The sequence below is a fragment of the Hyaena hyaena genome, unplaced genomic scaffold, assembly GCF_003009895.1.
Source record: "Hyaena hyaena isolate Hyena2069 unplaced genomic scaffold, ASM300989v1 scaffold_329, whole genome shotgun sequence".
In the NCBI taxonomy this organism is placed as follows: Eukaryota; Metazoa; Chordata; class Mammalia; order Carnivora; family Hyaenidae; genus Hyaena; species Hyaena hyaena.
This window is the reverse complement of record NW_024080960.1, coordinates 1,246,411-1,376,459: the sequence shown is the minus strand read 5'-3', so window position 1 is coordinate 1,376,459 and position 130,049 is coordinate 1,246,411. Positions and strand designations below refer to the sequence as shown.

Sequence of the window (130,049 nt, the reverse complement as noted above, 5' to 3'; positions counted from 1 at the left end):
AATGTTTCTTGAGAGTTATTGCAGTTCAGTTGTGGAATATTTTCATAATTAAACCTTGCTGATTGCATATAATAACAACAACACTGTTTTTTTGTGGGGTTTTTTTGTTTGTTTGTTTTTTTACACACAAGGTTTGGCTAGCCTTTTTCACCTGATCAGAGAAGGCAGGTGGTAAGTGGCATTTCCCAGGTCCATGGTTTAAGAGGTTAGACTAAGATGATGTGATGCAAACAGGACATGAGTTAAATATAACATACCATGCAAACCTTGAATCCATTATATCCCAGAAGTGTCAAGCCTCTAGAGCTCAGTGTAGTTTTTGACCTTGGCATCCCTATCTAACTTTGGACAAATCTTAAAACAACAACAATGAATACATACCTTTTTGTGCCTCATCTTTTCCGCCTGTGCAGCGGGGTACTAATATTACTAAATTAAATAATTAATATGAATGTGAAAAAGTGTCATAATTTTTGTGGTGGTTAGAGCCATCATTTCACTCTTCAGTTTTAAGATAATGCATGATTATTAGTTTTTGAAATGTCGGCTGTTATTCTGAAATTGAGATTTCATTATGATGAAGGGAGACATACAGTTTAGCAGTGCTTTGCCACCTGTCTTTGAAGTGTCCTAAGGATGGTTGTAAAAACATGTCTGTGCAAGGTGTTTTTCTACATTTGACTATGAAGTATGATCTGTATACTACTTAGTGCCCTTATAGTATAAGCCCAGCAAGTAACCTAGTACATTTGAAGTAAAAAATAAAATTTTAGATTTTAACAATCCTTTTATTCTTATTAATTACATGTTCTTTTAACCAAGTGCTTGATTATTTGCAAACATATATACATACATATGTACAAATATAGATACATCGTTGGAATTAAATGATCAAATACAAACCCTGTAGGGGCCAATTTTAAGAATCAAGGTGACAACTATTTTGGAATTAGCATGCCTGTCTGATTCTAAGCATCACCTTATCACTTTTTTCTGCTTTATTGGGATCTAACAAACACAGTGTTTTTTTTCCTTTTTTTTTTAATGTTTCAAGATGACTTGCCCTCATCTCCTGTTTATGTAAGATTTTTGTTTTAAACATAAAAGTGTTTCTGTATTATTAAATTACCTTAATTTGATGTATATAGTGTCCAAATCCATTTAGGAATTTAATATTTATTAATAACTGAAATCTTCTGTCTTCATTTGGTATATAACCTCACATGTTATATTATGGCAGGCCAAGATAAAATCTTGACAGCTATTTAAGCCCATGTGCAGCAGGCAGCAGCAGGTTAGATAACACTGTGGCAATGGCACAAGCAAATTGACATTTGAATAAAGCCCTGGGACCACTTGAGTGTATAGCCTCTTGTCTTAAATGTATTCCTCATATCAGCATGGAGGAGGCAAGACCTGTGGGTCAATTTTGAATTGGCCTTACTTACATTGATTTTTAAAAACAAGAGACTCAGGGAAAATACTAAACCAAAATCTCTGATTTGACTTTTGTGTTTCCATAATTTTTGTCTCCCATTATTTTGTTTTATTGAGATGCTTTTATAAAGGAATGTGGGACTGTGACAGTTTGGTTATTCTACAAATTTCTTAATGTTTCTCCATCATGGCCTTTTATTTCACAAGTTTCTGAAGTCTGAATTAAATTACAGTTTTTTACATTTAGTTTCAAATGTTGTTTAACTGTTTTAAATAAGCAGAGTGCTGAAAATTACAAAGATGAAAAATGTGTTTTCACAGTATGTTGTTGAGAATTAAACTAAGCCCACTTTTTTGTGACTTCATTGTGATGTGTTGGTGACAAATATATGTATGTAATAAGTGTGTTTAAATATGTGTGTGCTCTTTTTTTTTTTTTTTTTTTTTTTAATAGTGACCTTTGGTTAGTGCATTATGATGAGTAGCACAGTAATAGTCACATCCAGGCTCCATTCTTGGCACCAGCTAGTCAGATCTTATTTCTCTGATCTAGGCATTTCAGTAAATAGGCCAGTGCTTATGAACCAGGCAAAAGTCCTGGCTGAGTAGGAAGGACAAATAAAGGTACTAGAAATGTAATGCTAAGTGAAGCACTATAATAGTGGTAAGTTCTGTGGAAATACCAGTGAAAATGGGGAGTGCCACAGAAGAGGTGGCTTAGATTTCCAAAATGTATGTGTGTATTGGGGGAATTCTGTGTGTGTGTGTGTTTTAATCAAATTAAAGTATGTAAATCAATAAACTGTATACATTCGGACAATAGAACTTTATTCAGTCCTAAAAAGAAAAGACCTATCAGGCCATGAAAAGACATGGAGGGAACTTAAATGCAAATTACCAAGTGAAAGAAAGCAATCTATCACCACTGTATACTGTGTGAGTCAAACTACATGCCATTCTGGAAAAGGCAAAACTGTGGAGATAAAAAACATCCGTGGTTGGGGTGCGTGGGTGGCTCAGTCAGTTGAGTGTTCCGACTCTTGATTTTGGCTCAGTTCATGATTGTGGGATCCAAACCCGCATTGGACTCCATGCTGAGTGTGGAGCATGCTTAGGATTCTCTCTCTCTCTCTCTCTCTCTCTCTCTCTCTCTCTCTCTCCCCTTCTCCTTGCCTCCCCCCCCCATTCCTCCCTCTCCCATTCCCTCTCTCCTCTGCTTGCCCTTGCTTGCACATTGTCTCTCTCTCTAAAATGAAAAACAACAACAAAGCCATCAGTGATTGCCAGGAGTTAGTGGGGAGGAAGGGATAAATAGAAGGAGCATAGAGAATACTGTGTAGTATAGTGAAACTACTCTATGTGATACAATGGTGGATACATCTCATTATATATTTGTTCAAACCCATAGAACTTTCAACACCTATAATAAACCCTGATGTCAATTATAGACTTTGGGTAATACTGATATGTCATTGTAGGTTTGTAGGTTTATCAGTTGAAACAAATGTACTCCTCTGCTTGGGGATGTTCATAATGGGGAAGGCTCTGCAATATGCAGAGCATATTGGAGGGCAGGGGGTTTATAGGAACTCTGTCCCACTCAGTTTTGCTGTGAACCTAAATTAACTGCTCTAAAATATTGTCTGTTTTAAAAACAAACATACTAAGTCCCACTTCTAAAAGACAAAAAATAATATATGCACGTATGTTATTGCCTCTGAAAATCTTGCCTGAGGGCATCACCTGAATCTCATGTCTTCTTTCTTTGGGTTTCAGATAGAGCCTAGTCAACTCCTAAGGGAAATTGCCTTCTTGTTTCTTAACGAGTCAAAAAAATATCCAAGCTTCTCAGAAAAAGCTGCATGCTGCTTAGACATTTTAGACTAAGCTATAGTACACAATGTAAATGTGTGTGTACACAGGTGCACGTGCATAAATTTTCTTCTTAAGTAGCTGAGGAGTTGTTGGATGGCAGGGACCAATGCTTTTAACCTTTTTGGAAGTTCTTAGAATCTACCATAACATAACTGCTTGCACTGTGCAAAAATGGAAAACCACTGCACAAAGGAGACCCAGATAAAAGGGCCCTGTACTCTTCCTCAACCTCTGAATTTGCTTCACTGAAAATTGTTTGGCTTTACTTTTGATGTACTGATGGATATCTTCTGTATGATGATTAATTTTATGTTAACTTGGCTAGGCTTTGGTGCCCAGATGTTTGTTCAAACACCAGTCTGGATGTGGTGAAGGTATTTTTTTAGATATGATTAAATCTGTAGGCTTTGAGTAAAGTAGATCACTCTCCATAATGTGAATGGCCCTCATCCAATCACTTGAAGAACTTAAGAAAAAGAGATGAACATTTCCTAGAGACAGAATTTTCAAAATTGCAATAGACACCCTTCCAGAGTTGCCAGCCTGCTGGCCTGCCCTTCAGATTTCTAATTTGTCATCCCTCCAATTGTGTGAGCCGATTTATTAAAATACATCTATTGGGGCACCTGGGTTGCTCGGTTGGTTTAGCCTCTGACTCCAGCTCAGGTCATGATCTCATAGTTCGTGAGTTCAAGCCCCACATCAGGCTCTGCACTGGTAGTTCAGAACCTGCTTGGGAATTTCTCTCTCTCTCTGCCCCTACCCCACTTGTGTGCTTTCTCTCTCTCAAAAATAAACAAACACCTAAAGTATATATATCTATATGTCCCTCTTTTTTTCAGATGTGTATTTTTTATATATATTCTATGTGGTGCATGTATGTATTTATATATACATACACAGATATAGATACACATATGTCTGTGTGTATATATATGTTTAGTGTTGTTTCTGTTCCTTTACAGAACTGTAATAGACTTCCTCTTGGAAACAGCATGACCTCCCTCATCCATCCATTCTTTCCTAGCCACCTGACAAAACAAGCCTGAATGAACCCAAGCACTAATTTTCTCCACCTTCAACTGGGCAATTGTGATGCTACAAAGCACACAACAGGGAATTAGCCTTGTCTTCAGGGTAATAGGACAATGTGATTCATAATAAGAAATGTATACTTGGTCTTTGTCCTATTTCTACCACAGATATCCTAAAAGCCCTTAGGATTTCCTAAGTGATAAGAGCAATTAGGTGTCTCAAAAATCCAGCGAAGGGGTGCCTGGGTAGCTCCTTCAATTAGGCCTCCGACTTGGATTCAGGTCATTATCTTGCATTCTGTGAGTTCGAACCCTGCTTCATGCTCTCTGCTAACAGCTCAGAGCCTGGAACCTGTTTTGGATTGTGTCTTCCTCTGTCTCTCTCTGGCCCTCTCCCGCTCATGCTGTGTCTCTCAACAATAAACATTAAAAAAAATTTTTTTTTATTCCAGTGTAACTAACATTGCTAAATTAGTCTCAGGTGTACAATATAGTGATTCAGCAGTTCCGTGTAGTACTCAGTGCTCATTAAGATAAGTATATTCTTAATCCTTTTCACCTCTTTCACCCCCACCTACCCACCTCTCCTCAAGTAACCATCTGTTCTCTATAGTTAGAAGTGTTTTTGGTTTGTCTCAAAGATGTCTTGATATTCATAACAAATTCCCTTCAACCACACCTGATTTGATATTAATTTGTTGACTTTCTGAAAGCATCTAATAGGGGCTAGTTGCCAGGGGAACTAAATATGTGATTAGGGGGTTGACCATTTAGCTCTACTGCCTTGACTCTTAGGGAGAGGAGGGAGCTACAGGTTAAATCAGTGATGTGACCAATCATGCCATCATAATTAAGCCTTTATAAAAACCCAGAAGGAGGAGGTTTGGAGAGCTTCCTTGTTGGTGACACGGAGACTTGAGTGAGTGGCAGGCCTGTAGAGCATGGTAGCTTCTTGCTCCCTTCCACATACCTTGTCCTCTGCATTTCTTCCAGCTGGCCGTTCCTGAGTTATTTGTGTGGTGGATGGAAAACCCACACATTGAAGGTAGGGTCAGGGATACTAAAAATTCGTTTTTGAATTTTTTTAATAAATGACATTGACAAGTGAGGTGAGTGGGGGGATTAGAGAAGTAGTGAAATTAAAACATACTAACAAACATGCAAAGGATCAGCAAGAATCTAGGGTAGGTATTTGATACTTCCCAGGAACTAATGTAGTGGATGGGAGAAGAGTAAAAAGATAGTTGGGGAAACCGGTATGTAAGACATGAAACTTGGGGCAGCTGGATGGCTCAGTCAGTTAAGCATCTGACTCTTGATCTCAGAGTTGTGAGTTCCAGCCCCATGTTGGGCTCTGCTGGGCATAAAGCCTACTTAAAAAAAAAAAAAAAAAAAAAAAAAAGACCTGATGATGTTTTGAAGGGATACATGCACCCAAATGTTTATAGCAGCACTATCGGCAGTAGCCAACGTATGGAACGGGTCCAAATGTCCATTGGTGGGTGAATGAATAACAAAGATGTGGTATATATATACAATGGACTATTATTAGGCAATTAAAAAGATTAAAATCTTGACATTTGTAACTATGTGGGTGGAATTAGAGGGTATTATGCCAAACAACATTCATCAGAAAAAGACAGATGTAATACAACTTCACTCATAAGGGCTTTAAGATACAAAACAGATGAACATAAGGGAAGGGAAGCAAAAATAATATAAATAGGGAGGGAGACAAAACAGACTTTCCCCCCCCCCCTTTTTTTTTTCTCTGAGTGTGAGATCTTGTGAGCAGGGGACAGTCAGAGAGAGGGAGATAATAGAATCTAAAACAGGCTCCAGGCTCTGAGCCAGCTGTCAGCACAGAACCTGATGCAGGGCTCAAACCCATGAACCGCGACTTCATGACCTGAGCTGAAGCTGGACGCTTAACCGACTGAGCCACGCAGGCACCCCAAGAGACTCTTTAAATTTAGAGAACAAAGAGTTGCTGGAACGGTTGTGAAAGGGGGGATGGGCTAAATGGGTAAAGGGCTTAAGGAATCTACTCCTGAAATCATTGTTGCACCATGTGCTAACTAACTTGGATGTAAACTAGAAAATAATACATAAATTATAGAGTAAAAAACAACTTTTGCTGCATCCCAGAGATTAAAAAAGAAAACTGAAATTCTGCTTTCAAGGTACTTAACTAGTATAAGAACTCAAACTTAGAAATAATGCAGTTGGGTGCCTGAGTGGCTCAGTTAAGTGTCTAAGTTTTGATCCCCACTCGTTGATCTCCGGGTTGTGAGTTCAAACCCTACATTGGGCATGGAGCCTACTTAATAATGCAGCTGTTGGTAGGTTCTGTGAGAAATAATTCCCCATTTGAGAAGGGTCCAAAGATTTATCGTAGTGAAAAGCTCCTATGCTAGCCTGTTAACAGTTTTGTGGCAGCAGACATGAGATTGCTGGGTCAAAGAGAAATTTATTACTGAAGGCAAACCAGTGGCCAGAGCTTCATTTGTCAGTTCCTCTGCCTCCCAAGTCCCACTGGGCTGATGGAGTCAGACAGAGATGGATGTCTGCACATGCAATAGGTCGTGTTACAAGAAAGGAATACTACATTTGGGAGATACGCTTTTATAGGAAATGGAAGCGAGCCTGCTCCTTGGAAAAGCATAACCTCAGCTCTGAAGATCTGTCACCCCAAACAACCCTGAAAAATGACCTGGATAAAAAGCAATCAATACCTTGTGTTTTTGGCATGCCCTGCAAGAATTTGCAAGGACATTCAGGCCTATGGCAGAGTGTTACTCCCAACAATATGCTGGGTTCATGGGATGGTGGAGGAAGATGGGTAAATTCCGATACAAGGCTTGAAGAAAGGCACCGAGGAGGTAATGATGTTTAAGCTGTGTTTTCTTGAGGGGTTAATGATCATCAAGCAGGCACAGGGAGAAGAAAGGGTATTTTAGTTTGAGACCTAGCCAAAACACAGGTGTGGAAACTTGATAAGGGCTTGGTATATTCAGATTTACTAGGGCTTCCTTATAGCTGGAGCTTACAGGACCAGGTATGAGGAACATGGAGGGTGGGGGAACAGTGGCCCACTGTGACAGGGCTAGAAAGATAATGAACCATCTTGTTTATCTTGGTAAAGAGTCTGACTGTCCTGCAGGCAATGAGGGACAGCTGAAAGAGGCCTTAAGCAGGAGAATGCTATGATTAATCTGATTTATGTTTTAGAATTACTCTAGATTACCAGGTAAAAATGGTGTCTTGAACATTGCCTTCTGCGTTTGGTTCCTCTTAAGCCCCTTTGAAAATATTATTAAAGGGATTGAGGAGTCCCAAACTCTTAAGGATAGAGGAAAAGATAACATAAAATTCCGGAATCAAAAGCCAAGGGCTCAGCTGAGTTGGAAAAGCTGAATTGATATATATTTTGAGACCGAGTGTGCGCACGGGTTGAGGTAGAGAGCATCCCAAGCAGGCTCCAAGCTGTCAGCATGGAGCCCTACATGGGGCTCTGTCCCATAAACTGATCATGGCCTGAGCCAAAATCCAGAATCGAAGACCTAACTGACTGAAGCACCCAGGAACCCCTGGAAAAAGCTGAATTCTAAGTCAGCACGGAGCAAAGCCAATAAACAATCCTATTTACATCACAGAACCCCTTAAAAACCTGCAAACTTCTGGAAAAGTTGACTTCTGGAAAAGGGGGTGACAAGGGTAACTAAAAGGAATGGAAGGTCATTTAGGAATCAGTTATATCTTTATGCCACTGTCCATCACCCCTGCAGCTTAATCCTGAAGTCTGTTCATGAAAGAGTGAAACAATGTCTTTGTATTAGAGGATAACAGCCACCTGAAACAAAATTTATACTCAGTTGAGACACTTCTCCCCACTCCCATATACACAGCCCTTTTCCCTCAACTTGATTTTCAATGAACTTGTCCCACAGACTGCTTGCAATCACTTTTAAATATATGTGCAGATAACTCAATTACCAGACATCCCAGGAAGCTCCTAACATGAAAGATGGTGTCTGAGACCAACTAAAGAAGACAAAAGTATACCCTACAAGGGGAAAAAACAACTAAAAAGAAAACTACCATTAACATCAGAGTTGAAAGGTGATGATGAAATAATAAAACCTACATCACTCTGGCAGCAATTCAGAGTTGGAGCCAAGCAAGACTGGAAAAGCTCTAGGGAAAAACTGACCAAGAAGACCTGAACTAAGGTAGCAGTAGTGGAAATGAAGATAAGAGCAATTTTTAAATGCAGATTGTAGGTCCCTCTGTAGAAAACTAATTCAGAACCTCTGGGGATAAGTACAGATTCCTGGACCTAACATCACCACAGCAGTGAGACATTGAGATTAGGGACTGAAGACCTAGGGTCTGGTTGGGTATACGAGAGGTTTGTCTAGGTTTCTTTGTTGGCTGGGTGGATGATGGTATCATTCCCAAATACAGAAACATGTTTGGGAATAGCCCCTTCCCCCTAAAAAAAAAAAACCAAAAGACAAAAAACAAACCCCAAAAAACCTGATAGTTTGAGTAGCATGTGGTACGTGTGAGTGAAAGTATCATGAGCTAGTGGAGCTATCTCTTGTTTGGATTACTGCTAGTCTTTTGCCACTGACCTCTAAGGACACAAGGGTGTCTCATGATTTTTCATGTATGGTTGTCCATGCTGGGCTGCTTTCTCAGTCCTTCAGAAATAAATAATTTCCTTTCTGCTATTGCAGAGTAGCTTAAAAATAGTATTCTTTCTTTGACACTTCTAATAGACATCTCCAATGATAACTTAGAAACCAATTCTTCAGGCGTGTAGCTTAGGTCACTTTCCCACTCATACCTGGTTTTATTTTTTGCTCCTATTAGAAACTGAAAATTTTTTAGTCATTTAAAATTTGTCTCTTCCAATTAAAATGTTAGCCAAATTATGACAGAGGCCCCCTTTGCAGGCTTCATTGCAGGAGTCAATCTCCTAAACTACCGCAGATTCCCAGACAATGTAGCATGGATTAAGTCCACTTTTTTTTTTTTTTTTTAACGATTATTTGAGAGAGAGGGAACAGAGGAGGGACAGACAGGGAGGGAGACACACAATCCAAAGCAGGTCCAGGCTCTGTGCTGTCATGACAGAGAGCCCTACAGGGGCTCAAACTCAAAAGCCCTGAGATCATGACCTAAACCGAAGTCGGACGTTTAACCAGCTGAGCACCGAGGCGCCCCGCATTAAGTCCACTTTCTATTGCGTTTCACAACTATTTCATCTTCCTTTACATCAACCCTAGGCAATATCTGTCTCTCCACTTTGTGGACAAGGAACTCTGAATTAAAGTGCTTTGCCAGAGTTTCTTGGTACAGTTCCACGCTGGTCAGCTCCAAAGTCTTTGTAAATCCTGTCCAAAATCCAACTTGATCAAAACAGGTGCCTGAGCTGAGAGCACAAGGCAAAAGTGCTGCCAGCTTTCCTCCCAGGTTGGCCCAGCCCCTTCGGGAGGGGCTACCTGCTCCGGGTAGCTCCGCTGACGTCAATGCAGCGACGCAGGAGATTTGCGCAAGAAGCTGCGCCTCTTGATCCCAGCGGTCATTGCGGCCCGGCAGGCTTTACGGCCTGGGTGCTGCTGCTTTTCACATGTGTGTGGTGAGGTCCTGGTTTTGGCCTGTTGGAGGGTCAGGATGGGCTCAGATCTCTGCCCCAACCCTCAGGCCTTCTGAGTGAGTCTCTCCCGAGGCGGTGTCCAGCAGGGGCTTGTGTGGGAGAGGTGAAGTACGGTGAGGCCTGGGCCTGGCTACAGATTGTCAGCTACATGGCCACTGCTTTGCTTCAGACGTGAGTCACGGCGTCTGGCAGGTTGTGTAAAGACTAAACTGACCTGTGTATCTCTCCTGAGTAGCCCAGGCTCGAACCCTCTGCCCGTTCATTCAGAAGAAAATAGTCGGCCCCACCTCCTTCCTAGTGTAGTTTGGAAGCTATGAAGTGCATTGTTATTAAATGTAATTGTATAATGGAAATTAAGAACCCCAAGGATGGGCGGCGGGTGGGTAGCTTCCGGATTATTTAACTGTCTTTAAAATAACAGATAATCTAGAGAGAGTCCTCTGGAGCACGAGAATTTGACAGTCTTAAGACCTTTTGAAGACTAAATAGCATTTACTGCTGTAAATGAAGTAGAGAATATCTTTAATGATTTCATTACATGTGAAATCTACTTAACAAATTGGCTCCCCTCACCCCGCCCCCCCCAATTTATAAGGTCTTGGAAATGTTTGGGTGTCCAGTAAGCATAGTGTTATTTTTATTTTTTTCTTATTTTAAAAAAGTTTATTTTAGAGAGCGCGAGCAAGCAGAGAAGGGGCAGAAAGAAAGGGAGACAGAATCCCAAGCAAGCTCCGGATGTCAGCACAGATCTGGATGTGGGACTCAAATTTACCAACCCAACCGAGAGATCATGACCTGGGTGGAAACCAAGACTAGGATGCTCAACCAACTGAGCCACCCAGGCACCCCACTTTTTTTTTTTTTTAAGTATACTATTCTATATTGGAGAGGATATTTATGATTCAGTTAATGAAAATGAAAACCTTGGACAATAGATCTTAAATGTGTAGCAACCCCTGGGAAACTGACAGTTAAAAGTAGAAAAACCTCTTAATTGTATAGATAGGTGTGGTAGCTTTGTAATTTATCATAAAAATGGTATTTCTTCAGTTAGCTCTATAATCTTTCCCCTTTGATGTCAAGTATTTTGGAGTATAAAAATCGGAATGTCCTCATGGAAAACTAAGTGCTATAATTGCTTTTGCATTAAAAAAATGCAATTTTTTGGCACATATAAGATTTTTGTGAAAATGCCTTAGTGTAATGTAGGCAATTTGTTATTCATAGTGGGAGGGAGTAGCAGTAGTTATCTTCACTGACTATACCTTGTCTCATAACTTCATTTGGAATAATTAAGGGGTAATATTGACAGTCATCTTTAATGATAATTTGTGTGTATGAGGAAAGGCTAAAAATTTTTATCTTTTATATCACAAAAGAAAATATTTATAGTAGTGCATACTAGGGACGACTGGGTGGCTCAGTTGGTTAAGCGTCCAGCTTTGCTCAGGTCACGATCTCATAGCTAGTGAGTTCGAGCCCCATGTCAGGCTCTGGGCTGATAGCTCGGAGCCTGGAGCCTGCTTTGGATTCTGTGTCTCCTTTACTCTCTGCCCCTCCCCTGTTCCCTCTCTCTTTCAAAAATGAAATGAATAAATGTTAAAAATTAAAAATGGGGCGCCTGGGTGGCTTAGTCGGTTAAGCGGCCGGCTTTCACTCAGGTCATGATCTCATGGTTTGTGAGTTCGAGCCCCACGTCGGGCTCTGTGCTGACTGCCAGCTCAGAGCCTGGAGCCTGCTTCTGATTCTGTGTCTCCCTCTCTCTCTGACCCTCCCCTGTTCACGCTGTCTCACTCTCTCCTAGAAATAAAATAAAAATATTAAAAAAAAATTAAATATATTTTAAAAAGTGCATACTGTAAATACCAAGGATTTTCTATTTTTAAACTTTATATTTAGAAATCATAGCATTTTCAGACCTTATGGGTCTCCATGGTTATTGGTTTATTTTGCTTTCTTTTTTGTTTTCTAATTCATATCAATTAAATGACATGGATGAAGTTAATTTTATTTTTTATTTTTAATTTTTTAAATTTTTTTAATGTTTTATTTATTTCTAGGAGAGAGAGAGAGACAGCGTGAGCAGGGGAGGGTCAGAAAGAGAGGGAGTCACAGACTCTGTCTGAAACAGGCTCCAGGCTCTGAGCTGGCAGTCAGCACAGAGCCCGAGGCGGGGCTCGAACCCACGAACCGCGAGATCATGACCTAAGCGAAAGTCGGACGCTTAACCGACTAAGCCACCCAGGCGCCCTTATTTTTTATTTTTTTAATTAAAAAATTATATATTTAATTTTTTGAGAGAGAATGACAGAGTGTGTGGGGGGGAGGGGCAGAGAGAGAGGGAGACACAGAATCTTAAGCAGGCTCTAGGTTCTGCGATGTCAACACAGATGGTGGGGCTTGAATCCACCAACCAGTAGATCATGACCTGAGCCATAGTCAGACACTTAACCGACTGAGCTGCTCAGATGCCCCTATTTTTTTTTTATTTCTTTAAAGTTTATTTTAAGAGGGAGAGAATCTCAGACAACCTCCACATTGCCAATACAGAACCCTACAAGGAGCTCAGTCCCACAAACTGTGCAATCATGACCTGAGCTGAAATCAAGAGTCGATGCTTAACTATCTGAGCTAACTAACTCAGGCGACCTGGTTAATTTTATTTTGAATTGGTAATGAAGTCAGTTCAAGTAAATATGAACAAATAAACTTGATTAAAATAGGCTACTTGGTAAATCTTACTTGCTTTTGAAATATGGAAAAGAGTTCACAGAAGAAAAATCACCTTTACTTTACAAATACTAGAAATTGTTTCTTTTAAATCACTACCCCTAAGGTTTTTTGTTTTTGTTTTTTGTTTTTGATGAAGTACTGTTTTTACTCTGGGATGACTGAGTGGCTCAGTCAGTTAGGTGTCCAACTTTGGCTCAGGTCATGATCTCTGGTTCATGAGTTTCAGCCCCACTCTCTGATAACAGCAGAGAATCTGCTTTAGATACTCTGTCCCCTTCTCTCTTTGCCTCTCCCCTGCTTTTGCATGTGTGTGTGTGAGCTCCCTTGCTCTCAAAAATAAACATTAAAAACACTTTAGACTCTTCATATTTTTATTGAGAAGTCTAGAGAATACTGTGTTGATTCAATGTTTTATTGAGTTGTAATACTACAGAGTTTAAATTTAAATGAATTTTGTGGCAGTCTTAAAAATAGAAGATTAAGAGCTTACTCAACAATTTATAAAAGGGACTTGATGCGACCTCTGAAGTATTATAATAAATAGCGTAGTTTGTATACAGTGGACTAAAATTGGATGGATTTAGATAGATTTTCCTTTTTTCTAACAAAGGTTGACTTTGTTTTCACCTGAGTTCAGTTCCTAAAAGCATAGTTTTTGTATTAAGCTCGTCAAAGACGTTTTGTAGGATTTTAACCACTTTATCTTAATCTGGGATGGAAAACAAAGAAAAATGAAAAAAACTTAGGATGTGGTGCTTTAAATTGTTTTTTTTTTTTTTTTTCTTTAATGTTTATTCTTGAGAGAGACAGACACCGAGCTTGAGCAGGAGAGGGGCAGAGAAAGAGGGAGACGCAGAATCTGAAGCAGGGTCCAGGCTCCGAGCTGTCAGCACAGAACTGGACACAGTGCTTGAACCCATGAACTGTGAGATCATGACCTGAGCTGAAGTCAAACACTTAACTGACTGAGTCACCAGGGGCCCCTAAAGTGGGTTTTATTGGTTATTTACATATATATATATATATATATATATATATATATATATATGTTACATTGTGGTAAGTTGAGAGAGAATTCTACATTTCTACCTGTTTCATTCTTATCTGGGTATACCAGTCCTCTCCAAAATTTTTTTCCTGATGATACCAGATTAATTTTCAACTCCTTGTTCTCAACATAGATACTTCCTAAGTTCCGAGATTGTTTTTGATATAGTTCCTTTTGTGAGGAATGATTTGTTTAGAAGTTTCTCTCTCCCTTTCTCACCCTGCCATGTTTCCTAAAACTCCCTATCCCCATAATTCTGTATATAGGTAGAGTTCTCTGCTACCAATGAGGCTTCGATAAACCAGTGAAATGACTCTTCAGGAATTGGTACATCGGGCTGCCTCGATTTATTCAGATAAAATAGCTGTATGTTTTGATGAGTATAACAACCAGCCTCCAGTTTATTATACCTATAAGTTTGTGGTTCATGCTGCCTCAGAATTATCAAATTTTCTGCTATTACACTGTGACTTTCAAGGAATTCGGGAAGTTGGTCTCTACTGCCATCCTGGGATTAACTTACCCTCTTGGATTTTAGGGTAATTGTTTTAAATACTGAATTTTTAGTTTTCTAACCTAATTTATAATCCTTTAATACATAGAATGTTGTATCTTACATAAAAGTACAGTAGTATACAGAATAGTATTGGTTGGTCAATTTTAGAGAGGCTAAAGAAGTTCGTATTTCCCAAAAATTATTTTTAATCATTTAATTGATATGAATTTATTTAGGAGACCAGAACTTTTCATTTGTAGAATATTTAAAAATCTCCAAAATATAAGGGCTTCATTTGTCTGCCAAAAGAAAGTGGTCATAAGTTCTTTATATCAAAGAAAACAAGTATTTCAGAAGTAACTGTTTTTCCTCCTGAGACTGAGGTTTAAGTACTCAAAGTATTCAGTAAATGAATGAATAAGTGAGGTTTTAGATGTTGGTTTATAAAAATTGAGCTATGAACTGAGGACACTAATTCAAACAATTATTTGCAAAATGATCATTAAGTTGTTACAGAATATTATCTTTTTATAGTGATTTCTGTATTAGGGTTCTGCAGTAAATAAAAGCTATTAAAGAATTAGAAAAGTTGATGTTCATCCCATAATATGTGTGTGTTAGTAGATTAATGTATAAATGTCAAGCAAAAAAAGTTAAAATTTGGCTTTCATTCAATCATTGACAGAATTTTATTGAGAATTTATTATGTGCAAAAATCTATTGTCCCCAAAGTATACCTCAGAGTACTTTTTTTTTAGATTTTATTTTTAAGTAATCTCTACATCCAACATGGGGTTTGATACTACAACCCCCGTATCAAGAGTCTTTTGCTCTACCTACCAACTGAGCTAGCTAGGCACCCCTTCCTCAGAGTACTTTTAGTTAAAACAACTAACTGATTTTGGGTCTTAAAGTGATAAAAATTTAATAGTGGATATTCTGCCTTAAAAACAAAATAAAAACCATAACCAACGATGTGTCAGCAAATACATTGGGCATTTCTGATATAGTCAGTAGTAAAGTGCATAGATAAATAGAAATATTTAAAGATGATTTTTAACAGATGTCCTATGCTGACTCTATATTCTTCATTTAGAATTCTCCAAGTCCCTGCTGCATATGCTCCTATTGATCCAGATGCACCACCAGTGTTATCAGTGCATTTTATGAAAAAATGCAATCTAAGTTATATTCTTGTTGAAAAACAGCAAATTAATGTAAGTGTGTATATTTAAATTTTTTTGTGTTTATCTTTCAATTGAAGGGTGTGTTTGTGTACGTTTCTACCTTTTCTGATTTTACTAACTGCAGTTTTTCAGTCTCAGCACTGTTGACATTTTGGGTTGAGTGAGGAGTGTCTTATACATTGTAGGTTATTTGAACAATCTCCCTGTGGTTTCTAACCACTAAATGCCAGTAGCACCACCTCAACCCCACTCCATCCCAGTTGTGACAACCAAAATTGTCTCCAGAAATTGCCAAATGTCTCCTGGAGGCTCCCTTCACCCCCTACAGTCTATTGAGAAACATTTCCCTATAACATGAATGTATGTTCTTGACATATAATAATGTACTGCCCATTATTTTGTATTTCCTTTCTCTTTGCAAAGTTGTTTCTATACTAGGAAAATTTTATAATAATGGGAACTTCTTAAAAATTTTTATTTATTTTTGAGAGAGGGAGAGGGAGAGAGAGAATCCCAAGCAGGCCTCGTTCTGTCAGTGCAGACCCTGATATGTGGCTCAAACTCACAGAGATCATGACTTGAGCCGAAATCAAGAGTTGGATGCTCAACGGACTGAGCCACCCAGGTGCCCCCAAACCTGTATCTTTGTATATTTGTAGCAATTTATAGTGATCAACAACATTAAAGAACTATAGCCAGGCTTAGATTTTGCAAAAGAGATTTGCACTTAGACCACACCTCTCTGGAAAACTAAATTTATTTATTTTTTTAAATGTTCATTTATTTTGAGAGAGAGCACAAATTGGAGAGGGGCATAGAGAGGAAGAGAGAGGATCCTAGGCAGGCTCTATGCAGCCAGCACAGAGCATGACATGGGGCTTGATCTCACAATTGAGTGAGATCATGACCTGAGCTGAAATCAAGAGTTGGATGCTTAACCAACAGAGCTAGCCAGGCGTCCCCTAAATTTATTTTTTAATATTTAAGTGACTGCCAACCAAGTATCTAGCTAAGAAACATTGCTTTATGGGCAAGAGTTGGTTATTTCATGTTCAGCAAGATGCAGCCCGTGTTTTGTTATTTCTTTATAAAATGTTTTACCAAAGAGAAAAAAAGAACATTATAGAACCTATATATTCAGTTTAGCCTGTTTTTACCCATTTCCTAGCTGAACCAATTTATATTTGAGGTAATTTAAATGCATTCCACTATGTATCTATAGGTCTATGCATCTCTATACATAGCAAAAAATATCAAAAGCTTGAGTGCATGGAGGAATTCCTAGAGAATCATGAGTATTAGAATAAAGACTCTAGAGGGGGCTTAGTTGGTTAAGCATCCAACTTTGGCTCAAGTCACGATCTCACGGTTCGTGGGTTCAAGCCCAGTGTCGACTCTGTGCTGACAGCCTAGAGCCTGGAGCCTGCTTCAGATTCTGTGTCTCCCTCTCTCTCAGCCCACCTCCTGTTCACCCTCTGTCTCAAAAATAAACAAACATTAAAAAAAAATCTGTAGAATAAAGACTCTAGAAAGGGACAAAGTATACTTTTGTTAATATTTTCTAAATAAACATTAATGTTTAATCAAAAGTTTTCTCAGATTGGTTATTTGTTATTTTTTTAATGTTTATTTTTGCGAGTGCATGTGTGAGCTGGGGAGAGACAAAGAGACGGGGACGGAGGATCCAGAGCAGGCTTCATGCTGACAGCAGAGAGCCTGATATGTGGCTTGAACTAAGGAACTGCGAGGCCATGACCTGAGCTAAAGTTGGACACTTAACCGACTGAGCCACCCAGGCACCCCTGGTTATTTCTTTTCTTTGTTGATGTAATGTCAAATGGGAATGTGACATTCATTTTTCTTGACAGCTTTGGCGAGAGTTTTATAAAAGAGGTGGTTGAGTTTGAGAATTTTCAGTATTGGGTATACTTTATATTTTTTTATTTAAAAAAATTTTTTTAATGTTTTATTTATTTCTGAGAGAGAGACAACATGAGTAGGGGAGGGTCAGAGAGAGAGAGACACACACACACACAGAATTGGAAACGGGCTCCAGGCTGAGCTGGCTATCAGCACAGAGCCCGATGCTGGCCTCTAACCCACGAACCGTGAGATCATGACCTGAGCTGCAGTCAGATGCTTAACTGAGTGAGCCACCCGGGCGCCCCAATATTCTTTCTAACTGCTTACAGAAGGAGTTGGGCACATAGAAAACACTATAGAAAGTACCTTACTTCCTGTTTCATGACTTTGATGATGGTATAAGTGTTCCTCTTTTTTTTTTTTTTTTTTTTTTTAATAAGTGTTCCTCCTTGACACATGAGCCATTGGGAAGCACTTAACTGAGCCCAGCATCTACTAGAACAGTATTTCTCAGTTGGAGATCATTTTGCCTCCCAGGAGACACTTGCCAATGTCCACAGTGATTTTTTTATTATGCTGACAGTGAGGTGCTCCTGGTGTCTAGTGGGTAGAGGCTGTAGATGTTGCTAAAAGTCCTGTAAGACACAAGATCACCTCTTACAAAGATTTATCTGGTCCAAAATGTCAGTAGTGTTGAGACTGAGAAACTGTACACTAAAGACAAGTTATTTGGGAGGGCATTAGTATGTGAAAGAAGCCCAAGACGTGATTCTTACCTTTCAGCTGCTTCTAACCTATGGTTGACCCTTAGACAACATGGGTTTGAACTGCGTAGGTCCACTTACATGTGATTTTTTTTTTCTTTAATACAGTATAGTAAAGCATTGTAAATATATTTTCTCATGACTTTTTTTAGCCTTGATACAATACATTTTAATACAGTCCATATTCAGATTTCCGTATTTGACTCCCAAGAATTCTTTTAGCTTTTGGTGGGGAGCGGTACCAAATCCAGTCAAAGATCATATAATACATCCATTTTTTACACCTCTTTAGTATCCTTTCATCTAGAACAGCTCCCCTACCCTTTTCAAAAATATTTCGTGACCTACACATCTTAGAAATCAGAGTTATTGAGGTGTAATGTACATAGAGTAAAAACCCCCTAGTTATGTATGTGTGCATTTTAATGAGTTTTGACAAATGTAAGCTGTTATGAAAACACGACTTCAATCGTGATATAAATGTTTTTCTTCAAAATCCTTATGTCCCTTTTCAGCCCATCCCAAGTACATTTTTTTACATTTACTCTTCTTTGGAACTGTATTTTAAAGGCTTTCCTGATGCCATGGCTGGTCCAGTTTTCCTCCCAGATCTCCTCGGTCAGTTTAGCCAGCTTCTCTTCCTCTGTGAGGACAGGAAACTTGTTGGTAACAGTTTGTCACTTATGCTCATATCCTCAGCACCTAGAACAATACCTGGTGTAGGAAACACTGCAGAGTGAGGCACTTGAACTATGCTAATTCACGTAATGCTCAGCTGCCAGCTAAATATTACCTTCGTTTTCTAAATGACATTAAGTTCAACGAAGTATAATCAGTACATTTACAAAACCACTATCTAACAGAGAGCCAGGATTTAAATACATTGGGTAAAATATGTTCTGATTATATTTCAGTATTAAAAATATTTTCATGTGCATATAGTTGATATAAAATGTTACATTAGTTTCAGGTGTGCAACATAGTGATTGAGCATCTCTATACATTATGCTACTGTCACCATAAGTGTAGCTACCAGCTCTCACTGTATAGCCTGATTATGGTATCACCGACCATATTCCCTGTGCTGTATCTTTTATTCCCTATTATTTCAGTATTACAGATATGTGAATATTGAAAATGGGATTATAGAATTTAAAATTTTTAGAGCCCTTTCTCTCTCTGACCCTCCCCTGCTCACGCTGTCTCTATCTCTCTCTCCTAGAAATAAATAAAACATTAAAAAAAAAAATTAAAAAAAAAAAAGGGCGCCTGGGTGGCTTAGTCGGTTGAGCGTCCGACTTTTGCTTGGGTCATGATCTCGCGGTTCGTGGGTTTTTGCCCCGCGTCGGGCTCTGTGCTGACTGCCTGCTCTGAGCCTGGAGCCTGTTTCAGTCTGTGACTCCCTCTCTCTCTGACCCTCCTCTGCTCACGCTGTCTCTCTCTCTCCTAGAAATAAATAAAACATTAAAAAAAAATTAAAAAATTTTTAGAGCCCTTTATTCCTATGGCATAAAGTAATGCACATTCACTGAGAGCTGTATAATACGATAGAATACTTGTGTAATATTTTGAATTTGAAAGGCACTTGTAGAATGGCAGAATAAGTATGATAAATGTTATTTGGTAATTACTTTGTAGTCACTTGAGAGATTTTATGATTTTAATTCTTTTTTTTAATTGAAGTTGACCTACAATGTTAGTTTCAAGTGTACAACATAATGGCTCAAATCTATGTTATCTTCACTGTAAGTGTAGTTACCATCTGTTGCCATACAATGGTATTACAATACTGACTGTATTCCCTATGCTGTATGTTTTATCCCCATAACTTATTCCTAACTGGAAGCCTGTATCTCCTTTTCACCCATTTTGCCCATCCTCCACTATTCTCCCCTCTGGCAACCACATTTGTTCTCTGTATTTATGGGTCTGTTTCTGTTTTTTGTTTTTGATCTTTAGATTACACATATAAGTGAAATCATGGTATATTTCTCTCTGACATATTTCATTTACTATAATTCCCTTGAAGTCTATCTGTGTTGGGAATGGTAAGATCTTCTTTTTATGTCTGAGTAATATTCATGTGTGTGTATGTGTACATTACGGCATCTTTATCCATTTACTTATTGTACACTTGAGTTGCTTCCATGTCTTGGATGCTGTAAATAGTGCTGCAATACACATAGGAATGCATATATCTTGTATTAGTGTTTTCATTTTCTTTGGGTAAATACCCAGTAGTGGAATTACTGGATCATATATATATATTTTTTAATGTTTATTTATCTTGAATGGAAGAGAGAGAATCCCAAGCAGTCTCTGCACTATCAGCACAGAATCCTATGCAGGGCTTTATCTCATAAACTATGAGATCATTACCTGAGCTGAGATCAAGATTCAGATACTTAACCAACTGAGGCACTCAGGCACCCCCTTCATATGGTATTTTTATTTTTAAGTTTTTGAGGAACCTCCATACTGTTTACCACAGTGGCTGCACAAATTTATATTCTTACATTTTACCTTGTACCAAAAATGCACAAGGGTTCCTTTTTCTCTACATCCTTGCCAATACTTGTTATTTCTTGTCTTTTTGATTCTAGTCGTTTTGCCAGATTTGAGGTGGTATCTCATTGTGCTTTTGATTTGCATTTCCCTGATTAGTGATATTGAATATCTTTCATGTGTCTTTTGGCCATCTAGATGTCTTCTTTGGAAAATATCTATCCAGGTCCTCTGCCTATCTTTTTACCATGATTATTTGTTTTGGTTTTTATTTATTTTTTTGATGTTGAATTGTAGAAGTTCCTCATATATTTTGGATATTAACCATTTATCAGATATATCATTTGGAAATACTTCTCCCATTTAGTAAGTTGCCCTTTCATTGATGTCTTTCACCTTTTATGGATGGTTTACTTCTCTGTGCAAAATCTTTTTATTTGGCTGAAGTCCCCCAGTTTGTTTGCTTGTTTCCCTTGCTTGAGGAGACATTTCTAGAAAATTGTTGCTAAGGGTGATGTTAAAGAGATTATGGTCTGATTTTTTTCTAAGAGTTTTATGGTTTCAGGTCTCACATTTAGGTCTTTAATCTGCTGTGGGCTTATTTTTGTGTGTGGTGTATGAAAGTGGCCCAGTTTCGGTCTTTTGCATGTAGCTGTCCAGTCTTTCCAGCACCATTTATTGAAGAGACTCTTTTCCTGATTGCATGTTCTTGCCTCTTGTGTCATAGATTAATTGACCTATATAAGCATGGGTTTATTTCTGGGCTCTCTGTCCTGTTGTTCTATGTGTCTGTTTCTGTGCCAGTACCATACTACTTTGATTACTACAGCTTTGTAGTAGGTTTTGAAACTGGGATTGTGATACCTGCACCTCTCTTCATTCTTAAGACTGCTTTGGCTATTTGGGGTCTTCTGTGGTTCCATACAAATTTTAGGATTATTTGTTCTAGTTCGGTGAAAAATGCTGCTGGTATTTTGATAGGGATTGTATTGAATCTAGATTGCTTTGCATAATATGGACATCTTAACAAAATTCTTCCAATCCATGACCATGAAATATATGTTCATTTGTGTCGTCTTCACTTTTTTACATCAATGTTTTATATTTTCACAGTACTCTTCTTTTAGCTTCTTGGTTAAATTCATTCTAGATATTATTTTTGGTGTAATTGTAAATGGAATTTTCTTAATTTTTCTTTCATTGCTACTATACAGGAGTTGCTTAATTGCTATTTCCTTGCTAGTATATAGGAATGCAACAGGTTTCTGTATATTAATTTTGTATCCTTCAACTTTACAGAATTCATTAATGTTTTAAAGTTTATTTACTTTCTTTTTTTTTTTTTTTTTTACTGTTTATTTTTTAGAAAGAGGCAGAGACAGTGAGTGGGGGAGGACCAGAGAGAGAGGAAAACAGAATCTGAAGCAGGCACCAGACTCTGAGCTGTCAGCAGAGCCCGATGACAGGCTCGAACTTGTGAACCATGAGGTCATGACCTGAACCAAGGTTGGATGCTTAACCTTCTGAGCCACCCAGGCAGCCCCAAAGATTATTTTCTTTTGAGAGAGAGAGAGAGAGAGAGAGAGAGAGAACATGCGTGCGTGCACGCACACACACACACACGCCACATGCATGCATGTACAAGTCAGGGAGGAGCAGAGAGAGGGAGACACAGGATGCAAAGCAGGCTCTCTGATGGGGCACCTGGGTGGCTCAGTTGATTAAGTGTCCGACTTCAGCTCAGGTCATGATCTCACTGTTTGTGGGTTCGAGCCCTGCTTCGGGCTCTGTGCTGACAGCCAGCTCAGAGCCTGGAGCCTGTTTGGGATTCTGTATCTCCCTCTCTCTCTGACCCTCCCCTGCTCATGCTGTCTCTGTCCCTCTCTCAGAAATAAATAAAACATTAGAAAAAATTAAAAAACAACTTCCCCCCTGAAAAAACAAAACGGGCTGTCTGCTGACAGAGCCTGCAAACCGTGAGATCATGACCTGAGCCTAAGTCAGATGCTTAACTGACTGGGCTACCCAGGCACCCCCATTTATTACTTTTAATAGTTTTCTTGATGAAATCTTTAGGGTTTTCTATTAGTATGATATCATCTGCAAATAATAATAATTTAAATTCTTTCTTACCAATTTGAATGTCTTCTCCACTCCCCCCAGAACTCCTTATTGCTGTGGCTAGAACTTCCAGTAAGTACCATTTGAATAAAAGTGGGTGGACATCCTTGTCTTGTTTCTGATCTTAGAGGAAAAGCTCTGTTTTTCACCATTGAGTAGAATATTAGCTGTGTATATTTTTATATATGGCCGTTAGTATGTGAGGCTTGTTCCCTTTCTTTGTTGAAAGTTTTTATCATGAATGATACTGAATTTTGTCAAATGCTTTTTTTGCATCTATTAAGAGGATGTGATTTTTATTCATTTTGTTAATGTATATTACATTGATTTGTGAATATTGGACCATTTTTGCAACTTTGGAATAAATCAGATTTGATTGTGGTGAATGATCCTTTTGATGTATTGTTGAATGAGGTTTGCTAATATCTTGTTGAGGATTTTTGTGTTCATGTTCATCAGGGATACTGGCTTGAAGATTTCTTTTTTTGTAGTGTCTTTAAAGTATTTTTTTGCATTTAGTGTTTATTTTAAAGATTATTTATTTATTTTGAGAGAGGGGTGAGGCCAGAGAGACTGAGAGAATCCCAAACTGGCTCCACAATGTGGGGCTTAAACCCACAAATCATGAGATCATAAACTGAGCCAAAATCAAGAGTCAGATGATTAACAGAATGAGCCTCCCAGGTTCCCCTGTTTGTTTGTTTATTTTTGGGAAAGAGAGAACAAGCAGGGGAGGGTCAGAGAGAGAGGGAGACACAGAATTTGAAGAGAGGCTTCAGGCTCTGAGCTAGCTGTCAGCACACAGTCCAATGTGGGGCCTGATCTCGCGGTTCGTGGGTTCATGACCTCAGCTGAAGTCAGATGCTTAACCGGCTGAGCCACCCAGGCACCCCTATTTGTTTATTTTTAAGGTTTGTTTATTTTGAGAGCGAATATGTGCATGAACAGGGAAGGGGCAGAGAGGGAGAATCCCAAGCAGGCTCTGTGTTGTCAGTGCAGAGCCAGATTCTGGTGTCAATGTCACAAACCGTGAGATCATGACCTGAACCAAAATCAAGAGTTGGATGCTTAATCTGCTGAGCCACACAAGCACGTGTGTTTATTTCTTTTTAATTAGGCTCAATGTCCGTGGTGGAGCTCAAACTCATGACCTTGAGATCAGGAGTCACATGCTCTACCAACTGGTAACCAGGCACTGCCCCAGGTATTAACTCCTCTTTAAATGCTTGGTATAATTCACCAGTGAATCCACCTGTCTTAGACTTTTTGTTTGAGAATTTTTGGATTACCAGTTCAATTTTGTTACTAGTAATTGGTCTATTCTGACTTTCTATTTCTTCCTGATTCAGTTTTGGAAGATTGTATGTTTCTAGGAATTTATCCATTTATACTAGGTTATCCTATTTGTTGGCATATAATTTTTCATAGTAGTCTCTTATAATCCTTTTTATTTCTGTGGTATTGGTTGTTACTTCTCTTTATTTTATTTGGGTCCTCTCTTTTTTTGGGGGGGATCTGGCTAAAGGTTTATCAACTTTATCTTTTTAAAGAACTGGCTCTTGGTTTCATTGATCTTTTCTATTGCTCCTTAGTCTATTTCATTTATTTCTGCTTTGATCTTATCATATCCTTCCATCTACTAACCTTGGGTTTTGTTCTTTTTCTTTCTTGAGGTAATCCAGTATCACTGTAAATTCTCTTAGAATTGCTTTTGGTGCATCTCAAAGACTTTGGACTATTGTTTTCATTTATCTTCATGTAATTTTTAATTTTCTTTTTAATATCTTTGTTGAACCATTGATCATAGCATGTTTAGCTTGTAGTGTTTGTGTTTTTCCAGTTTTTTTTTTCCTGATTTCTAGTTTTATACCATTGTGATTAAAAAATAAAAGACTCCTGATAGGATTTAAATCTTCTTAAATTATTGAGACTTGATTTTGTGGCCTAACATGATCTATCCAAGAAAATGTTCCATATGCACTTGAAAGGAATGTGTATTCTATTATTGGATGGAATGTTCTGTATATATTTAAGTCCATCTGGTATAATGTGTTCAAAGCCACGGTTTCCTAATTTTCTGTCTGAACAATCTATCTAGTGATGTAAGGTGTTAAAGTCCCCACTATTGGGGCTCCTGGGTGTCTCATTTGGTTAAGCATCTGATTCTTGATTTTGGCTCAGGTCATGATCTCACGGTTTGTGGGACTGAGCCCTGCATCATGGCTATCAATTCAGAGCCTGCTTGGGATTCTCTCTCTCTCTTTGTCCTTCCCCTTGCTCACATTTGCTTTCTCCCCAAATATTTTTTTCTAAAGTCCCCACTATTATATTGTAAATTTCTCCCTTTTATATCTGTTAATTTTGCTTTATGTATTTAGGTGCTATAGTATTGGGTACATAGATCTTTATAATGGTTATATATTCTTGTTGGATTGATCTTCTTATTCTGTAATGCCCTTCTTATTCTCTTGTTACAGGCTTTGTTTTAAAGTCATTTTGTCAGGGGCATCTGACTTCTGCTCAGGTCATGATCTCCCAGTTCATGGGTTCGAGCTCCGCATCGGGCTCTGTGCTGACACCTAGCTCAGAGCCTGGAGACTGCTTCAGATTCTGTATCTCCCTATCTCTCTCTGACCCTCCCCTGTGCATGCTACCTCTCTCTCTCTCTCTCAGAAATAAATAAAAACATTTTAAAAATTAAAAAAAAAAGTCATTTTGTCTAGCGGCACCTGGGTGGCTTTAGTCGGTTAAGCATCCAACTTTGGCTCAGTCTCAGTCTCAAATGTTCGTGAGTTCAAGCCCAGTATCTGGTTCTATGCTGACAGCTCAGAGTCTGGAGCCTGTATCGGATTCTGTGTCTGCCTCTTGCTGTATCCCTCCCGTGCTTGAGCTCTGTCTCTATCTTTCAAAAATAAATAAACATAATAAAGTCCTTTTGTCTGATAATACCCTGGCTTTTTTCTTTCACTTATGGAATACTTATGGACTATCTTTTTCCATTCTTTTACTTTCAGTCTGTACATATCTTTAGGTCTGAAGGGAGTCTCTTGTAGGCAACATATAGATGGGTTTTGTTTTTGTTTTTTGTTTTTTTAATCCATTCCATTATCCTGTGTCTTCTGATTGGAGCATATTTAGACCATTTACATTTCAAGTAATAGTAATGTACTTAATGCCATCTTGTTTTCTGGTTGTTTTTATAGTTCTTTGCTATTCCCTTCTCTTGATCTTTTTCCTTGTGATTGTTGATTTTATTTAGTGTTATCATGGCTTTTTCTCTTTATTTTTGGTATATATTATAGATCTGTGGTTACCATGAGGTTTATATATAACATCCTAAGTATGTAGCAGTCTATATTAAGTTGGTTACTTAAGTTTAAACATATTCTAAGAGAACTACTTTTTTATTCTCCCTCCATATTTTATTTATATGTTGTCATATTTTACATCTCTTTATTGATAATTTTCTTCTAATTATGGCCTCTTTTCTTAAATTTACATTAATATTTCTTATAAAGTTGGTTCAGTGGTGAGCTTTTTAAACTTTTATTTGAGGAATTCTTTATCTCTCCAATATATATCTATATTTTTAAGTTAGAGAGTGTGAGCACCAGTGAGGGACGGGCAGAGCAAGAATCTCAGATTGATACTGCAGAGCCTGATATAGGTCTCAAACTCACAAACCATGAGGTTATGACCTGAGCTGAAGTCAAGAGTCCAATGCTTACTGACTGATCCACCCAGGTGCCACTATCTCTCCTTTAGTTGTGAATTATAACCTTGCTGGGTAGACTATTTTTGATTATAGGCTTTTTCTTTTCAGCTCTTTGGATACATAATGCCAGTCCTTTCTGGCCTACAAAGTTTCTATTGAAAAATCAGCTGGTAGCCTTATTGGTTTGGTTTCCCTTGTATGTAACTTTTAGCTTCTTGCCACTTTAAAATTCTTTCTGTATTTTGTGCCTGAGTGGTTTAGTTTGTTAAATATCTGACTTTAGCTCTGGTTAGGATCTCATGGCTCGTGAGTTTGAGCCCTGCATCCTACTCCCTGCTATTAGTACAGAGCCTGCTTTGGATCTTATGTCTTCCTCTTTCTTTGCCTTTCCCTTCTCCCATCCTCCATCCCCAATCCTCTGAAGCATTAAAAAGGATTTTAGGAGCACTTTAGTGGCTCAGTCAGTTAAGCGTCTGACTCTTGGTTTTAGCTCAGGTCAGGATCTCATAATTCATGAGTTTGAGCTCCACATTGGGCTCTGCACTAACAGCACAGAGCCTGCTTTGAATTCTCTGCCTCCTTCTCTCAGCCCCTTCCCCACCCATACTGTCTTTGTCTCTCTCAATTAAATTGAAATCTCTTAAATTTTTTTTTAACTTATTTCTAGGAGAGAGAGAGACAGCGTGAGCAGGGGAGGGTCAGAGAGAGAGGGAGTCACAGACTGAAACAGGCTCCAGGCTCTGAGCTGGCAGTCAGCACAGAGCCCGACGCAGGGCTCGAACCCACGAACCGCGAGATCATGACCTAAGCGAAAATCGGACGCTTAACCGACTAAGCCACCCAGGCGCCCCTTAAATTTTTTTTTTTTTAATAATAAAATTTTTTCTGTATCTTTTAACCTTTGACATTTTAATGTGGTGTGGTGTGGACCTCCTTGGGTTCACCTTGTTTGGAACTCTCTATGCTTCCTAAACCTGGATATCTTTTTCCTTTTCCAGGTTAGGGAATCTTCTGTATAGTTTCTGAACATGATCTTTTGTCTAACTTACATCATTCCAAGAAAACTGTATATAGTATATGTAACATTCAGAGTATAGTTAATTGATTGTCATCAGGAAGGTTTCTGGTCAACTATAGGCTATTAGTAAAGTTTGGGAAAGGGAGGTCAGAAGTCATTCATGGATTTTAGGGTTGGTGCTTCTATAACCCCTGTGTTCAGGAGTCAACTGTGTTTGGAGAGAAAAGTATCATAATCTCGAACCTATAAATTCTACATAATGTGGAGATACCCTAAGGGTAATAAATGTAACCTAGTAGAGATAAGTAAAGTTAATGGCAAAAGATGATTTTGAACTAAGTGTTAAAAATACATATTATAGGTCCTTAATTTTTTTAATATTATAGTCCACACCACACCTGACCCCTAATACATACACCACAATCAAATAAAGCCCTATAGGCTCCTGCATTGTGACCTTGTTCTCATTTCTCTCCTCTTATTTTTCTTTCATTTATAATAATTAATGTGAAAACTTATGTTTCATTAAACTTCTTTTTATCAATCCTAAAAGGTATATTCAAAGGAACCTCACTTTTAGCATGTAAAAATTGAATTTAATATCTTTTTATCCAAATTAAATAAATCTATATTAATCTGTCTCCATCTACCAAATACGTGAGCCAGAAACTCATAATCTTCTTAGGCTCACTCTGTATCCAGAAAGTTAGCCAGCCCTATTGATTCTTGCTCATAGGCCCTTTCTGTCTGCTCTTGTTTCAACAGACTAGTTCAGGCCCATATAGCATATCTCAATTGTTGCAAAAGGTTCATTAGAAAACCCTCACTTACCAAAAGTGTAACTTATTAGTCTATCCTTGCCACCTTCAGTTAAATCTCTTTGCTTATAGGTTAAGGTCTAAACCCCTTATAGATTTATTAAGGATAGCCTCTCCTTTCCTCTTAACTATGTGTCTTTTCCCTCTCCCCCAATTCTTCAACTTTCTGGAATGCTCAAAGTTCTCCACAACACTAGCTGTCTCAGGTCATATATTCTGCATTAGCTATTTGCCCAATAAAGTATGCCTCTTTATTTAGACAAAGCTACTTATAACATAAATATTACATATGATGAAGCAATCTCAGGTCTTCCAGGCAGAGTTAAATTTAATCTCCTATGTTCCGATTAACATTTCAAGCATATTCATGGTCAGTTACCACATTGCCCTGCAGTTGAATGTTTTTATGTCTATTTTGAAGGTGACTTTGAAAGTAAGGACAGCACTTTATTCTTGAAAGTTTTTAATTTCTTTTTTTTTAAGCCCTGGTTATATAGCAAGTACTCAAAACAATGTTGAATGAGTGAATATTTCATATTACTTCTATGTTAAAAATGTCTTTTAACATTAATATTGTGGACTTTGTTCCCCCATGTAACAGAAATTCAAATCTTCCTATGAAACATTATTGAATTATGATACACTTACAGAACATAATGACTTAGTACTCTTCAGGCTTCACTGGGAAAATATTGAAGTGAGCTTGATGTTAAATGACTGAAAACAGAAATATGAAGAAGGAAAAATGACAAATAGCACAAATTCTGAGCACAGCAATGAAGAAAAGTCAGAAGAGCACATGGATGTGAGGCTTAAGCATTGCTTGGCCTATGTTCTCCATACATCAGGCACTACGGGGATACCTAAGATTGTCAGAGTCCCTCATGCATGTATAGTGCCAAATATCCAACATTTTCGGTGAGTTCTGTCTTTTGAATCTTTTTTCAAAACTTGTATTTTAAAATGAAAAAAGTTTTAAGTGAATTCTCCTGATATGGGGCTCTAACTCATGACTCCAAGATCAAGAGTTGCATGCCCTGCTGACTGAGCTAGCCTAGTACCCCAAGGGCAAAATATTTTTAATGTATGTTCTTCATAACTCTTGTTCCTAAATTGATAGTCATAAGTAATTGGCTCTCTTGTTTTGGCTATATCTGAACTTTAGTTATCTTCAGGCTGGGGCTTCACCTCTCTGATCAAGACCTGGAGCCAGGCAGAGAGCAAATAAATGATATGCTTAGAAGCTTTGCATCTTAATTATTAATAAGAAGGAAGTGTTTTCCTGGCAGAGGTACAGCAGAGAAATGGGGGAAAGCAAGAGTTTGGCTTGAGAGAGTATATCAGGGCAGAGCAGAGGAAAGAGTCGGAGGGCAGGAGCCATGTGACCTGAGGGGGCAGGAGCCTGGTATGCCCTGTTGAAGAATTTTGAACTTAGTCCAGTAGGTATAAAAATATTTGCATTTCATTAAGTTCATTCCTATAGCATTGTAGAGTTTGGTTTGTTCTTGTGGTCAGGAGATGAGAAATCTCTATGAAATTGATTCTTAACTTGACAAGAAAGAAGGAAATAGACAAGGAAGGGAACCAAAAGGGAGTAATCTTAGGAAATCAAAAGAGGAAACAGAAACAAATATAGAAATAGAAACTTTGTGAGACAAATATATATTTTTATGTCGTAAGTTTTATATAATTAAAAAATTTCTAACCACATCTTAAAGAGTACAAAGAAATAAAAAATTTAACATTTAATTCAGTATATCTAAAATATTTCAATATGTAATCAATATGAAAATTAGTGAAGTATTATATGCATTTATTCTTATCTTAAATCTAGCTTGTATTTTACACTTCTACCTCTCAATATGGATTAGCCACATTTTTAGTGCTCAGTAGGCACATATTTCTAGTGGCTACCATATTGGATGGTGCAGGTCTAGAAGAAAGGAATGGTGAAATGATGCAGAGAGGTGTCTTATAATTGACAATCTAGTCTTTAGTGACTTTATTTTTGAGTGCCCAAGACTGCGGACAGATTACATTAGGCTGGGGATAAAGGAATGAGAGATAAGGAAATGGAGACAAAAAGTAAAGTTTTCATTTCTAGAAGTTTTAATGGGAAAGAAAATTCTGGGGGTGGGGGCTATAGATTTATTTTTGAGATGGGAGACGTTTATGAGCTGATGGTAGAGAGTTGGTAGGGAGAGTTGGGTTGAAAAATCAAGCAATAGTATTGTAAAGGAGTAGGATACTTTGAGATGGAAGGGTAAGGAATGTTCAGAAGCTGAGATTGTAACTTTCCTATTAGATGAAGGGCAAAGTAATACACTAAGAACATGAGAGGTGAGGTGGGTTGGAGATGTAGGAAACTTGAAAAGAATGAAGCAGATTTGGAATCTGGTGGAGGTGGGAAGAGGCACTGGGCCAGCAGAGGTAGGTATTGTGTGTAAAGTGGGAGCAAGTATTTGCTAGTGAGGGGTAAGGGGCTGATTTTAAGTATATGAATTTCTAGGGACCCTTGGGTGGCTCAGTCATTTGGGTGCCTGGCTTTGGCTCAGTCATGATCTTGTAGTTCATGAGCCAAGCCTTACATCAGACTCTGCTGTCTGCACAGAGCCTTCTTCAGATCCTCTGTCCCCCTCTCTCCCAGCCCCTCCCTTGCTTGTTCTCTCTCTCTCTCTCTCAAAAATAGATAAACATTAATATATATATATATATATGAATTTCTCCATTGCTATTTATGTTTGAACTTAATGAAATCTACTTACCTGTTAAAAATCCCTTTTTGGTTTATTTTCAGGGCCATAAAAGTAACTTACAGAAGGGATTTATAGTAGGTTCACTCTTGGTTTCCTTTCTGGGAATAAAAGCTACTCCAAAGAAAGAATTTATGGTAACTTCATTTCCCAGACGTTTTTGCAATTAGATAAGGAAAGGTCTAACAAGGCTTCTTTCTGCATCTGTTAAATCCAAAATGTCTTCAGCCTAAAGTAATCTTCATACCAACTCTGGGGTTCTGAGTGAGTCCCCACAATATCATATTTGAAGATATTGTGAAATTAAGGTAATCCCTGCTTTTTAGACAGAGTTCTGTGTGTTCAGAATGAAGCAATGCCATAGGCTCACTGCTGACTATCTATGCTCTGTAATATCCTAACTATATATATTTTGCTCTTTGTTTAGCTTCTGAGAGAAAAATGTCAAATAGTGGGAAAAGGGAGTCAGAGGTCTCTATTAAGCATCATTAAATCAATAAGGATAGTCAATATTTTACCAGAAGAACAGAACTAGGAAGATATATCAGGGACTTACTATAAGGATTGGCTTATGTTTGTAGGGGCTGCTAAGCAAGACTGAATCTAGAGTGTAAACAGAAAGGGATGATCATGAGCAGCCTGGAAATCCATAGGCATGTGCTTTTTTCCACAGGCAAGTCAAGAAAGAAGATCCCGGGGTAAGGGAGAGTAATTGTAGACCCAGATGTTGAGTCTTTTTTACAGAAGGCCTCAATACTCTTCTAAAGGTCTTCCAGTTGAGTAAATCGAGCCAAGCCAGAATAAATCTCCCTTTTCATTAAAGTCAGCTAATCAGAGATTCCATATCTACAAAATCCCTTCACAGCAGCACCTAGATTAGTGTTTGATGAAATAACAGGGAGGTATGTGTGCTACTAAATGGCACCCACCTCTCTTCTGTCATCTAGCATATATGTGTGTGTGTGTAAGATATTCATATATATAAGATATGATATAAGATATATATCATCTATCATGTATATATCATACATCATTATATATCATATATAATATGATATAAGAGATATCATAATACAATAGAAGAGAGAATATCCCTTTTTGGTTCCCTAAAGGAACTAAGGACTGTGGTTCAATCCAGCCACACTGACACATCAGCATACCATCACAGATGATAAATATGTCATGTTAAGAAGTAGATATTGTTTTAAATGGCTTTTAATCCTTAAATTTTAAAGAGTTCTAGGATTAATAGTACCATTTTGGTTAATCTGAGAAAACAATAAAAATCTGGCCAACAGCCAGAAACTTAATGGTCATAAATCATTTTTTAGGATATGTGTTTACCAAATGTTAGACATTTCATGTAACTGTTCTGTTTTGCCTTAGGCTACTTTTCAAGATCACACAAGAAGATGTTTTGTTTCTGGCCTCACCTCTGACCTTTGATCCTTCCGTTGTGGAAATATTTGTTGCTCTATCCAGTGGTGCCCGTCTGCTTATTGTACCAACTTCTGTCAAAGTGCTTCCATCAAAGTTAGCTGCTGTTCTCTTTTCACATCACAGAGTAACTATTTTGCAGGTACATTTTAGGGGCAAATGAAATGTTTTGTCTTTTATTTAACATTTTATTTAAAAAAATTTTTAACGTTTTATTTATTCTTGAGAGAAAGAAAGAGCATGAGTTGGGTAGGGGCAGAGAGAAACGGGGACACAGAATCCGAAGCAGGCTCCAGGCTCTCCCAACTGAGCTGTCAGCACAGAGCCATGTGCAGGACTCCAACTCACAAATGGTGAGATCATGACCTGAGCTGAACTGAAGTCAAGACATTTAACTGAGCCACCCGGGCGCCTCTATTATTTAACATTTTACATGTTTTAGAGAATATTTTGTATTCCTGTAGGGTTTTTTTGTTTTGTTTTGTTTTACAGTAAACTAATGATAATCCAGTTAGATTATTAAAGATTGTTTCCTGATGATTCACCTAATTTGCTTGAGAATGGGGGGAAATCAGTTAATTCTGCCTAAAAAATTATTTCACCATGCATTTTGCATAGTAATAGCTAGAGGAAGTTGATCTTCACTCAAATCTGTTGGGATATGCTTGCCTCTCCTGTCTTAAACTTTAGCTTTTAGTAGAAAACATAAACTTTAAGTTATAATTAGGTAGGAATTTAGATTTTCTGTCTTTTTATATTAGTGTATTTTACATTAACTTACAGAAGCAAATAGTTTGTCATCTTTAAAGATTTAAAAAATATGGGGGCGCCTGGGTGGCTTAGTCGGTTAAGCGTCCGACTTTCGCTTAGGTCATGATCTCGCGGTTCGTGGGTTCGAGCCCCGCGTCGGGTTCTGTGCTGACTGCCAGCTCAGAGCCTGGAGCCTGCTTCAGTCTGTGACTCCCTCTCTCTCTGACCCTCCCCTGTTCACGCTGTCTCTCTCTCTCCTAGAAAAAAAAAAAAAAAAAAAAAACTATTAAAAAAAAAGATTTAAAAAATATGTATCAAAGTAGGTGACTGGTATACAAGCCTTAAGATAATTACATTGCAAATGATTAAAGATACTAGAGGGAATTAATAAAATTGTATGCATATCATGATAAACTAAAAATATCAGGTTTATATTTAGTGTAAGAGACTCAAGGATGTTAAATTTCTACCCTAAAGGCAAAATTTGATATTCACTTTGTTTTTAGGCAATGTTTTTCATCCTTAAAAATATATATATTTACGAATATGTATAAAATGAATATAGTAATGTGGCTTTCTGGGTATATCAAATCCATATAAATTCTCATCTATGGTGAATCATTCTGTAAGTCTGGGCAGGACTTTAATATAACCTGTTTTTCTACAAAATTCAAGGAGCATAATTTTCAGGAAACCTTTTCAAAGTACCTTAATAGATTTTAGAGAGAATTACTAAACAGGGAGACTTTCCTTCTATGTAGGGTCATGGGAGTTTTATCTCTTTAAATCCAATCCCCTTTAGCACAGTTTCAGTTAAATTTACTCTGGCAGTGGTTTTGACCTTTTTGGGATCATAAATCCTGAGAAACTGATATACATTTACTAACTCTGCTTCCAGAACACAGCAAGTTGTGCATATATTCACAGTGATTTTATTTAACTCACGATTCTTAATTTGGGGTATTATCAGCAGATCATTTTGAGTTTGAGTAAGGAAGAGAAGTATACAAGCTGACAGGATGTCCTTTCCTTTGTATAAGACATGTCCTGTCTTGTTAGAAGGCGGAGGAGGAGGAATTGTAAAGTTTCCTCCAAACTGCGAGGGGACTTTGAGACCAAAAAATGAGTCCGGCATCTCCACACATAAGACTGGCTATGCATGGTAACATAGGACTGGCTGAATGTTGATGCAGAGGTGTGCAGCTATTCTCCGCCAAGACGGACCTTAGTCTACAGATTTTATAGACCAAAGGATGTATAGGACATGGCACTCTAGTAAGAACAAAGGGTCTATGTGTACCTAACTGGCAGCTAATCTTTACTTAGATCGTATGGCACTATCTGTGCCTCAGGAAGGGGAGAGAGACTACATTATCTTGAGCAAATTTATGGAGGGCCAAAGCAAGTTTCTCCCTTCCCCCTCAGTTCTGACCTTGGCAGGCATTTCTAAGGTACAGATAATAATCTCCAGAGGGCCTGCACCACATAGCCCCACAGGAAGTCATCCAGCAAACATGAATAAGATGGAGTGCTACAGATGGATTCAGTATGGTCCGCTGTCTTGCATGTCTCATAGTGAATTGTAGCTTTGTTGTTAGGGTTCATCTTTTCCTTCCAAAGTCAAATTTCTCATCAAATGATATATAAGGCATCAAGGATTTTTGCTTATGTATATAATATACACTTTAAAAAGGAGCATCCTGTATAGATTTTATTTACAAAATAAATACCTAAAAACCTAATTTAATTTTTTTAATGTTTATTCTTGAGAGAGAGAGAGAGAGAGAGAGAGAGAGAGAGAGAGAGCATGTGCGCACATGAGCAGGGGAGAGAGAGGCAGAAAGAGGGAGATATAGAATCTGAAGCAGGTTGCCGGCTCTGAGCTATCAGCACAGAGCCTGATGTGAAGCTCAAACCCATGAACCACGAGATCATGACCTGAGCCAAAGTTGGACACTTAACCAACTGAGCCACCCAGGCACCCCATAAAGTTTAAAAAATTTGAAGTGGAATACCTTTATTGTGGGGGAGAAAGACCCCAAAGTGAAACAGACTTAGCTTTTGAGGTAATTTTGTTTCAGGAATAAGGACCTTTTGGAAAGAAAAGTCCACTCTTTGGTGTTTTACAAACCTAAAATACATTTGCACTTTTTTTTTTTTTTTTTTTTTTTTTTTTTTTTTTTTAACAAAGTTGTTAGACTTGATGCATTTTAAAAATAAAACCATTTAATTAGAGCAAAATCTTAGGTTGCTAACCACCAAAATGTGAGCATAATAGTGTTGTCTTTTGTCTTTGAGAGAGTGTGTGTGCATGGGGGGTGGGGTAGGGGGAGGGAGAGGGAGACTCTCAAGCAGACTCCACACCCAGCTCGGAGCCCAACTTGGAGCTCTATCTCCAGTCTGGGAGATCATGACCTGAGCCGAAATCAAGAGTCAGATGCTTAATGGACTGAACCACTTAGGCACCCTGTGTTTTTCATTTTTATAAGAATTTTCTCTTGGAAATTTTGCAAGGAACCTTAATATTCCTTGTTTTTTTTTTTTTTTTTTTTTTTTTTTTTTTTTTTTTTTTTTTTTTTTTTTTTTTTTTTTTTTTTTTTTTCTGTTATTACCTAAATCCTATTTCTGTGTGCCTAAGATGCTATGGTAACAAAGTACGTATATTGACTAGTATTCTGACACTAAATTTATCATTTCAGTTTGAGTATCTGAAAAGTGTTACTATGCTTTATCTTGCTGAATATTCATAGCTGTGCATTTATTTGTATAATTCAAAGTTAAAGTTTTTAGCATCGGAAATTAAAAGCCAGAACATTTCATTTTGACAAGAGATTTTTGTTATCGTAAAACTTGGTGGAACAGTTCATTTGATTTAGGATACCTTATAAATAGGTGGCCACTATAATTTATTACCCAAAACCCTGAATCTTGAGACTGAATGGAGGTGCTAAATTCCTAGACAAGAACCTGGAACAATAAGTTCATACGGGGATAAATATTTTGACAAACTAAGACTTTAAGTCATTTATTTGAATTAAAATTCAAATTGTCCACTGAGGCTGGGTCTAGCTTTTACTCAAAGAAACCATTTAAAAATCTTGATTCACATGGAACTTTTCTGTGGTCAGATAAAGAGATTGGCAGATCCTCTCCCCAAAAAGCAACTATAAAGCTGGACAAAATTGACAAAAGCAACTACTTCAGTACTTTAGAAATCAACCAAAGGCATACAACTGTCTAAAAAGTGTTTGTTTTTAAAAACTTGAATTTTGCATAAAAATAACGGGAATTTGTGGCATTCTAGACTGAGCAGCTGCTCTCCCTGCTGGCCCCAACTCAATCAAAACAGATTTTTCTGTCAGGGTCTGCTGCTCATAAGGGAGTTTATTCAATTTGGAATGGTAGATTATATCCATGTCCAACAACACTGTGGAAATGATGAAGTGGGCCAGCATAGAGGGCCAAAACCTCCAAAAGTCTGAGGTTGTGGTGGAAGGGAGGGCAAGCACATTCTGGCTAAGGCTGCATTTGTGAGTCGGAGTCCATAGGGCCCAAGCAGATTCTTGGCTGAACTTGAGGTTGTGTGCATATACATTGGAGACCCAAACGGGCCCACAGAAAATAAAAGCTGGATTAAGCTTGCAAATGGCCTAAACTTTGAGCTCCTCTATCCCTACAGATCCATCTCGGTGGACAGTTTGTCCAGTCATTGCTCGACTACTGAGCTATGCACACACAAGGGTGACCCATAGGAAGTAAGATACAAAAATGAAAGTAAGACTTTATATTTAAAACTGAGCCATGACCTTAGCGGCCACACATCACTGGAAAGACAGATTTTAGATTTAGCTAAGGCTAGTTAGTAACAAAGAAACAAGCAACAAAAACATTTCATAATGATAAAATGGTCAGTACATTGTTAAATCAAGAAGATATAACCTTATATCCCCCTAAAATAGAAGTTCCAAATACATAAAGCAAAAATAGAATTGAAATGAGAACTAAACCCAAAGGTTCAAACTTTTAATACCCCACTTTTAACAACTGAATGAAAAACTAGACAGAAATCAGAACATATAATATAGAAGACTTGAACAAAATTATCAACCAAATCCCATTTATAGAACACTCCAACAAATGCAGAATACATTCTTTTCAAGCACATTGATAGATCATATTCTCAACTACAAAACCAGTTTCAGTAAATTTAAAATGAGAGCAAGTGGAATGTATCCCAGGAATGCACATTTGGTTTAGCATCTAAAAATCCACTGATGGGGCACCCAGGTTGCTCAGTTGGTTAAGTGTCTGACTCTTAATTTCAGCTAGGGTCATGATCTCATGGTTCAGGAGTTTGAACTTTGCATTGGGCCTTGTGCTCACAGTGGGGAACCTGCTTGGAATTCTCTCTTCTCTCTTCCTTTGCTCCCCTCATGCTGTCTTGCACTCTCTCTCTCTCTCAAAATTAATATACTTAAAAATTCATTGATAATATACATTACATAAATAAGAGTATGTAATTACCTCAACAGATGCAGACAAAATATTCGGCAAAATCTAACACTTGGAATTAAGAAAAAACCTTTAGGAATTGAAGAACTTCCCTAACATGATGAAGGGCATCTATAAAAAAAATAAATAACTACAGCTAATATCCTGTTTGGTGAAAGACTGCATGATTTTACCCAAAGATTGGAAACAAAACAAGGATGTTTGCTTTTGTCACTTCTCTTCAACATTATTCTGATTCTAGCCTGTGCAATAAAGAAAAAAAAAAAACCCCAGAACATTATTGGTAGAAGTTAAAGAGCCAAATAAAGAGACACTTCATATTTATAGATTAAAGTCTCAATAGTGTCAAGATTAAACATAGTTCCTATCAAAATCTTAGTAGACTTTTTTTCATAGAAATTGACAAATTTATCCTGAATTTTATGTGGAAATGCAAATACTAGTCCTGATCTTTGCAGTGGAGTACCACTCAGCAATGAAAAGTCCCATGGTCTGAGTGTTTGTCCTCCCACCTCCCTATTCATTTATTAAAATCCTAATGTCTCTTCCACCATGTGAGTATACAACAAGTTGGCAGAAGGTAATTTTAGGGCTGAAGAATATATTAATTTTTTGGGTTGTGGTGATAGTTTCACTGACATATCTATATTATCTCAATTTATATTGTATGCTTTAAATGTGTATAGTTTATTGTACGTCAGTTATATTATACCTCAGTAAAACTATTTTTAAAGGTCTTTATTCATACCATTTTGTTCTAGGAACATATTTTTAACCTTTAATACATTTTTCTACATATAGATAATAGGAAAGGAGATGTGAATTGATTTTATAAATTTTGTCCTTTTTATCTTTAAACCATTTTGTCTAACTAATTAAACATCACTAATATTTTTCTTAAGTTTTTTTACTAAAGCAAAATTGATAGCACATTAAGAAGATAATGTTGCCTGAGTAGTTTTCCAAAATGATTTATAATTTAATAAACACAGCCTTAATTTCCATGTAGGTGTCCAATGTTAAGCTTTGAACTAATTATTACAGTATTTACTTTTTTTTAAGAAGTGAAAGGAAATAAATTATCTTTAATGTATTCACAGGCAACACCAACATTGCTTAGAAGATTTGGATCTCAGCTTATCAAGTCAACTGTTCTATCAGCCAGTACTTCTCTTCGAGTATTAGCCCTTGGTGGTGAAGCATTTCCATCATTGACTGTTCTCAAAAGCTGGAGAGGAGTAGGCAATAAAACACAAATATTTAATATTTATGGTATCACAGAGGTATCGAGTTGGGCAACTTTTTACAAGATTCCAGAGAAGGTTTTTAATTCTACTTTGAAGTAAGAGCTTCAATTACTAAATAGGCTACAGAGAAACTGTATTTTTCCAGTATCTTAACACTAATAATGTTTTTGGTAATCACTAGGATAATAATTTTAGAAACACTGTTTTATCTAGAATTTTAAGCTGGAGATCCAGAACCTTTCTATAAGTAGTACTGCAGATCCTGCTAGAACTTTTTCTGACTAAACAGCAATAAATAACCTATGATAACCTTTCCACCTAATCTTTCCCTTTTGGCAGTCTTTGAATTCTAACATAACCAAAACCTTTTCTTTTTTTTTTTTTTTTTAATTTGGTACAATGTGATTTAAGTACATTGGAAAATATTCTATTCAGATGAAAAATTTAAATGTGGTTTGGGTTGTTGTGTTTTCATAGATGTGAATTGCCTGTACCACTGGGATTTCCACTGCTTGGAACAGTAGTTGAAGTCAGAGATACTAATGGTTTCACAATTCAAGAAGGCAATGGCCAAGTATTTTTAGGTTGTTTTACATTTATTGATTGGGAATATTTTTTTTCAGGAAAGAAATCTGATCACTTTATTCTTTCATCAATATGTTTTATGTCCAGTATTCTTTTCAGTGATGATAATTTTTAATCTCATCCTCACAGCCATGAAACATTTAATGTTATCATAATTATTTCATATAACATTGTCTAATTCTTTAGGGAAGATATAAAAGTAATTTAGAAAGTGTAACTTGGATCTTTATATTTACAGCTAAAATTCTCTTTAATCAGTATTCTAAGAATTTTTTTAGTCACATATATAATTTCAGAAATTTTATCTCTTATTTTGCTGAGGTTATTGTATTTAATTTTGTCAGGTGACATTTAAAAGTGCTGCTAATGTAAATATTCAAAATGTGAAACTCAGTAACAGCTTTTGAAGATGTTCTTGATTTGATGGTGTTTAATATATCTTCCATGGCTATTTTTTTTATTACATTGGTGTTTATATCTTGTGAAGGTGGCAAAAACAGAGTATGTTTTCTTGATGACGAAATGATAGTACCGCTTGGCACACTGCGAGCCACAGGAGACTTGGTGGTGGTGAAAGATGGAGAGATGTTTTTCTTGGGACGAAAGGACAGTCAGATCAAACGATATGGCAAACGTCTTAACATTGAACTTGTGCAACAAGTAAGCCTATTTAAATATTAAGTATCTACTAACATATGTAGGTATTGGAGGTAGCCACCACCAATTTTCTGTGTCAGGGTTCTCTATTTACACCTAAGATTTTTGTATTAATAATGAATTGCAGTAAAAAGGTGTGGCTAATTCAGTGTGGCCCTTATTCCCAGCATGAAGAGATAGTTATTTTTAAAATAACTGACAGAATGGATTTCGACAACTGAAAATAATGGTTTACTTTGCTCTGGGAGCTATCATTTTGAAAAACATTAAGAACCCAGTGTGCTGGTAATAGTAACAGTAGCAATCAATTTTTTAAAAGTCTCTAGCTATTTTACAATTTAATTTCTGTTGATTTCAGACATAAGAAGTTTGAGCATTTAGGGAGTTTCCTTTTAAATGTCCACTGACAAATTGGGATAATCTCTTTCATAGGTTGCTGAAGGGCTTCAGCAAGTGGAGTCCTGTGCAGTTACATGGTATAATCAGGAAAAATTAATTCTGTTCATGGTGTCCAAAAATGATGTAGTAAAGGAAGACATCTTTAAAGAACTGCAGGAACATCTTCCAAGCCATGCAATCCCAGATGAACTTGTGTTGATTGATTCTCTACCATTTACATCTCATGGTAAAATCATTTGAAGCAGATGTGTTTCAGTGCCAAATGAATACTAATTGTATTCATAACTAGTTTAAAGGCTTCTTAATTCTTATTCTAAGTAATACTAGCTATATTGTGGTAGACCCTCTGTTAAGTGCTTTATATAATTAACCCACTTTATTTATCTCTAGAAAATCCTGTGAGTAGGCTGTATTATTCCCATTTACAGACAAGGAAAATAAGGCTTACAGAGGTTAAGTAATTTTGGCAAAATTATATTACTGGTTAGTGTTAGAGTTGAAATTCTAAGACTCTTTAATTTCAAAACATATGCTCTTAATGACCACAATTTCATCTTTATCTAATATTTACATCAAAATGCAGTAATTGCGTGGTTGGTAGGACCATTTCTTTAACTCTTTAAATAGGATAAACATTAGCTCCTCCTTTCTTCTTTTCTTCTCTGTTACCCACTACATTTTTGATAGCATGGGAATGCTTTCTTTACAATTAATTTTCCTTTTACAAACTATTCTATAGGAATTCTAACTTTTACAGTGAAAAATGTATGTATTCTTATAACTAATGAAGATAGGGTTTGTGCTGAAATTTTAAAATTATTTCTCTTTTAAGGCAAAGTTGATGTTTCTGAGTTAAACAAGATATATTTAAACTATATAAACTTGAAGTCTGAGTGTAAACTCAGTGGAAAAGAGGAACTTTGGGAAAAATTACAGCATTTGTGGAAGGTACAACTTTATTTTTTTAAATGTTTACTTTTAAAAAATTTTTAAGTGTTTATTTTTGAGAGAGAGAGCATGAGTGAGGGAGGGACAGAGAGAGGGAGACACAGAATCTGGAGCAGTCTCCAGGCTCTGAGCTGACAGCACAGAGACCCATGCGGGGCTCAAAACAAGCTATGAGATCATGATCTGAGCTGAAGTCAGCTGCTTAACCAACTGAGCCACCTAGGTGCCCCTTAAATTTTTGGAACGCACATGCTTGTGCATGAGAGCACCTAAGTGGGAGAAGGGCAGAGAGAGAGGGAGACAGAGGATCCAAAGGAGGCTCCATGCAGAGAGCCTGTTGTGGGGCTTGAACTCACGAACTATGAGATCATAACCCGAGGTGAAGTCAGATGCTTAGCTACCCAGGCGCCCCATGGTACAGTTTTTAAGATATAAATTTGTTATTCTGAAGAGGTCATGTTATATTTTTTGAGAATGTTAGCATCCTAATAAATCTGATAAACATTTCTAAGAATGTTATTAATGCCCAAATGTTAAGTAATATACTTTTGTTTATTTAGTTTGTATTAAATTAAGAGTTAGGTTCTCTAGTATAAGATCAAACTCCCTCCCCATAAGGAAATTTATTGGAAGTGAGGTAGACATAAAAGGCACAGGAAGACAAGACCTATCCGACATAACTTTCCCCTAATGGAGCAGTGGAGTGCAGTGCTTGTCAGAGTTTGGCCAGCAAATGGCCAAATCTTGATATACTACAATCTGTGGCTTACAGACTTATGTCATTATTCCTGAAGAACAGTAACAACATGTATGTTTCTGCTTGATGGAATTTGTATATACAGATCTTCCTCAAATTATGATGGGGTTACATGGTGATAAACCTATTATAAGTTGAAATTTTCCTGAGTCAAAATGCATTTAATACACCTACCGAAGATCATAGCTTAGTCTAGCCTACCTTAATTGTGCTCAGAACACTTATATTAGCCTACAGTTGGCCAACATCTGACACAAAGCTTATTTATAATAAATTGTTGAGTATCTTACATGTAAGTTATTGAATACTGTACTGAAAGTGAAAAACAGAATGGTTGTGTGGGTATAGGTTAGTTATAAGTGTATCAGTTGTTTACTCTTGTGATCACTTGGCTGACTGGGAGTGTGGCTCTTAGCTGCTGCCCGGCATCATGAGATAGTGCATGTTGTTTGGGAAAAGATCAGAATTTGAAGTATAGTTTCCCTCGAATGTGTATTGTTTTCACATCATTGTAAAGTTACAAAATCTTAAATCATTGTAAGTTGGGGACTCTGTGTGTGTTGGGGGGTGGGGAGGACGCACAAACAATTTAAAAATTTATTTTGAAACATACACATATTACAACCATAGGCCAGTACAATTTTTCTTAAAGTGTAGAGTTTTCTGAAGGGTTCTGAAAAGAAGATGTAATTATATATGTTTGAAAATAAAGGATATCCAGATAAAATTCTTATTTGCTTCATTCTTAGATTCTTAGAAAATAATTTTGATTTATATGAAGCAAATGAAAAAAGACAAAGATTATTCCAATATTATAGAAATATCAGACGTTAGTTATCTTGTGGACTTTATAATTATTAAGTCATGTTTGTATAATTCTAGGCCTTATTTTATGGGTATCACTCTAAGGGGAAATATAATTTGCAGTTTTATAGTGAGTTTGTGACAAAATTGGTGGCATAGTGATGGTTCCCTTTACTATAAAGAAAATAATTTAAAAATTTAATTATTAAAAATATTTGTTTTGTGTGTCTTTTGTATCACTAATGTAAGTACTATTCTTTATATATTACCTATAAATTGGTTGAATTGTTTTGGTTTTAGGCCTTGACTTTACCATATTTCTCCCTTTTCTCATCTGTAGTCTATTCTGAGTCTCCCAGAACATCCTTTGAAGGTACCTGATGAGTCACTCTTCTTACCAAGTGGTGGAGATTCCTTAAAGTCCATACGGCTCCTCAACGAGATTGAAAAACTAGTTGGCACATTAGTACCTGGGCTTCTGGAAATTATTCTTAGCAGTTCCATTTTAGAAATTTACAATCATGTCCTTCAAGCAGTGTTTCCAGATGAAGATCTGCTATTTAGCACGAATTATGCCACAAAAAGAAAATTCAGCGACATTAATCAAGAGGAAACCAGTGGAAAATCTTTACATCAGAAATCTGTCCTGACTTTAAGTTGTGACAGTGAGCTAGCTGCTTTTATTGCAGTGAGCAGAGGGAGTCAGATTTTGTCTCTGAATTCGGAGTTTTTAACTAAGTTAGGACTTGGCTCTTCAGCCTATTCTTCTGATTTAATTTCACAGACTAATATTCAAAATGTGACAAGCTTAAATCCTCCAGCTCTTATTGATAAGTCAAAAGATCTATTCTGTGTTGCAAAGGTTTCTGATGAGGGAACATCTGTGATGGCAGCCAAGAAAATGGAGCTCCATGTGAGGTGGAGGACGGACACAGGCAAATGTGTGGATGCCTCCCCTCTGGTCGTCATCTCAGTTGCTGATAAGTCCTCTGCGACTGTGTACATTGGCTCCCATTCTCACAGAATGATGGCAGTTGACCTTTACTCCGGGAAGGTGAAATGGGAACAAATTTTGGGAGGTCGAATCGAATCCTCAGCATGTGTATCTAAGTGTGGAAACTTTATTGTAGTGGGTAAGTTGCTGACTGTGAAGTTTATAGTTAAACTTAATTACCATATGATAATGCTAGTAGGAGCAAGTTAAATTTAAAAACCTATATGTATGGTGGGTTTGGTTGTTGTCAATAATGGTTACCCACATGCTAATTCACAGTGTGGGCCTTGAGTCATAGTCTCTGAACCCAGCTCTAAAACTGTTATCAGCTTTGTGAACTTTGACAAGGGGCTGGGCCTTTTAGGACCTCTGTGTTCTCATGGGTATAGGGGTGTAATAAATAAAGCACATTGCATCATAAATTGTCCCCAAACTTAATGGTTTAGGGTAACAAACATCTCACAATTTCTGAGGTCAGGAATTCAGGAGGAGCTTAGCTGGGAGTCCTGGCTCAGGATTTCCCATGTGGCTACAGCCATCTGAAGGCTTGACTGGGCCGGAAAATCTGTTTTCAAGACAGCTGTCTCACACTGCTGCTGGCAGAAGGCTTTAGCTCTTGGCCGGTTCTTGGCAAGAAGCTTCAAGAGGACTCTCCGCAGGCTGCTAGAGTGCCCTCACCACCTGGCAGCTGACTTCCCTCAGACTGAGTTGGTGGGTGGGGAGGGGAGGAGCAAGGCAGTACTTTAGGGCTTCGTCTCAAAGTTGCATACCATCATTTTTGCTTCTGTTCATTAGAAGCACATCATTAAGCCTGGCCTATACTCAAGGGGAGAGAAATTTAGGCTCCATCTCTTGAAAGGAAAAGTGTCAGAGAATTTGTGGACAGATTTTAAAATCACTACAGTCATCGTAGATCTCTTAGATTGTTTTTTTATTTTAATTTCAGTATGGTTAACATACAGTTATATTAGTTTCAGGTGTACAGTAGAGTGATTCAGCACTTTTATATGTTACTTAGTACTCATCCTGAGTGTACTCTAAATCCCCATCCCCTATTTTACCCATCCCGCCACCCAGCTCCCCTCTGGTAACCATCAGTTTGTTGTCTCTAGTTAAGTATCTGTTTCTTGGTTTGTCCCTTTTTTCCAGTTTGCTCATTTGTTTTGCTTTTTAAATTCCACATACATCATAGAGCTTTTGAGAGGATTAAGTGAGATAATTATTTATAAATCCTTTAGTACACTGCTAAGTTACAGACTAAAGGCTCCATTAAGTGTTAGCTACTACCTGCTAGTCAGTTTCATTAAAGTATAGGTGATTTTTATTTTGCTAAAAATGGGATCCGGGTGTAATGCCTTGACTACCATTTTCTTTACTCCCCCCACTACATTAAGTTTTACTTTATATGCTTGTAGAATCTTGTGCTGAGTGCTTAGGAATAGGTCTCCCTACTTGTGCTATCCTGGTTAGAATCTACTTGAATCAGAGTTTGATTCTTCCCTTTTGCCCAGGTACATTTTGAAAAAATATGCTACAGGGAACTTTGAATTATACATGTGAATGAGCATGAATAATTTCCATCCATGAAAGTCCATGAAAGCTTGTTGAAGTTACTATTTGCATCCCAAGTGTCTAGACTCACAGCCTGGAGCACATGGTGGTTACTTAGAACTTTAAACATTTTTAAATTAAGACCTAATTTCTATACAGTAGAACTTGCCCTCTTTAGTTTACAGTTCTGTGTTTCGACAAATGTGTAGTATCACGTAACCAGTACCACAATGAAGCATTCATTACTCAAAAGACCTGTGTCACTTGTAGTCATCCCTTCCCCTACCCCTAGCCCCAGAAAACCACCGATCTTTTTTCTGTCCCACTAGTTTTGTCTTTTCTAATTTTTGCTTTTGAATCTGGCCTTTCCTACTTAGCATATGATTGAGATTTATCCTTATTATTGCAAAGATCCAGTTTCTTTTTATTGCTGAGTATTCTGTTGTCTGGACAAATCATACTGTTTTTCATACTGGACAAATAACTGTATGGGTTATTTCTAGTTTTTAATTACGAGTAAGACTGATATAAGCATTTGTGAGCAGCATATTGCATGAATATAAGTTTTTAATTTCACTTGGGTCAGTACCGAGAAGGGGGAGATTATACAGTAAGTATAGCTTTAACTTTGTAAGAAATGACTAAAATATTTTCCTAGTGACTGAGCCACTTTGCATTGTCACCACCACTGTATGAGAGGTCCAGCTGTTCCATATGCTTGCTAGTACTTGGTGTTGTCAGTTTGAAAATCTTTTTATTTTAGTCAGATTGTTATGACGTCGTATTTCATCGTGGTTTTTTTATATTAGAGAGAATGTCCGAGCAGGTGAGAGGGTCATAGGGAGAGAGCGAGAGCGAGTGCGTTTCTTAAGGAGACTCCAGATGTGAGGCTCAATCCCATGACTCTGGGATCATGACCTGAGCTGAAATCAAAAGTCAGATGTTCATTATGGTTTTCTGTTTCTTTGTTTAGATTTTTTAAATTTTATTTATTTTGAGAGAGAGAGTGGTCTAGGGACAGGGAGAGAGAGAATCCCAAGCCAGGTCCGTAGTGACAGTGCAGCGCTCGAACCCACAAACTGTCAGCCGAAGTCAGACACTTATCTGAGTTAAAACTGTGGTTTTAATTTGCATTTCCCTAGTGACTAATGATGTGTTTTTGATGAACTTATTTGCCATCTGTACATCTTTTATGACCTGTCTCTTCAGATTTTTTGCCCATTTTTATTGTTATATTTGTTTTCTTGTTGGGTTCTGAGAATATTCTGTATTCTGGATATAAGCTGCTATCTATAAGTGTTTTGCATGTTTCTTCCAAGCCTATGGCTTGTTGTTGTTTTTTTTTAACATAATGTCTTTTGAAGTGAAGTTCTTAATTTTAATGAAGTCCAGTTTATCATTGACTTTTTTTTTCTTTAATAGTTATCATTGATTTTCTTTTATGGATCATGCTTTTGATGTCCTATCCAAGAGAGTTTTACTTGACCCAAGGTCACAAAGATTTTCTTCTGGAAATGAACTCAAGGAAATTTTTCATTACCCAACTGATTCCTGGGATACGGTACTGTGTAGGATATTTTTCTTCACCATCACTAAGCAGGCCAGTTTCTTGCTACTAAGTAGTAACTGCTAGAAGGAAAACAGTACTGCAGTTACTCTGGAATTGGGCCTCAAATGAGCAGCAGTGGTTATACACTCTCTAGGCAGAGCCATCTAGAGAGTAATGGCCAGTGCCCAAAGTCAGCGTGCCCTGATGAACATGCACTGCAGGGAACTTGAGCAGTCTTTACTTTCTAGATTTTGACTGCCTACTGTCACCTGAGTTATTCTGATTACACCAAGTCAAGAGGGAGTCCAGCCCTAGCTTTTTACCTGTTGCATCAGTTTGGGAAAAGCAGTCTGCTGTAGTAGTTACGTGCATAGGCTCTGAAGCTAGACTTCTTAGATCCAAATCCTGGCTCAGTCACATGTCAGCTGAGGAGTTTTCCCCTAGTAACAATCTCTCTGTGCTTCCTTTTGTCATCTGCAAACTGCAGATACAACATTTCACAAGGTAAAAGCTCAGTAAATGTTCGCTATTGTTAATGTTAGCATTTTTTTCTTTTTTTTAAAGCTTATTTTTAAAAAAACTTTTTTTCTTAGTTTATTGTCGAGTTGGTTTCCATATAATACCCAGCTCTCATCCCAACAAGCGCCCTCCCCCATGCCCATCACTCCCCTTCCCCTCTCTCCTACCCCCATCAACCCTCAGTTTGTTCTCAGCATTCAAGAGTCTCTCATGGTTTGCCTCCCTCCCTTTCCCCAACTATTTTTTCCCTTCTTCTCCCGCATCATCCTCCATTAAGTTCCTCCTAATCCACCTATATGTGCAAACATTTGGTATCTATCCTTCTCTGCCTGACTTACTTTGCTCAGCATAACACCCTCTAGTTCCAACCATATTGTACACATGGCCAGATTTCATTCTTTCTCATTGCCATGGAGTATTCCATTGTATAAATATACCACATCTTCTTGATCTGTTCATCAGTTGATGGACACTTAGGCTCTTTCCATGATTTGGCTATTGTTGAGAGTGCTGCTATGAACATTGGCGTACATGTGTCCCTATGCATCAGCACTCCTGTATCCCTTGGGTAAATTCTTAGCAGTGCTACTGCTGGGTCATAGGGGAGTTCTATTGTTAATTTTTTGAGGAATCTCCACACTGTTTTCTAGAGGGGCTACACCAGTTTACATTCCCACCAACAGTGTAGGAGGGTGTCTATTTCTCCACATCCTTGCAAGCATCTATAGTCTCCTGATCTGTTCATTTTCACCACTCTGACTGGCGTGAGGTTGTATCTCAGTGTGGTTTTGATTTGTATTTCCCTGATGATGTGGGACACTGAGCATCGTTTCATGTGTCTGTTGGCCATCTGGATGTCCTCTTTGAAGAAGTGTCTGTTCATGTCTTCTGCCCATTTCTTCACTGATTATTTGTTTTTCCAGTGTGGAGTTTGGTGAGTTCCTTATAGATTTTGGATACTAGCCCTTTATCTGATATGTCATTTACAACTCTTTTTCCATTCCGTCAGTTGCCTATTCATTTTATTGATTGTTTCCTTTGCCATGCAGCAGCTTTTTATCTTGATGAGGACCCAATAGTTCATGTTTGCTCTTGATTCCCTTGCCTTTGGGGAAGTGTCAAGTAAGAAATTGCTGCGGTTGAGGTCAAGGAGGTTGTTGCCTGCTTTCTCCTTTAGGGTTTTGATGGTTTCCAGTCTCACATTCAGGTCCTTTATCCATTTTGAGTTTATTTTTTGTATGGTGTGAGACAGTGATCTAGTTTCATTCTTCTGCATGTTGCTGTCCAGTTCTCTCAGCACCATCTGCTAAAGGGGCTGTCTTTTTTCCATTGGATACTCTTTCCCACTTTGTCAAAGATTAGTTGGCCATACATTTGTGGATCCAGTTCTGAGTTCTCTATTCTATTCTATTGGTCCATGTGTCTGTTTTTGTGCCAATACTATACAGTCTTGATGATTACAGCCTTGTAGTAGAGGCTAAAGTCTGGGATGGTGATGCCTCCCATTTTGGTTTTCTTCAATATTGCTTTGGGTATTTGGCATCTTTTGTGGTTCCATACAAATTTTAGGACAGTTTGTTCTAGTTTTGAGAAGAATGCTGGTGCAATTTTGATTGGGATTGCATTGAATGTGTAGATTGCTTTGGGTAGTAATGACATTTTAACTATATTTATTCTTCCGATCCATGAGCATGTAATGTTTTTCCATTTTTTTGTGTCTTCTTCAATTTCCTTCATAAGTTTTCTATAGTTTTCATCATACAGATCTCCTCTATCTTTGGTTGGGTTTATTCCTAGGTATTTTATGTTTGTGCTATTGTGAATGGGATCAGTTTCTTGATTTCTCTCTCTGTTGCTTCATTGTTGGTGTATAAAAATGCAACCTATTTCTGTATGTTGATTTTGTACCCTGCAACTTTGCTGAATTCTTGGATCAGTTCTAGTAGGCTTCTGGTGGAGTCTGTTGGCTTTTCTATGTAGAGTATCATGTCGTCTGTGAAAAGTGAAAGTTTGACTTCTTCTTTGCCAATTCTGATGCCTTTTATTTCCTTTTGTTGTCTGATGGCTGATGCTAGGACTTCCAGCACTATGTTAAACAACAGTGGTGAGAATGGACATCCCTGTCATGTTCCTGATCTCAGGGGGAAAGCTCTCAGTTTTCCCATTGAGGATGATGTTAGCTGAGGGCTTCTCATAAATGGCTTTTATGATGTTTAAGTTCCGACTTTCTCAAGGGTCTTTATTAAGAAGGGATGCTGTATTTTGTCAAATGCTTTTTCTGCATCTATCGACAGGATCATATGGTTTTTATCTTTTCTTTTGTTAATGTAATGTATCACATTGATTGATTTGCGAATATTAAGCCAGCCCTGTAACCCAGGAATGAATCCCACTTGATCATGGTGGATAATTCTTTTTATGTGCTGTTGGATTCAATTTGCAAGTATCTTGTTGAGGACTTTTGCATCTGTATTCATCAAGGATATTGGTCTGTAGTCCTCTTTTTTTTGCTGGGTCTCTGTCTGGCTTGGGAATCAGAGTGATGCTGGCTTCATAAAATGAGTCTGGAAGTTTTCCTTCAGTTTCTATGTTTTGGAATAGTTTGAGAAGAATGGGTATTAATTCTGTTTTCAATGTCTGGTAGAATTCCCCAGGGAAGCCATCTGGCCCAGGGCTCTTATTTGTTGGGGGATTTTTGGTAACTGATTCAATTTCTTCACTAGTTATGGATCTGTTCAGATTTTCTATCTCTTCCCGTGTGAATTTTGGTAGTGAGTGTGTGTTTAGGAATTTGTCCATTTCTTCTAAGTTGTCCAACGTTAGCATTTATTTATCTTGAGAAAGAAAGTGCAAGTGGAGGAGGGGCAGAGAGAGAAAGTATCCTAAGCAGGCTCTGCACTATCAGCACAGAGCCCAATATGGGGCCCGATGCAGAGCCTGAACTCATGAGCCATGAGATCATGGCCTGAGCTGAATTCAGGAGTTGGATGCTCAAACAACTGAGCCACCCAGGCACCCTTTAGTCCATGTTATCTTAATTATCACAATAACACTGGAGTAGATGTGTCCACATGTGGTAGAAAATCTGAGGCTCAGCAATGCTGGGTAATTTGCCCATGGATGGCCAGAAAGAGATTTGATTCCAGGCCTGTCAAAGCCTCTCTTCACTGTGCTTCTTTGTTTTCTCAGGAGTGAAGCACATTATGGTAATTTAAGAACAAAATAAGGTATACCTACTAATAGGCATTTTTACAAGTGATTACTGTTTGGTTTCTGCTTTACATTGCTGAAGTTTAAACCTGAGCTGGACATACAGTTACACATAAAGAGCATCGAATGTAAATGGTCATGATGTAGGCTAAACAATTATGTTCTGGTGATGTATCTAAACTCATCTTTTATATTTTGTTTCCCAACAGGCTGTTATAATGGGTTAGTTTATGTTCTGAAAAGTAATAGTGGAGAAGAACACTGGATGTTTACTACCGAGGATGCTGTCAAAAGCTCAGCAACCATGGATCCAACCACAGGAGTCATTTACATTGGATCTCATGACCAGCATGCATATGCTTTGGATATTTATGTAAGAAACCTTATCAGTTTCTTATCATAAGCTTAGAAGAGTAGGACACTGTCAGGTGCTCTTTCTTCACTAAGAGAGAAGGTATTCACTCTTCCCTAAGTTTAGCATTGTGGTCTGGGAAGAATGAGTTAATTAACAGTCTTAGTACCTTAAGACATTTTTAACATCCTTACCAGATTTTCACAAATAAATTTACTACTCAGAGTTTTTAAATCTAAAGAGCTTAAAATTACTGTGTTGACAATATTAAGAATCACAAAGGGAAAAACATTCCTGATAAGTTGGGGAAAACCATTTGAAGCACATAACAGAGTTAAAGTTCATTTATAAGAATAAATGGAATTAAAGAACAAATACAAATTATAAAGACCCAGATAGAAAAATAAACAACAGATATAAATGTAAAAGACCTCAAAGAAGAAATATCTACTAAATGTATTTAAATGTTTCATACCTTTAGTAATCAAAGGAATGGAAGTTTAAAACTATGTGGTGAAGAACCAGATAGTGTTAGACCAGAGTATGTTCAATGTTGGTTAGTGGGGGGTTGGCAGTAACTAGTGAAGTCTGAAGAAAACAGTTTGGCCATAGCTAACTCTCATATCCTATGATTCAGTAAAATTCTTCTAGGATTATGTCCTGCCAAAGTAATCAGAAACGTGGACAGTTATGTACACCAAGATGTCTATAACTAAGCCAAGAAATTAGTTTGAAACAAGTTTCAGTGTTAAGGTAGAGAAATAATTTTATGTTCAGATGGGATATTATGCATTAAAGTAATAGTTTTACCAAGTAAATGAGCTAAATTAGATGTCAAGTGTATATTCAGAATGATCTCAACTATGTTAAACTATTGTATGTTCCAAAATGATCAAAAGGGAAGATGTTAAAATATTAACAGTGCTTCTCCCTGGGTGGTCTTTGTACTGTTTATACCAACTTAAATCTCTACAGTGAGCCTGTATTACTTTTATACTAAGAATAAAAAGTTACATTAATTAAATAGAGGTGGTATCATGAGAAATCGAATATGTAGATTTGTTAACCACCACCAGAAACCAATTAATTTTGTTTTCTTATTTGCAGAAAAAGAAGTGTGTTTGGAAGTTGAAATGTGGAGGAACTGTCTTTTCTTCCCCTTGTTTGAGCCTGATACCACATCATTTATATGTGGCTACACTGGGAGGGCTGTTACTGGCTATAAATCCTGTAGGCATAAAATAACATGTATTGATTATATTATTTGTCTTTAATGTTTTATTTTTGCTTGAATTCTGAAATTTGAAGTATTTAAAAAAATTGTTAATTTTATTAATTGAGACAGAGACCATGTGAGTGGGGGAGGGGCAGAGAGAGGGAGATTGAGAATCCCAAGCAGGCTCTGCACTGCCAGTGCAGAACCTGATGCTGGGCCTGAACCCATGAAACTGAGATGATGACTTGAGCCGAAACCAAGAGTCAGATGCTTAACCGACTGAGCCACACAGGTGCCTCTAAAGTAGTTTTTAATTAAATATAGTCCAGCTTTCACTGGACTAGAACTCCTTAAAATGATTGACAGTAAGTCTAGAATGGAGAAAATAGAAATTCCATGTATGTCTTTGATCTATTTTTTTTAATTGGTAGAATTTTCTCAGTCATATTAAAACTTAGAATGGTTTAAAGGTAGATCTTATGTTCTAATTATTTCCTGGTTTTATTGTAAGTTTTATCTCAGCTCTTATAAAGAGTACTGATTAATTTTATGGCTGTATGTGTGCTAGCTTCATTTATGGTATCAGCATGCCATTCTAGCGTTTTCTGATGTTTATAGCTTTGCCTCTGGGAGATTTAGGGGTTTGTTTCATAAAGAGCATAATTGTTTAGTAATATAATTTACATGCTGTGAATTGCTTTTGCGCATGGCAGGCCACTGGGAACACAGTTTGGAAACATTCCTGTGGAAAACCACTATTTTCTTCTCCACGGTGTTGCCTACAGTATATTTGTATTGGCTGTGTAGATGGAAATTTACTCTGCTTTACTCACTTTGGAGAACAGGTAAAAATTTCTGGTTCCATTTTACATTATCTTTCTCAAAGTCATAATAGTTGGTGACAACTGAAGTAAAATTTTAAACATCATCATTTAGCTCATAGTGCTGAAAACTATTTTGATTTTAATGTTCAAGCCACGGGTTTCTTAATTTTGGAATGATGGTATAGTAGATTAAGAAGACCCCAACATTGTTATACTTGTGCCCTCCCCCAATTTTTTAAAAAAGTTTATTTATTTGAGAGAAAGAGAAGGGAGTGGGGTGGGAGGGAGTGACAGAGAGAGGGAGAAACAGAAGCCTAAGCAGGCTGTGTGCTGGTAGCACAGAACTGGATCCAGGGCTTGAACTCATAAACCTGACCTGACCATCACCTGAGATCCAGTTAGATGCTTAACCAACTGAGCCACTCAAGCACACTGCCCTCCTCCAGTTTGAAAAACTTTACCAGTTTTGGGGCGCCTGGGTGGCTCAGTCGGTTTAGCGTCTGACTTCGGCTCAGGTCATGATCTTACGGTTCATGAGTTTGAGCCCTGCACTGGGCTCTGTGCTGACAGCTCAGAGCCTGTAAGCTGCCTTGGATTCTATGTCTCTTTCTCTCTGCCCCTCCCCCACTCATGCTCTGTCTATCAAAAATAAATATTAAAAAAACAATACGAGTTTTTAGGCAGTTTTATTATAATTTCTGTTCAGGTTTTGAACATTTATTTATTTAAGTTTATTTATTTTGAGAGAGACCGAGCATGAGTGGAGTAAGAGCAGAGAGAGAAGGAGAGACAGAAGCCCAGGCAGGCTCCACGCTTGTTAGTGCAGAGCCTGATGTGGGGCCCGAACTCATGAAACTGAGATGATGACCTGAGCCAAAATCAAGAATCACATTTAACCGACTGAGCCACCCAGCACCCCAAGGTTTTGAACATTTAAAGAAGCCCCTGCTTTTTCTCTGAAAACTAGAATAGGTGGTATAACCCAAATTACATCGTATGGAGGTGCTGTCTTCAACTTCATGACAGGGTCGGCTTCTTCTGCATTAGGTCTTTTTTGGATGGGAGCATAATCTCCACTACTTTATCCATGTGACTATCACTGGTGGCCCATCTGGTGCTGTAGTTTGATGTGGGGGGCTGTCTGTGGACTTGAGAGAGCACTGGTTCCACCCTGAGTTAAGCCCAGTGATAGTCAGTGTTGCTGCTGGTGCTTTTTATTCTACTTTCACCCTGCCTGGCCTGGCAGTTCCTCTTGGCTGTGGGACAATTACTTTGTGCTGAGATCTTTCGTGATGTTCACTTAATATTTTTATTTACAAAATTGTTTGAACATATTCACACCTTTAGATTCCTAAGAAGTAAGAAGAAGCAAATGCTGTTTCTCCTGTTTTTTTGGGTGAACCATAGAAAGATGAAAATGATTTTTCCAAGTGAGGGACAGAATTAAGATTACAAGTCCTATTTCATGAAGATGCCCACTGTTCTCATTTTGTTTGCTTTTTATTCTTTTACTATAAACACTACCTTAGACTTGCACCTTTTCTTTCTTTTCTTCAAAATATTGGCTGGCAGGTTTGTCTGTGGTAGCTTTAAAATAAGTAGATAGTATATATCCACAGGCAGACACACAACTCATGGCTTTTTGTTTAACCTTTAACTTGAATTATTGCACATAAATTCTTCCTTCAGTCACTTCCATCTCCTTACATTAGGAGAATAGAACAAGATCTAGTTTTTAAAAAGATACATTGAAAACTGAGTGCAATTTTATCTTTGAACTTAGTGTCTCTGAACATAGTAGTAATAGCTCTTTCTTGAATGGGGTTCAAATTAGTTTTATTTCATCATATTCTGCATAGCAGTTATTGATGTAGTAAGAACACTCCAGTGTATTTTGTTCCAGATTTTACCACTGGGAACAGAGGTATAATTTGAGAATGCTACTTTTCAGAAAAAGCCAATATTTCCTCTCTGTGTATGTGTAGTAGTTACCATTTAATAGCCTACGTCACTTACATTTTTATTAAGAATTTCTTAAGTTTCTCTCTTTACAGGAGAATTGTTGAAATTAGATGAATTATTTTTGCCTTTCTCATCCTTCAGATTTGGCAGTTCTCTACCAGTGAACCAATCTTTTCATCCCCATGTACCTCCGCATCAGAGCAACAAGTATTTTTTGGTTCCCATGATTGCTTTATCTACTGTTGCAGTATGAAAGGTCACCTCCGGTGGAAATTTGAAACTACTTCACAGGTGTATGCAACACCATTTGCTTTTCGTTCCCAGTTTTGTAGCAATGAAATGCTGCTGGCAGCAGCATCTACTGATGGGAAACTGTGGATCTTGGAATCTAAGAGTGGACGATTACAAAGTGTATATGAACTTCCTGGACAAGTCTTCTCTTCTCCTGTGGTCTGGGAATCAATGGTTCTTATTGGATGTAGAAATAATTATGTTTACTGTCTGGATTTGTTGGGTGGCTATCAAATATGATCAAGTACAGTCCTTATTCAATTATGTGAGATGTTTGAAAATATTTTATCATTATAGAGCATTTGGATAGTCTTATTTTATACTAAAGATGATTTTTGCTTAAGAAACTTGTCTATGACACTTTATTGGAGAATGATCATATTTTACTTCTTGTAGCAGGAACAAATGCTTTTAAAAGGAATTACAGAACAAAAACATCAGTTTATTTAGTAGCACTTTCTCTTAATTAGGCTGCAGATATTTCACTTTGGGTATTTTTCTTTCTTTTTTTTTTTTTATAGAATTCTGTGAAAAAGAAGATCAGAGTATACTTGGTGAATTAAAAACTCAGTCCATGATGTAATGCACCATTTACTTATTTACAGTGAGATCCATAACAAAAGGTTTTCAGAGGTAGGATGTTTTTATCAAATTCAAATTAGGTTCCTTATCTAATATTTTTAAGTGACCAAAATATCAGTATTGAACTATATCTATCTCTTTCTTCCTATAATAGTTTCAAGTTGATTTACCTTCTTTTTTCAACTTTTCATATACAAACCTTGATGAATATTTTTGTGCCTATATTTCTCAGTTTTTTAGATTTTGTGATTGTATGGTTTTGTTGTTGTTGTTGTTGTTCACTGGCTTGGAGGTAGGGAACACAACAAAAACCAGGAAAGAAGAAAACTATATGCTTTTAAGTATCCTGATTCTCATGTGTCTGGTTTGGGGCTGGAGCTGCTTCTCTAGTGCCATACCTGCATGTGCTTGGTATGAAGTGGCCCCCAGTGAACTTGAACCTCCTCTTGGGAGCCATGCCCTGTATGTGGTCTTCTCGCACCTGGGCTTGGTCCATTATTTGCTTTAACCAACATAAGCAGTGGAGGTGACACTAATGTCAGGTCTGAGCCTAAGATTTAAGAAGGCCTGGGCATTTCTGTTCTCATGGGATCCCGGAGCTGCCACATGAGAAGTCTGACAGACAGAGAGGCCACATGGTGAGGGAATGGCCCTGACGTTCACTTAGAAAACGGAGGAAGCTAGAGAACAGGGACAGTTGAAGCCCCACACGTGTGGCCCCAGCATTCCAGCCAGTCCCCAGCTGTTCAGGCCATCCTGGTGCCAGACATTTAATTTCTCACCCACAGAATCCTGAGAAATAATAAACCGGCAGTTGTTTTAAGCCACTAAGTTTTAGGGAATAGTATGTCAGGGTAGGTGGTTTTAGGGGGTAGCAGCAGGGATCACTGGAACAGAAATTATGTCATCTTTTTTTCCACGTCACTTAAATTACTCAAGTAGATGAAATATGTCCCAATTTTCCTTGAAATTTCATGATATAATAGCTCAGGTAATAAAGCAGCTTTTTTTTTTTTTTTTTGCTATGATACTATGAATTTAGCCATTAGTGGTAGTAATAAGTATTTAGGGCATAGTACATCCCAGACACCTGTGCTCAGGCACTTACAGTAACAAAAATACATCCTCCTGCTCACCTTCCCTGTTTCTCTATCAACTGTGGTATCATTTAATTTGTCCATTTCTCAAAGTCTCAAATATCAGACATGCCAGAGTCCTTCGCCGCAAGCTATTTTAAGGCTATTTTAAGCAGAAAAGAATTTTTAAAAAGAATATTAAATAGCTTGGAGAATTGCAACAAGGGCTAGAGCTACACAGCCAGGAACGCTGAGTGCCTGAAACCAGCATGACAGGGAAGCATATATCAGGCATTTCATCTCTGGTGGTGGGAGATGAGTGCAAGACCCATGAATTGGGAGAGTTCTCCAAACCTAGAGAGAGGATTGAGGTACACACTGGCCAAAAAGAACAACATCTTTTCTGCCAAGTTTTAGATCCTGGCTTCTTAAATCTTTTTTTTTTTTTTTTTTTTTTTCCTGAAAGCGTAAGACAGAGGCATAGAGAGAGGGAGAGAGAATCCCACAAGGGGCAGAGAGAGTGTGGAGCCCGAAGTAAGGCTTGAACTCATGAACCATGAGATCATGACCTGAGCTAAAGTCGGACGCTTAACCAACTGTGCCACCCAGGCACGCCCCCACTGCTTAAATCTTAACATATTAACCACCTGAAGCTCTTGTTAGAATGAAAGGCACATGGGGCGCCTTGGTGGCTCAGTCAGTTATGCGTCCGACTTTGGCTCAGATCAGGATCTCACGGTTCGTGGGTTCGAGCCCTGTGTCGGGCTCTGTGGTGACAGCCAGCTCAGAGCCTGGAGCCTGTTTCAGATTCTGTGTCTCCCTCTCTCTCTGACCCTCCCTTGCTCACGCTGCCTCTCTCTCTCTCTCTCTCTCTCAGAAATAAATAAAAAACATTAAAAAAAAAAGAATGAAAGGCACATAACAGTTGAGAGGGCTGAAAGTGCTTTGCTGAGCCATAATGGAGCCTGAGGCAAAAAGAAAAATCAGTAATACTGATCCCGTCTTTATTTAAAATTTTGATATTTGTTCATGTTGGAATTTGTATGAATTTTTATTTTATTAAGTAATCTCTAGGCCCAATGTGGGGCTTGAGCTTACAACCTTGAGAGCAGGAGTTACATGTTCTACTACTGAGCCAGCCAGGTGCCCAAGTACTAATTTTTATTAATTTTTAAAAAAATTACTGTATGAAAATAGCATTTTTCTTGATTATGTAGTTTTGTGGCACCCAAGAAGAGTGCCTCACATCACTCACTTTGCCCTAGTGCAGGCCCGTGAGTTAGAAGGTCTGGCTGCCTTTCACAAGCTCTCAGCTCCAGCCGCGGTTGCTGTTCTGGGGCCCGTGTGTTGTGTAAGAAGGCTGTAGGATTGTTTTGTCTGAGAGGGAGACCATTCAATTCCAATTTAGGACAGAGATAAACATTTTATTTGCCCCTACTCATTACTATCTCTAAAACACCTAGTATAAAATACAAGGTAGCACATAAATTGCCTTGAAATTTTTCTTAACAAAAGCTATATAAATATGAGCTTGCTCATAGTCACTGAAATTAGTAAAAACTTCAACTTGAAAAGGAAATTCCATCAGTGCTGAAAATCTTGTAGGTATTTTTTATTGAAAGATCCCTTTCCTTCAATAATGAACATTTTACATTAAAACTATACAACCAAAAATCTCAAAATAATATTAAAATCACACTAAGATATTTTTCATTGTTGTCTCTACTTAATTTTATTATTGGTTAAAAATATTGCAAGACACTGTAACTAATGTTTCTGCTTTAAAATAATTAAACTAAATGTCACAAGAAGAGACAATGAATACATACTATAATTTGCTGATAAATAGCTAAAATGATATTTTTAATAGTAATGTGTAAGAAACAATTGCACTTGAAAATTAAAAAAGTAAACAAAAACTCTATGTTTATGAACAGGGTTAATCTGTTAACCTTGCCAAGAGAAGTATATGTTTAAGTTAAAAAAAAAAAAAAGTTTAACATAGCAATCATTCATTTAACAAAAAAAGGTTTTTTGTTTTTACAGAATTTCCCCCGTAGTTTGTTAATCAGAAAAGACTGCAGCACAACTAAAGCAAAATAACACTTCATTGGTATTTAGTGCAAATTTGGAGTAATTTTACATGAAATAGTCAACATGTACCCTTCAGGAAGTGGTTGAAAGTAAGTGCTGTGACTGTCCCTTTCCCCAGTGTACTCGTAACTTCTGAAGACTTTCATAGGAGCTTTGTGACTGAGGCATTCTCCTGCGTGGTATGTGAGCCAGTGGAGGGTTGACTCTTGAAGTATTCTTCTTCAGTGATCTGATTTCTTCCTCTATTCTTCACCCTTACTGTGGTATTATCCAAAGCTGACAGGATGAAAGACACAGTTCAGAAGAATTATTGTAGCACTAGAATACCAGGGCTCTACGTGGAAAGATTGCCATTAAAAAGGGTGTTAGGCTAGTAATGAAATCACTGAAAACTAACAAATGCCTCCATGTTTGATTTAGAAATGAACATCAGTGTAGATAACACGCAGTGGAGTATTAATTGCTTCCCACAGGAATAAAATAGTTACACTGAGTCTTAACAGTCTGAAGGTCCAGGATATATAATATTAAATCCAGCCTGCAAGAGTACAACCATCTGCTTGACCACACTTGCCAGTTGCTACCATGAAGCTGAGCCATCGTTTCCAGAAGATGCCTTCTATATGGTAAATGACAGAATAATAACCGCACGTTGTATGATGGGGGGAGCTCAGCATGATAGATACTGATAAAATGTGTTTTTGGAGGAGAGGAAACAGAAATGTGACTCCCCCCCTGCACTGAGCAAAGGATATGGACTTGTATCGTGGAGTTGGAATCTCAGCAAAGAGAATGCCAACACCATGAAATAGTGTGGGTTTGCTGGTATGTCTATGTTTCATGCTTTTAAACTGCCATGTCCCTTCTTTGGACCACATGTGTGGAGTAACAAGGCCACTTAAGACTCTGAGATGTTTTCTAAAGGTAGCAAGGTGAACGCTCAAAATTATAAATGCTATTGAACATCTGACTCTCTATATTAATCACTCGCTTATGGTAAAGAAAGAAACTTCCATAGGAAGTCCTTAGTCCGAAGGCTCCAAATCTTGGCTTCCTGTCAATTTTCCCTAAAGACCTAGGGGAATATTAATACTCAGAGACACATAATGTCAGTAACCTCTCCTATCTTGTAGTAAATGGCTGGTTTGGGGGATTGGTTTATTTTTCCTCTCTCACATTTGCTGCTTTGGGTGAAATGAGCCTCCCTTTCAGAGTTTGAAAAGCTAGATTACATTGGGAGCAGTTTATCCGAAGGTTCTCAACCTTTGGGATCTATCAGAATTCGTCTGAAGAGGTCTGCCGGAAGAGACCTTCCTGGCCCATCCTCATAGGATCTAATTTGGTGGGTAGGACCGGGGTGGAGCCAGGACAACTTAAGAACCTCTGCACTAGATGGGGATTCTCAGAGACGGAAAGAGAGTATCTTGCTTCCTTTCTTCATGATAGCAAATCAAATACTCCCTAGGTGCTAACTGGGCCAAATGTTTAACACCTTCTTCAGGGAGTCCTGGCGTGGCAGGACCTGTAGAATAGCAGTGTGGCGGACACGTGCGTGGTACGGGTCCAGATCAGGGAGAATTCAGGAAAGCAGACACGCAAAGAGGTGGCAGCCAGACTGTTTGTTAACTTATGATTCCTAGTTACTCACTGCATTCAGGAGAATGGGCACTCTTGTTTCTATCTGTATGATCCTTTCTTTTACCATTACCGTAGAAAAGGGAAGAAACCACCAAACATGGCAGGGTAAACTGGAGGACAGAAGCACAAACCATTACAGAGATTGGCAAAAGGACATGTTCTAAATGGTGTGAGGGTGTGTGCTGTGTGGAGGGCTGTGGAACGGGCATGGTAGGCTCTCGTGAAAAGTCCGTAGTTTGGAGGTTTTGCTTCGTGTGGTCCCTTGGATGGAACTTTCTCTTGAGAACGAGGAGGAGCTCAAGGCACCAGGACCTAGGATTGTGCAAATACACTCTTTACAAGGAACGCCGCCAGTTCAGTTTCTAAACATTATTTTGGAGCCTATAAAACATGCTGCTTTTCCCTAGCTTGGTTTCTTTACCTCCGATAAAAAATAAATAACAAGGGCAAGAGAAGAGCCAATAACTGGCAACAGGAGTGGGTAAGAGTCACTCTACTTAATGATCTGTGGGCAGTCGCTCCAGGCCTTGGCTTTCCTTTTGGCCAATGCCAGCCAGGCTGGTTCTGTTGACACGGGGGCAGCGTCTGGGGTTGAAAACCTCTTGGTGACTTCTTTGACCAGCGGTGCAGAGGGAGCTGAATCAGAGATCTCCACTGGATCGCGTTTGGAAGGAAAAGGATAAGAGTAAAAGTCAGAACCACATTTGATGTACCAGAAGATCCAGAAAGGAAAACCCAAACACTGCGCATCTTTAGTGAGAAGAATGAGCCGAAGAAAGCAAGTGATCATAACCGTTTCATACAGAATTAGAATATGGTTGGTTTTAATTTCAGAGTTTCTAGAAGTCTTAAGTTTTTGTGCACAGAAGCTCTGCCTACATGATAACAAGAAATAAAAGGTAAATGTAATTCTAGCTATAAAACCAGTCAGTCCCATGAAGAAAAAGATCAAACCAGCGGTCTGAATTTATCGAACTGGTGAGGTCAGAAGCTCCCCTCTGCACCAAGCACGCGCTGGGGCCCGCCACTCCCTGGCCCGTAACTCCTGCCAGCTCTCTGGGCTTTCAGGCAGGCCGCACAGTCCCAACACTTGCTGTACCAGATCTTAGAGCCTTCCTAAGGTGAAGGATCTTGGCTTCTCTCTGAGTCCTATTTGGTGCCCATGGCAATGGCCTCCTCAGAAAGAGAACTCTAAAATAATGACTGAAAAGACAAATACAAAAACAAAGGCCCTGGTAACCCCTGGGAGGAAGCTTGTTCCCATTCATATCCCTCCTCCAAGTGATCTGTAACAAGGAAATAGTTGGAAACATGACGGGTCATTTTCTTTTAACAGAATAAAGAATTTTAAAAAAATATGTGTCTTTTATGGGGCACCTGGGTAGCTCAGTCAGTTAAGCATCCGACTCTGGCTCAGGTCATGGGTTCGAGCCCTGCATCGGGTTCTGTGCAGGCAGCTCGGAGCCTGCTTCAGATTCTCTCTTTCTGCCCCTCTCGGTTTCAAAAATAAAAAAAACTATAAAAAAATTAAAAATGTGTGTCTTTTATAGGTCATGAATAGCAAACACTGCTGTTAATTATTATGGTCAGAAACTTGCTATGTGAAACCCCATCAGTGAACAGAGACATTCCCACTTTTGCCTGGAGCATCTGAGCCCCAGAGGTCACAAGTTCAGAGAAGCAGCTTCCCGTTCGGAGCAGGTGCAGAGCCCCGAGCAGGGGTTTTCAGATTCAGCCTCCACACATTTAACTTTATCTCGTCAGAGGAACCTGGACTCTGAGTGCACTTCTCAGCTCAGGTTTGAAGTCTACCCCTTTATAAACTTTACCCTTTCCCCCCAAATCCTATTATCTTGCCTCTTGCTTTCTTTAGACGGTTCTTCTGGTACATGGTCTCCTTTGCAGAAGAAAGTGAACAAGCCTCATTTTGTTGGGACTACAGGTGGCAGGGTGTTGGAAAGGGCTTGTTCCGTGTTCAGGAATTTAGGGAGATCGGGGACACCACGCTGGTAGCTTGAAACTAGCCACATGGGGATTCACCCCATGAAAACTCAAATGCTACAAATTAGAGGTGTCCCCACTCCCTGAAGGGTGACTGTTAACCATTTACCACCACACCGCTGGTGGTGGGGAGTTGCTGGTGGTCTTTATCAGAAGCGCTTTCATGGGGCACCTGGGTGGCTCAGTTGGTTAAACACCAACTTCAGCTCAGGCCATGCAAGCCCCGCATCGGGCTCTGTGCTGACAGCTCAGAGCTTGGAGCCTGCTTCGGATTCTGTGTCTCCCTCTCTCTGCCCCTTCCCCACTCACACTTTATGTCTCTCTCAAAAATAAATAGACGTTAAAAAAAAAAAAAAACCACTTTCTCAAAGCTGACCTTGGGCCGTGAGAGCCTGGGCTGTGAAGTGCCTTGCACTCTGCCCGTTCTCACACTCAAGGACCAAAAGCGGCTGTGAGAAGACGAGCCTGTCACTGCAGTTACACAGAATCTGACCTGCCCTTCCTACCTGTCACAGATGTGGGAAGAGTGTTGGCCTTTTTCAGCTGTTCCCTGCGCTCGAGCCTGGACACCGCGGTCTCCGGCTTCTTCTCCTCCGGCTGGGGGCTGGGCTTGTGCAGGGAGCCTGCTCTGCTGACACTGCTGTTTCCGGGCTGCAGGATGACACCGACCTGCGTGGGCAGAGAGGGCAAGTGTGTGTTCAACCTCCGGACATGGAACGACAGACCGTGCAAGGCCCTGGGGGGCTTCCACCTGCCAGCCCCCAACCTCTGCTCCTAGAGGAGAGCTGGACTGCACCTGGGAGCAATGTGTGCCCAACCGTGACCCCGGCTGTGGAACACCTCAGGACAAAGGTCCCAAAGAAGGAAAGCCACTTTCGTGGGAGTCCCAATGAACAGAGTAAAATCAGGGCCACAGAGCAAGACTTCCGATTTTCTTCCCAACTCACTGTTCAGTGCAATCACTCCATTTCTCACGTAGCTGCCGTGTGCATGGACTGCCACTAGGCATCACGGACTCTACCAACTCAGGTTAACCTGACTAAGAGCACAAGGAACCCAAACAAGATTACTACTTGAAAACACTTCCATGGTTTAACAGTTGTCTATTTATTTATTTATTGCTCTACCCTAAGTATTCACTCCCAGCTAATGTGTTTTTAAAAATCCTTGTGACCTACCTAAAAGACCGCCAAACCCGAGAAGGCAAAGTTAGAGCTGAAGACCACCAGGCTACTCACGTTCTCCCGGGAGAGCTTTTCGGCCTGTTTGGCCTCCCTGGCTTGCTTCCTCTCCTCTCGAGTTGCTTGCTGCTCCCGAAACCCCTTCTGCTTCTGCAGCGCTAACGTTATCCACAGTGGCTGTGCGGTTTCAACCTTCTCCGCTAGTTTAGAGCCATCTAACGAGTGCCTGCTCTGAAGAACAGGCTTTTCTGGGGACAAAAAAAGACTGATGTCGTGATTTATACGATTTATTTGGGGGCACCTGGCTGCTCAGTTGGTAGAGCATGTGGCTCTTGATCTCAAGAGTCGTGACTTCAAGCCCGATGCTGGGCGTAGAGATTAAACTTAAAAAAAAATTTAAAAAGCAATATACATTTGGTCTTCATGCCCATTTCTAGAGTACAGTAAAACCCTTGGAATTTCCTAAGTGATGAGAGCATAAGGTGCCCCTTATTCTGTTAATGACTTTGGGGCCTTAAGGCTGGCGGCTCCTTGCCAGAAGAGCCAACCATGTGATTAGGGTTGTTCCCACCCCCCCCAACCTCCGGGGAGGGGAGCAGGATTAGAGACTGACTTTAACTGCCAATGGCTGATGAGTTAATCAGTCAGCTTATGTAATGAAGCCTCCATAAAATCCCAAAAGCACAGGGTTCAGGGAGTTTCCAGCTGGTGAACACAGGGAAATTTGTGGGGAGAGGTGTGCTTTGAGGGCACGCAAGCTCCATGCCCCTTCCCCATACCCTGTCCTTATGTATCATTTCCATCTGGCTGTTCCTGAGTTATATCCTTTTATAATAAACTGGTTATCTAATTAAGTCAAATGTTTCTGAGTTCTGTGAGGCACTCTAGCAAATTAACTGAACTTAAGGAAGGGGTCATGGGAATCTCCGGTTTAAGTTGGTCAGATGCACAGGTGATGACCTGGATACGGGAATGGCCATCTGAAGTGCAGACAGTCTTGTGGGACAGGTAGACAGTGTCGGAACTGAGATGAAATGTTAAGAGGACCAGCTACAGTCTGAGGAGGGTCTGATGGTGTAGGGACCCACCCCTCCCCAGAATTGTGATCAGAACTGGTAAACGCAGGGGCACCTGGGTGGCTCAGTGGATTGAGCATCCAACTTCGACTCAGGTCATGATCCCGCGGTTCGTGAGTCCGAGCCCCAACATCGGGCTCACTGCTGTCAGCCTGTTAGCACACAGCCCGCTTCAGATCCTTTGTCCCCCTCTCTCTGCCCCTCCTCCACTTGGATTCTCCCAAAAAGTAAAATATTAAAAAAAAAAAACAAGTACTATAAAGGCAAAGGCAGGTTTGCAGTGAAACTGCTTACCTTGATCCTTCACCCCTAGTGACATGAAGTATTCAACTGTCCTTTCCTAACACAAACTCTGCACTGATGCCCGAGTGATTTCTCTGGGTAGAGAGGTAACATCTCTGATCAACAGAAAAACAGAAGCCTTTTCCTTCCCTCAAAATGGAACTAAAAATAAAATCTCCAGTGTCAGAAAATCTCAAGCCTACAGGGGACCCAGGCTATTATTTGATTTACTGTTCTTATTTATTGCTTTATTTAACCCTTTCCCAAACATCCTATGTGGGACCCCAGTGTATGAAAGAGAAAAAGGGTGCTGCTCTATCCCGTGAGGTTGCTGGGGGCAGCGGGGCTCTGACGAATGCAGTAGGAACCTGTGATTTTGGTCCAGTGCTCTCCTTTGACAGAGTATGAGGGGCCACAGCAATCCAGTGTGGTGCCCAAGGTCACCCAGCAGTTAGTGCACAGGCTGAAGTCTGAGCCCAGGACTTCTGACTTCTAGTCTATGCTCTTCCTGTGGTTGATGGTCTCGCCTATGCAGCGGGGTAAACACACTTCAAAGGTGGCTGGAATCAGAGGTTGAGTAACTGGACTCAAACTGAGCAGCCCTGGGCTTGACCTTATGTGACCTTACACAAGCTACTTAACTTCCTCAAGGTCTTCTAATCCCTAAAGTGGAGAGGACGATGGCACATGCCTCATCAGGCTGCCATGAAGATGAAGAGATCCTGGGTATCAGAACATTTAGAATAGTAACCAGATAGTTGGCAGATAGTAACCACTCTACAAAAGTGACCTGTTCTTACTCCTTATGTCTATGAGAATCATCCTCTTCTTTCCCTCACGTAAAAATTAAGCCCTTTTATAGATAATCATTCCAGCGTTGAATCCTTTGCTCCTTTAAATGAAAAAGACTCACAATAAAAAAATAAAATAAAATAAATAAAAAAAAAAAAAAAAAAGAAAAGGACTCACAATAGACCTGTTCTTTTGAAATTCACCAGAAGTTTACACATTGATGATCTAGAACCTTACCAACCAGGGCTCTCATTGATTTGACTTTACACTGAGGAGAAAGAACAAGAGTAAAATCAAATTAAGAATTCAAACACAGGGGCGCCTGGGTGGCTTAGTTGGTTAAGCATCCGACTTTCGCTTAGGTCATGATCTCTCAGTTCCTGGGTTCAAGCCCCGCATCGGGCTCTGTGCTGACTGCCAGCTCAGAGCCTGGAGGCTGTTTCAGAGTCTGTGACTCCCTGTCTCTCTGACCCTCCCCTGCTCATGCTGTCTCTCTCTCTCTCTCCTAGAAATAAATAAAATTAAAAAAAAAAAAAATTCAAGCACAAAAAGGAGGCAGAGTCTGCTTTTCTATACCTTTTAGGCCTATAATAATGTACAAAGAGAATTCCTATTTACAATGAGTCTTGGTCATCATGCTATCCCTAATCATCAAGTAAAGATTCAGTTATGATCTAACACAGTAAAGAAAATGGACACATTTCAGAAGTATGAAAAAAAAAAACCTGAAAGGTGTTTTTAATCTTTAGTTATCCAAAAAAAAAAAAAAGAATACAAATACAGTAGACCCTTGAACAACATGGGTTTGAACTGGCCAAATCTACTTATACACAGACTTTTTTTTTTTGAGAGAGAGCATGTGAATGGATGAGAGGGACAGAAGGAGACAGAGAATCTTAAGCATGCTCCACGCACAGTGAGGAGCCCATTGTGGGATTCAATCCCATGTGATCCCAGAATTTTGACTTGAGCCGATATCAAGAATTGGTTGCTCAACCCACTGAGCCACCCAGGCTTCCTTACGTGGATTTTATTTTTTCAAATACAGTACATACTGTAAATGTATTTTGTCTTTTTTATGGTTTTCCTAATAACATTTTTTCTCTAGCTTACTTTATTGTAAGAATATAGTATTTAGTACATATATAAAATGAGTTAATCAACAATTTATGTTATCAGGAAGGCTTCTAGTCAACAGTAGGCTATTACTAGTTAAGTTCTAAGGGAGTCAAAAGGGATTACTGACTACACAGGAAGGCAGCACAGCACCCTTGACCCCCATGATGTTCAAGGGTTGACACTCTTCACCACTTTAAGCATTCTGCTTAACTGAGAGGCTTTACACACAAGAAATAATTTAAGTTTTGTTTTACTCCATGGCATGTAACACCTGTTTGTATAATGTATGAAAACCAAACTGCCAAGATCCAAATGATTCCCATTTAAAGCTATTATATAGGGGTGCCTGGGTGGCTAAGTTGGTTAAGCATCTGACTTTGGCCCAGGTCATGATCTCACATGGTTCATGAGTTTGAGCCCGGTGCCGGGCTCTGTGTTGACAGCTCAGAGCCTGGAGCCTGCTTTGGATTCTGTGTCTCCCTCTCTCTGCCCCTCCCCTGTTCAGTCTCTCTCTCTCTCAAAAATAAATACACATTAAAACATTTAACACTATTATGTAAAAGGGAATCTTACACTAAACATTCCATCGGAACTTGCTTGGAAAGGTCATTAAAACAACTGGCCAGTTTCCCGCCAGCAATTCTGACCAGCGTTTTATCACAAGGGTCAAAATACCTTTAAAGTAGAATTACCTATTTTTTTTTTAATTTAAAAAGATAAATTGCTAGCCAGATTTTTATTTCCTTAGAATTGTGGTTTGAATAGCACATCCTGGAGTAATGACCAGACTTTAGAAAGGCTATATAACACAATATGTGTAAAGTACCTTGCAGGTCTGGATTATAGCTGGGGACCAATAAACAGAAAACACTTTTGGATGTTAAAATGTGGCTCTTGTCTGAATTTCAGCCCAGGTTGCCCAAAGGTCTTCAACCAATAATGGCACCGACTGCCACATCCTGAAGCAAAAGTTCTAGATCGCTTACATAGGGCAGGCTCATGAAGTGGTCCAACAGCTACCACAAGGTCACAGAAAAATCAGAGTTGAGGTGGAAGCAGCCAGAGTAAAGTATTTGTTTAAACCTATTATCTCTCACATTCTAAACTCAGCAGACAAGGGGAACCACAGCCCAGTCAAAGTCCCTCCTTCAGGTTCTGGGGACAAGAACCAGTGCATCCTGGCCTTGTAGGGTTTTAACCATTGCCCCTGAAGGTCAGTTCTGGGAGAAAGGACCACTTAATATCTGTTCCACACACCACAAGGAGGTGAGAATTTCGGAATGAGATGCAATCTCACGACATCTGTAATAGAGGTGCTAGAGGACAAACACAGAGGGATATTATCACAGTGGATTTATGTCCACTGTTGTTTCAGTGACCTTCACCTTAATGTATATGGCACTCCAGGGGTTTTAGCTAATGACAACACTACAGGGTCACAATTAACAAATAAAGTTGGAGATCCAGGCTTACTATTTTTATTCTGATGGGGTGTCCACTCAAACGTGTTTGGCCAGCCTGGCCTAGAGTGGGGCAGGAAGACCCCAGTGGTCTTTAGACAGCACTCATGGGCATGTGGTCCTTGCTTTCATGATGCTTTTCTAACAAATACAGAGAAATTCAATTAGCAGAGCCTAACAGTCCAGAGTCTGGATACTGGGAAAGAAACCAGGGAAAGGACCAGTTTTTGGTAGAAAATTAAAATAATCAAAACGGCTTCCCTAAGAGAAAGCACAGCAGAGTTATTTCTTCCTGGAGAAGATAAGGAGAGTGACAGAGTCCTCCAGACAGCGAGGGGGACTCTGATGATCACAGAAGCTACTGACACAAAGGCTAATGTCAAATCTGAAAATGGGGATTCCAGTTCAGGACGGTGACATAGGAGGGTCCTGCACCCCTCTCCTCCCATGGACACACCCAACATACAGCTATGTATGGAACAACTCCCTTCTACAAAATTCCAAAATCTAGCTGAACAACTCCTACCCAATGGGTGAATGAGAACAACTCCACACGAAAGGAGGCTAGAGGGGGTGGGACACAATTTCACCATAAACCCACCCCCCGTACAGCAACCCACAACTCCGAGGGAACTCATAACTGTCAGCTTCTCCTTGGGAACAAAAGGTTTGGACGCCACACCCGGGGCCCCAACTTTTTAAGACCCTCACCAGAGCGACTGGGCCCCCAAACACCTAGCTCTGAAAGCCAATGCGGCTTGCAAGCATGAGTCCCACAAGGCTATAGGGAGCTAAGGGACAGTTTCTATTTATTTATTTACTTAGTTTTGACAGAGACAGTGAGCAGGGGAGGGGCAGAGAGAGAGAATGGGAGATGGAGAATCCCAAACAGGTTCTGCACCACCCACTCAGAGCCCAGTGTGACTGCAGGTTTTCCAAGTTGCTGCACAGTTATTCCTAAACCAACTTATCTGAAAGATGACAATTTATTATGTTGAACTATCCATTTTCATTTACTGTACAAAACTGCAATTTTTAAAAATGTTTTTTAACTTATTTTGAGAGAGAAAGAGAGAGAGAGGGAGGGAGGGAGAAAATATCAAGCAGGTTCCATGTTGTCAGTGCAGAGCCCAACACATGGCTTGAACTCACAAACCGTGAGATCATGGTCTGAACTGAAACCAAGAGTCAGACGCTTAACCAACTGAGAGACCCGGGGACCCCAGCAGTTGTTATTGTTTTTTTTTTTTTCTTTTTTTTTTTTATGTTTATTTTGAGAGCGAGCGAGCAAGCACACAGGTGGGAGAGGGGCAGAGAGAGGGAGAGAATGAATCCCAAGTGGGCTCCATGCCATCAGCCCAGAGCCTGACGCCAGGCTCACAAACTGTGAGATGGTGCCCTGAGTCAAAAATCAAGATTTGGACACTTAATGGACTGAGCCACCCAGGGACAGGGCTAAACAGGCTGTGGGGCGCACAATGGCTATCCCTCATGGCCCAGCACAGAGGTTAAAGCAACAAAACACAAAGAATGATGAAAACGGGCTCCTCATCAGCAGGACAAACAAATCATTAGGGAGAAATGGTCTGGAAACCTGTGATCTACATGCTGGTCTGAGGCTTGGTTAAAAAGGACAATAAGGTCTTCCGTGAGGCAAGTAACCAAACCTCTACTGCTCAGGAAACTACTGTTTTCTCTGCAAAAATCACCCTACATCTAAACTATTAAACAAAAGAGAAGGCTTACAGCATCTCCTAGTAAAGCTTCAGGGGAGAATTTCTCTGAGAAATACGAGTAGCCTCCTAGAATATGACCCAAACTTCACTTCAACAAAACAAAACAAAAAAAGAATTAGATGAAGGTTTTCAGGGACCCCAAAGCCAATTCAAGCGATCACTGAACTGTCCCAAACCACTAGTGAGAAGAAACATGAGGGGCAGCCACAAGTGAGGGCAGCTCTAAGATTTCTTTGGAAGAGGCCTCACTGTGGTGAGCTGGTGGGGGCGGGGATGCACCTACACAGCATTTCGCATAAACCTGAGCCAAAGCCAATCATGTACACAGAAGCTCCTCATGCCGCGGCTGCAAGTCCCCTAACCTCCTACTTTAGTGCCGCTACTGCCCAGAGATAGAACACAGACTAGTCCAGAAAACTCCAGTCTTTCTCATCAGTGCGCGGCTCCCTCAGAAGGTTAAGGACATTTGTTAATTAGGACTGGATTTCAAAGTCCACTATCAACTGAAAGTTGTCAGTCTAAGCGTCAGCACCTGGCACTTGTGTAAGTATCATTCACGATGTGAGCTGCAGGCAGGTAGCACAGACAGCATTTCCAAAATTTTAAAGGGGCAGGAAAAGGGCCTCTTACGACTTGTGAGAGGCCCTCCAGTGAAGGGGGTGCTCCCACACTAGCCCTGTTGCAGCTCTGAGCAGTTCTGGCTTCCGCATGACACAGCCACGCTGGACATAAGGGCTTTCCGACCTTCTCGAACCTACCTTTCCTCCCGGCCTCGGGGGTTTGGGAAGGCTTCTCTGGCCGAGCAGCAGACAGAGCCGGGGAAGCGGGTTTCCTCTCTGTTTCCACCACTTCCTCCTCATCCCTCTTGTGTGCCTTCCTTTTCTCTGGGGGCGGCGGTGAGCGCGGCCAGGGGTCCCTGCTCTCCAGACCCTCCTTGCATGGCTCTCCGGGCTCCGGGTCTGGCCTCCCTGCCCGGCGGGCCAGCAGCTCTACCAGGTAGGGCCTGCTCAGTCTGGAGAGTGGGGAGGAGGGGGGAGTCTGACCTGCAGGCTTGGGAGCCAGGGCTGGCTTCTGCGTCAATGGCATTTTGTTTGCCACCTTGTCGTGCTCTGCAACCGGCAGGGGCCCAGGCTGGGCTGCAGGAGAAGGATGCCCTCTTTCGGGAGAGTCCTTCCAAGTGGACAGAGCTTGCTTCCTCTCGGGGGGTAGGGACAGGCCATGCTTGAGGGCCACACCCTCTGTCTCTTTCTCTCCTTTTGTGCTTGCTGGTACAGGTGGCCCGCTGTCGGCACTGTCCCCGGTGCTGCTGTGCCTTTTCTTCTTCTTCTGTTCTGTCTGCTGATCAGAGTGGAAGCGCAAGGAGTAGTTGGTCCTTCGCAATTTTATTCCAAAGGGTGACGCTTTTTCCTCGTGACCAGGCATTGCGGCGTCTGCCTTTCCTATGCCACTGATGGTCTCACTGTCCAAAATGATCATGGGCTCTGTGTGGGCCACTGCTTTCTGTGGAGGGTAAGGAAGGCTTGGAACAAGGAAAGATGGGAGGTCTTTGGCAAATTTGCATCCCTCTGTGCTATCTGCTGGCTCCAGTTTCTCAGCACCCTTTGGGTGCTCATTAGCAGCCAGGGGCTGGGGCGCTGACCCATCACTGGGTCCCAGTGCAGGTCTTTTTCTAATGCTCTCTGCTTCTGTGTTCTGTTTGGCGCTCTCGGTACCACCATCCGAGAATTTCTGCCAAGCAGGCATAATAGAGAATTTTGCATTGACTGGGGGGGTCCTCCGGAGGTTCCCGCGGGAATCACATCGGCCCCTGGGCGTGTGCTCATCACCTGGACGAGACTGGTCTCTATCGACGCGCTGCTCACTCTCTGCGTTCTTCAGAATTCTGGACCGAATGGAAGCCCATTCGGCTAGTGCAGCCACACTGCTCGGAGAATCCTGGGGGGGCCTGGCCTTCCCGCTGCCTGCCCGGGGGTCGACGGATGCTCGGGGTGGATTCTCCAGGGCAGGGACATCGACGTGCTTCTTTTCTTCTGACAAGCCCAGGAGAGACTTGCATGCTGTGTCCTTGATCTGGCTCAGGTTGACGGCAGGGCCGCAGAGCTGTGCTCCCGTGACCAGAATGGCTGTATGGGGGACGCTCAGGGAAGAGGGCAGGGTGTGGGGGGCTGGGCTGGCTCTGGAGGTCTTCGGCTCCTGGGGGGCATAGGCAGGTCCCGCATCCTTCAGGGGCGTCACTGGGCTTAGATTGACTTTGGGGAAGAGAATCTGCCTCCCTCCGGATGACACCTGGAAGGTATAGGGCCTGGGCGTGGTCTGCCTCTCATCCACTTCCTGCCACCGGAGTTCCTCCACCTTTCTGTCCTTTTCTGGAGTGGCAGTTTCTTTCTTCTCCACGGCAGCCAGCGTCTCTTCTACCTTCGCCTCTGGTTTCTGGGGAGGCTGCGTGTTGGCTTCTTGTCCCTTTTCCTGGCGTACGCGACGACCATACCCGGGAAAATCCCGTTGTGCCTGCTGCTCTCCGGATGGCTCGGCCTCCTGGCTCTGCTTCTCGCAAGTCCCGGACTCCTCGGCGTGTTCTCTTTGCTTCTCTTGCTCTCGTCTGCCTGCTTTCTCTGCAAAGTTCACCTGAAGCGGGCTCCTCGAGCTCTCTTCGACGTCCAGCAGCTGCCACCGCTCCTCCTGCACACTCGCGGCTTCCCGACCTTCCGCTTCCGCTTCCTGCCGCCTCTGCGCCTCCCCTTCCTCCCGCTTTCCCAGCTCCGCCCTTCTCTCTGCCGCTGCCTCCTCCTCCCGCCGCTTCTCCTCCCGCTCCCGCTGCTCCTCTCGTTCTCGCTGCTCCTCATCTTCCCGCCTCTGCCGCTCTTGCTCCTCCAGCCGCAGCAGCTCCTCCCTTTGCCGCTGCTCCTCCTCCTCCCTTTGCCGCTGCTCTTCGGCCTCCCGCTGCCTCTGTTCCTCCAGCTCCTCTTGCCTCCTGAGCTCCTTCAGTTCTCTTTCCTCTTGTTCCTCCCGCTGCTCCGCAGCCTCCAGCCCGCTCCGCAAGGCCTGCTCCTCCTGCTGCGCGCGTGGCGCCTGCTCCTGGGCCCCCAGGTGCCTGCCTTCCTCCTGTTCTCTCCGCTCTTGGCCTTGGCCACCTGGCCCTTCCGGTCTCTGCCTCTCCCCTTGGCGCTGTCTCTTTTCTGCCTCCAGCTGTAGTTCTGTCTCCTCTCCTTCCTCCTCCTCCCCTACCTCCTCCAAGAGCGCCTGCCTTCTGTTCTCTTCCCAGAGCCTCCTCTCCAGGGCCTGGAGCCTCTGCTCTTCCAGTCGTCTCCTCTCGGCCACCTCGGCCTTTTGCCGTTTGCACTTGGCCTCAAGTTCTAGCCAGTATTCTTCTTGGCATCTCTTTTCTTCGGAGTCCAGCAGCTCCGGCTCCTCTCCATGCCAGATTGGCTTGTCTTCTCCGGGGTGTCCGTTCTGGTCCAGGGACAGCTGGCCCGGGAGGCCACCTTGTTCCTGCAGTCGGTCCTAACATTGGTAAGGACAAGAGAATTAATTAGCCTTTTCCTTTTGTACAGGCAGCCATTACCCACCTTCTTCACAATGTCGGTGACCCTCTTAATCTCAAGAGAAGGGTCCATTATTCCTAAGTATAGAGATAGGTCCACCCAAGCGAGCACACCAGGAGTAAATTGTGAGAGTGGAGGAAAACACCTCACGTTCATGCTTACACCACAGACCTTTTATGGGTCATTCTCAAATTCCCTTTGCTTAATACAAATGAATAACCACAGGAAAACCAAGAGTCCGGGATTAGAAAGATGAGAATAAATGAGAGCTGCATTTCATCGATGTCCCCTGAAATGTGTGACTTCAAAGTCCACACCAGCCAAACTGAAGAATCGTTGGCTGAGCCATGGAAGGAGAGCTGGCAAAGCAAATGCACACTGTCTACAGCCCCTCAAAAGGCAGCCCCTCGCTCCGAGGCCCACCTGCCCCCAGGCAGGCAACACACCAGAAAGCGTGATGGAAAGTAAACTGGCCTGCTTCGCCCCGTTCACTGCAACACACCAAGTCCCTGATGGGAGAGACTTAGTTCCTTCTATGGGCCCCACACCCCATCTCCCGCCCCTTGGTAGAATCAGTGCCCAGCAAGCAAGGGCATCTGCCTGGTCAGCTGGGTTGGGTGCTACATACCCTGGCAAGTCGCCTGTGCTTCTTTGACACCCTCTGGTTTTTTGGCTTAACGGACAGTTTGTGCTTGGCAGCACTGTTGTCCAGACGAGCGATGGCCAGGGGGATGGCATCTAGGTTGACACTTTCGATGGTTCCAGCAGAAGAGAAGTGCCTTTTTGGCCGAGATGGTTTAATTGGAGCCACCTGTAGTGGAGATTACACCGCAGAGTCAGTCCAGATCAGAACACTGTGCGGGGAGTCCTGGAATGGCAGCCCTTGCGGGGGCCCGGCGCCGGGGCTGCTGCGAGGAGAGGCGGCAGGCTCACTAGGACAGAGAGAGGAGCACTGCTTTTGGCATTAAAAACAGAACGTTGACTATTTGTTCTGCCGATGATTTTCCATTAACTCATAGCAGCCATTTAACCTTACAGGAACTAATTTTCCTACTCTGAATAATATGGGTTGGGGGTCATATTAGACCAGGGGGTTGACAAACGTAGCCAGGAGGCCCAAGCCTGCCCACAGCCCGTTTTGGTAAATAAAGTTTTGCCAGCACACAGCCACACCCCTCGTCCATTGTCTGCAGCGGCTTTTGTGCTACACAGGCAGAGCAAAACAAAGGAAGGTATCCAGTCTGGACCTTAGGGCCACACAGTTTAAAATCAATCATGGCTTGCTGAGCCCTGGACTAGCTCCTCTCTATACTAAGGACTCTATAATCTAAGACATGACCACAGACACCTGCAAATGTCCCTCAGTCTCTACCTGAGTCCCTCTGAAGGAGGGAACGTGAGTCCCCTCTCCACCCAAGGAGCAAATCTCATTTGGCAAGTGCTCAGTACATATTTTTTGGAGGAATGAAGGAACAATAAAGTATAGCATCTGTGCCTCGGGCATGAAACTGCTACCTGCAAAAACGTTCTAGCACACTCACTCCAAGCCACAGAACACGGAGTTGAGTGGCAGAAAAAGGCTTGGCAGAGCTGTGACGCCCAGGGGAAAGGGCAGGTCCTCACGGCACAACTGCAGCGCTGTAATGCAGATGGCACGCACTAGGAGCCACCACCTCAGACAAACTGTACACCTGCAGATCAGTCGGAGAGACGGCAGCTCAGCCTCAACCCAGGGCCCACACACCTGTAACCACTGAGCATTTAAAGAAAGGCAAGAAGCAAGGTGAGGGCTTCCAGCCACACCACGGCAACATGCGACAGAGGGCGCTCGCGGCCCCATCTGTGGGTCTGGTGCCAGCAGCTCTCAGGCATAGTGGCATTGACAGAGGCCAGGGTTCATGTGTCGGCATTCATGCTCTAAGTGCAGAGCCAGTGGGGTTTAGCTGACGGCTTTGCTTTTTGCAATTATTTTCCATATTTATGCACAAAAGACAAAGGGACAAGCCAGCTCAAGAGCAGAATGGATGCTTAGTAGTAAGGAAAAATAATTCCAGCCTTTGGGCTCCTGGCTTTTATTTATTTATGGTTATCTTTATAATAGGTATCAAACTCTAAACTGTGGCTGAGAAGAGATAAATTAAACATTTATTTCCATCTCTTAATAGACACATGAATAAAAGGAGTTAGAGCCAAATGTGGTAGACTGAAGGCAAAGATAAGCACTTGGAGCTGAGACTTAAATGCAAGGTTTCATTTCTATTCATTCCAGCTGGGTTTCTTCTGTCTGGGTGGTGGCGCTGTCTGGAGCCATCCCCTTCAGAAGACTCAGGACATACTCTGCTCACTGTAGCAGAACCCGGGAGGACTCCTGCGCCCTTGTGCAAACGAAGAGTGCTCCTAGGAGTGGACTGGCCTCTATTGGAGGGATGCACAGTCTCCACAGGGTTCCCTGGACTCCTGCAGGCACAGTCCCAGGTTTCAACAGAACACAGAAAAGTTAAAAAAAAGAAAAAAACAAAAACACATACAAGTAGAAAAATCCTAAGACCTCTTTGTTTTGCATCTCTAAGGTTTTTTTTTGTTTTTTTTTTTTTAATTTCAGAGACAGAGAGAAAGCGTGAGTAGGGGACAGGGGGAGAGAGAGAATCTCAAGCAGTCTCCATGCTCAGCATGAAACCTGACATGGGACTCGAGCCCGGGACCCTGACCTGGATCCTGACCGGAGCTGAAATCCACAGTCAGGCATGCAACCGACTGAGCCACTCAGGTGCCCCTTATTTTGCATTTCTAAATAGAACCAGACTTTTTTCCTTACAGACTTGGGTACCTTCAGGTGTTCTGGAATGTCTTTTTTCAATGGCTAAACAGTATCTTGAAGTACCTGGTACATTTAAGAAAATGACCAATGTGTAAGTGTTCAAATATGCACATGCTGGGAGGTGGCTCTTTTTCACAACAGGGTTCAGCGCCAGCAGGTGCGCTGCCATGGAAACAGACACTACATCTACACTGGCTATGTTTCTAAGGAATTTAAGGCAATGGATGAAGGCAGCATTTTTGAATGGAAAAAATGAGACAGCAGGTCAAAAAAAAGGGGAGAGAGGATGGAAATGGAAGTTCAAGTAAAGAAGCTAAAAACGTAATTTCAAATCATATTACCTTCTCTTCCATCTCACTTCTGGCTCCAGGCAGATTCAGAGGACTCAGAGAACTTGGCGGATCACTGGGCTGGAATAGAAAAGAGAGCCCTCAAGTCAAACGCCAGAACAGGAAGTTCTGGGCAGATAACCAGATGCGGGCTGTGCCTGGAAAGGGCCGCAGCTGGCTTTACAGAGCAGGCAGGAATCACAGTGGGGACTCTGCTAGTGTCCAGACAAGGACTGCTGAGGCACTGAGGCACAGAATATGCACTTTCCTCCTTTCCTGAGTTCAACACATTTCCATCTGAGTGTGTCTAACCTGAGTCCTTGATGTGCTTCCCCACTGCTGAGAGAGTCCAGGTGCCGCCCGCCAGCCACCCCACCTGAGAAGCAGGGCTGTGTCACACATCTGGCCTCCAGCCTGAGAGCTGTGGGCTGTGTTCACTGCCTTCAACCCCCTTCACCTGCTGGACCTTTTACCTCTATGACAGACCTCTTAGAAAAAACAAAGGCCCTACCAATCCCACACTCAAAGGTCTAGGCCAAGAAGGTGTATGACCAGAGGAGGCAAAATCAACCCTCGGAACAGAAAAAAAAGGCTACAGATCCCTAGCCCAGTCACCTCACCTGCCCTGGGAACTCCCACACTATGTCACCTGCACCTTTCTGATGGCCCGATGTACCTTCCACCTTGTGTGGCCAATGTTTACAAACAGCTTTATCATCCCTTCCAGAGCAATAATAGCAGCTTGTCCTGCCTCAGCTCATTTCTGCACCACACTTAGAAGCATCTTTGGAAAACACAAATCAGATTATGTCATTGTCCTGCTTAAAATACTCAGAGGTTTCTAGTACTCTCAGAATAGAATTACCCCTTTCCCGTGGTCTGTATCTTCTGGCCTCTATACCTCGCTCTATCCTCCCTTTGCCCCCACCATGGTCGGGCCAGCCACACCGACCTGCTTTCTTGTAGGACACTCTCAGTCCCATGCTGGGCCTCCGAACTTGCTCTTCCCTCCATCTAGAACATAGCTTCCATGGCCAGGCCTGTCATGGCCACTCTGACCTCCTTACCTAAAGAGCAACCTCTCCCCCTCCACATTGCTCACTTTTCCACCACTCTGTTTTACTTCCTGTGCAGCATTTTTCTTGATCCAAAGTTATTATACTTATAATATTTACTAAATAAGTTATCATCTTTATACATATCTGTTGACTTGCTACCTGACTTTCTTCTCATTAAAATGTAAACTATGCAGGGGCGCCTGGGTGGCTCAGTTGGTTAAGCACCTGACTTTGGCTCAGGTCATGATCTCACGGTTTGTGAGTTGGAGTCCCAGGTTGGGCTCTGTGCTGACAGCTCAGACACTGGAGCCTGTTTCAGATTTTGTGTCTCTCTCTCTCTCTCTCTGCTCCTTCCCCGTTCACACTTTGTCTCTCTCTCTCTCTCAAAAATAAAAAATTTTAAAAAGTATAAACCACGCGGAAGCATCCCTAATCTTGCTCATCTCTGTAATATCCACAGCTGGGGTAGCACCTGCCGAACCAATGATCCTCCTCCTCCTTCAGACCATGGCCCCTTGCAGTATTAGATCATCAGTAACAGTGAGGACATTTGCCTCAGTCCTTGGGCAATCCTTGCATTAAGGCTGACAGCTGTTGCTGCCGCCTCACGCTGAAAGGCTGGAGAGAGTGGTTTTGGACCTCGTAGTCTATACTTTACCCACCACACTGCCCACCACTCGCCTGTGTGGGAACCAGGAGTCATGAGGACCAGGCTGAGGTGGGCAACAGCGGGGTACCAGCCTGTTCTTTCCTTCTTCACTCTGCTCTGTTAATCACTTCTCTTTCTTACTGCCCTGATGACATATTAGCTGATAACAAGCATGACTTCTGGGGCCACGTCCATTTTAATAACATCCAGTGTAATTTCAGGCACCTTGGCAGGCAGAGCACAAAGAATGCATTCTACCAAGACTGGCAGATGCAGCAGAGCTCCCTGCTCCAGCTACTGGTGGGCCACTTCCTCCTTCCCCACTAGAGGCCTGAGAGGGTCCCTTCTGCTGCTGGAAGGACTCTCATTCCAGGATATGCTCATGGTGTTTCTTTCTGAGTGTCAAAAGACCAAATCTAGGTAAGACAATGCTGGATCAATGTGACTTTCTTTCCTCATTAAGCAGAGTTCAAGCTAGCCTGTTTGATGTGTACTATCTTGTTAAGCACCTACTTCTTTCTTGTTTCCCTTGAAATTAGTCCAATTTGACAAGAAATTATTCAGTGCTACTAATTAAACACTAGCTACATCCGAGGGAGACAGAGATGTATAAGATCCAGTTTGTCCTCAAGGAACTCAACATTCAGAGGTGGAGAGAAAACAATTATGTGGACACAGATGAGTATGGATGTGGACGAGGCAGTAAGGATGCACAGCAAAGGCACAGAGGAGACAGCACAGCCCGGGGGTGAGGCCGGCATCCCCGATGAGGTGAGCCAACCTGAGTCTTGAGGAGTGAGTGGAAAGCACTGTGAAGAGCACATGCAAAGGTCATGTCTTCTCTTCCTCCCCCTCCTCCAAGTGGACCCCACTGTAGATCACGGCACCTGACCAGGAAGTGCCCTGCAGCCCCGGGCGACTCATCAGAAAAGCTTCTGCCGCATACTCCCTGTACCGCAGACCCGAGAGTTCTCAGACGCCCCAGTTCACTGCCTGACGTCCTCCCCACATGTGTTAGCAACAAGTCATTCCCAGGAGGGGCCTTACTTTGTTCTCGGTGTCTGACAGGATGATGTCCTCCTGGGTCACAATTTCCATGGGACTGGTCAGGAACAGATCCTCTTCTAAGCTAGCCTCGCCACTGTCTGCCTTCTTCATGGGAATGGCATTGGGTGGTGGCTGCCCAAACTTGATGTTTTTGCTCAACTGTCGCTGGAGAAAAACAAAAGAAAGACGTTCTGAAGCAGTGAAGCAGTTCACAATAAGTACAACCAGATACCCCAGCATATCTAGTAGGCAGTGAGGCATATTCTGTGCACAACGTTTCTAGACTAAATACCATGCCAGTAAGCCTGATGCAGTCCTGTAATAAGTGATTTGTTTTCCAATTTCTTTTCTTTTCTTTCCCCATCTTCAAGCCATGAGCTTTTTCATCCAGCCACCTCTTTCATGGAGATGCCAACATTATCCAGGGGGTAGAGGGCCCATTATTTCTGAACCAAAAGTTGGGATATATGTTATGACAAAAGTTTTTCGATTAACCTATAAATTTATTTCTAAAGGAAGTCTTTTAAACATATAAAAATCATATAGAATATAATTACGTGAAATGCAGTAACCAGTGAGGGAATCAAGACTCTTGTGGTTGCTGCAGCAAGGGAACCCTCCAGCCTCTCTCGGACACATTCCTGTTGAATGTTTATGCATCAGCCACCTTCCTCATCAGCCCCTCGCTTGAACATCATGTTCCGGTCACAGTGAGCACCAGGGTGAAGAAGGCCCCAACGTCGGCAAGCCTTTCCATGATCAATGCCAAAGTCATGGGAGGCACAGGAATAGTCCTGCCCTGCCACTAGGACTTCTTTTTGCCTTGCTGCAGCTAGGCTCTGTGAACTGTGGGGCAGAAGGAGCCCAATGGGGAAAGGACAGAGAAGTAGTCAGAAGGAAAGGGCCACGGACAGATTTGTTACTGGTGGCAGGTAGATAGATGGGGGGGTGTGTGTTTGGCGGGGGGAGGGAAGGGACAGGTGATGGAAATGGGGACGATAAATAGTATGTAGAATTAAAGAAAAGCCAGATTAGAAAATATACTCCCTGAAGAAAGAAATATAAATATAACAGTTTAAGAAAGGGCAAACTATTTAATGGGCTGCAGCAGAAAACAATAAACGACATTCAGGAAGAAGAAAGGGCATGCCGTGGCCACCTGAGAGACTACTGGATTTAATATACTATGGAAACTCTTGCCTTCATCTCTAGCAGGTTTCTCAACCTTGGCACTACTGACATTATAAGCCAGATGATTTTTGTGTGGGGAGCTCAGCCTGTGCACCGTAAAATGTTTAGCAGCACCCTGGCCTCTGGACACTAGATGCCTGTAGCGATCCCTTCCCTGTCAAGACATCCAAAAATGTCTCCAGAGGTGGGTAAAATTGCCTCTGGCTGAGAGCTACGGCTCTACATCTAGGTACTTGGGCTTCATAGTCCTGTTATGCCTCAAAAAGGAAAAAGAAAAGAAAAAGAAAGAAAAGAAAGGAAGAAAAAATGCATTATTTGATATTTATCTTTAATTTGGCTAATATTTAATCCCATAGAGCTGCCAAGAGCATTAGCAATCCCATAGTCCAAACCCCTCATTTGACAAAAACTGTCAGAGACCCAGTGGGGAGAGGTGACTGGCCCAAGCTTATGGAAAGAATGAGTGGCCCAAAAGGGATTTGAATCTAGATCTCCTAAAACCATATTCAGCATTATTTGCATTGCACTCCACAGGTTCTCACAAATTTGACATCATGCTTCTTTCTTGTAGGGGCAGAAATAAAGAGGACGCAGCATTCTTAATACCTTGTTGAAGTTCCCTGGCAGGGGAATCCCACGAGCGAACTCCCCCTTTGTCCTCTGAACTCAAGGGTACCAAATCCACTCTCTCGTGCCCAGCTGCCCCTCAGCCTTGCATGGTGGACGGTGAGGTTGCAGAGACATGGAAGAGGTGAGCCCACGACTCCCCTGCCCACATCCCCAGGGCACCCCGGCATGCCAAATCAGGAGCACAGAAAGACAAAGGACTTGTATTTGATCTGCTGGTATTTCAGCCTGAGCCTGGACCCCCGGGCACCACAGAGAAGGAGCACACATCAAAAGCCTGAATTCAGCCAGTGAAGAACAGCTTGAGCAGCCTAAACGGGTTTCAGGGAGGAGAAAGGCTGAAAGAAGGGTGTCTTCTCAAAACAAGTTTAGCAGGAAGCGGCAGTTAGTATCTACTCTCTAAGCAGATCAATCAGCAGGCATGGTTAGAGCAGCCGATGGAGTTAGACAAGAAAACACAGTGTAACAAAGTCACAGGCCCGGCTTACTCTGCTGACCTTTGGGAGAGGGATAGGGACCTGGACGGAAGAGGTGGCATGGTTCCTGGGTCCTAGTGAAAGCTTCAGCAGGAGTTCCCTCTGGGATGCCCAGCCCAGACTTTGGTTTACCAGTTATCCCTTCTCTAGGAGTGCTGGCCAGGGGCTAGAAAGTGTTGTAAAATCCCTTAGACTGAGACCTCCCGTTGTCAGGGTCTACCATCTCTCAATGCTCTTGAATGATGACATTATTTCTTCTGGTTATAACAGAAAGAATAATTCTTGAATGGGCTTCCAAGGAGAACCTGGCCTAACACTCTAATGCCAATTAGCTAGGATTATTTTGCCACCATCACACACAAAAAAAGAATATGCTGATATTTTTCTTCATAAGGGCACTTTTTAAGATACTGATGTTGGTCCACCCTGACGCTTATAAGACAAACAAGCATGACAAAATGTAACTGCAGTCTTGATGGAAGTAAATTCCAAAGATGGGATGGCTATTATGGTAACCAGTGAAAAAGCTACAAGAAAATGAAAACAGGAAATAGATGGAAAAAGAACAGGAGAAATAAGGCACATGGGACAAGGCTGAGAAACGAAGAGAGCGATGTTAAGAAATGAAGGAGAGAATGAAATACAAGAGGCCGACTGAGAGGAAGGTGCAGGTGCAGAGGAATCGCATAGAGAGGAGGGGTGTGGACCTGGCTGCAGGTACAAGAGCTGAGGGTGGGGAGGAAGGGAGGGAAGGAGAGAGGGAGGGAGGCAATGACAATGATTTATGTCACAAATATGTTCATCCTGGCAAAAGAAACACAATGCTGTTGCTTTTGAGAATAACGGTGTGCATTTCTGTGAAGCTGCTGATTTAAAATCCTTCTAGAAAAAATAAATTCAGACTGGTGGCTGGGAGCTTAGGGGGATGGAGGTGGGGAGGACCCAGGTCATCAAAGAAATGCTGGCTACATTTAGGGACACGGCTGTAGCCTCTCTGCCCAGACAAAGGACTGTCTTCATAGACACCATTGCAGCTGTCAGGGATGAGACCATAGAGCAAGGCCAGGGTAAGACTTAGGGTCCAAGGCCATGGTGACTGATCCTCAGGTTCTCAAGGCTGAGACTCTTGCACCTGCATGCTTTCCCTTCCCTGCAGTTCCTGCTCCAAATGCTTCCTTCAGCGGACTCAAAGGAGACAGGGCCGTTGAGACACTGTGTGATTTATTGACAATTAAAAGGTGACTGCTAAAACCTACTTGGCAATCTTGGGTGTCATGTGACTGGACTATAGGGATCAATGTGACTTTTTTGTGACTTTAACTCTGCCCATTATTCAGGCATTGTCATGAGAGAAACTTTGATAGAAGCAGTCACTGAAAACCAGACTGTGCTGATGGAGCTTGCCCTTATAAACTACTACCACTCCCCTCCACCTTTGTCTAACACCCACGGGCTCTTTATATACACTACAATTACAACCAGGGAAGAGAGAATGCTCTGCCTATCCTAACATCCATGCTGCTTGTGGCTGTGAATGGGGTGACTGTTAGGACTGGAATGTGAGCTGAAAGGGTCTATATTTTATTCATTCAAATTGGGCCATTTAGTTGTAATATGGAATGTCAGAGGATGATGTTATAGGAATGCACATCCATATTTATGAGGCTTTTTCCTATGGTGTGGAAATTCCAAGCACATCATATTCTGCAGCTCTCACACTGCCAGTATTTAGATTCCCCCAGATTTTTCACAGCCAGCCTTCAGACCGTGTCTGTGAGGACAAAGGCAGAGGAAGAAATAAGTTGCTGTCTCCTTGAGTGAACTACAGATTCACCCATAGTTAAAATGAATTTTTTAAAAGAGGCAAAAGAAGAAAGAATATAGATTTAAAGACATCTGCTCTACGCAGACATGGCTAAGAGCAGGTATTTATTCTTTGTGTCCTTGACAGCTGCATAAGGTGTTAAAATCCTCAAACATATGACACTTAGGTGTTTTTAAAGTGAAATCTAGCTCAGCAGGAGACAGCAGCTACTGAAAATGGAGGTTTTCCCTCCTGGACTAAATAAATAGTCCATGGGCTAAGAGAATTACTAGCATTTTCTTACAAAGGTGTGGTATAAGTCTAAAAATCGCCTGCAGGCTTAGAGTATGATGCTCCTACCCAAGTTTTATCATCAGTTGTTAGACATTTCATAGCCTGGTCTGATCTGAAATAAACAGAAACCTCCCTGATCCGTGCTCTGGACAGCTGTAAGGAATGTCAAGGTCATTGCGTTCCAAATTCAATGAAGTGTGAAGCTTAGCAAACCACTCCATGCGATAGCAGGTAAGCCGTGACTTCGTATAGATGGCAAATTTTAAGAAATGGAGGGGCCAGATCATTCAGCATCGTCATCCCCTTATTTTTCAGATGGGGAAAATGTGGCTCAGACAGGTTAAATGACTTCACTGCAGGCCACACAGCCAGGTGGTGGTGGAGGCTTGGCACAGGCTTTTTATTTCACCCATTGGCCATGGGACAGCTGACTGTTATGTGTAGGGTCTTCAAAAAGGGCACCACTGTTGTTTTTGTCCCTATAATTAGAATTTGTTCTGTATATTAGAATTTGTCCCTATAATTAGAATTTGTTCTCCCTACAAACATGTATTAACTTTTATACTCAAAAGAGTAATTTTTCTCTTAAAGATTCAGTCATTTGCCACAGAAATTTTGGCAGGTGATAGATTCACTTTATTCAGAAAAGTGCAGGCTAATTTTCCGCTGCATTCAGTCCTTCTGTACTCAACAGAGAGATACAAACCACCATGGTGCAACACAGGGCAGCCTAGCTGGGATGACTGCGTGTGGACACTAGAGGGCAACCTTTCCAAACAGTCAGTGCAGGCACGGTTCTTGGGTTTCCAAGGGCCGGGAAGTTTCTTAGGCCAGAGAAAAATGGCTTTTTCTCTTTTTATTCTAAGTGACATTCCAAGAGAAATCTCACTTTAAAAGAATGTCCTGATAATGGTGGCTAATCAGCTTGCCAGGACATCTACTGTCAAAAAGGTGTTATCCATAACTCTTCTCTGTTTTTCATAAAGATACGTACATACACAAAGACAATTTCAGACATAAAAAACATACATGCCTCTGACATAACTAAACACCCTCATTCCATGCTGGAGTCTAGGAGGGGGCGGTGTCTTATGCTGCTTAGTAAGCATCAATACCAGCATAACGTTGTCATGGAAAAATGCAAAGCATTCATGCAAGTTAATAAAGTCAACTACTATTTCTATGACTTACCAGGAACATACTGCTTAGTCGACTGAAAAATAAAGCACAGTCTTTTGGGGGTGATACAATTAAATCTTATGTCACTCCAAAAATCACATTTTCTATGATAACGGTCCCCATTTCCCTCCTCAAAGAGCAAAGCCTCTTAATGTTTTAAAAATATAACCATTGAGCTGTAGGGCAGATTGTGAACCCATACAGCAGAAGCAAAATTAGCCAGACCTCGTAGGAGCAGATTGTCCAAAGGAACGCACTCCGATTAGTTATTCTGCTTTACTCACATTTTTCTTCCTGTTGTTAAAAGAACTGTTGCTTTAGGGAAGTTGGTTGTTTTACATTTTAACTGCGAGATCAGATTCTTTAAACTTGTGCCTCACAGTGTTAACAGGAATAAGAGGCACTCACATACTTTTTTATTGAGTTTCAGTAGTGCAGAGCTGTGTATTTTTTACAACTCCAAATCCACTTCCTGGAGTGGCAGTGGCACGCGGTGTGATGTTAGAACAGACATCATTTAAGACAACACATTATTATCAAATTTTTAAAGAACTCCTCAAAAGTCCTTATAAAGTACACCTGTTTCATGGGCTGAACCCTGTAAGTCACTCCTCTTGGAAAGGGGATATTATGAGGCAGGGGTTAGGAACTTCTTAAGAATAATATTCCAGGAACCAAAAGACTTCAAGAAGGAAAGGTAAAGGAGGTGGCATCAAGGGTTTCTTTGGCAATCACCACCCCTTTCTCTTCTCCAACCTGTGCGAAGTGACAGCTTCTTTTTTCTTCTGAGTCTATAAAATATGGAGCAGCATAGCCAGCAAGAACTGACAACGGAAACTGGTTTGGAAATGCTGGAAACTGAAGGAAGCACCTAGGTTAGCTCTGAGGACAAGATGACAGCCTTGGGCAATGGTTGGCAGTAGGTATAAAGATCTACACAAGTCTGGGTGTGGTTCCAGGGTGTGGGCTATTTCTCTGCCTGCCATATGCTGTGTTCAGCTGAGTGTGTGTGGATATGTAATCAAACACAGGTCACAAAACGCATAGCTAATGTTCAGTAGAAACAAGAACATTTCAAGAAAATAGAAAATTTCCTTTGAGTATAATGCTTCATTGTATTGGCAGCTATTCAAGCTAGCTGTTCCTTTTTTTTTGCTCTTTCATTCATTTATACATTTGTTATTGTAGACCTACAGACAGATGGAAACCAGCAAACCCCAGTCCCCTGTTCATAATCTGGATCGCCTCCAGGCTCTCCCATCTCAGAGAAGTGCTTGCTTAGGCGTGTCTGTCAGGGGAGTGGATGCTACCAAGCTATCAGGCAAACCTGCATGGTTAGATCCCGGGTGTCTGCTCCCCTTGCTTCTCCTAGATTTCCCATGATCTCAATCACATTTAGTGAATAATTATTTTACTATATTTTCATTATTAAGAAGTGACCACCTGAGTCAATTTTATGTAGAAAAAGTTGCTGGACTCGGCAGTGTGACCAGGAGGGAGGTTTAAGAGCTTCTTGGCATTCCTCCAAGACACAGCGGCTGAGAGGGAGCCAGATTTACAAGTACAGTAAATAATAGTCTCACCATTCACTGTCCAAGGATGGAGACCTGCTGTGCATGCCCTCAGCTCACAGTCAACCCTGTGCTTAGGATTATGGCCAACATTTAATGGTTGATTTCCCAACTCTACCCTCCCCCCAAGTCCTACAGCTTCTCCTGGGTACCTATCCTCATGATATGAAGTTAAAAGTGAAGGAACAGCCTGAGAGAAAAGGAGAGAGGGTGTTGTACAGGTGGGTACACGTGACAATGTACCTCTCACAGCTGGATGGAAGGCTTCCCGAGAACAGAATCAGGTTTGAGAAGGCAAAATTTTTCACTAGAAACTACCCCTGGTCCTCCCGATCCATTATTCAAGGCCACTCTGGGGATTCTCCCACTTCCCGCCATAGCTGGGGCCCCTCCTATGGCTCTGACTTTCCAATCTCAAGCTGTCTTACCTGAAGAGTTTTGACTTTGCCCAGGATGTTGTCCTGTGACATTGCTTGAACTGTCTGCTCACTTTCTGCTCCCCCATCAGGGATAAAAATACTGTCATGGGAAAATGCCCGGGTTCCCATAGAATAGTTGAAGGACCTGGAATGCAAATCATGTGCTTCGTTTTATTAGGATGATAATATTTCTTTTGGCAATTCAGTTTCCTCTTCCTCCTGATTTACGGGACTCTACCCATAACCCCTGTCTCATTCAGAATGCACTTCCAGCACTGTGTCCTTTTCTAAGGATCAGCCAAGTAGCCTGGGTGGACGAAAGGATCTCATAGTAATAAGGAAACATGTCTCCAACACAATGTTTTAGAGCCACTCAGTGAGAGAACTCAAAGACACCTATTTACTTGTAGAGGACCCAGGACAGAAGGCATTGCAGGAATTTAACTGGAGGAGCCTATGTCCTTGTGAGCTGTCACTACCAGTTTTCCCCCAGTAAGTCCTGTCAACTAGCACTATTTAAGTAATGTGGAGATCTAGAAGTCAAAGGCAAGAGATTCCTTCTTTTGGACTGTAATCAAACTGTTAGAAAAATACACACATCTAAAATGAAGACTTGACAAAGATTAAAATTGCTGATAGAGACTACACAGATAGTTTCTCCAGCTAGCCTCTTTAAGAGAAAGGTATCTTAGGGTAATTTGGTGAGCTTCATGGACACTGAGCAGCTTATAAGTGGCAGGTACCCAACGATAAACACTTTCCAGTTGAAGGGTTACACTTTGACAAATCTGGACTTCCCAGGCAGAATCACGCTCCCTGTAGGGCAAGGCAGGTACATTTCCATGATTCCAGGCCCATGGGTAGACTCTCAGGAGTGAGAAGGCACTTCCCCCTTTCCCTCCTCAAGAAGGGGGCCCAGCTGGAGGTTTTATCAAGTGACCAAGTGCCAGCACTGGGGGAAAGGTGCCTCCAGCTGGTACTCTTAAATTGAATTACAGAAATGGAGTGGGCAGGGTCCTGAACAAATCTAGACTGAGCTGGGAAGACTGGGTACCAAATTGTATCTTCTGATTTGCCAAATTACAGGCAGCATGGTAAAAAGCAGATGAGGTTTAGAAACAAAACACTTGGGTGTGAGCCTCCTGGCTATGTGATCTTTGTCAATAATAATAATCATAATAGCCAAGACCAACTCTCACCTTGGTGAAAAACTGCCAAGAGCTTCGCTTTCATTATTTCAACACCAATCCCTTGTTGCAGATGAAACTCAGGGGGTAAATCATCTTATCTCCAGTCATCCAAACAGAAGTAGTAGACTGAGGAAATGGATTCAGAGCTGCTGAGTACAGTCCTTCACCAGCCAGCTTAAGTGTCTTAAAGCAGTGGAAGGTCTCAGCGCCTTCTCTCCCATGAGTGAAATGGGGTGTGAGTGGGCCAGTGGGAGAGGAAGACAGGATGCAAATGCCATGTGGGCTGGAATACGGGAGGATTAGCGATGGTAAACAGCCAGAAGAGTGGGTAAGCTTTCAGCTAAATAACACCACATACTATAAAACAGGAACCCACTTTGTGAAATATGAGGCACTGTTTAGGATATGAATATGGAAAGAATTAAATAGATCATTATCTCCCTGTCTTCAGAGACTCTGTGACCTGTGTTTGAAAATGAACATCCAGGTTTACCTAAAGAAGCTACGAAATAAATTTTCCATTTAAAAATCAATTCTTTTAGTATTCTATTTAAACTTCTCTTTCAGATCCCTGGCTATGATCCAGGTGGGAGAAGAGGTAACCGACTTCATTCCTACTTAGTGTCTTTACAGATGGCTTATATACATACCCATGCTTTCAAACATTCTTACAAAACATCTATACACAAGTCCATTTTAGAAGCTTCATAAATGTTTACCAATGACCCACATTTGCGTGGCCAACATGATCTTGGTGTTAGACCAAGTCCCATTCTAGTTTCTAAGTCAACCCTGATTCAATCAGGGTTGGGAACTTCATCTTCCTGATCCCATTGCTTTTCCAAGTAGGCTGAGCAGTGACACTCTCCTACTTTTCTGTGTTGCCCCAAATGTTGCTTGTTGCCCACCACACTTTAATGTCCACCCATTCCTACTTCCAGATAATCGTACTGAAAAACTGAGAAAATGAGCAGTAACAATAAGTAGTAGTAATTATAGTAAGAGAGGTAGTCACAACTGTAATATTAATACTGGCTAAATTTTATCAAGCCCTTCTTGCTATGTCCCTTGCATATGGCTAACCTCTTTAGTAGAACATCTAAGTCTTTTTTCTTTAAGTTTATTTATTTATTTTGAGAGAGAGAATGAGCATGAGTGGGGGAGGGGCAGAGAGAGAGAAAGAGAGAGAGAGAATTCTAAGAAGGCTCCTTACTGTCAGCAAAGAGCCTGACACGGGGCTCAAACTCACAAACTGTGAGATCATGACCTGAGCCAAGGTCAAGAGTAGGATGCTTAACCAACTGAGCCACCAAGGTGCCCCTAAGTCCTTTGATATATAATATTTAAACCTTACGTGGTGGTCACTATTATTAAGCTTAATTACAGATGAAGAAACTGAGGTTTGAAGACAGGAAGTGATTTACTATAAATTAAGTGACTATATATGTGGATCAGTTTCTGGCCTTGTTTCCATTGATCAACTTGTCTATTCTTACAGCAGTAATCCCATACTGTCTTAATTAGTATAGCTTTTTAATGAGTCTCAGTATCCTAGTAGTTTAATTTCTCCAGCTTTGATTTTTTTTCAAGATGGTGATTCTTATCTCTGTATTTCTACATAAATTTACACACACACACACATACAGAGTCCAACACACTCCTAGAATTACTTTCATGATGTCATTAGATCTACAGATAAATTCTGGGATAACTAACATCTGTATAGTTTTTGATCTTTTAATCTATGAACATCAGATACCCCTTTGTTTAGATCCCTCTTACTTTCTGTCAATAATGTGTTGTAGTTCTGTGTGTAGAGGTCTTATACACATTTTCATAGATTTATTCCTACATATTTGATGTTTCTGAACTGACTATAAGTAGCATATATAGGTTAAAATTTTTATTTTCTAATGGCTTATTGGTAGCAAATTAAAATACAATTGGTCTTTGTATATTGTTCTTAAAACTAGGCTTAGCTAAATTTATTACTTATAATAATATGACTTGATTCTTTTGGATTTTCTATGAATACAAGCAAGTTGCCTGTGACAAAAGGCAGTTTTATTTCATTATTTTATTATTTTTTAGGTTTCCTTATTTATTCTGAGGGAGAGACCATATGCATGCAAACAGGGTAGAGTCAGAGAAACAGGAAGAGAAAGAATCCCAAACAGGTCCCACACTCAGTACAGAGCCCAACATGGGGCTGGATCCCATGACTGTGAGACCACGACCCAAGCAGAAACCAAGAGTTGGATGCCCAACTGATTGAGCAGCCCAGGTTCCCCTTATTTCATTATTATTATTATTATTATTATTTTTTTTTTTGGTCACAGTGCATTAGCTAGGAACTTCAAACAAAGTTGAACAGAAGTCGTGATGCTTTCAAACTAAGCAAAAATGTATTCAATATTTTACCATTATGTTATGCTCTTACCTATAAATTTTTGTAGGTTATATTACTGCTTCTTTGAAAAGACAGGCAATCTATCATCTTTTTTATTTTAAATTTTTTTATTTAAATTCAAGTTAGTTAACATAGAGTGTAGTATTGGTTTCAGGAGTAGAACCCAGTGATTCATCACTTACATACAATACCCAGTGCTCATCTCAACAAGTGCCCTCCTTAATTCCCATCATCCATTTAACCCATCCCCTCACCTACCTCCCCTCTAAAACCCCCCAGTTTGTTCTCTGTAGTTAAGAGTCTCTTATGGTTTGCTTCCCTCTCTGTTTTTATCTTATTTTTCTTTCCCTTCCCCTATGTTCATCTGTTGTTTCTTTAACTCAACGTATGAATGAAATCATATAATATTTGTCTTTCTCTGCCTGACTTATTTCGCTTAGTATAATACATTCTAGTTCCATCCACATTATTGCAAATGGCAAGATTTCATTCTTTTTCATCACCGAGCAGGATTCCACTGTATGTATGTGTGTGTGTGTGTGTGTATATATATATGTATATATGTATGTGTATATATATGTATATATATACACACACACACATATATATATATAGCGCACATCATCTTTATCCATTCACATATATCACATATATCCATCACATATCCATACACACACACACATACACACACACACATATATATATATACACACACACACATATATATATATATAGCACATCATCTTTATCCATTCATCAGTCAATGGATGTTTGGATTCTTTCATAATTTGGCAATTGTGGATAGTGTTGCTATAGACATTGGGGTGCATGTGCCCCTTGAAATCACCATTTTTGTATCATGTGGATAAAAACCTAGTAGTGCAATTGCTGGGTAGTAAGGTAGTTCAAGACAGTATGGTACTGGCACAAAAACAGACACATGGATCAACGGAACAGAATAGAGAATCCAGAAATGGACCCACAAATATATGGCCAACTAATCTTCAACAAAGCAGGAAAAAGTACCCAATGGAAAAAAGTCTCTTCAGCAAATGGTGCTGGGAAAACTGGACAGTGACATGCAGAAGAATGAAGTTGGACCACTTTCTTACACCACACACAAAAATGAATTAAAAATGGATGAAAGACTTAAATGTGAAACAGGAAACCATCAAAATCCTAGAGGAAAAAACAGGTGACAACCTATTTGGCCTTGGCCACAACAGCTTCTTAAGAGAAATGTATCTGGATGCATGGGAAACAAAACCAAAAATGAACTATTGGGACCTCATCAAGATAAAAATCTTCTGTACAACAAATGAAACAATCAACAAAACTAAAAGGCAATGGATGGAATGGGAGAAGATAATTGCAAATGACATACCAGATAAAGGGTTAATATCCAAAACCTATAAAGAATTTATCAAACTCAACACCCAAGAAACAAAGAATCCAGTGAAGAAATGGGCCGAAGACATGGATAGACACTTTTCCAAAGACATCTAGATGGCTAACAGACACATGAAACGATATTCAACATTATTCATCATCAGAGAAATACAAATCAAAGCCACAAGAAGATACTGTCTCACACCTGTCAGAATGGCTAAAATTAACAACTCAGGCAACAACAGATGTTGGTGAGGATGTAGAAGGGAACACTTTTGCACTGCTGGTGGGAATGCAAAATGGTGCAGCCACCCTGGAACACAGTATGGAGGTTCCTCAAAAAAATATCCTTTATTTATAGCTGATATTAAGGTCTTTCTCTTTACCTTGGTGTATAGTAGTTTTATTCTGCTGAGGCCAGGTATGGATTTCCTTTACTTTATCCAGCTGGGGATACATAATACTTCGTTGCCTGGTATTTTTCATCAGTTTTGGAAAATTCTAAGCCACTATTCCTTCAATATTGCTTCTACCCCTTCTTCCTTTATTTCCCCACCCCCTGATTCTCTAATGCTAGAATGCTTCCCCATAAGCCATATGTCCTAATGCTATTTTCTGTACCTGTCATTCTTTTTACTCAATATGGTTCAGTCTGGATTTTTCTACAGAATTCGCCTTCAGGTCATTAATTCTCTCTCTGTGTCAAATCTGCTGTTAAAATTATCTATTGAGTGCTTAATTTCAGTAGCATTTTTCATATCTAGATCTCCATTTGATTCTTTTTAATAGATTCTAGTTGTCTGGTAAAGTTCTCTATCTTGTCAACTATTCTACTGAATATATTAATCACAATTATTTAAGTACCTCTATCTGAATCTCCAATATCTTTATCACCTTTGGGTCTACTTCTATTATTTTGTTTTTCTCATAGTCTGTTTCTCAGCTTCCGGGTAATTTTTTGATTAAATTCTATATATCCCGAATGAAACACTGCAGAGGCTGGGTTCTCTCTTTCCAGAGAGGATTCACCCACTCCTTCAGCCATCAGCAGAGGAGCAGATCACCGGAACCCAATCAGGGACTGAACTGATCATGGCTAGTAAGCAATCTTTGTAAGGCTCAGACTACTTCTGCTTTTCCCCACTTCTGTCCCAACTGACAGCCTGGATTGCTTCCTAAGGTCCCTCTCCTTGACAGTCCCTAAATCCCAATTTTCATCTTTCCAACACCACAGAATGTCTGTCCTACCTTTCAGCCTCTGTTCTTGTGCAGCTTTATCAACAGATTTGTCAAAAGGAAAATTGTTGCCTAGATTTAGATTCATTCTTCTGAATTTCTCTTCCCTTGGGGGTTTCAGTCCCTTAAGTCCTGGCTATCTTGGCAGCCTCAAACTCCAATTTTTGTATTCCAGGCTCCAGGAGTCTACAGCTCCACTGCCTTCTCCTCCTCTTGGCAGCCACCCTCTGGCTTCTTGGTCTCTTGCTCTCTACTAAGAGTCAGTGCTCACAGGAGAGAAGCAATATTCAGACAATTGGGCTCAACTGAGTGAGCATTCATTCTCTCCAAGATCTCATTGTTCAAGTCTGGTGCACTAGAAGCAATCTGATGTCTATAAACAGATGTCTTTGTTTTAATATTCTATCTGTATTTCTAGTTGTTCTTGGTGGAAGTTCTGATTTGCTATAAGCTACTTCATCACAGCCAGAAGTAGAAATGATTAAATAACTTTAATATCTATTACGTTTCTACATTTGTCAGAACCTACTTATTTATATGGTCTTTACTCTTGAGGGGATTACTTTTCAAAGTGACCAAAAACATTTCTTTTTCTTTTTATACCTGGTTTTTTTTCCTATTTCAAAGCTCTGAGAAGAAACAGTGGAGGAGAATGGTAACTGGTTTATTAGTTACATGAATGAACACACTCTTATAAATATTTCAGTATACATAATGCAAATCAACATTAAATCCTTGATAATTTGTAAAATTTAAAATCGTTGGTAATCATGATTACCAGTTCTGGCTCCAAACAACTCTACGAGGTAGATTATTTCCTTTTCTCTGAAGGGGAAGCTGAGACAAAGAGTAGGTAAAAGCCCTGCCCAAAGTTCCAGAATTTGAGGCAGGGCTGGAATTCAAACTGAATAGGCCACGTGTGGAGATCTCAGCTTGAAACTATGTTCTTATGAACAAAAAGCAATGGTAGAATCATTGTCCTTAACAGCTGGGAACTAGGAATTACATGATTGGGAGGTAGAGGGGCAATTTAACACAAATTGTACCTTAGCAGAGTTCATCGGGACTTCTTTATTCTTGACATTTAAAGATCTTTCACAATTGATTGCAAAGCAGTCCAGCCCTCCCCCTTTCTTTTATAATGAGTGAGCCTAGAGGCAGGAGCCTCAAAGCTGCAACTTTCCCTCAGGCTTTATGTCCTCAAATGGAAAAAATGGGGCTTTCTGTGTGGGAACCTTCTCTTCAGATGCTGAGAACACAGAGCAGCCTCTTGATCTTGAAAAGTGATGTATAAAGACCTCTAAAATTCCCCAGATTTTTAACTTCTAACTGAAGGATTGCCAATACATTGAACAGTCCTTTAATTTTAAACAAGATCTGAAGTCAAATGCAAAGCACACGTAGTAAAAGCAAACTCCAGAAGGAGAGAAGAAAGGCCCACTTGGGAAATTCATAACAACACTGGTCCCTGAGGAACAGTCTTCATTAGTTCAGGGAAGAATCACAGCCACTCCTCAGAAGAGCTAGAAAAATGGTCCCTTTGGACTTGGAGGTCCAGGCAGCAGAAGTTCCTGGGGCCCTGGGGACAGAAAGCATGGCTGAGATGTCATAACTCTCATTTCTGTATCTGTCCTGGCTTTGCTGCTGTTGTCATTGGTGTTATTGTTATTGGTGGAGTGGTTTAGATTTCAAAATTCTAATCAGAGGTGTCCGGTCAGCCAACAGACATCAGCTTTTGGGTTTCCCTTTAACTCTTCACCGACTCCTATGGTTATCTTTTGAAAGGCACAGATGATAGAATGACCTGCTGTACTCTTCTGGTTTTAACAATCACTTTAAAAAACTGTCTATGTGTCTCTAATACTATACGTTCCTCTCCCCATATGTCTCTAGCCACATAGTGAACCTGGCTACCTGGCTGTCCCACTGTCAACAAACTCAGTATCATCAGTGAAATTAAAGTCATCAGTGTTTCCCACAGAACTCCCATCTTTCCTATTTCTTTGTTACTGTCAACCCTCAGGCTCTGTGCCGTATGATTTTATGAGAGGTTAAGTCCAGGTTAGGGGAGAGCTATAGCTCCTATAGGGCACTGGACCTTAATGAATTACATCATCTGTCCTTTTGATTCAGAATTCCTCCAAAAGCAATGTAGAAATCATGGGGTAAGACTGAAGACCCCAAGCTGTGAGACCCACTCCAAGCCTACACTCCATTCTGCCTGCCCACACTCCTCTCTCCTTGTGCTCGGAGGCCCGGGCCGCTGCTTGCCACAGCTCCAGTGAGTTTCTACAAGGAAGCCAGCAGCTGGAAGGGGAGCTGCTACTCCGGGACACCGTCCACTGTGACAGTTAGCAGTCCTTGTAAAGCCAACAGTCCCTGCTCGCGGGGCTTTCTGTGATGACGGTGTGAGTCCACGACAACAGGAGCTGAGGTGCCGGAAAGCGAGAGAGAGAGACTTGAGCAACACAGAATCGAAACCAGAACTAACGCTCCTGAGTCACAGCTGACAGAGCTTTCCATCTTAACTCTCGATGTTTTATAGATATTTGGATTTCTTTGGGAACAAAGAGGCTACGCGAACAGCTGCTCGCCCATGATAAGAACATAGTGTTAAGAGACTCCCAGTTCATTCATGACTGCAAATCTTATACAAAAGAAGGTGGACCAGTTTTACTGCTTAAATACCAACTCTGTCAACACCAAATGAGATCCCAGCATCTGCGAATTTTTTTGTATTTACATAATATTGGCCAAGATTTTTTGTTATAGTAAAATATACTTAAAATGTTATTGTAGCCATTTTTAAATGTACAGTTCAGTAGCATTGAGTACATTCACAAGAACCCATCTAGAACTTTTCATCATCCCAAAATGACACTCTATACCCATTCAACAATAACTATCCAACGCCCCTTCTCCTGGCCCCTGGTAACCATTATTCTCTTTTCTATGTCTATGAATTGGACTATTTATTCCAGGTACCTCCTATAAGTGGACCATACATTTGTCTTTTTGTGTCTGGCTTATTTCACTTAGCATGATGTCTTTAAGGATTATCCATGTAGCATGTGTCAGAACTTCATCATTTTTTTTTTTAGAATTTCACCATTGTTAAAGGCTGAATAATATTCAACTACATCTATAATATATCACATTTTGTTTACCCATTCATCTGTGTATAAACATTTTGTTTTTCCCTTCTGGCCAATGTGACTTAATACTGCTATGAACAGTGGTATTAATCAAGATTTTTTTTTAAAGTTTATTTATTTAATTGAGAGACAGAGACAGTGTGAGTGGGGGATGGGCAGAGAGAGAGGGAGAGAGAGAATCCCAAGCAGGCTCCTCACTGTCAGTGCAGAGCCCAACAAGGAGTTCGAACTCACCAAACTGAGAGATCATGACCTGAGCCAAAATCAAGAGTTGGACGCTCAATCAGCTGAGCTACCAAGGTACCCCTATAGATGTTTAAAAAATGTATGAATATAGCATCATGACTCCTAACTATGTGTAGACTGGCTGAAAGATAAGTAGGTATGCCCTATGTCCTCATTTCACACTAAAGACTTGACATCACTTTCATATCCTCTACCCAAATTAAACAGTCACTCTCTGTAAAGATTAGTAGAGACTTTATAGGACAAAAGAAGAAAAAAAATGAGGAGGAAGAGAAGAGGAGGAAGAAGAGAGAACTTCTCGACATTTGCCTAAAATCATGGGACATTTGGAGGTGAAGTGCTTGAAAAGCTGATGATGGTATCTGAGTCACAGAGCAACAGCCCCTAGGTTCACCCCAGGAGGTTGAAACACCATGAAGGGGACTACTGACTGGAGACCAGAGACTTCTAATAGGTTGAGTCAATTCTAAGAGAAGGTGTGACTGTTAGCACTGAGACAAATTTGGGAGTGGCTTAGGGGGGTCTTCTTCTATCTAGATCTTATTATGTTTAAAGACCTTTGATCTAAGTCATTATGGGTTGGGAAAGAGAGGAAGAAAGACACTGCTATTCTTCCCCAACTCCACTCCTTCTCTTTCATTTACCCAGAGTCAGCTGTACTGACTGTCATAATTCTACCTAGAAGCTCTAAAGGGCATTTAAGATTAAATAATATAATACACCTGGGTGTACTTTGGCAGCACACTGACAAAATATAGAGGTGTTTTGAAGGGCTCATTTCTGTGCCTGTAGTTATAAAAGATTTCAGAAAACTCAGCTGAGGCCTGGATGCATTATAACCCCACTCTGCTATAGTACACAGCACTGGATTATTATGCTAGTAACCATGCCAAAAACAATGTAAAGTTCACACACTTAACCTTTGCCCAGGAGAAGCTTTATTTTTAATTTTAAAACTACTTCTAAAAATCACTGCAAATGTGGTATGAAGAACTTTTGTTTTTCCGGACCCCTAGAGGCAAGTTGCTGGCACGGTGCTCTCACCCCAACCCAGCTGGATAGTGGAGGCTCAGAGGCTTTGTTCTTAGACACATAAAAAGATGTGCACCGGAGACATTCAGAAGCAAGTGGAAGAACTGCTAAGAGTAGTTTAAGGGCCAGTGAGTGTCTAATTGTTACCGTTACCCTGGTTTTACCTCCACCCTGTTGTAATATGACTGACATCTATAAATGGTCTCCAGTTGAAGTACTCTGCAATTCTGCTTCCTCTCAAACCCCACAGTAACCTTAAAGTACTTAATCTGCCAGCTCAGAAACTTCCAGCGGTTCCCTTTTGCTAAAATCTTATGAGATGAAGCTGCAATGGTTACTGGCTCGCAAAGCTCTGCATGACAGAGCCTCAAACTACTCTGGCTCAATGATGGAGGGTGTGTAGTGGAGGGAGTCTGTGCTTAGACTCAGTGTGTGAGTCTGCCTACCACTGAAACCCAGTTCTCCCACTTACCAGCTGAGTGACCTTCAGCAAGTCACTCTACGTGTCTGTCTCCCTATCTGTAAATGGGGATGATAACAGGACCCCCCTCACAAAGCTACTGTTATGATTAAATGAGTTATAGTATGTAAAGCACTGAGAACACTGTAAGCACTTACATAAGTGTTATCCATTACTATCAAATGTTACCCTACTTCCAGCATCCTCCAAGGCAAACCACTCAGTTCCCTAAATATCCTCTCTGGGCTATATCATTGCATAGGCTCTTCCTCTCCATAGACTGCCCAATGCCAGTCTCTTGGTCCAGGCCCTACTCATCCTTCACAGTCCAGCTCAAATCTTATCAACTCCCCACACACAGCTTCTCTTGCTTCCTGGAAGAAAGGCCGATACACATATCTCTTACTGTTTTGTTATGGTTCCTATAATCAGGCCTTAAATAAGACAGAAAATAAAAGTTCTGTGCTTATTATAAAGTGCTACACAGATATGCTTCCAGCACTAATGGGACCATCTTATGTCCACCACAGTCCTTGGTTCTGCATGAGGGCAGGGATCACGGCTGCTACCTTTGTTTCTCCCACAGTGCTTTGTCCAATAAAATATGTGAGTAAAGGTTTTCAATGGAAGAGCAAATGATTAATACCGTAGAATAGTTAATCAGATGGGTTTTCCATGGAGAGGTCACTGAGGGAATGGAGAGCCCGAGACAAATGTTTTGATGGGAGGAGGGGGAATATTTTCAGACCACGCACATTTATCAGGTACGGTAGGCCTATGCAGGAGGCCATTGTGGGGAACTCTGAGAAGCCAGTTGGTGGGTAAGTCAGGAGAATGTTCAGCATCTTTAAAGGCTTCTTCTGGAGACTTCTCTTCAGTTCAAACTGGGGAAGTGTTCCAGGCTTTGCTTTCCACTTTCTATGTCAACCCCCCGCCCCCCCCCCACCTAGTTTTCCTGGTTTCATCTGTGTCTGTCACACAGAAACTAACCTTGAAAATTTACTCAACCGAAAGAAAATTTACTAGAAGAACAGTGGAGGCTCAAAGAACGAAGGAAGCTGGGGCCAAAGCTTGGAAAAAGAGGAGTTAGAACTGTAGTGGTGTGGGCATCAGGAACCACAGCAGCTGCCATGCCGCAGGAAGAGCCTGGTTATGGGCTGCCGCCAGGGTTGTGCCTCTTCCATCCTCGAGCACCTGCCACGTCCAAGCCTAGGAAAAAAGGTCAACGGGCCGGGGAGGTGGGGGTGGTGGGGGGAGGGGGTGTGTCCATGCTCATGGCAGACTGCAGCTGGGGGAAAGTGGAGGATCCGGCCCTTTTGGCTTCTGTCATAGAGGCAGGCACTATGTCCTATCAGAGGTATACACAGAGAGGCAAACTTGACGACTTAGGGGACAAAACAGGCAAAAACTTTTGGGAAGGGAAACTAGATGCTGACAGCTAAGTACCAAAACCAGCCACCACACCACACTGCTCATTCTGTGTCTTTATTCTCCTTTCCACCCTAGCCTACCTGGATGGACAACTTTTCTGAAAAGCACCCTGGTATTTTGATTATGCTTTTCTTGCAAGAGGCTGACTTTTCTTTCTCGGTGGTGTGTGCTGTGCCTGGGAGCTGAGGATGCTGGTCCCCATGCCACTGGGATGCCCAAGCCCAGGTCCAGTGCCCTGTGCCCAAGCTTCTCGGCAGAAGTGGTAGAGCTCAGACAGAGGGTACATGATGGGACTGTGGCCTGGAACTCAGGGCACCAGAAGTAAAGTCACAGTAGAGAGAGAGGTGAGAAGGAAAGCAAAACAAAGTTAGCCCTGTGGTCATGCTATTCCATCCCTCAACCATATGTACTTTGTGCTGAGGATCCTGGGCAGGAGTCAGGAAGGGGTCACCTCCATTTTAAGTTCTGTTGACTGGAACTACTGTCTGTAGCAGGGTCTGGTGTGGAAGGAACAATGAAAAGTGAGGGAAAATATCCCAGAGGAGGTGTTTCTAGGAAAGCTCTTCTCATTCACAAAACATGACAGAAGACAAGGAAGGTCCCCTTTCTGTCCCTGGCCTTTGTTGTCTGCATATAACATCTGGAACTACATGTGACACCTGGCAGCCATTTGAGAGCTATGAAGGGACAAACCTGAGGACAAGAGCCCACTCCCTGAGGAAAAGCAAAAAAGGAATCAGACTAGTTCTTGATGCCTTTGCTGAGCTACTTCATTAATAGACTTTGAAACTTAACAAGTCCTCCACTCTTTCAGGTATATGAGATAATATAATTTCATTACAGTTGAAGATACTAGTTGTGTTTTTTGTTACAGCTGAAATCTTCCTAACCTGTACAGTCTTCTAGCCACTACTCTACACACCAGGCACATTCTAAGATGCCACTGACATCATCTAACCTCGGAGTATGAGCCCACAGAGGGAAATTCTCCCCACACACAAAAGGAGAGAGCTTTCTGCAGCTGCACAGTTAACACATGTCTCAGGCCAGCCCTCCTACTCCTATCCTTTGTCTTTTTTGGACAACTATCATGTAATTTGGGACCACAGATATTGGGTAATTACTATAGCAATGATTAGGGATTCACTTCAGGAATAAGGAAATATAATTATAGTCCCATTGCAGCTTGTTTCTATGACAACAGGGGCAATTGCAATTGATCAGCAGTTTTCTTCTAAACAGATCCGTGAGTCTCATTCAAATGAAATGCTAAAGAGCAATTAAGTATCCTCATCAAACAAACTAGAGTTGCTGGAAGAGACTGGAGTCAGATTACATTTTGAGTGGCATCCTGGAAGCTCATCCCAGACTTTGGTATTCTATGAAAATATATGGTGCCCAATAGGCTATGGAGCCTGATAATTACAAAACATCTAATAATTACAACAGAAACAGGACAGGACAAAAAAATTCAAGGAAGAGGAGGGAATTTGGGGATCTTAAACACACACACTTTTAGCACTGGAAATCAAAGATCATTTACTCTAGGCCCTAAGCTCAGTCCTGTGTCTCCATCACATAGGATGAGCAACTGTCTAGCCTGCCTAGAGAATTCTGCAAGGACTCCACGGGTTTGCATGCTGTCTGTTCCACTCCTCAGTTGCTCCAACTGGACAAAGATCTTTTCATAAACCCCTCTACTCATCATCTGAATCAATTTAGTCTTGGTCTATGCTCTGGAAATAGAAAACTAGTTATCAACATCCTTTTATCTCAGTAATAGTATTACCCTGCATTTGTAAAGTGTTATTTTATAGCAGATAGTGTAATGTCACATGCATGTTTTTGGTCCTCATAATAAGCCAGGGAAAGAGCATATCTGTTACATTTAACAGATGTAAGGGGCGGCTTGGGTCAGATCACACAACTCACAAGTGAAAGCAACTGCATGCATAACAGACCCTGGCTCCTGATCTGTTGCTTTCCCACACAGTGTATCATCATCAACCTTCCTCTCTAGACTTACTTACTCAGCCCAGCTCCATTAGTTTTCCGCCTTAGTCCCTAAATTTCAGTGAATGGTTTGGTACATCTTTTCTAATCCCTATTCAATCAGCAGATCGCAGGTTCCTGTGGGTAGAGGATAAGTGATCAAGTAGTCTAAGTCTTTTCTTTTCTTTTTTTTAATGTTTTATTTATTTCTAGGAGAGAGAGAGAGACAGCGTGAGCAGGGGAGGGTCAGAGAGAGAGGGAGTCACAGACTGAAACAGGCTCCAGGCTCTGAGCTGGCAGTCAGCACAGAGCCCGATGCGGGGCTCGAACCCACGAACCGCGAGATCATGACCTAAGCGAAAGTTGGCCGCTTAACTGACTAAGCCACCCAGGCGCCCCAGTCTAAGTCTTTTCTGACTTGACCTTCTGAAAAGCAGCAAGGCCAAGTGATCTAAGGACAACATGGGCAGTCAGGGAGCCTGAACTCCACTGTAATTTCACTGGTAATGTGTCTCACTAAACTATCGCTGTACAGTGATACTCTTTACCATGGTGGCAAACTGAAGGATGAATTAGCTGAATGCTGACTAGTACAGTGGGAAGAGTCAGCATGGCAAAAAAGAGCAGTATTTGTACATTTAGTAAATGAATAATCTGAATGCCTGCTATGGGTCAGGCACAGTTCAAGAGTCTGGAAATACATGAGTACCCCGACATGCCTACCCTTGTGGAAAGGTAAAGAGAACTGAGAACAATGGCAGAGAGGCCTGATCTAGGCTGAGGGGTTCAGAGTAAGCTTACTCCCCAAGGAAGGCACATTTGTGCAGGAAAGTGAAGGATAAAAGAGAAATTAGCTGGATGAAGTTAATGTGGAGATGAGGTGGGGTTGATCCAGAGGAAAGGATTACTATGTGCAAAATCAGCTGACTGGGATTCTAACCACATCTCTCACACGAACAGCACTGTATTGTGATCTCTTTAAGCCTCAGTGTCCCCATTGCTAAAGTGAAGGTATTGGATCAGGACTAAAAAATTACCTCAGATTTTAACAATGGTGTGTGCGTGTGCGCGCGTGTGCGTGTGCGTGTGCGTACTGAATAAGGGTATCATACAAGTAGAGTAGGATTTATATTTCCTTTTGTGCGTATGTGTGAGGGGGGCTGCACGGGGTCAACCAATAGGCAATTTTTTTCTTTTTAGAGTCCAGATGTCTTTTTAAAAAAAAATCCTATCTCCCAAGAATTCATACAAACGGATTCCAGCAGCTCAGGCTCCTCTCCACTGGCTCTAACAAAGCATACTTCTCTGCGTGGAGCAGGCTGGCACTGAATCCAAGTACCTTTCTCTTTCTCTTTTGCTTCCTTCTTTTTCTTTTCATTTTCCCTCACACGTTTCTAGGAGCTATCTTGGTTCTTAGAGTGCTTACTATGCTCAATATATACACATAAATTCTCTTGGCAAGAATCTTGTGCAACAGGACCTACAGTATTCTGGGTAATATTATAGGCCTTCCAGCCTTGTCATAGTAACATTTGTGGGGCATTGCCTTTTGACGGTGCCCAGTCCCTTGATGTCTACAATAACACTTTTCTTGTAGATACACATGTATGTGGCCAAAGAACAATCGGTTTCCTAAAAGGCACAGGCAACTATTTTATTTTATTTTATTTTATTTTATTTTATTTTATTTTATTTTTTTTACAAATAGTTTATTGTCAAATTAGTTTCTACATAACACTCAGTGCTCATCCCCAAAGTGCCCTCCTCCATGCCCATCCCCCCCTCCCCCCCACATCCATCAGTCCTCAGTTTTTGTCAGCATTCAAGAGTCTCTCATGGTTTGCCTCTCTCCCTTTCCCCCACCATTTCCGCCCTTCTTCTCCCCCTTGGTCCTCCGTCAAGTTCCTCCTAATCCTCCTATACGTGCAAACATATGGTATTTGTCCTTCTCTGCCTGACTTATTTCGCTCAGCATAACACCCTCAAGGTCCATCCATGTTGCTACACATGGCCAGATTTCATTGTTTCTCATTGCCATGTAGTATTCCATGGTATAGATAAACCACATCTTCTTGATCCATTCATCTGTTGATGGACACTTAGGCTCTTTCCATGTTTTAGCTATTGTGGAGAGTGCTGCTATGAACATTGGGGTACATGTGCTCCTATGCCTCAGCATTTCTGTATCCCTTGGGTAAATTCCTAGCAGTGCTATTGCTGGGTCATAAGGGAGTTCTATTGTTAGTTTCCTGAGGAACCTCCACACTGTTTTCCAGAGGGGCTGTACCAGTTTACATTCCCACCAACAGTGCAGGAGGGTGCCCGTTTCTCCACATCCTCGCCAGCATCTAGAGTTCTCTGATTTGCTCATTTTAGCCACTCTGACTGGCGTGAGGTGGTATCTCAGTGTGGTTTTGATTTGTATTTCCCTGATGAGGAGGGATGCTGAGCATCGTTTCATGTGTCTGTTGGCCATCTGGATGTCCTCTTTGGAGAAGTGTCTGTTCATGTCTTCTGCCCATTTCTTCACTGGGTTGTTTGTTTTTCGGGCGTGGAGTTTGGTGAGTTCCTTATAGATTCTGGATATTAACCCTTTATCTGATATGTCATTTGCAACTATCTTTTCCCATTCCGTTGGTTGCCTATTAATTTTCTGGGTTGTTTCCTTGGCTGTGCAGAAGCTTTTAATCTTTATGAGGTCCCAACAGTTTATTTTTGCTCTTGATTCCCTTGCTTTTGGGGATGTGTCAAGTAGGAAGTCACAGGCAACTATTTTAAACAGGCAGTCTCAGACATGATCTGTATTTCCTCCCCGCCCGCCGCCCCCTCCCCCCCCCAGCCCCCCAGCTTCAAGCTGATAGCTTCTCTCAATGCAGGGGGCTCAACACCCTCAAGCAAATGTGTGTAGTTGCTTCTCCTTCCAAGTCAGCCTGCTCTACCCTGCAGTGACGTCCTACTTCAAAATTATCCCTTTCTCTTCTGCCCCAAATTTCTACCTATTTTAGGGATTTAGGAGAGGAGAATAAGTCCTGAATCTCTCCTGCCTATATGAATTTGTCACCTCAGCCAGGTATGACCTCATCAATGCCATATTCATTACTTAAAAAAAAATAGTTACTGAGATACAATTCATATATCTTAAAGTTTCATTCATTCAAAGGGTACATTTATTTTTTTTTAATTTTTAATGTTTCATTTATTTTTGAGAGAGAGATAAAGACAGCATAAGCAGGGAAGGGTCAGAGAGAGAGGGGGACACATAATCTAAAGACAGGCTCCAGGCTCTGAGCTAGCTGCCAGCACAGAGCCTGACACAGGGCTTGAACCCATGAACTGTGAGATCATGACCTGAGCTGAAGTCGGATGCTTAACCGACTGAGCCACCCAGGCGCCCCACAAAGGGTATATTTCAATGATTTTTAGTATATTCAAAGAATTGGGCAACTATGACCACCACCTAAGTTTAGATTTTATCATCCCAAAAAGAAACCCCATACTTATTAACAGCCACCCGCCTGGCACCCACGAATCTTTCTGTCTCTATGAATTTGCCTATTTGAGACATTCATATAAATGTAATCATACAATAGGTGGTTTTTCTAACTTCCTTCTTTCACTTAGCATAATGTTCTCAAAGTTTATCATGTCATACCATGTATCAGTATTTCATTCTTTTTTTATTCCCAAATAATATTCCATTGCATGGATATATAACACATTGTATTTATCCATCCTTCTTTTTCAAAGCAGGCTCCATGCCCAACATGGTACTTGAACTCACAACCCCAAGATCAAAAGTCACATACTCTAGACTAAGTCAGACAGGCACCCTATCCATTCATTTTCTTGATAGACTTTTGGACTCTTTCAACTTTTTGGCTCTTACAAATAATTCTTCTATGAACATTTGTGTACAGGTTTTTGTGTAGACATGTGTTTTCATTTCTCTTGGGTATATACTTGGGATTGGAACTGCTGGGTCATACGGTAACTCTATGTTTAACATTTTGAGGAACCATCAAACTATCGCTGTACCACTTTACATTACCATCACCTATGTATTAGGGTCCAAATTTCTCTACATTCTCACCAACACATGTTATTGTCTTTTTTATTACTTTTTTATAGCCTTCCTAATGGCCATGAAGTTCTATGTCATTGTGGTTTTGATTTGCATTTCCCTGATAACTAATGATGCTATCAGGGAGTAAGTATGTTAACATAATGAACTTTGTAATATCTTCTTTGGAGACATGTCTATTCAAATAGTTTATCCATTTAAAAATTTTTGGTCATCTTATTACTGAGTTATGAGTTCGTTACCTATTCTGAATATAAGTCCCTTATCAGATGTATGATTTGCAAATACTTTTTTCCATTCTGTCTTTTCATTTTCTTCATGGTATTATTTGTAGCGAAAAAGTTAATTTTGATGAAGTCCAGTTTACCAATTTTTTCTTTTGTCACCCGTGCTTTCAGTACCTAAGAAATCATTATCTTTTTTATTAAACAATTTTTTAAAATGTTTTTTAAATTTTATTTCTGAGAGAGAGAGACAGCATGAGCAGGGGAGGGTCAGAGAGAGAGGGAAACACAGAATCTGAAACAGGCTCCAGCCTCTGAGCTGTCAGCACAGAGCCCGACACGGGGCTTGAACCCACGAACCATTGAGATCATGACCTGAGCGGAAGTCAGAAGCTTAACTGACTGAGCCACCCAGGTGCCCCTAAGAAATCATTATCTAATCATGAAGATTTACTTCTTTGTTTTTATCTAAGAATTTTACAGTTTTAACTTTTACATTTAGGTTTGTAATCCACTTTGAATAAACTTGTGAATGGTGTAAGAAAGGGGTCTGGGGCAACTGGGCTGAAGTGAGTTGAGGATCTGACTTCAGCTCAGGTCATGATCTCGTGGTTAGTGGTTTCGACCCCTGCATTGGGCTCTGTGCTGACAGCTCAGAGATTGAAGCCTGTTTCAGATTCTGTGTCTCCCTCTCTCTCTGCCCCTCCCCTGCTCACTCTCTGTCCCTCAAAAATGAATAAACGTTTTTAAAAAATAAAAAAATAGAAAGGAGTCCAACTTCATTCTTTGGCATGTGGTTATTCAACTGTTCCAACACCATTTGTAGGAAAAGACTATTCTTTACCAGTTGAATTGTTTGGCATACATGGTGACAATCAGTTGACTATAAATGTGAGGGTTTATATTTGTACTCTCATTTAAATTCCATTAATTTATATCTATCCTTATGCCAGTACCACACTATTTAGGTTACTGTAGCTTTGCAGTAAGTTTTTTTTTTAATTTTTAAATTTTATTTAAATCCTAGTTAACATATAGTGCAATAATGGTTTCAGGAGTAGAATTTAGTGATTCATCACTTACATATAACACCCAGTACTCATCCCAACAAGTGCCCTCCTTAATCCCCATTACCCATTTAGCCTATCCCCCACCCACCTCCCCTCCAGCAACCCTCAGTTTGTTCTCTGTATTAAAGAATCTCTTATGGTTTGTCTCCCTCTGTGTTTTTATCTTATTTTTCCTTCCCTTCCCCTATGTTCATCTGCTGTTTCTTAAATTCCACATGAGTGAAATCATGTGATATTTGTCTTTCTCTGACTTATCCTGCTTAGCATAATATACTCTAGTCCCATCCATGTTGCTGCGAATGGCAAGACTTCATTTTTTTTTATCATGAAGTAATATTCCATTGTGTGTGTGTATATATATATACATCTTCTTTATCCATTCATCAGTTGATGAACATCTGGGCTGCTCTGCAGTAAGTTTTAAATTTGAAAAGTGTGGGGTTCTTGGGTGGCTCAGTCAGTTGGGCAGCCGACTTCGGCTCAGGTCATGATCTCACAGTTCGTGGGTTTGAGCCCCACATCAGACTCTGTGCTGGCAGCTAGCTCAGAGCCTGGAGCCTGTTTCAGATTCTGTGTCTCCCTCTCTCTTTCTGGCCCTCCCCTTCTCACACTGTCTCTCTCTCTCTCTCAGAAATAAATAAAATGGGTTGCCTGGGTGGCTCAGTCGGCTAAGCATCTGGCTTCGGCTCAGGTCATGATCTCACGGTTCGTGGGTTCAAGCCCCGTGTCGGGCTCTGTGCTGACAGCTAGCTCAGAGCCTAGAGCCTGCTTCTGATTCTGTGTCTCCCTCTCCTACTCATGCTGCCTCTCTCTCTCTTTCAGAAGTAAATAAAACATTAATAAAAAATTTTTTTTATAAAGAAATAAAACGTTAAAATAAATAAATAGATAGATAGATAGATAGATAGATAGATAGATAGATTTGAGAAGTGTGAGTCCTCCAAGACTATTTTGGTTATTCTGGATCCCTTGTATTCTCATATAAATTTTAGGACCTGCTTGCCGATTTCTGCAAAAAAAGTCAGCTGGGAATTTGATAGGAATTGTACTGATTCTGGAGATCAATTTGGCCATCTTAACAGTATTAAGTTTTCCAATCCATGAATGGTGATGCATTTCCATCTATTTAGATCTTTTCAAATTCTTTCGATGGTATGTTGTCTTTTTCAGTGTACAAGTCTTTTGTTTCTTTTATTTTTTATCTTATTTTTAATGTTTATTTATTTTTGAGAGAGAGAGAAAGAGAAAGAATGAGGGAGGGGCAGGGAGGAAGGGAGGCAGAGGATCTAAAGCCGGCTCTGCACTGTCAAGCACAGAGCCTGGTGCAGGGCTTGAACTCACGAACCATGAGATCATGACCTGAGCTGGTCAGACATTTGAACAAGTGAGCCACCCAGGTGTCCCTATTTATTTATTTATTTTGATTTTTAATTTTATTTTCTTTTTAGTAATCTCTACACCCAATGCAGGGCTCAAACTCACAACCCTGAGATCAAGAATTGCATGCTCTTCTGACTGAGCCAGCCAGGCACCCCTTGTATTTCTTTTATTAAATTGATTCCTAAGCATTTTATTCATTTTAATGGTACTGTAAATGGAATTGTTTTCCTAAGTTCAGATGTTCATTGCTAGCATACTGAAAACTCCAATCTTGTATTCTGCAGCCTTGTTCAACCTTGTTTACTAGTCTAATAGGTTTCTTGTGGATTCCTTGGGTTTTTCTATATACAAGACGATGGCATCTGCAAATAATAGTTTTTCTTCTTCCTTTCTAATACCAATGCCTTTTACTTATTTTTCTTGCCTAACTGTCCTAGCTATAATTTATAGTACAGTATTGAAAGGATATCCTTGTCTTGTTTCCAACTTTAATGGGAAACACAACCATTCTTTCACCACTGAGTATGATATGAGCTGTGATATTTTTGTAGATGTCCTTCAAGTTAAAGAAGTTCCATTTTAGCTCTAGTTTTGAGTGCTGGATTTTGTCAAATGCTTTTTCTGCATCTATTGAAATGATCATGTGGTCGTTGTCCTTTATTTTTATTAATATGGTATATTATATTGATTGATTTTGTATGATTAACTAACCTTGCACTTTTGGGATAAATCCTGCTTGGTCGTGGTGTATAATCCTTTTTGTATGTTGCTGGATTCAGTTTGCTACTATCTGTTAAGGATTTTTATGTCTATATTCATAAGGGAAATTGGTCTGTAGTTTCCTTTTTTGTGATGCTTATGCCAACTGTTGTATTAGGGTAACACTGGCCACAGAGAATGACTTGGAAAGGTCCCTCCTACTCTATTTGCCACCATTCTTACATGTACATCTGCTCACGCCATTCTAGATCTGAAAGTTTATGCCTTGCCCATCAGCCATTCTGAGTCCTGCCCATCATCTGGAGCCAGTTGAAGGCCTCCTCATTCCTGAACCCTTTCTTGACTGCTTCAGTCCCAGAGTGAGCCCACCATCCTCCCTAAAGCCTCTCCAGTTCTCAATGTGCCTACAGCTGACACTTCCTATAAGGAGCTATAGATGAGATGAAATAGTAAATGTTGGGTGTAAGGTAGAACTGGAAGCAGGACCAATAGAGAGGAATCCCAGCAGCAGCAGAGCCTCAGTAAGGCAGCTAAAGGCAGGAAGACACCTGAGCCTGGTGACCCAGAACCAGTAGAACTCAGGGCCATCTGACTAGCTCCCTGGTAAGGCTACAGCCTCTTCAGAGTCAGAATAGTGGAAGGTTAAGAATTCACTCTTCCCTGCTTAAATACTGGCTCAGCGACTTACCAGCAAGTTACTCTCTAGCCTTAGTTTTCTTCACTTTGAAGTGGGGATAGTGTCAGGAACAAGACAAGAATGTCCATGCTCACCACTTTTATTCAACATAGCTGAAAGCCCCAGCTAGAGCAATTAGGCAAGGAAAAGAAATAAAAGACATTCAAATTGGAAAGGAATAAGTAAAACTGTCACTATTTGTGGACATGACTTTATATATGGAAAACCCTAGAGATTCCACCAAAAAATTGTTAGAATAAATTAATTCAGTAAAGTTTCAGGATACAAAATCAATACACCAAAGTCTGTTGCATTTTTATACACTAACAGTGAACTATCAGAAAGAGAATTCAGAAAATAATCCCATTTACAATTGCATTAAAAAAAATAGCCAGGAGTAAATTTAACCAAGGAAGCAAAAGACCCGCACACTGAAAATTTTAAGAAATTGATAAAAGAAACTGAAGAAGACACAAATAGAAAGGTATTCTATGCACATGGATTGGAAGAACTGTTAAAATGTTGTTGTTAAAAGTCCGTACTACCCAAACCTACAGATTCAATGCAATGCCTTTCAAAATTCCAATGGCATTTTTCACAGAAATAGAACAAACATTCCTAAAAATTGTACGGAGCCACAAAAGAACCTGAAGAGCCAAAGCAATCCTGAGAAACAAGAACAAAATTGGAGGTAACACAATCCTTGATTTCAAACTACACTATAAAGCAACAGTAATCAAAACATGGCATGTTTTGGGATGTATGGCACCAGCATAAAAAAGAGACACATGGATCAATGGTACAGAATAGAAAGCCCAGAAATAAACACCTACATAAATGGTCACTTAATTTACAACAAAGGAGGCAAGACTATACAATGGGGGAAGGACATTCTCTTCAATAAATGGTGCAGGGAAAACTGGACGGCCATATGCAGTGGATGAAATAAGACCACTAATTTACACCATATACAAAAATAACTCAAAATGGATTAAAGACTTGAATGGAAAACTTGAAACCAAAAAACTAGAAGAAGACATTGGCAATAAGCTCACTGACATCAGGTTTGATGATGAGTTTTTAGATCTGACTCCAAAGGCAAGGGCAAGAAAAGCAAAAATAAACAAGTGGGACTCTATCAAACTAAAAAGCTTCTGCACAGCAATGGAAACCATCAACAATATGAAAAGGCAACCTCCTAATGGGAGAAGATATCTGCAAATCATATATCTGAAAAGGGTTAATACCAAAAATATATAAAGAGTTCATACAACCCTAAAATAAAAACAGTCTGACAGAAAAATAGGCAGAGGATCAGAATATTTTTCCAAAAAAGACATGCCGATGGCCATGAGGCACATAAAAATATGTTCACCAACTCTCATCAGGGAAATGCAAATGAAAACCACAATGAGGTATCACCTCACAACTGTTAGAATGGCCATCACCAAAAAGGCAAGAAATAACAAGTATTGGCAAGGATATGGAGGAAGGGGACCCCTTGTGCACTGTTGGTCAAAATATAAACTAGTGTAGCCACTATGGAAAACAGTATGGAGGTTCCTGAAAAATGTAAACATAGAACTACCATGTAATTAGCCATTCAACTACTGGTATTTATCTGAAGAAAACAAAACACTAATTTAAAAGATATATGCACCCCTTGTTCACTGAAGCATTATTTACACTAGCCAAAATATGGAAACAACCTAAGTGTTCATCAATGGATGAATGAATAAAGAGGTTATACACACACACACACACACACACACACACACACACACAGGAATACAATCACTCATATAAAAGAATGAAACCTTGCCATTTGTGATACATGGATGAACCTTGAGGGCATTATGCTAGGTCAGACAGAGAAAGGCAAATACTGTATGATCCCACTTATAAGTGGAATCTAAAAACTGAAACAAATGAACATGTAAAACAAAACTGATAAATACAGAACAGACTGATGGTTGCCAAAGGGGAGGAGGTTAAACAGTTGGTGAAATGGGTGAAAGGGGTCAATAGGTACAAATTTCCAGTTATAAAATAAATCATAGGGATGAAAAGTACAGCATGGTGACTATGGTTAATAATACTATTATTTGTACTGAATATATTGTCCTAAATATTGCATTATATATATTATTTATATTTTAAAGTTCCTAAGAGGATAAATCTTAAAAGTTCTCATCACAAGAAAAAAAATTTTTTATACCTTTGTATGGTGACAGATGGTAACCAGACCTATTCTGCAGTATATACAAATACTGAATCATTATGTTGTACACCTGAAGCTAATACGGTATATGTCAATTATATCTCAATTTTCGAAAACAAGAAATGGGGATAATAATGTCAACCTCAGAGTGGGTGAACATTATATGAGTTCAATTATGCTAAAACACATTGCATTAAGTTAAATAAGTGGTAGCTTTAATATATGCCATTGGATATTTTCTGTGAAAAAATGGTCTGTGGTTAAAGGACTCTTGGAAATGTTCCATAAGACATCCCCCTTCTCAGAGATTCCCAGGGCACATTAGCATAGTAAAAGCTCTAAAAAGCTCAATGTAAAGGATCCTACTTGTTTTGGCCCAGAATTTCCCCAACCTATTTTTTTTCCAAGCTGACCCTCTCCCCCTTTTTCAATTTAACACTTTTGGGAAACACAATTTTAGTTGCATTTAATTAATAAAGGAAGTCACATTAAATTGTTAAAAACTGAACATGTTTTACTATTTTGCTTTCCCCACAAGCATGTATAATTTAAAAGCAGCAGCCTAGGAGAAATAAAGGCTTCTAACCCAGAGAAAGAATAGTATGCTTTAAAAGCCCAAAGGAAATGAGAAATTTCAGGCAGAAGGAACAGATCAATAATGAGCTATTTTTGGCCATGGAGACTTTTCTAGAATTACAGATTCTTGGAGTTTGACAGTATGTTAAAGTTCAACTCCTTTAAATTCCCACCCAGTGCAGAATTTCCCCTCCAACAGTCCAAACTCCTCTGGCGCATACCCAGCCTCCCCAGTTTTAGGCTGCTCTAGTATTTAAGAAATTCTCCCTCACACAGGGCTGAAATCTGCCTCCTTGGAACCTTCACCCATGACCATGCTAACCAAATTTTGAGTTTTGTGTTTTAGTGAGAGCTGTCCACTTTGGAGATAGCAAATAAAATGCACAGAAATTTTGTGAATCATTACACAGTCTAAAGTAACATGATTATTAATTGAGCAGTAAACTGAAAATAAAAAATTATAGGAAATATGTCAATTATACTTCCATAAAAAAAAGAAGTGTTGGAAACAACATCTTTCATTTTTTCCATCTGTAAATAGGGCAAATATTCAGAAATTCAGCTATACTGTAAGCAATGTATGTAGTATTTACTTTGTAGGAGGAATTATTTTGCAATTGTCAATTTCTGTGAAGAAAAGGGGAATGCATATTTTAAATAATCCCTGTTTTCTTGTCTTTTTAATTTAAAAAATATTTAAAGAGACATTTTTAAAATTTCTTCATCCAAAGCGTATCCCTCCAGCCTCCTTTATTATAAAAACAAATGCTAAATAATTAAAATATAGTGTATGTCTCATAAATAGAGAGCCATATTAACAAAAGCCAATAATAAGAACAGGTGGCATTACCTTTATTTTATAAAAGCACAGCTGTTTGAACCAATATGAAATTCCAAGGCTTTGTATAACTTAAAACCTAAGGAAAACTCCAAGGGGGTAGGTGGAATAGAACTTATATGGAAAGAGAACCACCAGGATCCAGGCTCTTCTAAGAGTTCAAAATCTTTCAGTAAGAAATCAGGGACTTGGCAAAACCACAAAAAAGACAGGCTGTGTTTTTACAGAACAGTCCTTCTAAAGGAGAACCTTCTGGACTCAACCTCATTTTGCATTAAACTTCTGGTTGGTCACATTTTATTTTACTTTATTTTTTTTAGTTGGTCACATTTTAGTACCTGTACCTCATTCTGATACTGTGAGGCAGAAAAGGTTCACATTCCAATTTTTCACTGAAGAAACTGAAGTAAAATCAAAAAACATTTATACTCAACAATACTGAAGCATATCTCAGTACATACTGACATTCCAACAATTGCATGAGCTCAGGGCTACTTGTGTTCTCCTTCCAGTGAAATAATTTCCTACAGTTAGATTCGATAGTATTCTTATTAAAGATAATGGAAAACAAAAAACAGGCCTGTCAAAGAAGAGAGTCAGTATTAGTTAGGACCCACTAATGCTGTCGTTGAACACTGCACAGCTTAATGTGCTCCTAGTTGCGTAAGAATTCTGCATGTAAGTTGGGCTCAACTGGAGTGTCTATTAGAATCTACATACTGACAAAAATCACAGAGGATGTTTTTGTTTTTGTCCTTGAGTCACAGTAGAATTATCACAAATTGCATTGTCTGTTCCTTCCACATGTATTGGGGCAAGTTGTACTGTACCAGGCATTCACAGGCAACAGTTTTTGAGCACCTAATATGAAGCTGAATAAAACCTGGTCCCTGACTTCATGGAACTGGCAGTCAAATGAGAGAAACAGACAAGCAAATCAATAATTTCCATAGAAAGTGACAAGTTCTTTGCTGGAGCCAGGTGCGTGATGCTAGGGGAATGCCGGCAAGGGCAAACAAATCAGATCAGGGAGTGGGAAAAGGCTTCTCAGAGGAGCTGACTTCTAAGCTGTCGGTAGCAGAGTTTAATCATCTCTGACTCTAACTTCAATTCCCAGCACTCAAGTGAGAAAGTACTTCCTGACCCTGCTTTTCTGAATTCTTGACACTGTCATGGCCAGATTTAGTGCCTATGCTCTGAAAAGGAAAGGAAGCAGGGGGTGGATGTGGGGTGGTGTGGAAAGAAGTAGGAGGGAGAGAAAGAGAAAGGAAGGGGAGGGGCGGGGAGAGGTGGGGGAAAGATGGAAAGAGAAACATAGTAAACAAAGAGCAGAACTTAAAAGCTCCACCACGATATACAGGCTCCAAAAGTTGCTAGAGATTGCCAGAGGTAGGAAGGGTGACCACTCTGTGCCTGAGCAGTCTTTGTTCTCAACATGGATGTACAATCTAATCTGTAACCACCCTGTCTCTTTGTCTAGCAACAGGGCATAGGAACGTAGTCTCCTTCTACCCAGGTTAACTTATTAGGCCAAACAACCAGTGGGGTGCTGCCTTTACCACCAGTGAGGGTAGCAAAATGAAGGCACAGCTTCCTGTACTTTCCCGGAAGATGAGGCCAGACTCATTGCCAATTCCACACGGTGACATCTCCAAACAGAATGCACAAAGTACCCCCAAGACTTTCATATTCCCAGAGATGCAACACATCTGTGTGTGACTCCACCCTTGCCTCTTCTGGAATCCCATTCCCCACCTTGGGACTCGGCCAAAATCTGGGGGGAGAAAAAGCATGAATCATTACCTTAGATTGTCTTCCAGGGTCTCCTCATCTGAAGAGAAGGTCCCATTGCTGACACTCCGGGCAGAGTGACTCTTATTCCTTGCTGATGCCTCCTGGGACAATAAAGTGTCTTTCTTTTTCCTCTTAGCAAACAACTTCTTAAAAGGCTGGAATTTACCTCCTTTCTTCTTGTCTGTGGATTATAAGATAAACACACGCTGCAGGTTGACAGGGCTGCACTTCTGAGTCTGAGAGCAAATTACAATTGAGCTGCCTCTGGCCAAGGGAAATGGGGCAAAGGGCAGCCATCAGAGTGAATGAGCGACCAAGCCCTGTGCCAGGAATGACACGGCCAGCCCCAGTCCAGGCTCAGCCAGGCAGAGGCAAGCCAAGGGCACAATAAGTCTGTCACTGGGCTCCCAAGAAGCACCTGGGACGACATGGGAGGGGTTCCAAGCCTCATAGTGGCCACACAGCACCCCCTTGCACATGCCCCACAACGGTGGTACCTGCTTTCTTTAACAAAGCACATGGCCAGAGGCTCCTGAGAGGCTCAGTTGGTTAAGCATCTGACTCTTGCTCAGGTGGTGATCTCATAGCCATGAGATGGAGCCCCAGGTTGGGCTTCATGGTGAGCAAGGAGCCTGCTTGGGATTCTCTTCCTCTCCCTCTCTCTACCCCTCCCCCACTCACTCTCTTTCTAAAGATTAAAAAAAAATAATATTTAAAAACAAAAAAACAAAGCAGATGGCCAGTGCCCTTCTCCACAGAAGAAGCTGCAAACACATGTAAGTCAAAAAGGTGCTTTAAAATTTTTATATACCTTTATATATGTTTCTATTTATGTGTATGTATACACACACACACACACACTCTCTCTCTCTTTCTCTCTCCCCACTGAGAATCACCCAGTTTTAGCTTTTGTTTAGAGACAGAAGATAACTGCTAACTCTTGGCATAAGCTTTGCCCCAAATTCCCTCCATCCCTATATATTTCCAATTTATTTCTCCTGTCTCCTCTCAGAATCTACTATGAAGAGCCCCAAAGGAGTTGCTATGAACATCTTTCCATATATTACTTCATTCATTCAGGACCCAGGCTCAGTGCCAGCATTTCTGACAGATATTTTATGTAATATCTTTCAAGTTTTGCTCCTTCAGTTACAAATTCATCATCACTCCACTCCAACCTCGGGAAAAAAAAGTGTATATCACCTCATACCAGAAGAAGCATCTTTTCAGATCTTTCCTTTTCTTTAAGAAGCTTAAAGAGCCACTTACGCAGTGGTCAATCTTTTTTAAGTTACTTAATCCTTATTATGCATCATTGCTTTAAGAACTTCCTAAATATTAATTCCGTTAATCTTCACAGTGACCCTATAAGGCAGATACTATAAACATCCCCACTTTACAGATGAGGAGCCTGAGGTACAGAGAGATGAAATGACTTGTCTGAGTCATGGGAAATATATCTTAAGCTGGAGTCAGGAGCTCTGAGGGAAAAGAAAAGACGAAAGCTCACAATGTGTATAAAAAAATACCTGCACAAAATGCATAGGTATGAGTCCCCATCTGAGTATCAGGATCTCTGCAGGCCACAGTCTACAGAGAAATCTGGGCAAAAAATGAGGTTAAAGATGTGCAACGTAAGGTAAGCATGTTCTTTCTTCTGGTGATCTTTAGTTCTGGTCTTTCTGAAAGAAAGTCTGAAGTGAGGAAAAAGTGGCTTAAACCACTTTCCCCTAAGCTGTTACCTAAGACACTGAGATAGTAGAGAGAATAGTTACCAGTCACAAAAGGTCAAAAACAGTCTGGGAGCCTTAATATAGGTGCAATGCCTTCAAACTTCAGTGTCCCTGAAATAACAATACCATGTTTAAAAGGAAAGGAGACTTGTTATATCAGATGCCTCCCATCCATAAGGCTTTGTGATAAGCATATAGTCCTCAAAAGAGAGTTTAATTTTTTTCACTGAGTATTATTTAAAAGCCAAGAAAGTGTGTGCAATACAATTGAGATCATAACACTTAAAAATGGTAAAGACAAACAAAACAAACTGGAGGGTTTGATTTCAGAATGTTTGTATGTTTTCAGTGGTTATCAATTCAGGAGTATGAGCCAGAGATTTTCATGACATCTGATTCTGGTTCCCATCAATGGATAATTTTAAAACATTACAATCAGTAATTTTTGAAGACCATCAAAGAACATCAAGCAAGTATTAAATGAATTGACCTTATATAAAATGAGTCAATTAAGAAATTTAAATTTAAAACATTCTGAAAGATGCTACAGGTATTATTATATAACTGGACTGATGAAATAAATGAGTATTTTCTCTACAACTGTCTCAAGCTCAAAAAATGTAAATGACACATGATTTCTAGATTTGTAGCATTATTATAAATGGTCAAATGGTAATTTGTGCTACATTTCACTTATTTCTGAGGTGAAACTCTTTCTTTTTCCTTTTATGTTGACTGTCTTTTTCCCACTACAGAAAGATTTAACCCCTAATTCTCTAATCAGAAATATTCTAGGGGCGTCTGGGTGGCTTAGTTGGTTAAGCTTCCTTCCAACTCTTGATTTCAGCTTAGGTCATGATCTCTCCCTGCATTGGGCTCTACACTGAGTATGTGTAAGATTCTTTTTCTCCCTTTCCCTCTGCCCCTCCCCTGCTCATGCTCTCTCTTTCTCTCAAAAAAGAAAAAGAAAAAAAATATTCTAAAAGACCACAGCAAATTCTAAAAGTATCAGTTATTACATCCTTATCTTCAGTCTGGACCCACAAATCTAGCTTTTAAGCTAAGTAGACAACTTTAGGTTATGTCAGAATTTACGGATAGGGGAAAAAAATCATCACTTGCTGTAAAGTCAAGATAGATTTGGTGGTGTTCAGTTGAGCTGGAACCAAGGGAGTTAACCATAATGAAAGATGAATTAAATTACAGTTTCTTAGAATAACAACAGGTTAGTTGTGTATTAAACTAATGGGTGACTTGCTCTATACAGTCAGCCAAGAAAGGATTATATGGTCCTTTGTATTGCTTCATGCCCAGAATGGTGGCAGCCACCATATAAAGTTGGTCTGCACTGGTCATATTGTTGGGGAAGAGTGAATAGAACGTGGAAGAAGCTGAATACAAAGTCAAGGACAGGATAAAGACGCTCTGGGGAGGACACCAGGATACAGAAACCTTAGCTGGGGAGAACCTGGTGGGCTTCGTGCAAGCACAGCATGGCCTCCTTTTGGCGATCTGTCTGTAGAGTTGGCTCCGTTTAAGGGCTGCTTGTGAACCAGGCACTCTGGCACTCTGCACTGCACATTATATGGGCAATCACTTGGTATGAGTACACAAATATTATCCTGGAAGACGTGTCAAAGTCCAAATGTCAATGCACTTCTCGAGAGTTACTCAGGAAACGCTATTTCGGCAATGCCTTAGTTATTATCACGAGGTGAGAGAACAGTACAACCTACCTGAACTATCCATCCAACAACCAATCCTTCTTACCACGAGAAAGAGAGACTGTAAGTCCTAAGAACAGCAATCTCTCTTCGGAAGAGGAGTCAGAACACAGAAGCTTACAAGTATGCTCCAAAATCTTAGTGTCTGGTCACATCTCAGTTATAAAAAATAAATTTCCACCTCATTTCCAAAATACATTTCCTGTCACAAACATCTTTACATCTGAAATAAAATTTAAATATTTGTTTTTAGGGTTATTTTGCTATTGATTGGGGCAATTAATTAGTTTTCCAGGATTAATTTTATGAAAAGATTCGGGAATGACATTTAGGCCAACACTCCATTCAGACAGTAAACCATAACCAAGCAACATTAATAGGAAATGAAATTTTATAAATCAGAGTTGGAGGTAGACTTGGTTCCTTACCTGACTCTCAAAGTCTGGCATAAGATCTCTCATGTGAATAAAGCAAGTAGCTAAATTTTATGAAACATTTTCAATTCTATGGCATAACAACCATTATGAAAACCTGAGCATGTGCCTATAAATACCCATTAAATAAACTATTTTACGATCAGTTTATGATTTGGGGGCTGCACTGTCTCCACAGACTCAACTGTTAAGTACATGGCATTACCAGCAGCTATTTTCTTCACAGATAACACCAACTCTTCCTGTGACTATTTTTGTACAGATGGGGGTCTAAAAGATCAAAGCAATTCTAATTATGTAGTAAAACAGAACACTTCTGCAATGCTAATGTGAAGTATTCCAAAATACAACTGTCATACATTAGAAGTATATATAGTTTAGCAAAGTATTCTCCAACATTAGCATATTTAAGACAGCATTTTTGGATTTTATAACATAAATGTACTTTTGTTGGGTGCTTGGGACAGTGAGAAGAGGGGAGGGAGAAGGAAGAAATGTTATTCCCACTAAATTTGTTTTGTTGTTTTTTTTGTTTTTGTTTTTTGATTTTTTTTTTACTGGCTACAGCTCTGTTAGGAGTTAAATATGTGGGCCCCAGAGAGAGTGTACTTGGCTCAGATCCTGACCCCATCTCTTACTAGCTATGAAACATCTGCTTACCAGCCTTTCTGGAAATTTACCATCTTAAGTTCTAAGATTGAATTTACAGTAGAAAAGGCAGTGGGTGCCACATTTCCTTAATATTTCCACAATTTTCTTGCAATTTTTCACATGAAAGAACCTATATATGCATGTAGACTGCTTCAGGGATCACAGTAATTTTCATTCTTTAAGTACTGAACTGAATTAATTTATTTTCATCATCTAATAATTACTTTAGGGATTTTTTTCATTTAAAAGAGTACATATTATCCATTATTTCATAGATATAATTACATGCCATTTGATGGCTGCAGCATCATAATTGCTAGTTTATATAGAAGCTTCTAAAAATTAAAAATCACTGAGCAAGTCAAGCAAATCTGATTCATTTTCCATTTGTTATCAGGATGCAATTCTTACATTTTCATTTCTAAACTTAAAATAATAAAAGCATACAATTTATCTGCATTGGATTTATATGGTAAACTTCCAGATGAGAAACAGAATTTTAAAAAATATATTTTTAGAGGGAGTGGGTGTACAAGCAGGGGAGAGGGGCACAGGGAGAGAGAGACAGAATCTCAAGTAGGCTCCACACTAAGCATGGGGGCTCAATTCCACAACCCTGGGATCATGACCTGAGCTGAAGTCAGAGTTGGATGTTCAACAGACTGAGTCACCCAGGTACCCCCAGATTTTTTTTTTTATCATAGTCCATTTTAAGCATCATAAATATCTTGGTCTGACTTTTCTCAGAATGTGCTCTATGGTTGGTATCAGCTTCTTATTCAAAGACCAGTACATTTGAGAATACAGGTAAAATAAAGTTAAATATGTTTCTTTACTATGAAGCTTTTCAGAGTCTTTAATATGCTGATATCGTTACTGCTTCCAAAAAGCAGAGTATATGCAGTGCTTCCCAAAGTTGACTTCCTGGTCTCTGTTGTGACTAGTGTTCCTCTGAACATAGCCCGGGAATCACTTGTCTTCATGACTTCTTTCAAAAAATTTTTAATTTTACTTTTAAGTAATCTCTACATGCGGGGCTTGAACCTACAACCCGAGATCGAGAGTTGCATGCTCTAGCGACTGAACTAGCCAGGTGCCCCCCTTTCAAAAATATTTTATTTTTTTTTTTAGGCACCATGTATTTCATACACAAACCTCCCATACACTCCAGAGTACACTGCTCAGTAAACTCAAGTGGGTTGACTGAAACATTTTGGTTAAATAAACCTAATGTTTTAGGTAAAGTTCTGATTTCAAGCATGTAGGTAAATAGAGTACATTAGGACATGGTACACAGCAACTCTCTGAAATAATTTTCCTAATTTAAGGGTTATTAGCTCTGGAACATCAGGATACTTTTGAGAAGAAACTGTTCTGTTAAAAAAGATGACCAGAAGTACAGTGGTACACAAGCACTTGGTAGCTATCGCGTTTTTATCAGACCCAGTAATCCCAATACATTTCAATACATTTCAACTAAGATGAAGGAGTTGGCAGCATGTCAGGTAGGAGTGCTCTTGTGCCAGTCATGAGAAGACTGTGGACTGAGATTCTATTTCAGAGAGGAGGGAAGGGGTATCGTGGCGGCTGTCAAGTTACATGAGGGAAGACGGAAGAGTTGTCTCCTTTTCTGGGGAAGCACAGAGAGAGGCAGATATTTGCTATTACGTGGATTCAGAATATGAAGAGACAGGATCAATAATACATTTTGAAGAGGGTAGGGGTCCCTGGAACAAATGATGAGAGGCCCAGGGATAGTAGTGAGTGTGGCTTTCACAAGTCAGGGGTCACAGGCAGAGAAGGCAGTGACCAGCCTTTATCAGGGAATAGCAGGTCCTGGACACTTAGGTGGATGGGCTATAGCATATGTTGTGAACTCTGAGCCAGGCCTAGAGCTTGGAATTATTGCTTCCTCAGCAAGAAATGTCATCTTCTTCCTTCTCGACATGATGAAATTCTATTCATCCTTCAAGACCCTATATCCTTGAAGCTTTTCCTAAGCTCAGTGATAACTGACCACACCTTCCTCTGGCTTCGGTGTGCTTTAGTCACACATCTTTTGAGCCACACCATATTTTACGAACTGAACTGGGTCCACTCAAAATTCATATCTTAAAGTCCTAAACCCAAGTACCTCAGAATATGTATTTGGAGACAGAGTCTTTTTAAAAAATGCTTATTTATTTTTTAATAAATAAAGAGTGAGAAAGAGAACACAAGTTGGGGAGGGGCAGAGAGAGAGGAAGACACAGAATCCAAAGCAGGTTCCAGGCTCCAACTTGTCAGCCTAGAGCCTGATGCGAGGCTCAAACTCATGAACTGTGAGATCTTGACCTGTGCTGAGGACAGATGCTTAACCAACTGAGCCACCCAGATCCCCTGGAGACAGAGTCTTCAAAGAGCTAATCAAGGTAAAATGAGGTCATTAGGTGGGCCCTAATCCAATATGACTGGAGTGCTTATAAAAAGAGATTAGGACACAGACACACATAGAGGGAAGACCACATAAGGACACAAGGTAAAGATGGTCATTTACAAGCCAAGGAAAGAAGCCTAAACCAACAGTAATGACACCTTAATTTTAGACTGCTAGCCTCCAAAATTGAGAAAATAAACTGTAGTTTAAGTTACCCATTCTGTAGTGCTTGGCTATGCAGCCCTAGCAAACACCATGTTGTATGATATTAAAGTGGTCACTGGAGATCTTCTATGACTCTGTGCTTTCACGCCTTCACACATGTACTTTTTCTACCTGAAATACCTTTCTGCCTTTGTCTAGAGAACTCCGAACTGTTTCCTCAAACACATTCCAGGTGTTATGTACGCTGGAAAGGCATCCTTGAAGGGACAATGACTCCCTCCTCTGTTCTCCATTTGTGCATGTACAGAAATCTACTGTAATACCACATAGCATGCTCTAGCTCCTAGACTGCAAGTTCCCTGGATATGGGGAACTACACCTTATTTATTCTTCATCTACATCACCCATCGTGATGCCTGACACAATTAAATCACAATGGCTTGGCAGGTCTCTCGGACCTGTTATTTCTCAAAACTACATCATTTTTAATTTTTCTTTTTTTCCCTTTGGTCTGTCTGTCTCAGAATTCCCTTTTACACGTCTTGCAACAATTCACAAGCAAAATCAAATAATACCTAGAAATAGTAACAGAGGCAGATATGATTTCTAATGTGAAGTTTCAGTGTCTGGCCACATTTCTCCCACATGCTAGAAGATGTGTGGGTGCTGGTTCTTTTCACTGCCAAATGTTTCCACTTGAGTTTCAGAAGGTGCTGTGAGTAAAAAATCAGGCTGACTTTGAAGGGAAAATATTGGCACGGGGCACTTCCTGCTATATTACCCTGCATATTTAGCGCAGTAGGACAAAAGCTTTAAGGACATCTGAGGCTGTATTGATCAGGGTTTAATCTGTGAAGCAGAACCAGTAGGAAATAGAGGCAGAATTGCGTGTGTGTGTGTGTGTGTGTGTGTGTGTGTGTGTGTGTATAAGAGACATTAAAAGATTTACTGCGAGGAATTGGCTTCCACCAGGCAGTGGCTGGCTAAGTCAGTCTGAAATCCACAGGGTGGGTCCTCAAGAAGGGCAGACTGGAACTCATGAGCACCAACTGAAGCTACATTTCACAGATGGAATGTCTTCTCTTAGGGAAGCCTCAGCCCTACTTTTAAGGCCTTACAATTTATTGATTCAGGTCCACTTAGATTATTTTGAATAATTTCCTTTACTTAAAGTAAACAGATTATGGACTTTCATTACATCTACAAGATACCTTCCCAGCAACAGTTCAACTATACATTATTTTTATTTGATTAAATAGCTGGGCACTGTAGTCTAGCCAAGCTGACACATCAAAATGATCATCAGACTCCATCCTTTGTCAGCCTGGCACCCATATACAACTCTGTATACCATACTTAATCTCCAAATAAAGTCAACAAGAAAGTCATACTTCCACTAACATGATACAAATAACCCACATACATATGAAAAAACACTGACCCACTCCCCAGAAGAGGATGCAAAGTCCTTAAGTAGTATTCACACTTTTCCTATAACTTACATATTGAGGTATAACCTTATTATTAATGTATCTTACACTATGGAAAGGAGAGGGCAGAAAACAAAAATATTTGGTTAATATATATACAACCATATTCGTTAAAAAATAAGAAAGAAATACCCATAACTATGAGTCCTTGTTTTAGCAACTAGTCATGTGGTCATAGCTTTCTTTATACATATATTTACATGAATATGTGTATACAGTCTTTATATGTATATGTAATCTCTGTAGTTATCTTATTCCTTTCCACATTCCACATTCCTTTTGTCCTTGACAAGGACCTCAGGTGCCTGGTGAGGGGACACAAACCTACATACCTGAAGAACCCAGGCCATTAGCTGTCCTGAATGGGGTTGTTATAGTTTCCTATTACTCCACAGGACCTGGGAGTTTACTAGGAGATGCCATAAAAGAAAGATCTCCTATATTCCACACATGCTCTTCCTTACCTCTATTGTATAGCAGCAGCCCAACTTTCCCTTGATAGTCAGTCTCAATCACTCTGGCCAGTACAGTTACCCCTTCTCTACTTGTTCACTGACAGACACGAGAAGCACAGAGGTTGAGTGATAGTCTCAATTACCAGTTCAATGGAATCACTGTTGTTTCTCCTTGTGGAAACACTCCTGACCCACTGGAACTAAGAACTCTAGACAAGTAAAACCTAAACAAGGGGCTGGGAAGCAAAATTCTTCCTAGGAGGGATACTAGGGGTAAAAGTGATCATTTCTAATTTAGCCCTTTATTCCTGGGCCCGTGAAGCCTGCTTTGAGAGAAACAGTCCCATATACTGGATACTGACTTACACCACAATTGTAGAGGACACATTCCCAGCCCTAGTATTACCACCTAGCTGGCACTATAACTGAGTCTTCTAAAGTCCATCCTACCATTCTACCAAGCCAGCTGCTTCAGAATGATGGGAACGTGGTGAGACCAGTGAAATCCATGAGCACAAGCCTATCAAGTTCCTTGATCAGGAGTGATGTCTATGTTGGGATGCCTGGGTGGCTCAGTTGGTTAAGTGTCTGACTCTTGATTTTGGTTCAGGTCATGATCTCACAATGTGAGACTAAGCCCTGCATGGGGCTGTGCCTGACATCATGGAACCTGCTTGGGATTCTCTCTCTCTTTCTCTCTCTCTCTCTCTGTCTCTCCTCTGCCCCTCCCCTGCTCACACTCTCTCTCTTGAAATAAATAAATATATATTAAGAAAAAAAAAGAAATGATGTCTGTGTCAAATACCATTACAGCAGACAAGGTATTCCATAAGTACACAGATGACAGTTTTGGCAGAAGCATTGCATGCAGAAAAGGCAAATCTGTATCCTGAGTGTCTGTTCTAGAAAGAACAAAGTGCTACTCCTTCCATGATGAAAGTGGTCCAGGGTAATAAGTCTGTACCAGGTAGGTAGCTGTTTATCCCAGGGCATGGTCCCATATTGGGAACTCAAGTGTTGGTCTCTTTTGGCCTTGGCTGGTGAAAGTCAGTGTTGCCAAGCTCATGCATAACTTCCATCCCTGACACTACTGTATTCACAGGCCCATTGACAAGTAGATGGGGAAAGAAAGACTGATAGGTACCCACAGAATGTGTTATTCTATGCACTTGATTATTAAAATCCTTTTGAAGTCATCCTTTAGTTAGCAATCACATGGGACATGAATACTCAAATTCTGTGCCTATTCAGAGAGGTCTACCCACATACCTCTTCTACAGACCTCTTTGTCACCAATTTTCCAACCTTATTCTTTCCAAGTCCCCAACCATCTAAACCATTGGCTACTACCTAGGAACTGTTATAGACTTGTACTTCTGGCCATTTTTCCTTATAAGTAAAGGAACAACCAGAAGCACTGGTGGAAGTTCTGTCCACTTAGAGGATTTCCCTTCATTGTTGTCCTTTGGGGCTGTCCCAGAATGGGGCTATAGCATTATGGCTTCTGAGTGGTATTTCAGTATCATGCAAAACTATCCATAAACCAGGCCTAAATTTTCTTTTCCTCGGTTAACTGGGCATAGAGATCTCCCCATGAGGCCATAGGCACAGGATGGGAGAGAGAGGTATTGTAGCAGGAACGGGGACCATGGGCCACTTCATGTAACTTACTTGTGCCTTCTGGGCCTGTTCAAAACTGATCTTGTATATACTAAACTTCCTTTTGATAACGGAATACTGTGCACACCCAGTTTTATGGCTGGGTGGTTAGACAACACCCAGTTCATCATGGGCAGCTCAAGTCACATGATAACTTGGTGGTGCATGGTGAAGCGTTCAGTGTCTACTAAGCCAAAAGCGGCCTAACATTAGCGAGCCAAAAGCTGTGTCTCAAAGATACATAGATATCTGCGGAGGAAAGCGGGGTTTTGCTCCAAAATCCTGAGTATTTGCTGTGATTCACCTACGGTGCCTGCCAACGGCTCCAAACAGTATCACTCTGGGTCAGTGGCACTCAAACACCACTGGATCTGCTGTCTCAAATGACCCCAATGGCAGAGCAGTTTGCATGGCAGCCTGTACCTGTTACAGAACCTTCTTGTGTTCTGGGCATTACTCAAAACTAGCAGATTTACAGTCACTCGGTAAATAGGCCAGAGTAGCACACACAAAAGAGGAGTATGCTGCCTCCAAAATCCACAGAGGCCTACTAGGTGTTGGCTTCTCTCTGGTGGTAGGATGGGCTAGATGCAACAACTCATCCTTCACTGTAGAAGGGGATTCACAACACACTCCAGGCTATTGGACCCCTAAAATTTCAGTGGGGAATTTCCCATTCTCTGTCTAGTGTAACTTCTACCTCCTGCTTAGCAGGTCCCATCACCATGTTGGCAAACTTTTAGTCTTTGTGATATTATGTGTCAGTGATTTCTTTGAAAAACAAGTTGATTTTTAAAAGATTCAGTATCTCAGTTTGGTACTCTTGAACTAGTAACAATTTTAAAGTCTGGGTGTCTTTACATTAATACTTTCATTAAACTGAGAGCTGGGTGGCACTGATAAACCAGAAATAAGCCCTGAAGAATGTAACATTAGTTGAATAGAGGACATTTAGTAACTTGGGTGGGTAAACTTGGGTTTAACTGGAAATAAGCTAAGTGGTTAGACAGCTAGAAATCATGACAAAAATTGTCATAATTATTAATACAGAGACTCAATAAAGGTTAATGAAATAATTATTTAGTTATAGATTTCAGAATGATTTGATTCACTAATAATTTTTTTAGACCTAGGAGCAGTGCAATCTTAGTTCCTGTTGGATAGAAGGGGAGTTTGAGGTCAATTTCTCAAACTATGCTTACACACATAAAAGTTCTTAGAAAGAATAGAAGTCACTAGTTCTATTATGTGAACATCAGTTCTTAATATATTTAGTTGAAATTCTTGATGACACCAGTGGCAAGTGGACGAAGGTCGTGACATTGACATGCCTTAGATGCATCAGGCAAAGTGCTTGTTGCTTGTGTAGATGGCCTATGGAATACAGACCCTCCTGGGAGCAGAATGAAACTATGAGTGTTCAGATGGAACAGAAATAAGAACTCCCCAGTCCTCTGTGTCTACCTATGGTACGAGCTACCTGGATACCATTTCTGAGAATAGGGGGGAAAAAACCAGTTTGCAAAGATTAAAAAAAAAATCTAGCCTATTTCAGGATTCCAGAATATGTCAGACAGTCCTCTCAGGCTATCTTTCTTGATCTGAATCCCATTCTCTTCTCCTTGATACTAAGTTTATTTCTTTTGCACCTTATTCTGTTCTCACTGGAGAGCTCTGGGCAGGGCTGGCGCCATTCTTTCAGGATCACTGACCTCCCCCCGGGTTTCTCATTCCGAGACTAAATCTTGGACAACAACTCAGATAACAGATTCACTCTGGAACTGTACCATTCTAGGGAGAAACACAATAACAACAAAAATACAACCACTCTAGCAGTTTTGTAGAACTCTTCCATTAACTCGTGCACTAGACACTGGTGGAATAAATGGCAATCCAATTCTGAGATTCTAAGGGTCAGTGATTTAATTTTCCACCTGTACCTTGGATGTGATACCTCTCTAACCAGTAACCACTGGTCTGTGTGATACGGAAGTAGCTGTCCTTGTCCTTTCATGGTTGGGAATCACGTTTCTAAGGGTAATCTAGGTTTTGTAGTGACAGGTGTCTTAGAAATGCAAACATTTGTCACACAACTCACTCTCAGAAGTAAGTCACTTGAAGGAGTCACAGGAGCTCCACAACTAACACCAGGAAATCTTGCAAAGGTTACTACTAAACTATAAACACTGTGGCTAAATGTGGCCCTTCTGGGCAAATATTGCTACTTCTTGTTTGTTTGTCTGTTCTGGCATCACCAAGTCCAACAGTGGCTACAACTATGACATTTTTGTTTGCTGTTCCTTAGCAACAAGGAAAAATGCTCTTCATTTCAAGAGGTTATGTGACTATGGGGAAATTGACCCAAAAGTCTTGAAGATCTGGGTTTACTTAGTCACCTTTACCATTTGCTAGTTTCTTGGGACCTCAATTTCCACATCTATAAAATGAGGTGATTAACCTATATACCACCTAAGGTTCCTAATTCTAAAATTCTATGAACTGGTTCCTTAAAAAGCAAGGCAAGTTTGGAAAATATTCTAGTTCATAAAACTTGTAACTCTTTTCGTAAATTACCTATTACTTATATTCATTATGTTTTCTCTATTCCTATTTTGTCTGAAAATGATGCTGGTTTTGTTACCACAATGTCTACTTAGTAAAATTAAGGACCTCTGGTTCTTAGGAGAGACAATAACATAGTCTGAAAGTTGGTAAGAGAACCAAATCATTCTGTCTCTTTGTGTCAGTGTCCAGGTCCCTATTCCTAGGAATGGCAATGCTGATGAAGAAGGAACCTAGAATTTAGATCCTAAATCCCTATCACCTCATTGCCATCCTCATTGTCTGACTCAGTGAAGTTTTCTAAGAAAGGTAACTACTGTGTGAGCCTCAAATCTGAGCAGTAGCTGTCTGATTTTCTTGATGTCTTGTATATTCAGGAATGTATGCTCCACCTGGATTCTTACTCCATCTAGTAACCTTATAACTTCACATCCTGTCTAGAAAAGTCAGCCCATCTATGAAGAAGCAGCACTATTTTGTCCAACAGAAGTCAGTGCTATCTATACAAGAACCCTGTTTTCCACTGTGTTTAGTGCAGATCCAAGACTATGACTGATAAACAAATATTTACTTCCATCCTACTGTGTATAAAGCACTGAACTAGCCCTGACATATCACAGGAATTATTGAGTTCCTGACACCTGCTAATACTCAAAATTTAGGAGGAGAGTAAGTTTTTTTTTTTTTTTAATTTACAAAATTTTCAACATTCAGGCCTCCTATGAGAAAGATTTGTGGAGTGTTACTAGGAGAAAATCCCCTGGTAGCAGCTAATGGGCCTCTCTCTACCTGATGATCCACAGGTAGTGTTGGTGACCATGAAGGTGGTATGTGTGTGTACTGGGGACAAGCTGAAGAAGATGTAAAGTCTTCTGCTGAGGGCATGTGAAGCCCAGGGAGGTCTGGACTAAGGGGAATCCTCAGGCTGGTGTCTTTCAAGTAATGGGCAAAAGCCCATTTAGGAGACGGTCTGATCAATTTAGCGGGCTGTACCAAAAGTCC

At 40.5% G+C, this 130,049-nt stretch overlaps 2 protein-coding genes and 1 long non-coding RNA gene across 7 annotated transcripts; 2 read left to right on the top strand and 1 right to left on the bottom strand.

Annotated features, from left to right (window-relative positions):
* Positions 1 to 9,946: 9,946 nt before the first annotated feature.
* On the top strand, positions 9,947 to 55,943 carry AASDH (aminoadipate-semialdehyde dehydrogenase). 3 transcript variants are annotated; one of them, XM_039249049.1, is made up of 15 exons: positions 9,947 to 10,067; positions 14,059 to 14,331; positions 15,385 to 15,505; positions 28,881 to 29,197; positions 32,419 to 32,611; positions 38,832 to 39,073; positions 39,456 to 39,562; positions 40,051 to 40,223; positions 40,653 to 40,845; positions 41,452 to 41,567; positions 43,469 to 44,261; positions 51,161 to 51,324; positions 52,411 to 52,533; positions 53,233 to 53,364; positions 55,447 to 55,943. In XM_039249049.1, the coding sequence occupies exons 4-15, from the start codon at positions 29,025 to 29,027 to the stop codon at positions 55,834 to 55,836; spliced, it is 2,799 nt and encodes a 932-aa protein (XP_039104980.1). In that variant the 5' UTR covers positions 9,947 to 10,067; positions 14,059 to 14,331; positions 15,385 to 15,505; positions 28,881 to 29,024; the 3' UTR covers positions 55,837 to 55,943. The 3 variants fall into 3 exon arrangements, with proteins under 3 accessions (XP_039104980.1, XP_039104981.1, XP_039104982.1); XM_039249050.1 differs by lacking the exon at positions 28,881 to 29,197; XM_039249051.1 differs by lacking the exons at positions 9,947 to 10,067; positions 14,059 to 14,331; positions 15,385 to 15,505; ... (1 more) ...; positions 32,419 to 32,611; positions 39,456 to 39,562 and having other exon boundaries at positions 38,990 to 39,073.
* Positions 55,944 to 56,144: 201 nt separating this feature from the next.
* On the top strand, positions 56,145 to 63,589 carry LOC120243043. The gene is made up of 3 exons (XR_005531207.1): positions 56,145 to 56,229; positions 62,537 to 62,785; positions 63,503 to 63,589. It is a non-coding gene; the product is annotated as an uncharacterized LOC120243043 (long non-coding RNA).
* On the bottom strand, positions 61,343 to 125,380 carry CRACD (capping protein inhibiting regulator of actin dynamics). 3 transcript variants are annotated; one of them, XM_039249045.1, is made up of 10 exons: positions 125,277 to 125,380; positions 115,768 to 115,939; positions 87,647 to 87,782; positions 80,077 to 80,241; positions 77,335 to 77,403; positions 74,804 to 74,986; positions 71,392 to 74,134; positions 64,226 to 64,416; positions 63,494 to 63,656; positions 61,343 to 61,640 (listed from the first exon to the last, which is right to left on the bottom strand). In XM_039249045.1, the coding sequence occupies exons 3-10, from the start codon at positions 87,764 to 87,766 to the stop codon at positions 61,480 to 61,482; spliced, it is 3,795 nt and encodes a 1,264-aa protein (XP_039104976.1). In that variant the 5' UTR covers positions 87,767 to 87,782; positions 115,768 to 115,939; positions 125,277 to 125,380; the 3' UTR covers positions 61,343 to 61,479. The 3 variants fall into 3 exon arrangements, with proteins under 3 accessions (XP_039104976.1, XP_039104977.1, XP_039104979.1); XM_039249046.1 differs by lacking the exon at positions 125,277 to 125,380 and adding an exon at positions 124,836 to 124,889; XM_039249048.1 differs by lacking the exons at positions 87,647 to 87,782; positions 115,768 to 115,939; positions 125,277 to 125,380 and adding an exon at positions 85,660 to 85,669.
* Positions 125,381 to 130,049: the final 4,669 nt, after the last annotated feature.

Bases quoted from the DNA above. Each gene is read 5' to 3' on its own strand.
- AASDH (XM_039249049.1), top strand. From the start codon at position 29,025: ATGACAAATAGCACAAATTCTGAGCACAGCAATGAAGAAAAGTCAGAA. The intron at 44,262-51,160 runs GTAAGTTGCTGA...GTTTCCCAACAG, and splicing joins TGGAAACTTTATTGTAGTGG to GCTGTTATAATGGGTTAGTT. The intron at 51,325-52,410 runs GTAAGAAACCTT...TCTTATTTGCAG, and splicing joins CATATGCTTTGGATATTTAT to AAAAAGAAGTGTGTTTGGAA.
- CRACD (XM_039249045.1), bottom strand. From the start codon at position 87,766: ATGGGAACCCGGGCATTTTCCCATGACAGTATTTTTATCCCTGATGGG. The intron at 80,242-87,646 runs GTAAGACAGCTT...GTTTTTCTCCAG, and splicing joins GCAAAGTCAAAACTCTTCAG to CGACAGTTGAGCAAAAACAT. The intron at 74,135-74,803 runs GTATGTAGCACC...TACCAATGTTAG, and splicing joins AGCACAGGCGACTTGCCAGG to GACCGACTGCAGGAACAAGG.